Source organism: Elaeis guineensis, chromosome 4, assembly GCF_000442705.2.
Source record: "Elaeis guineensis isolate ETL-2024a chromosome 4, EG11, whole genome shotgun sequence".
Lineage (NCBI taxonomy): Eukaryota > Viridiplantae > Streptophyta > Magnoliopsida > Arecales > Arecaceae > Elaeis > Elaeis guineensis.
Window position 1 is genome coordinate 13,695,493 of NC_025996.2, and position 144,179 is coordinate 13,839,671.

Consider the following 144,179-nt stretch of genomic DNA (forward strand, 5'->3'; position numbering starts at 1 on the left):
TTGGATTATTTTGAGCTAGTCAACAATATTGATCCTTTAAGTTAAGAATTTATAATAAAAGATATGATTTATATCTTTTATAGAGAAAGTTCATCACTAATGGAAAGGACAATATTTTGATTCTGAATAATTTGGTGGCACTATGTGATTTTCATAAGTAGGTCCCTTCTTTACCATGTTAAAGAAATTTTTAGCATCTTGAATCATGGATGAGTAGACCATTGATTCTCATTCTTGGATTTGGAATTTTTTCTTCCAAAATTGAAGCTTATACTTCTCTATTTGTTAGAAAGAATATGAGATTGTTTATCGATATTAGATTTTTATCCTCGAATGTTTATCTATCGAGAGTGTAGTAAAATTATTCATAATCTTGTGATAGATCGATTAAATCATGAACAGTTGATATTTTTTTGATTCTGATCAACATTTATGGTATTGACCTTTCTCTTATGAGATGATTTAATGATGAAATTACATTAAAAATTAAAATATTAAAAAATTTGATGATGAGATTGGAATGGTAAATTTTCAACTTTTGAAAGTATAGATGAGAGAAAATATTTTTGATTCTCGACTGATTGGGATATCACTATATGATTCATATTAGTATGTTCTTTTATCTTGTGTTGAGTTAAAATTTTAGCATTTTATATCTAAAATTAATGGGTCATCGAATTTTCATCTTGAATAATAAATATTTTGATATAGATCGTATCCCTCTTAAATATGAAGCTTTTACTCCTTCAATCAATATCATTTCTCTACCCGATTGAAGAGTTTGAGGTCATCTATTGATATTGAAGATTATTTTACAAGAGGTGAATTGAAGTCATTTGCAATCTAATCTTATGAAGGATCGATTAATTAAGAGTAGTTGATGTTTTGATAGAGAAAATTGAAATCCTTATTTAAAATTAAGGTGTTGATTTTTTTTTCTTCCATTTGCATGAGATGGGTTTGATTTTGATTATCTATAAGAAGAATCAAGTCATGAGATATTGAACCTTATAATTGTGATAAGATCTAATAATGAAAACAAATCGATGAGTAGAATTCACAGAAACTTAGAAATGAGATCATGTTTTTAATACCCTAAAGTTAAAAATCTTTAATAGAAAATTTTAGGGATGAATTTTTTTTTTAGGAGGAAAGAATGTAATACTCCAATTCGGATTAAACCCACTGCATGAATTTTAAAGCAATAGAAAAAGAGAACAAAAAAAAAATTGGCCAGCACGTGCTGTGTGAGAAGAAAACTGGACTCCTGTTGGGAGACAGGAGTCTCTTCCATTCAGTCTCTCGATGGAAATCGGAAGCTGGGGAGGACTCGAACTCCTCCCTCAGCACTCTTTAAGAGGAGGCCAAGTCTCCCTTGGAATCCCCCACCGCTTCGGTCACCGTTCATTGCCGGAAAGAAGCCATGTTCCTTCTCTTTATGTTCGTCGGAAATCACCACCAAAGTCTGTCAGAAATGAGGTAAATCCCTTAAGAAATCTTCTCCTTGATTTCTTTTTGAATTTTAGACTAAGATTTTCATAATTTAGCTGCTGATTTCTATTGAAAAAATCGGATCTCAAAGTGCCCTATTTTCCCTCTCATGTTTGATTTGATTTCGACATCATCCATCGTCATTGTTCGCCGAACCGGAGATCTATGACCTCATTGTCATGAGCTGCAATCTCTGGTCTCTGGTTTCGAGCAAGACTCCTTGGAGTTGGGAAGGAGAAGAAGGGGAATTCACATCCCCTCTTCTGTTTAACAAGGAGAAAGGAGGAGAACGAGGAAGGAAGAGAAAAGAAGAGAAAAAAAAGAAAAAGAAGAGAAAAAAAAAAAAAGAAAAAGAAAAAAAAGATTTTTCTCTCTTCCCTCTTTCCTCTCCCTTTCTCTCTCTATTTTTCTCTCTTCACTTTCTCTCTCTTCAATATTTTTCTCTCTCTAGAAGTTTTACTTTCTCTCTCTATTTTTTTTAGAATTTTTTTTCTCCAAATTATTTCTCTCTCTTAGGGTTTTCTAGAATTTTGAGAAGGTTGATGATGAGTTTGAATGGCCCTAGCAAAGGGGTCCTAATCTATGGTTGCCAGGCAGTGTGCTAGCACCCATCTTGACTAGATCATGAACCACTAAATTTAATCATCCATAATTTTTATTGAATCATCTTTGTAGTAATTCAATTATGTTTTAATTTAAATCATTTTGATTGGACCAATCAAGATGTTGGACTATACCACTGGATCAATTTGGATTGTATCTTATGAATTCTCTCTCCTCCGACTTTCTTTTTCTACTTGATTTATGAACTCAATAAAAGATTTTCGAACCAATCACTTTGAATCTGATTTGACCCAAATAGCCAAATTTTGAATCATTTATGTCCTAATTAGATTTTGATCAGATGAAATTAGATAACTGGATTAATCTAGACCATTGAATATGGTATTCGTATTCTTTCTGATTATTGGACTTGACTTGTATAGGCGTTGTAGATACCTAATAATGAGATACCGTGATATGATATATGAACCAAAGATTTTGAAAGATATTTATAGAATTATGTAGATTTATTGAAATACATATGAGGTAAATAATATTTCACTTTTTTAGATTTATCAATAAATTATAATATATTTTTCTGATATGATTTATGAAATGATATATGAATTTGATAAATGATATTTTATTATTGAAAATATCTTATTTTGAAATGTTATGATGAAGTATGATTGAATGCATTGATTTTATTATGCATTATATTGATTGATTTCGATACCATATGATTATATATATTCCTATCGAATTAGAATAAGAAATATGATTTGTGAAGAATTTTGATTTAAGAATGATATGAATTGACAACTTGATTATGTAAAGGATCCTGCCAATAGAGGTTAATATGTTGGCAATTGATTTATCTTGAGAATTTATGTCGCCAGTAGACCAGCGACAAACCGCTTATTGCTTATTGGACTGTCTAGATCATTACCGTTTATTTTACTTATTTTATAGATCTTGAGAAATTAAGATGATATGGGATTATGTACAGGGAGAGAGTGATTAGAAGCAAAATCTCCATACTTTTATTTTAGATTGAAAGTCTTATTGAATTTAATATAAGACCTATTGAATATTGTTGAATTTATTGAAACATTAAAGTTAAAATTTAGATTGTTAAATTTTAGATTTAAATATTGACTAATTATGTTATTGTTGCTTTATGATAGCATGAGAAGAGATATTGCATGCTTATGAAAAGAGCTTTCTATGAGTATGAGGTGGTTACCATAACCCTTGGCTCATGATTTCGGATCGGAGGTGTGACAACATCTTGATGATATTTGAAGGCAAAGAAATATGAGGTGCCTTCTGTCAGATGGTATAAGTAAATATTTAATCAGACAGGCAGCAGGCGGTTCTTTGAAAATCTTCGGACCTTCCACGTACATGTCAAGTTTGAGCAATCCGGATTGCATTGGCCACCATTCCCAGATCCTCCAATACATCTGGATGAAATTTGGAGATAAAAAGACCTCATGGATCTTCTTTGGTAAGCATGCAGTAGCTCACCAATCGGACTCGTAAATTTAATTTTGTGCACGTTGGAATTGGCTGCTGTTGCTGAATCGTGCAGCATGGAATCAATTTGCGATTTAGACTGTTGAAACCATGAAATCATGGCTTCTCAACGCAACGTGCAAACATGTTGACACCGTGATAGCGCAATCTGTGATCACTGCCGTAGCTGGGAATCCACATATCAAGGTCACCGTGTACCATAATGCTGTTTAGATGCCACGAACAGAGATGAGCACAATGACGATGTTAGCTTGATCCAAGCCCGTATCTTCACTATGATCACACCTGATCGGCATATCGAACAAGTTGTACGCTCCATTTGTTATCAGCGTGACCTTGGTGCCACCAAAGTACATGGATTTTTCATAGGGCAAGATGGGTTCTTTGCTAGATTACCTTGGTCAGAATTTATTTATTTATGGGGACAAAACATGGGTGAATGTTTCATGGAACAATAATATAGAATCTAAGGCCACATGTTGAAGGAATAAAAAAGAGAAGCAATGGGCTTGTTTAGTCCCTCTTCCACGTTATCATGTGTACAAGACATGATTATGGAAGAATTAATATGAGAGGAAGGTCTGTGGAATAGCAAGAGAGGAGGGTGTCTTATACCTTGACCTCCTTCCTGTTCTTCTGTTGCTTGCGTTGCCAGCAAATGCAATTCTCCCTTGGCTTGGTCACCGGCAGCCTCCGATTGTTGTTGAAATTCGCAAAGCTTCGTGGACGTCACTTCCTGAGCTACTTATTTGTCAAGGTGAAGAGGCTAGAAATTTATTTTTTTATGATTTTGAGATGTTTGATAAAAATTTTACAATAGCTTCCTAACTACTCCAAAACTAGAAAAGATCCATCATACAAAGACTCTAAGAGAAATTTTTTGTGCACCATGCGTGATGCAGAAGGCACGCACCATGCGGTGATTGGCGCATGCACCATGCGGTGATTGGCGCACACACGAAATTGGATAGTGGCATGAAAAAAATTATTATTAATAACTATTATTAGAGGTCTATTTTTTCTTAAGAGACCCAAATTTGGATCTCGACAATAAAATTTTGTAAAAAAGATAAATATGAAATAGCTTATAAGTTAACAATAATTTATAACAGCGATTTTGATGGTGCAACATAATATAATATTATATAATTATCATCATTATTAATAATATTACAATATAATACTATTATAATATATTAAAATAATATAATAATATATTTTTATATTTTATAATAAAATTATAGATTTATTGTTTATAGTGTCATTTAGGTTAATATCAAATTTATAAATTAAGAATATTTTCTAATAATAACTCTGATAGTACAAATAATTAGATAATTAAAAATACTATATAATATCTGTTATTATTAGTTTTTAGAAAAAATTAGAGGAATACCTTCAATTTAAGTCCAATTTTATTTACACTCTTATACTTTAAAAAATGTCAAACTAATCCTTCTAGTTATTGATATATTTCAATATATTCTAGCCATTTATTTTATCAACAAACAGTGTTAACTTTCACTCTTAATGGATGAAAATGTTCCTTGCTCATGGATGGATTTGGAGGAGAAACGAGTTGAGAAGGAGAAGTAGATGAGGAGGTAGGGGAGGGAAGAAGGGCTGCCGACAAAGAATGGTTTAGAGAAGGAGAACAAGGACAAGAAAAAGATCAAGAGAATAGGGAGGAAGAGGAAGAGGAAGATGGGTTGCCAGAGAAAAGGAGCAGAGGTAGAGGGCCCATCGTGGAGGGAGTGAGTATGGATGGCTTAAAGGAGGAAGAGGATGAGGAGAAAGAAAAAAAGGTGGAGGGATGGATGGATGTGGAGGGAGCTGTCATGGACGAGGAGACATGAGTGAGGAAAAAGAGAAGGTAAAAGGATGGATGGATTCTCAGTGAGAAGGGGCAGATGTGAAAGGGGTCATCATAGAGAGGTGGGGTCATGGGTGGATTTGGAGGAACAAGAAGATGATGAGGACGAAGAGAATGAGGAAGATAAGTAGATGAGGAGGAAGGAGAGGGGAGAGAGATTGCCGACCACAAGAAATAGATTGAAGGAGGATGACAAGGAGAAGAAGAGGATGGAGAGAAAGAAGGGGAGAAAGGTGGAGGAAGCCGCCATAGAGAAAGAAAAATGAGTGAGGAAGAAGGGAGAAGAAAGGAGGGGAGGGAGAAAGAGAACGCCGACGATGAAGGAGGAGATTAATTGAAGAAGAAGGAAAAAGAAAAGGTGAGACGAAGAAAAAGATATTTTCATCATTTTATAAAAAATATTAAAATATTTTCTTCTTTGTGAGAAGGAAAAAAAATTGAAATGTACCAATAGCTCCTTTATATGCTACTAGATAATTAAATAAACAAACTGTTAGGATAAGTCAGTCAACCCCTAACTCAGGTCAACTGACTACCGACTTCGACTCAACAACAATCGACCGATCGAACATACAACTCTGACTCTACATCGACTGAATATGCGATTTCGACTCTTCATCGACCAACTGAGTGAACCACACCGATCTATTGCCGGCTGACCGACTAATGATTCGACTACTATCGATCGACAGTGGATGACTTAGACCATCGACATAACAGAACTACTAGCTGATGGTCGCTCATGGATTCTACCGACGTATGGTTGGTTCTATCAACGTATGGTCGGCTAATCTGCTCAACATACTATAACCGTCACGAACGGTTACCGACCGTATATCACGACACGATCAGTGAGAATTAATAATTCACTATGCAATTATAGTCCGATGATTTAGCGTCATAAAATACGGGACCACGTCCGACAGTTACGAAAATATCATCTATAAAAGAGGGTAAGAGAAACAGGGCTGGTAAGCCAACTCTGGGCCAAAACTCTGTTATTGCTTACATTTAACTCCTGTTCACCAACTTCTCTCTCTGACTTAGGCATTGGAGGGTCCCCACCGGATACAAATGTGATCTACGTGGATGCTATTTTGCATGTGTTCATTCCCGACGATAGATGACGGAGAGTTAGCCGTAATGGATTGGTGCGGGGGGTAGGGGAACAGCAATCGTATTCACTATGATGAAAATCAGGGCCCAGCATTCTACTGCAATTGGGTCGGTGAGACACTTCCGTCGGGAAGAGGTTCCTCCCCCTTCTCTAGTTGTAGAGCCTATTTCTTCACGTTCTGTGATTACCACGAACGTCCATATCGCTGCACTCATGCAGCAGATGAATATCCTCACAGAGGCAGTCAAAAGCCTCCAACAGCAATAAATCCAGCAACAACAGCCACCGACGGAGCAACTGATGGCACAATCGGTGCCGTCCACGCACAACCGCCATCATCCACGATGATCACCGTCTCTTTCTCCAGAGCAACCATCTCGGCTTTTCCACTGAGACGAACAACGACAATCTCGGCACTCTCGATGTGCCACTCATCGTTCCTGACGTTCCCCCTCTCCTTCCCATCCCAATAGTATTAGGAAGGAGAAATAACCGCGAATGCCCTCCATGTCTCCTTCAAATTTGTCAGGTGATTCTACCCCCGAAGTTTTTCAATGACGATTCGATGATTATGAACGTAAATTCTAGGAGATCAATCGCCAACTCGCTCAGCTTCAAATAGAAAGTCGGAAGTCCTCCAATGACTATGACTTCCACACCACCCAGCCATTTTCTCGGCACGTCTTAGACCAACCGATCCCATCTCGGTTCAAGATACCTCAGGTTGAGCCATACGATGGATCCACCGATCTGATCGACCATCTTGAGAGCTACAAAACTCTCATGATGATTCAAGGGGCGACTGACACCCTTTTATGCATCAGTTTTCCAACAACTCTTCGAAAAGCTGCTCGAGTCTGGTACTCCGAGCTTCAATCGGGAAGCATATATTCTTTCGGACAGCTAGAATATTATTTCATGGCTCACTTCAGCACCAGTCGAAGTCTACCATGAACTTCTGATAGTCTCTTCTTGATTAAGCAAGGAGAGACTGAAACACTTTAAGATTTCATGGCTTGTTTTAATGCAGCCATGCTTAAGGTCAAAGATCTCAATGAAAACATGACTATCTCAGTCATGAAAAAAGGTCTGAGGAGATCTTGATTCACATGTTCTTTGGACAAGACTCTCCCTTGGACTTATGCCGAACTTCTGGAGCGTACATACAAATATATGTGCACAGATGAAGGAGCTTCCGATCGACGCCAGACAGAAAGCAAAAGTTAGAAGAAGAAAAAGTAGAAAAAGGGAGGAGCTCCGACCGAATCAAGTCAGCCACCGTCCAATAAGCGAGCTTCACCCTGACGATGGAGTCCAAGGTCGGGTTATGGCAGGTATGACTCATATACTCCTCTTTTCGCTCCTCGTGCGCAGATCCTTATGGAGATCGAAGGAGACGAATATCTACGATACCCCCCACTGATGAAAGTGTTACCGAGGAACCACGATTGAAAAAAGTATTATCGGTTCAATCATGATCACGATCATGATACCGAACAATGCATCCAGCTCAGGGATGAGATAGAAGTCCTGATTCGATGAGGCTATCTCAAAAAATACCAAAGAGATCCGCCGACTTAACCTCCTGCTGATCGACGACATCAACTGTAAACTGAGAAAGCTGTAAACAATCAACCAACTACAGAGATTATCAACATGATCTCTGGATGACTGGATGGAGGGGCAACTTTCGAAGATGAGTCGGCAAAGCAACGATGACTCAACAATATAATAACTTTTTTGAAAGAAGATGTTCGAAGAATTCAGACTCCCTATGATGATGCTGTTGTTGTTTTAGCAATAATAGCGAACTATAATGTAAAAAGAATCTTTGTAGATAATGAAAGTTCAACTGATATTTTATTTTATTCGATTTTCTCTCGAATGTGACTACTGACTGATCGACTCAGAAGAGTCTCGACGCCACTGATCGGCTTCACAGGAGATGCTGTCACAGTAGAGGGAGAAATTTTTCTCCCCTTAACTGCTGGGATCGAACCACAATAGAGCATTATTTTCATAACATTCACGATGGTTCGAGTACCTTCAGCTTATAATGCCATACTCAGACGACCTGGGCTTAACGCTTTGAGAGCAGTGGTTTCGACATACCATTTGTTAGTCCGATTTCTGACAAGATATGGAGTCAGAGAGATGCATGAAGATCAACAACTCATCCGACGTTGCTTCTTTGTCCCCATCCAAAATAATAAACCTGAAGACTCTTTGCCTGTTGACAAATTGGACCAAAGAAAAAAAATCAGAAGAGGGGTGAACCGGCAGAACAACTGATTTTCATCCTGTTAAAAGAAGAAGATCCTGAGAAAATGGCTCGAATTGGATCACAATTATCCGACTCAAAGCGGCAACAACTAATAAAATTGCTTAGAGCCAATGCTGATATTTTTGCTTGGTCGGCCACCGACATGCCCTGGATTCTTTCAGAAGTAATAACTCACCGACTTAACATCAACCCAAATGTTAAGCCGGTAAGATAGAAGAAGCAATCTTTTGCTCCTAAAAGATAAAAGGTCATTGATGAAAGTCGACAAACTCCTTGCAACAAGCTTTATCAGAGAAGCTACATATCCCGACTGGCTTGCCAATGTGGTAATGGTAAGAAAAGTTAATGAAAAGTGAAAGATCTGCATCGACTATACTAATCTGAATATAGCTTGTCCGAAGGACAGCTTTCCATTGCCGAAGATTGACCAATTGATTGATGCAACTTTCGGTCATTAATTTTTGAGTTTCATGGATGCCTTCGCTGGATATAATCAAATCTACGTAGCACCAGGAGATGAAGAGCACACGGCTTTTGTGACCGACAAAAGCATATACTGCTACAAAGTAATATCTTTTGGTCTGAAAAATATCGGCGCTACCTATCAACGGCTCATCGACAAGATTTTCAAGACACAGATCGGATGAAACATGAAAGTATATGTGGACGATATGCTGGTGAAGAGTTTCCAAATTTCAAATCATGTTTGAGATCTGGAGGAAGCTTTCGACACACTCCGACGGCATCAAATGAAATTAAACCTGACTAAGTGTGCGTTTGGGATAACCTCTGAAAAATTCTTCGAATTTTTTGTTTCACAACAAGGAATCGTGGCTCATCTCGAAAAAATCAAAGCCACTATCAACATGAAGCATCCAAGTTTAAGAAAGAGATACAGCAACTCAACGAAAGGATTATCGTGCTCAGCCAATTTATTTTTAGATCGATTGAGAGATGCTTGCCATTCTTCAAAACTTTATGGTAGACGAAAGATTTCTCATGATCGGATGAATGCCGACAATCCTTCGAAGACTTGAAACAATACTTGGCTTTTCCACCTTTGCTCACAAAATCAAAGGTCAGAGAGATATTGTATCTCTACTTGGCAATCTCGATAGAAGTAGTTAGTTCGGTGCTCATCCAGAAGGATGAGAACCGAATCCATCGACCAATCTACTACACCAGCAAAGTAATCTCAAAGATGGAGAAAATGATCTACGTCCTAATCATATCGGCGTAATGACTTCGTCCGTACTTTCAAGCCCATCTGATTGTAGTTCCGACAGATCAGCCGCTGAAGGCAATCTTACATCGACCTGACATGTTAGATCGGATGGCAAAGTAGATAGTAAAGCTTGACGAGTTCGACATTCAATATTGCCCATGACCGTCCATGAAGGCGCAGGTTCTAGTCGATTTTGTCGTCGAATGTACTATATTCGATAATAAGCCAGAAGATATAGATGACAACACAATAAAAGAGGCTACGACTCTCAAACCTGACTTAAAGTCGATCTGGGTGCTGCACATAGATGGAGCATCTAATGCACAAGATAGTGGAGCTGGCCTCATACTCATGAATTTTGAAGGGGTAATTACCAAGTACGCTCTTCAGTTAAACTTTAAAGCCTCAAATAATCAAGTCGAATATGAAGCACTTTTGACTGGCTTGAAAATAGCTAAGGAGCTTCAGATTTACAGTTTGAAGGTCTTCACTGACTCACAACTGATCACTGGATAGATCAAGGGTGAATTTGAGGCCCGCGATCCCATTATGATAAAGTACTTTTAGAAGGTGAAAAATTTTACAGCAAGTTTAAAATATTTCGAGATCTTTTACATTCCCAGAATCAAAAATACTCGAGCCAATGTACTTTCACGACTGGCTACTACCACTTTCAACTCGTTGGGTCGGATATTTGTTAAATACCTCGAACAGTCGAGTATTGATAAAGTTGAGGAGGTATTGCAGCTCACTATTGAACCTAGCTGGATGAATCCGATCGTTCAATACCTGACCGATGGGACCCTTCCTGCGGACTCCTCAGAGGCTAAACGATTTCGATGGACGATCTCTCAATATATAATAATGAATAGTTATCTTTACAAAAGATCGTTCTCTCTCCCTTTACTGAAGTGTTTAGGACCTACAGATGCCGACTATGTACTTAAAGAAGTGTAGAAGAGATTTGCGAAAATCACTTGAGGGGCAAGTCTCTAGCTTATAAAGTTCTGCGACAAGGATATTATTGGTCCACTATAAAAAAAGATGCATCTGAACTCGTCCGAAGGTGTAAACCATGTCAAAAGTATGCAAATATACAACATCAACTGGCTAATCAGCTGGCATCGATTGTAGCACTATGATCCTTCGTACAATGGGAGATTGACATACTTGATCCTTTTTTTCTGACATCTGATCAGAAGAAATTCATAATTATGACCATCGACTACTTTACCAAATAGATAGAGCCAAACCTCTGACGCAAATCACTGAAAGCAAGATGGAAGACTTCATTCAGAAATTCATCATTTACAGATTCAGTTTGCCACACACCATCATCATCGACAATGATCGATAATTTGATACCAAAATTTCAGAAAATTTTGTGCGAAGTTTCATATTACGCACAAATTCACGTCGGTCGGCCATCCACAATCAAATGGCAAGGTGGAAGTAACCAATCGGATAATCTTACACGGACTAAAAATTCGACTGAATGAAGCCAAAGGCCTCTGAGTAGAAGAATTATATCTGATCTTATGGGCGTATCGAATGACTTTCGCATACCGATTGGGAAATCCCTCTTCAACTTAGCTTATGAGACAGAAGTAATGATACTGCTTGAAATTGGATTGCCGTCAACAAGAGTGGAGCAATATAGTGAGCTGAGCAACTTTGAATATCGGAGAGCCGACTTAAATCTCCTTTCAGAACTCCAACAGCAAGCTCAAGTTCGGATGGCTGCATATCGGCAAAGGATAGCCCGGTATTACAATGCAAGAATCAAGCTGAAGGTCATTCGATCAGGAGATTTAGTCTTAAGAAAAATAGAAATCTCAAAATCCTTGGATCAAGAAAAATTATCTCTGAACTGGGAAGGACCTTACAAAATATCCAAAACTCTTAGACTGGATGTATATCGGCTAGAAACTCTCAAAGGATCGACGATTCTTCGAACATGAAATGCTGACAATCTGAAGATGTATTATCAATAAAATTATCAATATGTACATTATTTAAAATACAACCAAAATTTTAGAATCGTAAGTCTTTGATAAGTTTTATCAATTACTGACTATATGTCGGCTTCCATTGTCAAAGTCGAGCTATATACTGTACTTTGACATGAAGTTTATCTTAGTCTCCACTATAAAAACCAAAGAATCAACTGCTTCGGTGACGACTGTATTTCGGTTCTCATGTAAAAATCGACATACTAACTGTAATCTCAACCGACATCAACTATACAGGCTTTCACCGCAAAAGCTAAATCATCGATTATATTTCGGTTCTCAATGTTGGCTCTCCATTGTAAAAGCTGACTATCATCGAAAGACTAATATACCGACTTAGTCCCAACTAAGCGGAACAAAAAATACCAAAACTACCAAGGTCGGATTGAAATTATACTGACTAGGCTATGATCGATCGAGGGATATTCGGTTTGCCATCGATTATCAGATAATTCGACGTACAAGCCCGATCAAATGTCAGGCACGGGATATTCGACCTACAATCGTTATTCTAATTTTTATTAAGTACGTCAAGACAACTACATGATTGATGGACATTCTACAAGTCCTACCGAATGATCGGGTCATCGATTAATGTTCGGTGGTTATTCTACATTACAATCATTGTGAACAAGTAAAACAAGAGCCTAAACTTAAAAAGAGAATACTTTCATTCACTTTCAGAAAAAGAGTTACAAAATTGGACCGAAGTCTGACTACAAGTATCAGATTGCAAAAAAAAAGAATACACCAACTAAGCTTCGTCATCATTCCTATTCCTTTGCTCGGGTGTAGCATCATCGACCTGAACGATTTCGGGCCCAGTCAGTGCTTCTTCTTGAGTCGGAGCAGTTTTTTCTTCAACAACTCCATCTTCTGATCTTGGAGGGATGATGCTTCTCAAGTCGAAGCTTGAGTATAATTTTTCGACCGCATCTCGACCGTCTTCATACCTGACGCAGTACGAAGCGAAGTCATTTTCGAAGATCTCTTTCTTGTATTCTTTCGAACCTCAAAAATCTTCGACTGTCCGACCCAGTGCTTTTCTTATCGACTCTACTTTCGCCTTGGCCAAATCAGTATCGGCTCGAGCAGAGGATAATTCTTCTTCGGCCAGTGCCAACCTTTTCAGATTGGCCTGATGACGTCCACATTTGGCTTCAAGTTTTTTGATGCATCCGTCTCACTCTCGTCAAAGCCGGTAGATAGAATGCTTCTTGCTCTTGACCTGTGACTCAAGAGCCGAAATAGCCCTGTGAGCCGACTTAAGTTTAGCCCCGAGGATGCTAAGTCGTCAGTTAGTCGGAAAACCTCCTCCTGAAGTTTGGCTTCCCACTTTGCTGTCGACTTAAGTTGTTCAAGTGCAGCCACTTTTTTAGTATCGACGGTTGCCACCTTATTCTTTCACGCACTACGGATGTCGGCGAACTTCGTGTAGCCGGCCTCCAGGTCAGACATGTCATGAATTAACTACAGACAGAGGATAAGTCAGGTTAAAAAATAAAAAAAAAAAATTTACCAAAAAGACTTACCCTGATGATTGTTGGATAAAAGGATGAAAATATTTCGACCACAGACCGTTTCCTCCGGCGCTCCCGATCAGTCGGAAGAAGAGTCGTCTCGCATAGTTGCTTGGCCAGTACAGAATTAACCAGGGCTAATTCATCGACGGGCACTTGGAGGTCGAAGTGCACCGCATGGCCCTCCGATGCTGCATCATCTACCGATGCCATCGAAACTTTCCTCCGATCTATTGTCGTCGGCCCTATGTTTGTAAGCGAGAGGAAGCTTGAGCTTGACTGTGCCCCAACTGAAGGAGCAATTGGTACAGCCACAGATTGTTCGAGCTCTCTTACCTCGATCCGAACCTCCTTAGGTGATGGGACTACCAATGTTGTTTCGGTAGTTTCTCTTGCCACCCTTTCCTCGGATGATGCAGCAGGGAGCATTGTCGGAGCTGACAGTGCCAAGATTGGTTCAAGAACTATTGTCGATGGGGCATCGGGTTCCACGGCCGATGTTGAAACGCCGTCTGGAGCGGATGCTTGATGCCTCTTCGGCGGTCACGAAGGCCTGACCTCAGATGCTGCCCTCTTCTTGGCAGCGTGCTGACGAATGTCGGCATTCGACACCGCACCCTCTGCTGCATGGCTGTAATTACAACGGAGGTTAGTACAATTCAGCAAGTGAAAGGAAAGTCAGAAATAACCGACCAACTATACTATACCTAGATGAGAAACTGAACTAAGACCGGCGTCATAAAGGGCCTGTTCGGTTACAAGCTCTTTCTGTTTCAGCACCGACATGTCTTTCAGCCGGTGAAAATCCTCTTGGTCGTCAACCTCTACTTAGCTATTGTCGTTGGGATCGGATCATGAATCACCCCAACGAGAAGGAAAACCCCAAGGAAAGGAAGAAGAAGCAAAGAAAAACTGATTCTCCCATCCATCAATGGAGGATGAAAGATCGGTAATAAAAGAAAGATCTTTTTAGAGATTGAAGAACCACCATCCTCGGGCATTCGGATGAGGTCGGAGGACGAAGAAAGCCCGAAAAAGAGAAGGGTGGGGTATGGTTGGCAACATCCGACACGGCAAAGCAAAGCTAAGTATCAACCGAACCGAGTTCGGTGACAGCTGAGCCGGACAAAGTCCATAATAATCTAAAATATTTCGAATAAATTTTAGAATCGAAAATCGAAGATCCGCCCGAAGATCTTCGACGTAGAAGGCCACCTGACCCGAAGGTGGGTTATTCATCCAACCATCGACCCTAGGGGTGCAAAATTGAAACTGCTCCGGGATACAAAACTGCTCCCGGAGCCATTCAATGTTCGGTTCCGAAAGTGAAGAGGCCTCCACATTTGGACTCGATTGGGATTCATTAGTCGGATTCTCCAACTGATCTTCCTGAGGAGGAGAAGCCCTAGCCATGAAAACAACTCGGAAGAAGAAAGGGACTTTAGAGGAATAGACTTGAAAGAAAGCCGAAGTTGATCTGAAAGTTGGGAGTGATAACCTTGGGCGTTGGGGCAACAATCCGACAGAGTTCCAGCACCAAAAATAGTGAAAAATAAAAATTTGACTGAGAGTGACCCTATATGTAGGATTCCTCAACGACCGAGATGAAGGCGGTCAAATCGAAGATCTACCAGATGACGACACGTGGCAACATCTGGACCGACCATTGATTGGATGGTTCGACGCACCTGCCCCAGATTGAGCCACATCATCTCTATCCACGTGAATAATTCTGATCCAATAATATTCGGACACGTAGAACTAATCTACTTGTCAGAATCATATCATCAGATACCGAATCGACTTTTCGAAATGACGCCTGACACTGACAACTGATGTCGAATCGTTCGATCAGTGTGACAGATGACTGTACCTGCCAACACGATAAAATAGCCGATCATCCATATCTCGAAGAAAATGGCATCAAAATCGAGATTTGATGTGATAAAAAATAACTCCCTTCGTCCAACATGACAAACTACGTGGTAATATACACGTTGACTCACCTTGAACTTGAGAGTGGGAGGCAACTATTGGGATAAGTCAATCAACCCTTGACTCAGGTCAACCGACTACCGACTTTGACTCAACAACAGCCGACCGATCGGACATACAACTCCGACTCTACATCGGCTAAATATATGGTTCCGACTCTTCATCGACCAACTAAGTGAACCGCACCGACCTATTGCCGGCTGACCGACTAATGATTCGACTACTATCGATCGACAGTGGACGACTTAGACCATTGGCATAACAGAACTACTAGCCGACGGTCGCTCATGGATTCTACCGACAGATGGTCGGTTCTACCAACATATGGTCGGTTAATCTGCTCAACATATCATAACCGTCATGAATGGTTACCGACCGCATATCACGGCACGATCAGTGAGAATTAACGATTTACTACGTGATTATGGCCCGATGATTTAGTGTCATAAAATACGGGATCACGTCCGACGGTTACGAAAATCTCATCTATAAAATGGGGTAAAAGAAACAAGACTGGTAAGCCAACTCTGGGCCAAAACTCTGCTATTGCTTACATTCAACTCCTGTTCACCAACTTTTCTCTCTGACTTAGACATCAGAGGATCTCCGTCAGACACAAATTCGGTCTGCATGGATGCTGTTTTGCAGGTGTTCATTACCGACGACAAGCGACGGAGAGTTGGCCGCAACAGAAATAGTTTTTTTTTTTTTTGAAGAAATGAAAGTTAAAAAAAAAATCAAGTCGAGTGTTCCAGATTTACTAATTATCGAATATAAAGTAGAGTAGGACTGACAAAATATGACCCGATCTGTCAATCCGATCCATATTCGATCCGCCATAAATAGGTTCGGATTTAAGCTAAACGGATTTGGGTCATAAACGGGTGGATCCATTTAATCCGTTTAATAATTTGGTCAAATTTAGATTTTAGATATCTGACCCATTTAATCCGTTTAATATCTAGATCGAGTTGAGTCAGATAACCTATTTAATTTTTTTAATCTGTTTAACCTATTTCTGACTCATTTAATCCGATCTGTTTAACTTGTTTAACCTACTTAATCTGTTTAACATGTTTAAAATCTGTTTAACATATTTCTGACCCATTTAATCCGATCTGTTGAACTTGTTTAACCTATTTAACTTATTTAATCTATTTAATCTAATTTGATCTATTTAATAAATAGATTAAATAGATCAGATCGGATTACATGTTTAATAAACAGATCGGATTAAGATTTGAATTTTTGATCTATTTAATAAATAGATCAGATTTAGATTGACGATTTTCTGATTCAGTTTATTTATAATCTGATCCGTTTACAATCCGATCTGATTGTCATTTCTACGATAAAGTGATATTTTGAATATCATGTGCAGTTACTTCTCAAAAATTAATATTATATATTAAAAAAATTAAAATAAATTTAAAATTATTTTTATTATTATTAAATATCAAAGCTGCCGACTGCGGCTTCACAGAACGTAAGTATACTTAGATGGTCGGTAAGGTACAGGCGACGACTTCGCCTTCGGTTGTTACTACTATTTGCGACGACTAATTAATTCACGAGAGTTGCCCCACCACCGACCTCCTCCTGTGGCTATCCAAGACTCGCAACTAACCGGACAGCGAACCCTCCCCACATCCAATTAAAGCTTCCCTCTTCCTTCCCCTACTTCACCGAGAGAGAGAGAGAGGGGGGTGGCCAGAGATGGAAGGTCTTATCAAGGGTTTGATAGACGTAGCCCTTGGTGGCGGCCGCGACGACGGCGAGGACGCCCCTCGAACCCAGTCCCCTCCTCGCGAGGAGGAGCGCTCCCGATCCACCTGGGCCGAGGTCTCCTCCTCCTCTTCTTCTTCTTCTCTTCTTGGTCTATTTGGTCTCTTCGCTGCTGATAATGTGGGGGAAGTAAATCGCAGGTGGTTTCATCTGGGCATCATGAGGAAGCGGAGGAGCGACATAGCAGCTATCGTTCCGATCAAAGCCCATGGAGCTCACGAAAGGCGAGACCTTTTATTCTCTATTGCTCTCTATCTCGTTGAGATTTTCCACAAATCATCGTTCTTTTGGTGGATCTTAGATGGCGGGTTTATTTGGATGTGTCCGCAGGACGAGATCAGTCATCCTTATGCTCAGAGCTCATGGAGTTCAACAAAGGCGAGACTTTTTGTTCCATTGCACCCTCCTTCTCTCCTTATATTCTCCTTCTCTGCATTCTGTATGAAGTTGGCGTCGTTGAAGCCCGGGGTTGGTGTTTGGTGCTAAATGAAGGTTTTTATTTGGATTGGTCCGCAGGAGGGTGGCGTGGAGAAAACTGATGGAGATTGGGAAGTTGTGGGCAGAAGGCAGCAGCATCACCGATCTCCCAGAAGACATCAAATGGTTTGTCTTTCCTTCGATTGAAAAGGGAAAAAAGAAATCTTTCTTTGATTATTTTTGGGGCGCCAATGCAACGTTTAATAGTTATTCCTTATAAAATCGGTTGTTAATGACATGAAGATCTTTAGCATTCTTATTAAATGGTACTCACCTGATCTCTAACTATGATCCAATTTCGCTTTTCTTATTCTAGGGGGAGGGGGTTGGTGATTACATGCAGTCATTGGTCAAATAAAATTTGAAATATGTCGAAACAGTTGGTTTTTCCTCCAACTGTAGATAATTATTTATTCAAAAGTCATTCAACATGCAGAAGAGAAGATGTTGGATTTTGATTTCATGTTCTTTGATTTTCTTGAGTACTGCAGAATATTTGGATGACTGAATTTTGATGTCCCTGCTCTACCCAAATCAAATTCCTAAGAAACTTGTTAACTTTATTTTGCTTTGCTCCTCTTTTAGTCCCACGTGAGGACTTCTCCTTGTGCATATATAGGACACCCTTTGTTTGCTTCCTCATGGTCTCATGGGCTATCAGCCACAAGCCACCCTTATGCTTTCACCCATCCACTCTTTGTCAAACAGTTCATCTATGACTTCACAAACAAAAACATAAGTCTATTGCTGTGCTCGTTCTACCCCTGTTAGCACAAAAGTGACGGGAAAACCTCTTATGGCTCATTCACAGATCAGTCTATTTATTGTCCCTGTGGCTTTCCACTCAGAGGAGAAGGCTCGGAGCTTGGGTTGTTCATGTTGGGAAAAATCAGGGTCTTAGGCAGAAACACACACCTTGATCCCTGGCCAACCTAATTTTCAAATTATTTCACTTTGCCTGAAATTGTAGATATATTTAAACATAGTTCAAATCCAATTATGCCATTTTTTTTTCTTTTTTTGCATATGGCCCAGCCACGTGTTTTTTGGTGGGACCTGGTGTTTCAGGCCCTTGTTTGTCTGTTGCCATTGTTTCTTTTTCCCTTGTAATATCATTGCCTTAATGAAATTTGTTGGGCACCTTGAGGTTCGATTTCCTCAAAAAGATTTAAACCTTATATACATATTTTTGGACAGAAAGAGTTAGAACATACACAAAGGAAATAAAATAAATTTGAAAACCCCAGATAGTGTGATTTTGCTAAATATCTTAACTCAAGTCAGCAATATTTTAACTTGGATAGGACATAAAATTTTGCGCTTTGCCCCTAACCTGGCCATGACCTAATTCTTGATTTTCTTACTTCAATTGTAAATTAATAGAGATCATAAGATATTTTCTGACATGAATTATTGTGTGCTAATGTAATTATTCTCTCACTAATGTATAGAACAATTTGTAGGCACCAACAGACACCTGGCATAGATATAAAGTTCCACCTAGTGAACAGGAATACATTGATGATGCTGATTATGGTTTAGATGTTAAGCCAACAAGAGAGGAGCTTGATGACTTGACAAAAGCCTGCAGCAGGTTATGGGAACTTGATTCAAATCGCTTGGTGCCTGGTAAAGACTATGAAATTGACTGTGGAGAAGGAAAGAAGGTTTATCAGAAGGGGGATAAGGCATCAGGAAACCTGTTTAGCTGGCTTAGGGATGATACATTGAGGCGACCAACATATTCTCGCTTTTGTTCTCTCCTGGATAATTACAACCCAAATGAAGGATGTAAGGAGGTCATTACGTCTCAAGAAATGCATGAGCAAGTTGCCTTTATTGAGGAAATAAGCAGGACTGCACCAATCAAATACCTTTATAAATATTTAGTTTATAAGGGTGTCATATCTGATGATTATGAAGAATTCAAGAGAATGATGATCGGTCTGTGGTTTGATCTCTATGGAAGAGGTGGTGGGTCTGCTTGCTCATCTGCTTTTGAGCATGTTTTTGTCGGAGAGATCAAGGGACGTGGAGAGAATGAGGTCTCTGGTTTCCACAACTGGATTCAGGCAAGTTCTTTTCCATTTTTTTTAATGTTTAACTTTGATTAGTGTGCTTTTAGAAGAGTTTCCTCAGGTAGGTGGCAGCAAAGTTCCCCAAAATAAGGTGTAGTAAAACTAAATGGGATATGACTAAGAATTCAAGTCCCAGCGGGATGCCCTGCGGCACACCAAATGGGATACCATCCCATGTGTCGAGATGGAGCCATCTTGCTAGTGTCTCAGCATTCCAATTGGAACGTTTTGGGATATCCTCCGTCCTAAGTGTCGGAATGGGGCGAGATGACTGCGTCCCGTTCTATGGGAAAATCAGGATAGCCATGTCCCACGGGATTTAAAGCCTTGGATATGACCTTCTATTTTCTTGCTGAACATCTTTTACAAGTCTATTCATATCCATTACATGCATGTATCTGGACGTGGATGCCATTAAATTTTGCACTTCACATACAAAACTGACTGCAACAGAAACTGAAAAAAGCTTCTCAAAGAAAGTAAATGAACAATATATGAGTCCGACATACCAAGGAAAGTGAGACAGTTCAACCAAGGATCATGATCTTTTACAATCAAACTGGCAAGAGTGGATTGGTATAGCAGAAACTACATACTCAGGGTACAAATTTTAGAAACCATGTTAAAATACAGAACATGGTGTCATCAAAAAGCATGTACATGTGTAGTGTAAGGATCTCTTTCTTATTTCTTGCTGTGAATTAGTTAAAGCCTATGTCTTACTTCTTAAATATCAATTGTATTTTTAATGATCAGGATATTTAGTTTTCAAAAACATACATATGGGGTGATAACTACCAGAAGCAATGCTTACTGTCGGCTTTGGCTTTCCTTTTGCAGTTTTACCTAGAAGAAGCTAAAGGGAGAGTAGACTACCAAGGTTATATATTTCCAAAGAGACGTGGACACAGTGTAAGAACTCTAAATATTTTATATATACAATCTATCTTGGAAGTGAATTTCATCATAAATCACAATCAGAGAGATACATATTTAAGTTTCCTATGATCATCTTTACAAATATTTATGCAACCAATTCATATAAATACAGATACTTGCATATATACATATGTATATATGCATCAATATGTACTTATGCATATAGAATGCATGTAGCGGCATGCTACTAAAGTCATTTTAATAAACCTCATGACTTTGTTCAGATAGAAAACTCATTATTTATGGAAACATTTGGTTATCGAATATTTGCATGAACACAAAAATATGCTATAAACATTGGTGATCTTGATGCTGAAGATAAAAATTTCATAATTAACTCGATGTTATTTAATAATGAGAATTTTGATTGATCTCACTTTTCTTCCAATTGTCAGTGCTTTGATGGAAGGGGGTATTTAGAATTACAGGTTAAATAATGGTACATTAAGCCATGAGCATTCATCTATAGGGTGGCGTTTGGTGCATTACATAGGTAATGTTGCTATGGTAATGTGATTGCAGAGGGAATATGATTACCTAGTAAAATTACAGAGAATCCTATATAGCAGTATTTGGTATGTGCAGTAATGTTATTGTAAAATTACAGAAAATCCTACATTGTAGTGTTTGGTATACAATTTAGATTACATAGAATATAAGCTAATTTTTTCAAAGTACCCCCATCCTTGCTTATTGATTACTGTCTATTTTCTAGAGGGACAACTTAATTTTGAGACCAACCATTTTTCGTGACATCACCCATTATGTTTTCTTTTCTATTTTCACCAATTGGGACTATCCATAATTTATTTTGATTTATTTTAATTTATTTTGATGGAGATATTTTGATCCTGAAGTTATCTTGTTGTCAGATTGCAGGATTACATGTAATCACATAGCCACCTCCTCCTAGATAATCAGATTATCTCTTTGTGAGATAATTATCTGTGAAAGTAATGAAACAAACAGTGTAATTTGATTATCTGTTGCAAAATTACGGTGGCGTTTGGTGCATTATATAGGTAATGTTGCTATGATAATGTGATTGCAGAGGGAATGTGATTACCTAGTAAAATTACAGAAAATTCTATATTGCAATGTGTGGTATGTGCAGTAATGTTGTTGTAAAATTATAGAAAATCCTACATTGTAGTGTTTAGTATACAATTTAGATTACATGGAATATAAGCTAATTTTTCTAAAGATCCCCATCCTTGCTTATTGATTATTGTCTATTTTTTAGAGAGAACTTAATTTTGAGACCAATCATTTTTCGTGACATCACCTATTATGTTTTCTTTTTTATTTTCACCATCTGAGACTACCCATAATTTATTTTGATTTATTTTAATTTATTTTGATGGGGATATTTTGGTCCTGAAATTATCTTATTGCAAGATTGCAGTATTGTAAGATTACATGTAATCACATAGCCACCTCTCCCTAGGTAATCAGATCACCTCTTTTTGAGGTAATGCATAATGCAGCATTACTTGTGAAAATAACGAAACAAACAGTGTAATCTAATTACCTGTTACAAAATTACATGTAATTCTGTCGGGATTACATGCTACCAAACGCCCTTTACATGTAATCCTGTCAGGATTACATGCTACCAAACGCCTCCTAGATGCATCAATAAAGAAAGGAAGAATCAAGAAGAGGGAGTAGGAAGTTGAGATGATAGCTCAACCAAGGAGCAGGAATAAAGATTTAGGTTACAATAGAAAATTTGTGGAGGTATTAGTGGAGAGGAAAGAGTTTAGAAGATAAAGTGCTTTTAGAAGGTGGCAAAACTGAAGCATACAAGGATTTGAGCTGAATCATTCTTTGAATTATATGCTAAACTTAAAATATAAGTGGGTTCATATTGGCTTCCTAGGCATTGTTAGACTTATAAGTGGCATTAGGTTGCATTGGGAATTTGGGATCCTAAACAAGAACAAAGTTGAATGCTAGACTCGACATTTAAAAATCAGAATAGAAAATGGCTTAACTATGTATTCGGAGAAGCTGTTTAGCAAGACTTCTTAGAAATATTGCTGTAATATCTTGCTTCCAAGTTTCACCTGAGCGATTCCAAATGCATTTCAAAAGGTCCTCAAATCTTGGAAATGGTAAAGAAGGTTTACGTTTTAATTCTGTTAAGTCTATTCCTGATGAAGCATTTGTTAATTTCTAGTTTCCTGTGATATTTGATTTCAGCCTTCTTATAAGCAATTGGAAGGTCTGTTGTTGGGTCAGGTTTATCTTTATATCAACTTCCAATAATATATGTGGTTATATCAGAGTCAGGTTTGTATCGATTTCTAATGACATGACTCTTTCTAAAAAACGAAGGAAGGTTGGGTGCTATTGGATTATTCTTTGACCCTAAAGAGTCAACTGACTTAGTGAAATAGAAAACAACTTAATTAGCATTCAAGATATGGAAATGCAACAATAACACATCAAAAGTCAAAATTACAATTACATAAGCTAAAATGAACTATTGATTAATGAGCAGGCTCAAGATTATTATTACTGCTACAGGGAACAATGAGTCAAGCATGGAAAGCAGATAAAATGGACATCAACAGTGATGGCTTGATGCACAGAACAGTTGAATGCTCTGTTGCTTGCATCTATAATGTGCTTTACAAGATATCCTAACTTATTCCAAAACAAAATTCTATAAGAGTGTGGCAATTATACAAGTATAACAGTAGGGAACCATGGTACTTGTGATATATGCTCTCTCCAACTAACAATGTACTAAAAGAAGTCAGGCAAAGTTGTTATCAAGTAGTTCAGAAACTTATGATCTTTTATATAACAAAATTGTTTAATTGGTTGTGGTTGTAATTTTTTTAGTAAATATTGAAACGAAAGAATTTTTATTAATCAGTTCTGTGGCATTATTTCCCTGACTTTGTAACAATCTTGTGGAGAATGATGATTGTCTTGTACTAAAGCGATGTTGGGAGGAGCATGGGAGTAGCCAGATTTAAATTTTTCATTTAAACATCATCAATGGATTCTGTTGTATTGATAGTTCGTTTACTTAGTGCATGTTCTTGTAACACCAGCTGATGAAACTGTGTTTCTCGTGGAGGTTGTTTGGATACATAATTCATATATTCCTTTTTTTTTAATCATTTTTTTTGGATAGTTTGATGCTACCTATGATCTTCTTGCGGAGGCCAACATGTACAACATATGATAGTAGATAGTGATTCACCTATCTTTGTCTTGTAAGTAGATGCTGCAATATACAGCATGGATCTTAGATAAGTCACCAGATGCAAAATATTTTTATATCTTATACTTTCAAAATAATGAAGAGCATAGAGTTTTTTCTTCTTCTTTTTTTTTGGTGGGGGGGGGGGGGGGTGGTTGGTGTTGGAATTCAAAAGACATCAATCATCTGATGTTTAGTACTTTGCTCATACTTCTCTAAAAATACTTGATGGTTATATATGTTTGATATGTTAATTAGCCAAGCATGCCAGTGCTCCGGCAATTTAAGTAAACCTGTAGCTTAGACATGGTGCAGCATGATCTTTTTCTTTCTGCCTCTCCAGCATGTATATATTGACAGACATTCTTGGTATTCAAACTTGTGCCACCCTTGTGGTGATTATGTTTTCAAACCTGCAGCCAGACTCGGAAACTCAGCTACTCACAATCCAGTTTGAATGGAATGGTGTTCTAAAATCTGTCTCCAGCTCTTTAGTTGGAGTGAGCCCGGAATTTGAAATTGCCCTCTATACTCTTTGTTTCTTTGTGGGTGGAGAAGATAATCATGTTTATCTAGGTCCTTATTCTGTCAATATTAAATGCTATCGTTTAGGAAACAAAATTGGGTCTGCATTTCCTATGGCTGAATGTTGATTTTGGGGTCCACTGACATAAGATCAAAGACTGATGCAAGCTATGGCTCATGTGTTTTCTCAAATCAACCGTTGCAAAATATATGTAAGTGAAATATTATGTATATCTGGCTCTGTATATTTGAATCGTTAACTATGGAGGCCACATCAGCTGTTTACTGTTTTATGTGTTGTCTCCTAGAATAATCAACTATCATGTCTTGACATTACTTGCATATTCTTTTGGATGCATAGTTGTCATGAAAATGTATGTTTATCTTGGACATTTCTGCAGAAAATTTTATCATATTTCTACGGTGATAACAAAGCCTGGCACTTGTCTACAGCGGCAAAGGACCAAAAACTGATAGCAGTGGTGTTGGTTTTGAAAAAATGTTTATATATTAAAGCATAAAATGATGTTAGTAACGTAGATAATAGCATGTTAAATCGCTAAGATACTTTGACTGGTTCAAAATGATGAAGGTCCATCTCTGTAGTTGATGGTAATGAGAGAGGTTCATCAAAACGTTATATTGTAGGATTCTAGAATTCGTAGTAGCAGAAAGGTTAGCCTCAACTTTGGTCCCTTCATAAGTTAAATTTGATGATGAGACCTCCAAAAATCTTAGACTCATTGCTGTCTTATGATGAGAAGCATAACTAATGTCTGGTTGGTGGTCGTTGTCCCAACGAGTCCAAACTCAAAATGTAACTGGAAAATAAATAATTAGATCGAAAATCTAACTACACTAAAAGGGTATTTGGTTCACAATCAAAATCAGAATAGAAATAGAAATCAAAATGGCTTGACATTGGAATGGTCAAATCCTCCGAAATGTTTGGCTCGTGACTGGAATCGGAATTAGAATGAAAAATTGAATCCACAAAGGAGAGTCGGGATTGAGGGGGCATTTGGTTGAGAGGAGTGGGAGTCTAAAATCGGAATGGATGACTTTCATTTCAACCGTTTGGTTGGAAGGAGTTTCATTCCGATTTTAATTTCGAGGTGAAATGGGAATGGTTCAATCTATATAGAACTCAATCCCTATTCTCTTCTATGGATTTAATTTTTCATTCCGATTCTGATCATGAACTAAATGCTTTAGGAGATTTGGCTATTCTGATTTTGATTTCAAGCCATTCCGATTCCTATTTTCATTTTGATTCTGGTTGCGAACTAAACACCCCCTGAGTTCTATATAGATTAAGTCATTCTTATTCCACCTCGAAATCCGAATCAGAATGGAATTCCTTTCAACCAAATGGTTGGAACGAGAGTCATCCATTTCGATTCCGATTTCAGACCCCCACTCCTTCTAACCAAACACCCCCTAAATTGATCTTTGAATTTTTTGCCAAAAATGGGATCACAAAAGAAAATGCTTGGATGATTTGCCAAAATACCAGAAATAGGAAGTCATTTCCATGTGTTATTTCAATAATTTGGATGGACGCCTGGGCTAAATCCAGGTCAATGGATAATATGTTCATGTTATTTTCTAGTTCTAACATATATCGGCTGCCTCTCTTGTAGGAGTAGGACATCAAGTTTTTATTTGCTCTTGTTGTAAAATTTGTTTCTGGTGTATGATTTTTATTGGAAGAATGTATATAAATTACTTGAGTGTCATCTGGGGACAACTAAACTACGATATAGAAAGTCATTGGTCCGTCTCCTGATATCCAAAAAATGCCGAGAATGGATAATATAAAGCGAACGGAACTACTTCCAATAAGAATGTGATAGAGCACCTCTCCAGTGGATCAGAGAGTCTTCTTTTATTATAATTGATGCATTTTCGCATAAAATTCTGTATATACTGAACTTGAGCAGGATGATACGTGGTAGCAACTAATTATCTAGCTATTGGTTCCAACTGCAGGAACCCCTTCCTGGTTGTACGCATGAAACTTAGTTATTTCCAAATTCTCAGGAGGATTTAGTTTCACTGCACAAGGAAACATATAGTGAACAATGATAACATCAAGCCACGAAGTTGTGAGACTTGCATACATGTTGTTATTCAAGGCTTACAAGTTTAGCATCTGAAAAAAATTCAGCTTGCTAACCTGCTTCTGGAATCTGGTGCAGCTCGAGTTATAGAGGAGGTCATCCTCTGGGAATTTAACTCCGTAAGTCACACCTCTGTGGAAGTCGTTGCATTTAGATCAGCGATGTTGGGCAAATTCAAGCTCTTGTACACGGTATTGGAGAATATGACTAGTTACTGTCATGTGGAAGTTCAAACCTCTGTGGCTATAAAACTTACCGAAACAGTATTAAGAACCGGCAGACACCTCCATATAACTGGACCCAAATAGTCTTCATGTGGGAACTGATGTAGGTGCCGCCCTGATCTTTGAACGTAGGAGCAGAATTTTAAGTTTACATAATGTATGCCAAGCTAGAAATCTGTCTAAGAATCGGACATTTCTGTTTCATCATGAATAAGCTCTTCTTATTAGGTAGGAGTTAATAAAATATTTGCAATATAATGCATCCTTTATTAATTTAGTTCCTTAATTCAAACAGTAGCGACATCAGAATAGCTTCTGCATGACAGCAAGAATCTTTGTTTTGCTGGTTGAGTAGCAAATGTTGCGTGAAGCAATGGCGTTTAAACCTTAGAAGTTTCAAAGTTCCATGGTGCCCCTATGTTTTTGTTTAGTCGTGCCTGATGCTAACAGCTGTATCAGTGCATATCAAAGGAACTCAGAACAGACGTGAAACCCTGAATGGTGGTACCAAACTCAGAATTCTGATGCATTTTTCGAGATTATAAGCATTCAGATTTCTTTTCGCTACAAGTTTATGCATGCAAATATGCGTAAATATAATTTCGGTGCACGTTCATGCATGTGAACTGCATTGGAGATATTTTTTTCTGTTCTGTTAGTTTGATGCCCAGAAGCTGGAGCAGAAATCTTTCCCTTAGGCGATACAAGATGATTGAGGTAGACTGAAACCTTGGAGGCCATTTGCCAATTTGGCTGCCGGATTCAAATCTAACGAGTATGCATTGCATCTACTCATCCAAGAGATCATCGTTCTTTTGTCGTTCCACGTGTTGCCTCTATGGCCATGCACAACTGGGTTACGCAAGGCCGAGAGGAGAATGTGAGGATTTTTCATGCTGATGTACAGGGTGCCTCCCCCCACATATTCTGTCTTCATCTCAGGATCGATCATGACTGCTTGAACAAGAGTCCATCGGTCTGAAAGTGTCCCATATCTTGTAAAGAGAAAAAGAAAAAAGAAAAAAATATATATATTAGGCCTCTAATTGCAGGCAGAAAGATATTTCTTTAGAGTGTGGATTAGCTTTGATATAATTCCATTTCTGAACACATCGACAGGCTTGTGGAGGGTCGTTAGATTTTTTCAGACAAAGATCATTGCTCTGGTGAGGTAGGTGACATTGATCTCCTTGGTTTTAGCATGCAAGAAGGGCGGTTTCAGACAGAACAAATCACTGAAATGAGATCCACAAACTAAAAGGGAATGCTGGAGTCCGGTGGTGGCCTTTGATGGACAAATAATACCCAACTGGCATCAGGAAAAGGGCTCGAGTTTTCCACTTGAGCACGATATAAGGTGGAGGAAGAGATGGGAGTATGAATGGATAAGGCCGCAAGCCATCCACACACATCTCGTGGTACTGAGGCAGCCGCGTCAGCACCAGCTAAGCCAGAGGATGACACCATTAGTGATAGGACAAAAACCATGGGTGCCGAGTGATGCAGACCTGCTTACTATCTTAATACTAATTTAGCCATGGGATAATTTCCACCAACTTGATTGAGGATCCTAAACATGATGGAAGTTTCACGTTTATTTTTGCCTTCACATTAACATGCACTGCTCAATATGTGACATTTCACTCATTAGGAACATACCTATTGTCAATTTACTTAATTTTAGGTTCTGACTCAGCATAGGTACATATTGTGAGGTTGGTCAAAAATCAAAATTATCAACCTCGTTGTTCATATTCTTAAATCATGACTTGCCTTCGAAGTAAGCGAACTTCTCTCACAAACAGCCAAACCGACCAATTGAAAGACCTTCAAGCCAGTCCATGTCCTCATGAAATTGGTGACTAACTTCTCTCAAATTAAGTCTTGTGATTCCAGCAACCAGCCTGGTAAGGGGAGGTAAAGAAAAAAAAAAAAAAGGTGTACCAAAAAAACAGATTAAATAAAAGAAAGGTTATTGGTTTTGAATGGTCCGCAGATCAATGTTTCTGCCATGAATCGTTTACATTTGATAGGCCTCAATTTGCAGAATTTTTTTTTTTTTTTTGTAGAAAGTTGTAGAAACTGTTGTATGACCAGAGGATGGCAAGGGAGTGCGTGGCATTTTTTCATAGACTAAATCTTTCCAATAATTTCTCAAGGATAGAGTGGGGTATCCAGTCGTGCAACGCCCCAAAAGTGGGCTCATCCTTCCTTCGTTAACGTTCCCGAAAACGTATGCTGAAACCTGCTCGTGGGGTAGCCCATGAAACGTGGAAGCATGATAAATGCTTACGGCCACAAATACTCCTCTTTTCTCTCGCCGTGTCATGCTTATCTAAAGACGAACGGAACATAAGGGACAGGTGGCGTGGATAAAGCTGCCAGAGCGAAAGCAGGTGCCACATAAGAAGGAAACCGCGTTAAGAAAGAACGGGTTGGACAAAAGAAGCTTCAAATATGGCAGGAATCTCGCGAATTTTACCAAACCAAACACACCGACTCTATCAGTTGGAAACCGGATAAATGAAATCTCTTCATAAATTATCAAACAAAGTCACTTATCCAGGCATATCCATTATATATTAATAGTGCACATATCTAATAGCACTCTTTTATCCAATTATCCGAACTGGTTTTACCTTTTTATCCCTATCACATATTAGTTCAAGGCAATAATACTTAAAACTTTCCAACCCCTTGGCTCGAAAGGAGGGGAAATTAGTCAATTACATGACACCAACGTGGTAGAACACAGAAAGGATGTGCCTTAGCTATGTTACTCAGGTCCTTATATTGGGCAACACTGTAACACAATTAAGGCCATGATGTTTCACGTTCACATACACAAGCAAACTTGCAGTGGAAGAGAAGGGGGCAAGTTAGTCTTTTGGCTTCCATTTTAATGAGGATCTAGGATGGGGTCAAGATCAAATGAAAGAGTAGACTCACGCAGGAACATGTGGCGAAGATTAGAGCGGAAAAGTGCGAAGGATCTGAGCACTTTTTTCGCCCTTTCTCAATGTGTGAGAGCCCACCAACTTTGTCTCCTTCAATCCTACAAACTCCCCCTACCTTGACCTTTCTTTTATAAATAATCACCCTTTCTCCACCACTAAAATCTCATACCTCTTCCCCTTCTTTCTCGCTGTCTCTCTCTCTCCCTCCCATTCATAGCAAAAGAAAGCTGCAGAGAATCTAAGATAGTAAAGAAAAGACTACAAGCCATGGCCTCAACTCTACGTTTATCAACCACCTTCATGACCCCAACGGACCCTAGCAAGGTCCACAAAACCGCCGAGGAGTTCCCGAGCTGGGTGCACGTCGGCATACCCAAGCGGGCGTGCCGCCTTCGGGCGGTGAGGGCGTCCAGCCACCACGACGTGCTGGAGCGAGGGGCGGCGACGCCGCAGGCCGGGCGGCTCCACGGGCTGCCGGGCCAGCGGAGCGGCCAAGGAGGGACGTCGGCGAGGGTGCCGGTGTACGTGATGCTGCCGCTGGACACGGTGTCGGCGTCGGGCGGGCTGAGCCGGGCGCGGGCGCTGAACGCCAGCCTGATGGCGTTGCGGAGCGCAGGAGTGGAGGGGGTGATGGCGGATGTGTGGTGGGGGTTGGTGGAGAAGGATGGACCCATGCATTACAACTGGGAGGCCTACATGGAGCTGGTGAAGATGGTGGAGAAGAATGGTCTCAAGCTCCAGATGGTCATGTCCTTCCACCAGTGTGGTGGCAACGTCGGAGACTCTTGCAGGTATCTTTTTGATGGTAGCCTGGTAATTGATGTTTTTAGTTTTCTTGTGCACATAGATATTATTTTTTCCAGCTCCTCTCTTCTTTCCTATTGTTCTCTTTCGATTTAAATCGTCTTTTGGCCGTGAAGGGAGTCTTACGTTTGGACTTGTAGCTATGTTACATAGCATGTCCCATCATGGGGCCTGTCCCAGGGGACATGCCCCCTGGCCTGCCAACAAGACATTCTTGCCTGGAGTCTAGTACATCTTTAAATATTTAAACCTAGATAACTATAATAAAACTAGCCCTCCTTGCATCTCACTCAGGAAAAAAGAAAGAAAGAAAAAAAAAAAAAACCATATATAATGTTATCTGATGGAGTACATAACATGTTATGAGGTAATAACACCATTCGTGACAATAGCTGGTTGTATGTGGGCATCCTTCTATAATTCAGAAGAGTTGATTTGCGGTCAGACTTTTGGGTTCTGTTTTAGATGTGAGCCTATTGTTGAATATGATATAGGAGAACTAGGTGCAATTGTACGTTGATAATTTTCATATAAAGCGGACTCTTTGGAAGAGCCAGGTTTTAGACAATGGATCATCGTGCCGCCTAATTAACATATGGTGTTTATTAAGAACAGATATAATTAATCTCTTCTTCTGTCGCACTAAAATTCAAGTGAAATCTTAGTACCTATCACCATTTGAACTATTTTACAATATAAAATCTTTTAAACTGCAAATTGGACTTGCATGTTTTCAAAGGCAATATGACCTATATATCTTCTGAAAATTGCCACAGAAAGAAGCCTCTTATACCTACACAGAGAAACCTCTTTGATCTACACTAGGAAATACTATAGGCAACAGGTATGCACTTGATAGCCAACCATGCTTTGTGAATTAGAGAGGACTTCCTTCTCAGCATTAAAAAGCTCATGTTGTTTGGTTGGCAGCATTTAGGTGGGACCATATACATGCATGCATACAAACATACATATATGCGCTTTTATTTTGCTGAGAAACTTTTAATAGTTTTTAAAGCTAATAGTAAATATGAGCCCATCATGATAAATCAAACAATCAAAAATTGCTATTCATGGTAAATCAAACAATCCTGCTCTTATTCACCTCTGACATTTAATCCATGGATGATCAAGTGGTGGTTCAAATGAAGTTTCTCTTAATAATGATAGGTTTCCCTTTTTTACAAGATTAGTCTCCTCTAAGAAGGCGCTCATCATATTACCATTCTAGCAGCTATCTCCTTTGGCTTCCTAACCATTTTGGAGACAACCAGACTTCTGAATTCTTCTTAAAGACCCCACGGTACCCAGTCCGATTTGCTGTTTATGTCTCTCTTCTACTAGACCGTCTTCACTCTTCACCTACAATTTTAATCTGTTACGTTTTAGAAGATTTTTTTTTCCCTTTATTTTAACCGATTAAAAAACCTTTTCTTTTTTATATTTACTTTAGTGGCTTTTATTGTTCCCACAAGAGAGCAATTTTGTTATGACTCCCAGTCGAAAAAGAAAAAGAAAAAGAAAAAGAAAGGTAGGGGAAAGAAAAGAGAAGCATTCCCTTTAACCTGTCCTTTTTTATATTTACTTTAGTGGCTTTTATTGTTCCCACAATAAAGCAATTTTATTATGACTCCCCAGTCAAAAAAGAAAAAGAAAAGGAAAGAAAAAGGTAAGGGAAAGAAAAGAGAAGCATTCCTCTCTTTTTTTCCTCTTTGCCAAGAAAGAAAACATTTCATTAACAAAAACTGGTAGCAATCAATTCCCAGACAAATAATTCCTTTCATCTTTAATGATAAGACTTATAAGAAACAGAAAATGATTTGAGCCTTATTTTGAGTCTTAGAAACTGCGGTACTTAAGGCACAGGTTTTAAAGGCTGCGACTCTAATCACTGTTACTACTTAACATAAAATTAAATTCTGAGATGAGAAAAACTAAGACTGAATCTGATTATTAGATGAACATTTTTCTAATATAATCTCTCCCTTGTTCATGGTTTGTTCAGAAAAGAAAGATTCTAAAGCTTTTCTTTGTTTCATATCTCAAAACTCACCACTCCTGAATGGGAATGTTTTGCAGCATACCATTACCACCATGGGTTCTTGAGGAAATGAGCAAAGATCCAGATATCGTATACACGGACAGGTCAGGAAGGAGGAACCCAGAGTATATCTCCTTAGGCTGCGACACACTGCCAGTCCTGAGGGGCAGAACTCCCATCCAAGTCTATGCAGACTTCATGAGAAGTTTTCGCGAAAGATTCAGTGACTACCTTGGCGACGTGATTGTGGTGAGCACGAATCCTGCATATCAAACTCAACCAATAACTCATCAGATTTAAGTTCTTAACCACAAGTCTTGTGACTGAACTGGAATATCTCAGTGATCAGATTTGATTGCTCTGAACATCCAATCCACGGTCGGAGCTCAAGAAAAAAAAGATCAGCTAGATGAAAAAAACTAGCATATTTATAAAATTAATTTTAAGTCCTGGATCATTATCATTAACTTCTTTGAAATCTAAAAAGCATTGGAACAACATCATGCACCCCTTCCGTTGATAATGAACATCCATATGAACCTTGCAGTTGAAGAACCTATCTTAACACGACCTCTTTAAGCCGTTATGCAATCTACAATTTAGCAAACTTGCAATAAATATTCCACCATACTAGTCTTCATCATTTCTCTGTTCATATAATGCCAACAATAACTCACATTCAAAAAATGATACTGACCTTCAGGAAATTCAAGTGGGGCTGGGGCCTTGTGGAGAGCTGAGATATCCATCTTATCCCGAGAGCAACGGAACTTGGAGGTTTCCCGGGATCGGAGAATTCCAATGCTATGACAAGGTAATGTAGACTATCAAAGCTACTCTTGCTTCTTTTTCTCCTTAGTAGAAGGGAGGAGGAAAAAAACACCCAATCTAGTTTCCATTGCATCTAATATTTTTATGATTTGCAGCAAAATAGAAAATGGTGTAAAAGTACAAGTACTGACAAAAATACCTAGACAAATTCTTTTTTGAGTAAAGACTGTAAACTTGAACATTGTTTGAAACCTACAACTAGAAACTTGATCATAATTCGAAAGGTAGACTTCCAGAAAAATATGATAAAAAGGAGTATTCTCTGATCATGTGCAATGCAACAAGTTGTGAAAAGAAAACCAGCAAGCTTTCAATTCAACTTATACTCCCCTTATACAAGTCTCTCATGAATGAGTGTCTATGTTCTTTAACAGTACATGAAAGCTTCTCTGCAAGCTGCTGCTATTGAAATTGGACAAGAAGGATGGGGCAAGGGTGGACCGCATGATGCTGGGCACTACAAGCAGTTCCCTGAGGATACTGGTTTCTTCAGAAGAGAGGGAACATGGAACTCAGACTATGGGAAATTCTTCCTTGAATGGTACTCAGGAAAGCTCCTAGAGCATGGAGACCGTATCCTAGCATCTGCAGAGGGGATATTCCGTGGCACTGGTGCCAAACTATCTGGAAAGGTTGCAGGAATCCATTGGCATTACCGAACACGCTCTCACGCAGCAGAACTGACAGCTGGGTACTATAACACACGGTACAGAGATGGGTACCTTCCAGTAGCTCAGATGCTAGCAAAGAGGGGTGTGGTATTAAACTTTACATGCATGGAGATGAAAGATGAACAACAACCCAGTCATGCAAACTGTTCACCAGAATTGCTAGTCCAACAAGTGAAAAAAGCAACCAAAGCGGCCGGAGCAGAGCTCGCGGGGGAGAATGCATTGGAGAGATATGACGAGTCAGCATACTCACAGGTGTTGGCGACAAGTAGAGCAGATCCAGGAATTGGTTTGAGTGCATTCACATATCTCAGGATGAACAAGAAGTTGTTTGAAGGAGAGAACTGGCGAAACTTTGTGGCATTTGCTAAGAGCATGTCAGAAGGTGGAAGAAAGGTTTCGCTTCCTAAGAGTGACTCCATGCACTCTGACCTCTATGTTGGTTTTATAGGAAGTAAAGACCGGAGCTCAGAGGGTAAGGTAGCTGCTTCCGTGTAAAAAGACACATGTGGATCCATGTATAGATCGATATAGTTGAAGATGTAAGCAGAGATAAGAGGAAAGTGAACTAACTGGGGCTTACCCCAGTAGTCATACTCCTCTAAATAGCAACTAGAGATTTGAGGTTCGAGGCTTGTGGTCATGGATTCTCAGGTACTTGGACCTAGGTTATAACATGGGCGGGTGCCCCTGTCTCTCTTCCTTAGGAATAAAAAACAGGACCCAATATATGATATAGAAAATCCAAAATAATTCTGCAGAGAATAAAGTATATTTGCCTCCAAGTGGCTTACTATTTTTTAAGCAATGAAAACAATTGTCATAAATTTAAGAAATGATGACAAAGCACAGCTGCTATAATATTTGATTAATTTGAGCAACAAATCAGCTATATTTATTCCTTGGAGGTTTAGCTTGGAACATGCCACCCCTTTACTAGATACAGGCAGAGCTCAAGATTTGTACATAATGTTTAATAATTTGAATAAAGGATGGCTAAGTTATCCAAGAACCTCTCAGAAAATAATTGAAATTATAGTCAAAGATTGTGCATTCATAAGGTGATAAAAGAAAGGAACTTCTATGGAATTTGATGATTTAACAGTATGAAATCTCCATTAACAAGTCTGTAGGAAAAGTATCTCAAAATAATTAAGCCAAATGACATCTTGACAGGGCCATTGCCAAAGCAAACAACATCAGATGTAATAGAACTTATATGCTATGACCCATCAACTGCTATGTGCGTGTCAATGAGGTCTATAATGACACAGTGGAGAGAAAATCACGTTGACTCCGATATGCTAACTAATAACCGCTTGATAGGGCTGTCATTGGACCCAGTCTGACTCGAGTCCGACTAAAATAAATCTAGGTTTAGACAGTTGATACTTGATAGATTTGAGCAGGCTGGAAATAAATCTGCACTCTTGTGGATCCAGCTTTAATATAATTCCAACCTGGTGGAACCTACCAATGGATATATCATGATAAATGTATATTAGCGTTCATTTTGTCAACAATGCTACCATTTGTATTTGTAATATCATGTTGTAATACTAAGGCTTATATGAACCATGCCACTGTTTTCAACCCTTATGACCTGAAAAATCACTTCAATGGTCAACCATGAAAAGGATTAAAGGTTAAACAACCTAAATGATTTCTATGTTTGCATAGCAAGAAAAATAGAGTGTAGTCACCAAAAGAACTTATCCCATATTGTAGCGGCATTTCTTCATCACCTTGTCTCTTTTCATGTACCTGCTTGCATGGCCGGAACTTAGCGTGTAAGCTTCCAAAACTAACATAAATCGGATCCCGGCCATTACTTCCTGGGACTCCTCTTTGCTCTGAAAACTACCACATTCTATTATTTTCAATATTTATGTAACAGAGATGGCAGAATATTTTCTTCTTTCTTTACTCAACAAGTTTAGGATTTATAGCCAAAATGTCTCGTGTTTACTCTCAGATAACTGCAACTCTTTCCCATCTTTCTAGATGAAAACTGAGTAATACAAAAGCTTGCAAATAATCATTCAGAACATCCTCAAAGTCAGCAATTGCTGATGCCCATGTCTCATTCAACAAAAGTCAATTCTAATTTTTGTTGGCTATTCAAGGAACCTTCATTATCTGCAGTCTCCCTCTCATATAAACCATGAAACTTCCTCTGCATCAATTATGACATCTCATTTGATGCATGACAGAAAAGAAATAAAGACATGGTAAATTCAGAGTCTGCCTATCTGATGTTTTCCACTCAGTATTATCCATTCAGAGCAACTGTCTTCAATGCATTTGGTGAGTGCACAGATTCTTGCTACCAAAGATTCCATCTATCACAAACTTACTCTACATTCTAGGCTAAGCATTCTGCTCCTAAGAACAAATTCATCACAGATTTCAAATTAAATAGATCAAATAACTCCATATCTCTGGCACAATTATGTCAGGGTGGAGTCCCCTGTTATCTATATGAATGAATTATAAACCATGTAAACAAGTAGCGCAAGCCCCAAGTGATATATAAATCTGACTAACAAAGGTCACCAACTTCATATGGAATAACCTTCTTTTTTTCGAAAATAACCACATGACATTTCTCTGATTCATTGTGCAACTGAAGAATTACTTACTCTATCACCTGAATTGATATGATAATGCAAGAAAAAACACATCTTTTGGTAAACAGTCTACCTGTGAATTGCACTTGCTCCTCTCGAACCATCTTTCTTCCCTAGTCAAGCAGTCTGTGGAGGGTCCTGACAAATTCAGAATATAACCTGTTATCACACGTGTTATCAAGTCTTCTACAAACTCTGAAGCATATTCCTAAACCTATTCATCTAAAATGTAGATGAACCTATAAAACAAGTAACATGTTTCTGATTCGTCAAAGACCACTTCACATTTCTCAATGAAGTCCTGCCTAGTTTACAGTGCTTGCAATCCTTATATTGAAAGCAGCCAGGAATTTGTTTCAATTGAAGCACATTTCCACAGTCTGTGATCCCATCATAAAAGATTGTTTGGTTAATTTCCATTCTAAGAGAACTAAATTTCTATTCATGAGCATCAGTTCACCTACACCAACTATCTATCCAATAAGAGGAATCGACAGCTAGCTATGAGCCCTCCATTTCAAAGAGGATAAAAGAAAAGGGTAAATCCCCAATCGAAGTGGGCAAAAGAGGCAACTATCATAAGATAGCAGACTTCTAAAATTTTGACAGATTTCGAAACAAAACCCAATAATAAGGTGCCAACTCTCTACAAATATAATCTTTGCATCTACAGTTTATCACCGAACATTGCATATAGAGGATGAGCTTCTAGTGCTTCGGGTTCAAGCAGTTCCCAACTAATCTAAGTGAGGAAAGAAAAGACAGAATGGATCCCTGAAGCATAATGCTTATAAATGAACAAAAACATTGTTGGAGCTCCATTCAGGTGCTATTGTTGTTCGCTAGCATGTGAAAAGGGGAAGAAAAGGAAAAGAAAAGCAAAAGGCACATGAGATTTTAGGGCAGATACCATCATCATGATGAAAATTAAAGCTAGAAATTCAGAGAAAAATAAGAACATTATTGGGGCTCCAATCAATTTCCAAGATGATCTTCCATAATTTTAAAAAAAATAATAATAAAAAAAAGCACATGCAATTCTAGGGTTTGGAAGCAGATGAGACTCTAGGGTTTGCGACATCACCTGGTGTGTCTTCACGGCTGGTATAAATTGACGAAATCGAAAAAGGAAGCAAAAGAGAAAGAGATCACCTTCAGATCAGATCGAAACTAGAAAAATAAGCAAAAGAGAAAGATCGACGAAGTCGAAAAGGAAGCAGAAGAGAACGAGATCACCTTCAGATCAGATCGAAACTAGAAAAAGAAGCAAAAGAGAAAGATCGACGAAGTCGAAAAGGAAGCAGAAGAGAACGAGATCACCTTCAGATCAGATCGAAATTAAAAAAAAGAAGCACAAGAGATAGATAACAGCAAGCTGAGATCAGAATTGGGGAAAGGGGAAAAAAATTTGGACCATTTCTCGATTTGTGCGTGTCATCCTTGCGCAGGGGCCATGCTAATCTTCTCTGTATCGTTCCAATTTTATCAGATGTCTCCGAAGAGACGACACCAAACAACAAGACTTATCTGATAAAGGCTATTTTTTTACGCATTTAGACGATATGGGACTAAACTCTTCTCAGGGACACCGTACAATTCTTGCAGCCGTACGATCTTTAAGATAGAATCTTGACCATTGAACAGAGAGCCGCCTTGTGTACTAAAAGATTCCGATTTCAGAAGATTTCAAATTTTTTAACTAATATAAACTAAGAGAAGATTTCGACTTTGATAAGCTTCAGCAGGTTGGAACCACATTTGTGCCCAAAGGGTCCAGTCCGAGCTTAATTCCAGCCTGCTGGAACCTACCAATGGATTTGGTCGTGACAAATGCATATGAATCATGCCAACTGTTCCAATCCATACAAGTTCCAACCAAAAAAATCTTTTCAACAGTCAGCCTGGTAAGGAAATCAAGATTTGAAAGCCTAAATGACTCCTATATTTGTATTAAAAAAAAAAAAAAAAAAACTAGTCTCGCATTGACATTGTTGAGGCTTTTCATCCTTCACCACTTCACCTTTTCCGTAGATCAGATCGCACTGTGGCCTGTGGGTACTATTATTGTTTGTGAGCTTCCTGGAACTTCATTTTGCTCTATACGCTGCAGCATTCTACTGCTGTCGATGTTTGTGTGTGCGAAGATTTTTTTCTTCTTTCTTTGCTCAATAGTTTACAATATATGAGATTTATAGCCAAAATGTCTTCGGCTGAGATACTCTAGCATAACCACAATGCTCTCCCATCTTAAGTAAATTAAGTGACACAGAAACTTGCAGCTAATCATCAAGAATATCCTCAGAGCCGATAACAAGTTTCTAATGCCTCATTCTTGTTTGATCAAAGTCATTGAAATCTAATTTTTGTCAACTATTCAAGTAAACTTCATTTCTATGGCCGCCCTCTCATATAAACCATGCAACTTCCTCTTAATCAATTATTATATCTTCTCATTTGATACATGATAGAAAAAAATAATAATAATGAAGACATTATAAATTCAGAATATGTCTGCCTAATGTTTTCTACTCATCTTTACCATTACCATGTTATACACATTCGGCAAGAGCACAAATTTTCACTACTAAAGATTTTGCTGTCTTGAACTTAAAACTCTACTTCATGCTAGACCGGTCATTCTACTCCTAAATCCAACTCTAGTTTATTTGAAATTTAAAATAGAGACTCGTGTGGAGCCTATTTGAAGAATTCGATAAAATTAAATAAGATTTATTAATAGATATTTTTATTATTAAAAAAATATTTAAATCAAAATAATTGTTCGATATTAATTAAAAAAATATTTTTAAAAAAAATTAAAATAATTTTTTTTTCAAATTGATCTTTTCAATTTTTTTGAATAAATCAAAATAACTTCTTAATTTTTTATCAAATAACATTATATTATTTTAAAATATTTTTTAAAAATTAAAAAATATTTTTTGATACTCTAAAAATTTAGCGAAACATAATTCAAATCGGTAGGATTAGGTCTAAATCTACCGTACAAATATCCAATTGACTGGATGTATGAATATCCAATTGAACTGGATTCAGGGTCTTGATCAGTAGTTCTGGCATGCATGGCATCCATGTAATTCTCTCAGAAAAGTCCGAAGACCCCATGCCGACCGGCACACGGAATGCTCTCCGCCGCGCTCCGCCGCGCGCACCATCGCTCCGTTGAACCACGCCGTCCTGCTTCTCCGTCGCCGCTGCCTCTTTCCCTCTTTCCTTCTTCTTCCCGCACCCAAGATCCCCCCTTTCCCACTCCAACCCCCCTTTCCACCACAACAGCCGTCGAAGGCTTCGACCCCATCGACCAGTTCTTCCCTCCCCGGGCCCTCCCTCCGCTGCCCCTCCACCCCTCCCTCCGCCGCGAAATCCTCCTTGCCCTCGCCCGCGCCCTCAAGACCGTCCCCACATGCCTACCCGCCCTCCAGGCCCTCGCTTTTGGCTTCCACCCTGGCCCCCTCGCCAGCGTTCTCCGCTCCTTCCCCCACCCCCGCCCCGCCCTCGCCTTCTTCGCCCGCTCCCTCCCCGACCTCTCCACCGCCACCGTCCGCTCCTGCTGCGCCGCCACCCACCTCCTCGCCGCCGCCGACCCCGCCCTCAAACCCCTCTCGCAGGACCTCCTCGCCTCCCTCCTCCATCGAATAGGCCCCCATCGCGGCGCCGAGCTCCTCGTCTGGACCGAGCACCACCGGTCCCTCCGGTCCTACTATACCGTCCTCCATTTGGTTCTCCGCGCCTTCCTCATTGCTGGAATGGCTCCAGAAGCCTTAGACGTCTTGCGCCGGATCAGAGGCCAGGGGATGACACCAAGCCTGTCGGCATTGGCCATTCTTCTGAGACTGCTATTCCGGGCGGGTGATTGCGAGAGTGCCTGGAAATTGTTTAGAGACATGGTCGGGAAAGGACCTCGCCCAAGCTCGAGGACCTTCAATACAATGATTCTTGGATCTTGCTGGAGAGGGGCCATCTCGGTCGGGGAGGGCCTCCTTCGAGTAATGCACAGGTTTCGTTGCGAGCCCGATGCTTCCAGCTACAACATCTTGATGAAGGCACATTGTGTGTTTGGGCGGTCTGTCGATGCCTTTGAGTTGTTTGATTCAATGCTTGAATCTGGTTGTGGTCCGACTGTTATTACTTACAGCATACTTATTGGTGCTTTGTGTCAGGAGGGAAGAATGGACGAGGCAAGAATGCTTTTTGATGATATGGAAGAAGAGGGCATTGATTCTAATACAGTTACTTATAATGTTCTAGTTGATGGGTATATGAAGGCGGGGCAAATTGAGAAGGCGCATGCAGTCTATAGAGAGATGAAGGAGAAGGGACTGGGCCCTGATTGCTACACCTTCAACATTCTTGCTGCGGGGCATCGCAAGTTCCGGAAAGATTGGGAAAGTGAGGGCAACCATTTGTTGGATGAAGTGTTAAAATCAGAGGTGCTCCCAGATGCGACGATGCTGGACATGTTGGTTTCCAGGTTCTGTTGGGACAGGCGGTTGGATGATGCCTGGGAGCTTTTGCAGAATGCTGTAGAAGAGGGCATGACAGTGAGTGTTGCAGGTTTTAACTCGGTTATCACTGGCTATAGCAAGGAGGGATTGGAAGAGGAAGCTTTTGATTTATATCAGATTATGGTGGAGGCTGGTCTTGCACCCTCCACATCCACTTGCAACTCCTTGCTCATGGGCTTGTGCAAGAGAGGGAGATTGGATGATGCCAGGATGCTCCTAGATAAGATGATAGAAAAAGGCTATTGTATGAGTACATCTGCTTTCACAATCTATTTAGATGGGTGTTTCAGAATGGGCAATACGGCAGCTGCTTTGAGGTGTTGGAATGACATGGAGAAGCAAGGGATCCATCCCGATGTTGTTGGTTTCTCGGCCTACATTAATGGTCTCTGTGGAGCTAATTACATGGAAGAGGCATGTGAGGCTTTCCATGAAATGTGTAGGAGAGGATTGGTTCCAAACAATTTCACATACAACTCTTTGATTTCTGGATTTTGTAGGGCTGGTAATGTAGCTGAGGCTTTGAAATTGGTGAGCACAATGAAGCAGAATGGCCTTGTTCCTGATATTTTCACAACAAATATAATCATTAATGGATTCTGTAGACAGGGGATGTTGAAGATGGCGAATAACATTTTCATGGAAATGTATGCTGTTGGATTAAATCCGGATGTCATAACTTATAATACTTTTATCAGCGCTTACTGCAGGGCTTTTGATATGGTGAATGCAATGAACCTTGTGAATAAGATGTCTTCAGAGGGTTGTGAACCAGATATCTTCACATATAACATATGGATTCATTGCCTCTGTAGTAGTCATATGACAAACCGAGCCATTAAGGTGCTAGATGAACTTGTTTCCATGGGTTTTGTTCCTAATACAGTTACTTACAACACCATGATGAATGGCATCTGCAGTGATGTACTTGATCGTGCTATGATTCTGATGGGGAAATTGCTTAAGATGGCCTTTGTTCCCAATGTGACTACAGTTAACCTGCTGCTCTCTCATTTCTGCAAGCAAGGGCTGGCGAGGAGGGCCTTGATTTGGGGAGAAAAGCTTAGACAGGTCTCCACTTTTGATGTTACCACAAGGAATATACTTGACAGGGCCTACCGTGACATGCAAGAAGATGCAGAACCTTTGACAGCAGAGTCCGGTAGAAGCTTGTTTTTAGAATTTCTCATGCGCATTACTTATGGATCCTTACATAACTGTGAACCTTTAACACGTAAATCCTTGATGATCACTAATACTGTTGATCATGGAATTACCAAGTCTTCCAAGATGATGGATGTGAGATAGCGATATAAGAACTATGTGGCAGGAGCGCATGTTTTCTGGATGGACATGTTTGAGAAGGCCATTGGGTCACTCTCTCCTTTCCATGGGATTTCATTCTCATAGAGAAAAACTATAGTTCTCCAAGTCAAGAGCAGGAGAACCAACTATAGCCATAGCCGCTGCCATTCAATTGCTTTTAGTGCTCAGTGCAGTCCCGTTAAATAGATTTATGAAACAGAGTGGAGGATCAGATCATTATTGCTCTGTGCTCACATGTAGTAAAGCAAAAATGATCATGAACTGGTATCACTTTTATTGGAAACTAGTTGCTGGACTAAAGACGGACCGTTTTCTTCTCTATTTTAAAGCAAAGGCTGGAAGTTCATCTGAAAGATGATACTGAGATCATTTCTTGAAGGATTTTGGGTGTTGCCTGCTTATGGAACATTTTGATGATTCCACCATACTGCATTCAAGCTTTTATTGTATATCAGTCCAATTTTTTCTATAGTTTTACCAAATACAGGTCATTATGATGCAAAAGGTAAGTTATATTGTACAATTATTTCACAAGGTTGCAGCAACCTAACCATGCATCAGCAAAGCATGTAAGACATGCCGTATTACTAGTTTTTTCCCTATCACCAATTGTTAGCTGTAGATTGCAAGATCATAAGGGCAATTCATTATTTCTGATTAATTGACCACAAGTATTCTAAAATTCTTTCAAAAAGCTGCAAGTGGTAAAAAAATGTGAATTCTTTACTTTCATGCGCTCTTTATTGTTTCCCCAGTTTAGTGGTCAAGCCGTCAGGGATTAGCCTTTCATTCACGAGACTGCCAGTCTTGTTGTTATGCTGAATCTTGTTTCCTGAACTGTTTAATAATGTAGTGGGCTTTTGCTTCCCTTTGTTATGAAGATAATCGTGCAGTCTCTTGCTTATCCCTCATGTAATTTTTTTGCAGGTGATTGACAGAATCCTTACAGTTTTCTGAGCAATGTTTTTCATCACATTCAAGAAGGTCAATTTACTGCACATGTCATAATAACTATCTTGTTTTTCATTTCAGAAGCTAATGAAGCAGAATAGAATTGCCAATTCACTTTTTCCTCAGGGACATCAACAGTTCTTCTCCATGTTCTTCTAGGGAATTACTTCTGCGGACACTGTGGAGAAAATCCGTTTCTGATTCAGAGGCAAGACATCTAACTTTTTGAGGGCATAAATATACAACACCATTATCTGCTTTCTCTTCATGGAAGTTTCCATCGGTAATATTGGTCATTTGGCATAGTTCTGGAGTCTACTTTTCTCAAATATCAAATAATGCAGGACCATCAAGATGCAGAAGATTATCACTATGACCTATTCAACCTTAACGACGTTCAAATTCATTGACAGCAACTGCAATTCCTTGAGCTGTTTACTGTCCTCAGGCTTGAACAATTGCAAATTTAGGAACCAAGTCATCAAGGTGGAAATGATAAATGACAGAGGCATGCAACAGTATGTTGCAAGGACCAAGCAGTATTATGGAACATCCTTGCTATATGACTTTACTAAGCTATTTGAGGTAATTCTTACATATCAATCAACAGAGGCAACTTGAGAACCTATATATATATATATTTTTTTGTGTATCATAAAAACTTGCCGACTTTTCATGCTTCCATCAGATGCAATCTGAATAATTTAACTCGCTTTTCGACAGAGCTAGACTAATTATTGCATCATGCTTTACCAAAAACCAAAAGGATTGTTTAGCCCAAAGATCATAACCTGCCTATCTTTATAAAGTGTCAAACACCCTGAAGTTCAGATACAGGATTTATGGTTCTGTGGCGCACCAAAATTTTGTTTATTTAACTTTTATGGCACAGTGCAATTGCTGGAGTATGATATCTGCTCATAATTTTAGTAACTCAGATTTTTTCGATGATCATTTGTGATGTAAAAATGAACTGTTTATTAGCCTGCTGGGTTCCATGTAGCCCATGGCAAATAAGTTGTGATTGTAGGTGGTGAACGCATCAAGATACCAATCCAAGTCCTAGGAGTGAACTAAATAGGCTGTAGATGGTTGAGCTGGTAATTGATAGTGATGGTGAATCAGGGTTCATAAGTTGTAGCAGTAGATCCACATTGTTACTTGAAGGAAAAAGGATCTACTTTGCCAGCTGAGTTCTTTTTTTTTTTTTTGGGCAGTATTGTTTGTTGGAAAACATGAAATTAACATACTTAGGTCACTGATTAGAGTGGTGAGCAGGAAGAGGACATTGAGGTCCGTGGGTAATAAAGTTGACACTTTATTTGGTTAATGCTTGTAACTGAGTGGAACTGTTCCAGATTATCATAAAAATCATAAGGGCAAAACTGCAGATATCCACTATGGTGTATGAGCCTAAACATAATTGATTTCACGCTTCTTGATTGTCTGAAATGACATTTTTCATCCCCTGTTTGCAGATCTTCAAATAATTCGGACACCACTGTTGATCGCATTCAACTGTTCATGAGTTCGTAAATCTTGAACTGAATCACGTACTCAGAATTCATGGAAGAGATGGTAACGTCATTAGATTTGTCTTTGTGGGATAAAGATCCGTTGCACATCCATAAAAATCCTGGCCACAAGGATCAACAGAAATTGAAAATTGCATGGAGATGAGATAGCAAAATGATGAAAGATTCCATGGTGGAAAAAAGGGTCATGGAGAATAAATCATGATATGATAATATATCGGAATTGATTGAAGAACCTTTTTGGTAAGATTGTCGGAATCATAGCAGAGAATTTACAGAGGCATCCATCAAAGAAGTGATTGAAATACAACAGCCACACCATTGTACCCAAAATGGGGGACTACACCGGTGTCTCTAAACAAAGTTTATTGGTACTAGGCGCTCAAGCAATGTATGTTTGGTGTAATTCCTCAAGCATTGAGATCCAGAACATCCACCAGGTTAGCCAGCTCCAGTTCGTGGGGGCAACCTTGATGAGCCCTCTACGTAAAAACTTCAACCTTCGATTAGATGGGATTCCAAAAGAAAGCCCCATGGGGTGATTAACCTTGTAACAAATTGTCGTCCACAGGACCTTCAAACAAGGAAGGTCAACAAAAATTTCTTATGTCTTACTCTAAAGCAATGAGAAATCCTAAAGAATTTTGAGGACCGAGTCTTTATTGGTGACATTATATTAATTGATATAGTTGTATGAGAAATAATTCAGCTGCAGTAACATTGATCAGGACCAAGCAATTAGGCTATGACCTAATCTTTGCTCACAAGGAGGGGATGATGATGATGCGACCAAGCTTTCAATTACCCAACCGTTTTTGCAGGTCCAAATAGGTCCAGAAGAAGAAGATCAGAACTAAGCTTCAAATGTTTGTGTAGGTCCAAATGGATACAGATGTGCCCACCCTGTGCGAATAGCAATCATGGACACCTACAGGCTACAATGGCAGCCCCTTGCAAAAGTTCAAAAATGTGTCAATTAACTCGAACATGGTTCGAAACCTAGCCTCCTTAGAAGAGGGGAGAGATACCGACAGACGCTAAGCACCGGCAGGTCAAGCCACTTGGTACCAGAAGATGATCATGGGTGTACACCAAGCCCGGGAAATCTTTTGGTCTAATGACATATCCCAACAAGCTGCGAGCATGAGCTGGTTTTTCTTTCAAACTATAATAGAATTTGGTATCCAATTTTTGTCTAGATTGTTTAAGAACTAAAAAGTAAAAGACCCCTAACCATCAAGGATGCATAGTGCGACAAAGGATTATAAGTTTCTCTGACATGCGGTACAAATCTGCTGGCCAGAAAATTGGAGGATACAGAGATCACGGGCAACTAGCGATGTTTTCCCAACAAGTGCTGCAAAGGCTCACATTCCACTGAGTAGCAGAATTCTTTTTTTGACTGTCAAATCACCTCGATAATTCTTCTTTCTTAGCAGAGAGGTTGAAGATCTATAAATTATGTATAGTAGCAGAATGATGCATGTAGCAGTCATCACTAACAGAAAATGATGTCACAAGTAATCATGCACGTTTGCAAATTTTTAAAGCAATGTATCTGGTAGGAGTGGCACCCTTGTTATAAACCCATATCTAGAAATAGCCCTCTTCATAATGCACAACTATTTATCAGCTGCACTTATAAGTGAGACTAGATATACATCAACAAGAAACAATGCTTATAGAGACAAGAAGTGATATTAATAAGGTTTTTTCTGCAAAAGGGGATGGGAACGATGATTCTGATCCTCCGATCTATAAGCCACATCTCACTGCAAGAATGACTACAATACTCTGAACGCTAGTTTTGACCACTTTTGAAATGTCTCTGTTCTCTCCATATGAATTCTTTCCTTTTACTGCAGGGCTTTTTCTTGTTTCTTGTTGGCCCAAAGTTGTCATTCTCCAAAACTACTAAACCTCATCAAAAAATACAGATCAGATTGAGGCAATAATCCTGAATCTACTTCTGCACCGGATCCGATGTACACCCTAACAAGGAGGACCTTATCATCTTGTCACATAACATTTGAAGCAAGAATGAATCAACACCAGAGAATGGATTATGTTGGATTGGCAGCCTTCATCAACATAAATCTTCTCCTGCCAATAGCATTTGCACTCTCCCTCAGCTTAGCAAGGTGAAGCATTCGCCTTGTTGAGGATTTCAAACCAGCTTCCTGCTCAGTTTTCTCCTCATTGTCCGAATTGGTCGGAGAATTCCCCTCTATTGATTCCACACACCCATCCAATTCCTTATGTTGCATTGCTTGTTTTAGACTTTCTAACACCTCTATCATCTTTGGACGTTCTCTGGCATGCTTGGAGAGACAGCTGTTAGCCAGCTTGGCAATTTCCCGAGAAGCCCTCAGAGAATACTTGTTTTCGAGTCTTGGGTCCATAATCATGCTAAACCTCCTGCCCTCAACAGGAAATTGCTTCACCCAATCTAAGAGTTTCTGTTCATTTCTTGGGCGGTTTCTCTCCATGGAGCGCCTACCAGTGAGGATCTCATACAACACCACCCCAAAACTCCATACGTCGCTCTTAGCTGTAAGATGGCCAGTCTCAACGTAGTCTGGGGCTGCATACCCATAAGTTCCCATCACCTGGTCACCCCACAAAATATCATGATGACGGATAGAAGTAGGTGCATAGAGAATATAAACAAGAGAATGATCAAGCAAAATGCAGCAGCTTCTGTAAGATTTCAGCCATCAAGGACCACATTTCTAGAGCACCTAGAGTTAACCTCCTATATCCTTTAAACATGTCATGAACTGTGAGAGTCATAGAAAAACAAAATAATGCAGAAAAGACACGCGGAAGAAGATCAATAGCAGTTTTGCAGAGAGTTTCTTAAGACTCTTGCTCCAAAAACAAAAAAGAAAATAAAATAAAATAACTTTCTTGACACTCAGCTCGTAGAGTATTTCATATTGATGACTTTAACAACCGTGGAGGCAACATATACTGAACAATGGCCTATGGCTACCTTGGGTTAAAAGGGACACTGATGGCATCCAAAATTCACCATCTCTGGATGAATAACAGAAGAGAAGCCAGGTCATGAGACACAGAGACAATTAAAGTTCCATATCCCATAGAGTTAAGTCTAATGGTGCCTTGCAGCTTCATGCCTGCACCACTCTAATTTTAGTATTTAGTTACTTCAATGGCCTAGATGGTTAGTACAAGGAGAAATGATTATTTAGAGTGTCTCTTTCTGTAATATGATTATAGGAGTATTGTTGCAGGGAATCAATTCTTAGCCTTAAATTATTAAAAACCACAAATAGATTTCAAAAATTATTTTATAATTCAAGATAACTATGTCCAAGATTTTTGCCTGATATTGTCATGATTTAATGAGAAACATGTTTTTATGATTTTTCTGAAAAATCATAAATCATTTATTGAAAAATGATAAAATCATCCAAAAATTAGGTAGTCCTTTCCATATACTCAGATACAAATAATTTTGTTTTTAATTTTCCTAATATCTTGTTTTCTTGCATACCAAACTTTCTCCAAATTAATGCGGTTACAGTTTCACCATTGTTGCTTGGATGGTGAATTGACTATGTGAGCAGGTCTACATAGCATTAGAAAAGGACAAGCAAGCTGGCTAGGTACTCCTTTTACTAAAATGCTATTATGTACTGCAGGAGATCAGATTGCGTTTATTTGAGCCATAAAAATTTTCCTTTCTGCTTCTATATAGCACAAGATACTAGTGATCCTTTTGCAATCAGTGGAGCAGAGTTGTTAGGGATAACTAGTACCAGGTTCATCATGTTTGCTGGAGATTATGTCTGTGTCCAAGATTGCAACAAAATATAAGCTATTACATCTCAGAATACCATGAATATAAACAGAAAATATTGCAACGGAGGAAAGTGTCTTTGGTGTTAGCATATTAGATTAGACTTTTAGCAGCCCCAACAAGGATTTTAAGGAGAAATTTGTCACATCATATTTTATACTCTAGTTACAAAAATAATGGAAAGCAATAGAAGGAAAAAAAAAGATATTTGACATAGTCCACCACCAAATTAGACTTCGTGTATCGAATATTATCCACCTTATGTCTATGTAAGCAATAATCCTTCAACCAGATTCATTAGAATTTGTCAATATAAAAGAGAAGAGGGGAACAACAGATAACTCAATGACAAAGGAAGCTCAGGCTGAATATACATTATTCTGAAACTAAATGAGTGAAAATAGTTTATGTAAATTTAGACATACCGCTGTGGATACATGAGTGTTCCCTCCTGTTGGTCCTTCCCTTGCTAACCCAAAGTCAGACAGTTTTGGTTTGAATTCCTCATCTAACAGCACATTAGATGCTTTAAAATCACGATATATCACCTATCCATGTAGGAAGTCATGGTTAAGCAACACAGCAAGCACAGCAGAAACAATACTTCTGTTGACACGGATTCAACTAAATAAAGCACAAAATAATTGAATTTGTAATTGTTAAACTTAGATAATCCTTTGGCAAGATGGCCACACCTAACTTTTTGTCGTACATGCTCAAGCAAATTCATCAGGTAGTTGGCTTCCCTAGTGCTATGATGGATGTCATTTAGAGTATATAGCCTAAAAACAATATTTGCCATGATAATCCCCATGTCTAAGGGTCTTTAAGGCTTTACAGAGTGGAATACAGAAGTCTGCTATAAAAAACAATTTCATCATGGAAGGGTACAAGATAATGAAAAGTATGAAGAGATATCCTTGCATGCCCTCTATCACTTCTTTTGAAAGATCTTATAAAATTAAGGATGACAATGGGGTCATTATCAGGGGAATATCTGGGATCCGAACTAACCTAAATGCAGTAAGGATTTTGGCGTACAATTATCGATCAAGAAGGATTAAGAGATCAGTAAACAAGTCCTGAGTTTGATTGTATTGCACTTATCTATTTAGACCTAGATCTTTATCTAACCCTGAGCTTAATAGATTACTAAGGAAAAAATATACATGTAATTAGATAGGTCAGATTGACAGTTCTAAAGTAAATAAGATCCAAATAAGACTTAAAATGCTTTAGAGGTTTGCTTTCTTCATCTGTATTTAAGCAGATAGGTTCAGGATATCATTGGGAATTAGAATCTTAACTTTAGATTTTTATGGGCAATAGGTTAGTAGGATCAACTTCACCTGGTACTTGTAATTAAAAGGGGAGAAACTAATTTTTGCCTCAAATTTATGTATGCAGTTCTATCTACCATCCATGCACCTTGACAGTCTGCATAACATTATATGGCCTTTATATTAAGGCAAGCTTTCTATTATAGTAAAATAAGAGTAATAGCTGAATCAAGCAATGAATGAGTATTTATTTATTAAGAAACACTCAAAATTGGCATGGCTTAAGAAAGTATATAAGAGGAAACCTGAACTTCCAAACCCTCGTGCAGATACACCAACCCTTCTGCTGCACCCAAAGCTATCTGCAGTCTTATGTTCCATGGAAGAGAAGGGTAAGCTTTATTGAATAAGTGATCTTCTAGACTCCTGTTAGGCACAAACTCGTAGACCAACAGCCTCTGGGCTCCTCTTTCGCCATCAACAGCACAGTATCCAATGAGTTTCACAAGATTTGGGTGTTCAACAACTCCAAGAAACTGAACTTCTGCTAACCATTGTTTATGCCCCTAAAAATGAGAGAGAGAGAGAGAGAGAGGGTTATGGAGAAAAGGGAAGAGAGACTACAACAAACCAACAACATATTGCAAATTATGGAAAAAAGGCAGGTTTGGCAAAGAGCAATTAGTATTAACGCTGGTGATTACTGCTATGAGATCGCAACATAAAGTTCAAGTAAACAAACAGGTCAAAATTTCATTTATGATACTTTATTTACAAATCTTTTGAAGAAAATATAAAATTTCACCAATTCAATGTACCGGCAGAGTTTTTACAAAAAAATTGTAATATGAAAAATATTTATTCTCCAGAATGATACCATTAGATTCAGACATCTAGTCTGTCCAAATAATTAAAAGTATTTGACACAAAACTAAAATCTGCCGGAATCAATATTAACTGCTTTTGTACAGATCAGGAATCAAAATTATAAATGTTAAAAGAATTGCAAGATGAATTTGTTCTCTTAAGACTCATATTTATGTAGGTATTTCAGATATCAGAGCTTCAAATCAAGAAATTTTCTTAATCTTGTGATCACAGTTCTTTTGCTCATGACCACTGCCAAATGCCATGTAAAATTTGATTTTAGCCTGACCACACTCGTTGTCACATCCAATCCTAAGAGCCTTACACCTCCTATGGTGTATAACCTTCTTCCAGTCATCCTTCACTTGGTTTACCCATTGATGATCATTCTTTTTTCTTAAATCTAAGAACATGGTGACAATATTCTCGGAATTTTTGAATAAAACATGAATTATTATTGACTTTTTCCTTGGCTGAAGAGTTCTCTGAATTATTCTTAATAAATGAAATAGATTGAGAATTATTCTATTGTTTACAAATTCCAAGCATATTTGATGGTTTATTCAAGAATTGTTCACTAAGAAACCTTTATGGATTACAAATTAATGGTGATATATGTTAATGGTTATGTTTTTTTTTTTTTTTTTTTTTTTTTTTGCTATTTTGCTGCTCACCCATGTTTAAAATTTAATTCTTCATGAATTATACACATCTTTTATGGTTTGTTCATGACTTGTTCGCATATAACTTAGAAGACCTTTATGGATTACGAATTAATGATGACATATGCCGATGCTCATTCTTTTGGTATTTTTTCTAAATTTGACATGTTTGTTTGCATATGAATGAATTCATAAATGCTTTAGATTCTCACATGCTTTATTATTGTTATATTTTCTAATATTTAGTTATTTGACCTCTTTCCAAACTTTTGACAAGTTCTCTACACATTTTTTCTTCACTCCAAGTGTTTACCAGTTTACCCCTAACTAAATTGATGCCAAACACCAAACTTGGGACTATGGCCATGAACGGATGTCATAAAATCATTGCAAATAAATTTTCATGCATGATAGCAAAGCCCTACTTGAGACCATGCAACCCTTATGTTGAATAGTATTCTACAGTAACATTTTGAAATGCACTTGATCCATGCCTGTTGACCTTTTCAACTCATTATTCATAGGCCATCATGGATTAGGCAGTGTTGGATATGTTCTACACCCATGTTTCACCACAGACCACTGGACCAACAGAATCCAGAGATGTGGGACCATCTAAACTATTCCAGATTGGATGACTGAAAAGAATTTAAAAGAAAAAAAATCAAATGTGGAATCCTTTCTCCCAATGCCTGATACCCAAATCCCTAAACCACCTCTTCTAACCCATCTGCTAACCTTGCTCATCATCAATGGGGCAAACATGATCACTTCATGGCAGCTGTTTCTGTTGCCAGGTAGAACCTAAGGCCTTACCGCTCTGTTCTCTCTTGCTCTTTGGCTATCTGTCTACCTAAACATCAAGGCCTTTGTTACTTGATGGCAGCCATGAAGGATAAATAAGGGACGCTCATAGACGAATCTAGGTTGGGCTGTCCTTGGACCAACTTTTTGGCTGAGCTTCTAATAGGCCAAGCATTAAGGATGATAGATCCCTAGCAAAATGCAGATGCTACTGCCATCCTCACCAGCCTTGTGAAACAAACAAACTGACACCATATTCAAAATTGCTGCCCTCCAGCATTACAACAGCAACATTGGCCTGTAGACCCATCCCAGGTCGAGCATAATGGTACAAGGTGGATGTCAACCTTGGCCAGGCCCGGGTCAAGAGGGCAGGTGGCTGAACTTAAAGTGGCATCTCATCAAGGATGACACCAAACAAGATGGTTTGCAGGGAGGGGAGAGCCAAAATGTTTTTTTTTTGGGTCATGCGCGGGCATGGGGTGGGCACGTGGGGTGGATGTGGGCAAGTGGGCGGGGGGATTTGAGTGAGAGGAGAATTGGAGGAGGATAGTGCAGAAAGGTTTTAGCAAAGGTAGGCCAATTCAACAGATGTGCCACAGTTGATCCACAGCTCAAATGTAACCCAGTGAACTAGTCATCAAGATAGGTTGGTGGCAAGGTTACTAATCAGCAGCAATATCTAGGGTGGTTTACAATCCTAGACTTTTTACAAAAGATTCAAGAACCATATTTATATGTTTAAAGCATGCCCATACATTATACAAAACAGCTTAAATTGGTTTGCATTTTATAACAAGTTTAATCGACCACTGCATCTTAACATGTCAATTGTGGGTCTCTCATCAAACTAACATATCTTTTGTTGCCACCCAAGTGTCAGCATGGACCAGCACTTGACTGGAATAGGCATGATATGAAACACTTCAATCCTTTGTCAACATCTCTTTTATCTTCAAGAAGAATCCTCATTCAACATCTTATGCAGCCTCATTTACAAGGTCCATTACCAACTAAGGGGAGCTAGCTCACCAATTAGAACATGATTCATGAAGCGTAAGTTGGTCTCTCCCTTCTGAAGTTTGTCAGTGCTTCAAAGTCAAATATGCAGCAGCACAAATCATTGAAATGTGAAGGGGTCTATCCTCTAGATCTTAGATTCTTGAGGTAGTAATTCCAAAGTTTTCATAGCTGGATATCTATTCATTCTTGTAGCTTCTTATCATGCCCTTCGCATTATTTTATCTTCATAGCTTGATGATACAAGGTATTCCCGATGCAACAAGAGAATTTAGGAGATGCCAACATCTCCATAATATTCCTGCTAGAGCACCATAGCAACAAGCATTTACATGATTTACAAGATAAGTGCCAGTTCTATGATATTATTCAATGTTCTACCAATTATAAAAACTAACCTTTGATGTAACCAGAGGGATCAATGTTGAATTGGTATATAAATGATGGCAAGTTAAGAGCATCTTGTAGTTGATAAGAAGGTTATCAGACACAAGAGAGCCTTATCCTTAATCAAGGGCACTTAAGTTGACAATGATATCCACCATCCATTACAAGCACGAATAGAGCAAAGAATGAAACTGAATCCCAAACAGTATTCTAATAAATTCAACAAATACAAATCAAAGACTCACAAAGCAGCTAACCATGCAATTAAAGCACAAGAGACTGCAATAGCAATAGCTAGACTTATTAAACAAAGATCACATATAACATATAATTATACTTATTAAACAAAGATCACATATAACATATAATTATAAGTTATTTTTTGCCAAGAAAGCACACCAACCAAATCTGGTTAATTTTTATTCAGTACCATCCAACAAAATCATGAACTTCCCTAACAAGTTGTCTTCTTTATACTGTTCTTTTCTAATGACTCTGTTACTCAAAATCCTTTTTGATTTCAACCTTTTTCAGAAGGAAGTATGCTAGATTTCATTGCCATCATTGATCATGAAAGGTCTTGCGCATATATTATATCTGAGTGGATCTACCAGGTTGGACTTTCTGGGATTTCAGAGTTTGGAAATAGAACTACCATCTAGCATTAAGGAAAAAAAAAATCAGAGAGACCATCCATTTTCTACCCTCCATCCTTTTTATCTTTTTCCTCTATTTTCGTTTTACTTTTTTGTGCAGAGAGAAGTCAAAGCAGTATGAATAATAGTTGAATAACATCCAATTTTCATCAAGTGCAACTCCTTAAACTTTTTCTTTAGTTGCTATTTGTTGTAAATCAAAACAAGAATCAGGAGACATCAATACCTGCAAGCTATTTGGGTTAAGTTTCTTCACCGCTACGACAATGTTATCTCCCTTCCCATCAAGAGGCTTGATCCAACCCTTGTACACACTTCCGAAGCCACCCTCCCCAATCTTGAGCAACCTGCTGAAATCATTAGTAGCATTCCTTAGCTCCTTGAGCTCGAAAACACGCAGATTGTGGGCCCTTTCCTCGTACAACTCCGGGATGCTACGCTGTGAGGAGACCGAGCCTGAGGACTTGCTCTGCTGCTTCGCCGCACCCGAACCCTCCGACCTGCTTCCATCGTTGTTCGAGGTCGGCGATGAGACGAGCACCAAACCAGTGGTGGGCGAAGATTTCGGCTGCTTCCGGCCTTTGAATTTATCTTTGAAGTAAAAGAAACACCTCATCCTTCAAAAGAGGGTGGTGACTTCGCCCCTCAACAGTTTATGGCGATTTTTTTTTCCATGGGGATGACTGCGGGTGATATGGAGAAAGAAGAGGAGATCAGAGTGTGACGCAAGGAAGAGGAAAAGAACAGAGAAACAAGATTAAGAGATCAAAAGAAATGACGAAAAGAGAAAGAAAATGGAGAACTTTATGGGAATCGAGATTGCAAAACAGAGGCATAAGGAGGAAAATAACGGAAATGATGGAAACCCGGATAGAAAACTGAAGGAAAAAAAAAAATTTTTTTTTTTTTGGGGGGGGAGAGTTCAAGAAGACTAGACGGATATGCAGGTTGGAAGTGGACAAATTTTAGAGATTAAAACAAAAAGCGACCAAAAACGTAAGAGATCTCCAAAAAAAAAAAAAGGCAATTCAAGCAAGTAGAGTAATCAAGGGAATCAAGATTCAAAAAGATCACAAGCGGCTTAAAGAAAAACCCAGATGGAAATCCTAATTATTAAACAAATTTGATGAATTAGAGAGAGAGAGAGGGAGAGCAAAGGAACAAAGAGAAAGCTGAACACGTTAAGGAGGAAGGGTGGCGCAGTAAAATCCTCTATCCAACGGCGCAGTCAAACGAAATCCGCTGAAAGAGAGAGGAGAGGAGAAGGATTAAGTTTGAAAACTTCTCGAAAACGCCATATTTTTTTATTCACCTGCTTCAATTTGGTCTCCTCCGCAACCCAACACGCGCTTTGGGCGACCACTGCCTCTCCTTCTACTAGCGTCTCTTTCTCCTCACCCACAACTCCAGAATTTGAGAGAGGACTACAGAGCTCTGACCTCTTGGGCTCCACCCTTTTTTCCTCTCTCTCTCTCTCTCTCTCTGTAGACTTCCTGACCACCCAGTTGCCCTCCAAGAGCCCAAAAGGAAACCTCTACCGTGAGTCCTTTCACTCTCTCCCCCCTCTCTTTTCCATTCTCTTGGGATGGTATTCACCCAAGAAATTATGAAAATTTTCACCTTATTTTCTCCAATTATCCCCTTCTTCTCTGGGTTTTAAGCAAGCGGGAAGGAGAAAAAGGACGCAATGGTGTCTGCTTCCAATGTTAATTGATGATTAGAACGGGCTCAACAAGAAGGCGAGAGTTCGATTCGTAGGAGGCAGGGAGCCGTGATGCGTCCCTTCGGCGTCTTTAATGGAGAAACGACGGTTGGGTTGGGGCGTATGAATGCCGAGCCAAAGCTAAGCTGGGCAAAAAGAAGCCATATTTCTTAACGACCGCTATAACCAATAGCCTCCCCTCTCCCCAGTGGATGAGTCTTGACTCTTTGAGCCCAACATTGGACTCGGACGGTCATATAATAATGATGGGGTTTGAGCTCTATTATATCTGGGGCATGCCCTCTAACACGTGACGGATTTCAATTGAAAATGGAGGTTGGGAGCTAAGTTTTCTTGATCCGTTAACGTAACGGCGATGGTTCTTGGTGTTGTGTGTGCAACATCTGAAGATCACTGCAGGAAAGCTAGTTTGGTGATTTGCTAAATCAATGGAATGGGCTGAAAAGGAATCTGAAAGTACTAGATTGGTGAGAGTGATTTGACATCAACCTGATAGTGATTCAAATTTTGGGATTCTAGTTTGCATTCTAGGTCCATACCATCGAGCTTTTTGGTGCAATGATAAAGATGCTCCACTATAACAACATCATGGATTCGAGATATGAAAACATTCTTTTTCATATGCGAAGATAAGGCTGACACTACCTAGATCCCGTGATGACTATACGCTCTTCCATCGGGACGCCTTTTTATCTAATCAAGTTTTTTTAACAAATTCAAGCATAAATCATCATTTGGTAATTGAATTTGGAATATTTTATGTAACAACCCAATTATTTGTCACGTATAATTATCTAAAATTTTTTGAATAAATAATCAATGCGAGACTAAATATCCGTCTATACAAATTTTTGTATACACCTTTTATTTAAGCATTAACATCCTCATTGGACTAAGGGATTAATCCATTCAAATCCAATCACAAGCACGATGATTAGCTTATAGTCATCTAAATAGATGTAAATTACAGTATCTCTGAATCCACATAGATCATGATCGAATCTTTTTGAATATTATTTATAACAATACTAGATCTCATATAAAAAAATTAGCCGAAAAAAAATTATTTAAATTTTCAAACCTATATATATATATATATCCAATATCTCTTATATGAATATCCAATATGAAACTACATATATGCTCGTATGGCTTCCCATATTTTGCCGGGAGAAGAAGATGCCAAATAGCTTGATCAAAACTCATTAGGAACAATCATGCCACCTCTACATCACTCAACTCAAATAATATCATCTCTTGCCACTTAGATAAGAGGTCATCAATTTGATTCTAGTTAGAGTGAACCTTAAAAGATGGTTAGGAATATGGTAGAAGATGAGATTAGCCACTCCTAATATCCCAAAAGGAGAGAACAAGGAGAAAAAATATATTACTTCATATGTGAAATTATTTTGTAGCAGTGAAGTATTTATGACCGAGATAGAAGTAGAATGCACTTGTAGGCCAGCTGATGACTGAATCGAGCTAAACCAGAAATAGTCAGCAACCTGCCAATTGATGGTGACGTTCGAATCGCGTATAATGCAGCACGTAACATCAGATAACGCACTCACAGGACCTCAAGGCTACCAAGTTGTTTCGGGCTTCTTTTTTTTTTTTTTGGGTGTAACCAAGTTGTTTGCCCAAAAATTTAGTTCAATCCATTAAGCTTGACCAGGTGAGTTAAATCAATCAGTGTGGTCAAAGTACAAAATGCTCAGAGGCCAAAGCCACAAACAAGATGTTTTCGCATAGTTGATGACTTTGTCAAGAGCAAGGCTATCGGATCAAATTCTGGGTGGATGAGAAGTTGCTGGTAGGTTGGCCTACAGCATGGACTAGGAACAAAATTGACCACCGTGTTAAGTATTAGAATATCTGATCCCTTAGGACAGGATGACATAGCTGAAACAAATAAGAGTTGAAATCATGGATTATATCATTATGTATACATGAGGTTAGGTGGTCGGACGAGGAATATGTCATGATCAGCAAGCAAATCTCTCTATTGGGTAAAAAAAAAAAAAATAAAAGAGGAAGAAGCTGATAATTGGTTCGTAAAACAATTTTTCACCGATGAAGCCACGCGGATGGTTCTAAAATCTAAAACAAGAAGAAACTGAGCACATAAAAGACAAATCTTCTGCTTTGTTATGCCTTAACTATGAGATTATTTTGGGGGCCAAATGTACAGGTGTGCACTGGAAGGAGTTTTATTAAAAAAATAATGCCACATCCAATGCAAAACAATGATATTAGGTGGAAGAAGATGTACCTGGGAAATTTTCTGGGAAATTCCACTAATCAAGTGAAACCACAAATTGGTATCTTGATGATTGTAAGGTTGTCAATGAATCTTGGACGATATGTTGTCTGAGCTGTGAATTTGGATACCATCAGCCGAATTGAAGTCCTCATTGATGCTTGATTAGTAGAACATCCCCAAATAGATCCATACAGGAATATATGGTACCATTTGTATTATTACATGCATGCTTCGCGAGTTAAAATATCTTATTCGACTCCTGGAGATATACCTCTTGTACGACAGAAAAAGAACGACTCCTGCAGATATGCACCTATGCATTCTTCAAAATCTTAGATACAGTGTCTCTAAATGTATATATATATTTGGATATAAATAGACATCATTTTAATATGAGTGCGGCCTAAAGAATTGAAGTACAAAATATTTTGTAAAGCCGAGGGCAGTCGTCCTTCACATCAGATCCAGCTTCCGGTGTGCTTGAAAATAAAAACAGCAGTGGCAATGCTCATCTCCTAAAATACATGCCAGACAAATGATGCGACGGTGTGACGAAGTAATCTCCAGATATGCGAAACGGTGGATGGATTTTCAGATACTTCATCTCGTCTCGAATCCAGCTGATGACTGTATAATTTTTTTTTTCTAACATAAGAATAACAGACTATGTAATTTGGAATTATAAGGTAAAACATAGAGGATAACCGGCTACGTAATCTGGAATTATAAGGTAAAACATGGAGGATACCCAATCTCAGACAATGCCCAGCTCTTCAAGTTTTAAGCCGCTGCCAAGGCTTAACTTGGGTCGATGGTATCTCCGATAACCAGCTCTGGGATTGAACGATAAGAACTGAGTTGACAGCTCTCCCGCTAGGGTCTAACTTGCGTTTATTAGAAGTAGAGTCGACAGCTTGCTTGTTTTATATGCTTGACCTGCTGCATTAAACGGTTCTCTTTCCTTTATCGAATGAATTCGTGCACTCCAAAGCCTTTCAGGAATACGCAATGGAGCAAGGAAATTATAAGATAGACTGACGTATTGATGTCTTCTGGAAAACCAAAAAAGTCCGTGGAACTGGAAGGGAACACACTGGCCCATCCTGATGTCGGTCAGCAGCCACTAATAATTTCCACTCCTGTCCCCTTCGAACCGTGAAGAAGGGTTGATGACTTTTCATCAGAATCAGTCAAAGAGAATCGGGAAAGCAAAGAAAGAAAGAGGCACATATAATACGGTGATAGATACAGTCGCTTCTGGGCATTGGGCATTGGGTTCTTGGATACACCACACAAGCAAAGCAAATTGGCATGGTCATATGGAGTCGAGTAGAGAATTCTAATCTACAAGTAAACAATTGCTGATATTGGATTCTGCCCCGAACACCGCATCTGGTATTTTATCAAGTTCTCTTTAAGCACGCAAATTTTTTCTTTTTCCCCGAACGATATCCAAAACGTTGTCTTTTTATGTTTAGGATGTACATCTATTCTATATAATATTAGTAAAATGGTAAATGGATATAAAGAGTGAAATTCGGTATTGGCATATGAGATTACGGAGTAATCTCCGAGCGCACCATACGTCGAGATGCTCTTCTCACTGTCATATCCTATCGGTCTCCACCATCGCCTTCTTCCCTGTCGTCATTGGCATCGGCCTCCCCTCCAATCTCCCTCGGATGCTTTCTTTTCCATAAATCTTTGAAAAATGGAGACGCCCCCCTCCTCCTAGCTCTCCTCGCTGCTATCTCCCATCAATTTTTGCCGTCACTATTTCTGTCTCTCTCTTAATCTCTAGGCTAGTATTGTGTTCCTCTCTCTCTCTCTAATACCTATGAAATACAATAAGATCATTTTAAGATCAATCAATGTATCAAAATTAAAATATGATGAATCAGAGATTTATGACTTCCATGCAACTATTCGATGTTTGTTTATTGCTTTTATTGTCTTTCGAACAGAGATGTATCTTGATAGCGGCATAGACATGAATTGCACTCTATTCAAAGAGTCCTCGCAGATGATCAACTTTTTTTACCCACTATCTTCTATCTTCCATCCATTACAGATAATTTGTTTTTGGTAACACCTGATGTGCTTTCTGATTCAAATATTAAAATTTTGATCTCATGTACAACCACACATTATTCATAAATTGAGTTATATAATTTCATTTTTATTGCTAAGGTTTTTATTATAACATTTTTCACTTTTTCTATGTTGCAAATTGCCTTTGTCTTTCTTTTATTATTTTTCCCAGTATCTTCTATCCTAATCAACTGTTATTTTATGCAAAATCACAATATATCTATGTAATTATTTTTTTCAGTCAAATTCATTGCCATCTATTCTACTTAATTTGTTATTTTTCATATTTTTTTACTATATTTTTTTTGTTTTAATTAGTTGTTGAATAACTAGATGAATAGGTTTGCACTATTTCTACTTGGATACTTACCGGGTTTTCCCAATGGTCATTGCAAACGGCTTGACATCAGCACAAAGCAAATTGAATCTCAAAGCATCCTGATGTAGTGTTTTAAGATTCATTAAATTTGATGAAAAAAAGAACATATTCGCATATTTTGATGAAAATTGAATGATATAAAGCATTATATGCTAAGATCCTAAGATTATGCTTCATAGTTCACCATAGTAGCTACTACATTCTGAACACCCTAAATTATTGATTCTTAAACAATTTCATTATTCAATTTATTTTGATCAAAACTGTTACTTCGAATGTTTGCTTTATTTTATATTTGCTTCAATTAAATTATTATATTTATAGTTTACTTTATGTTGAAATTATATATATCTATATATATATTATTACTATAAATAATCAACAGGTTATGGAGAGTGGATTTGGAGTTGACATATATTCGATTATTAGAGCATGCCAAGTAAGATTTGATGAGCGATAAAATAAATTATTTTTATTAATTATAATTACTCTATTACTGTGGTGGTCTATTTCTATCTTCATTTTTTTATTGTATTTAATGGCCAATTACTTCTTACTCTTTCTAAGTAACCCAAACTCAATTTAGGGTGCTCTTCTATCCATACCATGACAAAACTCTCTCATCCAACTATCCATCCGCCTTCTCTCTTGTTCTCTGTGTAGCCTTTTATACTCTCTCTCTCTCTCCCATTCTCCCTCCCTCTCTCAAAACAAAAATCATTTCCCCTTAAATTACTCAAATTCATAATTAGATCAATATACATACTCTATTTTCAATCTCAAATTTCCACGTATCTATATTTGCAAAACCAACAGACTAGGGTACCGCCTTAGCATTGTGCTAGTTATGTACAAAACAAATTATCATTTGCAATCCAACAGTAGGATGTAAAAATACTTGATGTTAAACTACAAAAGTAGACAGTATTTAATAGCAAAAATGTATGGGCATTGGCATTGACCAACATTATTATTACCCATCAATCCACTCAAATTGTATAATTAGGCCGCGGAAAGACTGATTGTTCAAAGTAACTTTAATTAAATTTATTCATTTTCCACATAAACAAACTCCTTAAAAAGCAAATACGCAATGCCTGTCGTTTGTTGGAATATACAGATCTGGGTTACATTTTAAATGGTGAGAATGTTGAGGCAACATAATTTATGAATACAAGCAATGGCATATCAGCAGTAACTCTGGTCCCTTTCGATAGGGATAATTTGCTGTGGACAGTATTCATGGTAGAAATAACATGCCAGCGCCAAGATGAGGATCATACTGAAATTCAACATGTAATTTTTGGAAAACATGTTCTCATTTTGATTCAGCATATCTCGATTTGAAATTCAGATTTTTCTTAGGGCGAAAAAACCAACTTACATGAGAAATGAACCATAGAACCAACAATGAAAGGTCTCAGCTGGCATTAGTTGATAAAAATTGCCTTGTCAGGTGTAGGGAACTAATTGTAATAGCCGTCAAGGAGCACACAACTATAGTAGAAGAATGAACTTTTATCTATAATTACGAACCCAAAGCAGTTTTCTGTTGGCTGGTGGAGCGAGTCCAGGGATATCACGAATGTCCTTGTTGTGCGGGTTCACAATCTGGATATTTAAAACAACATGACTTAACATATTTACGAGAAAAGTAAATCCAACAACAAAAATAGAATACTTAAAAAGAAATATCGTTCCCATAGACAGAAACTTGCATGCATGACATGAGACTTTGGCTAATCTTGGGATAACATTAGAAGGTCCCCATAGACAAAACTATGTAACAGGTAGATTCCAACAACTTTGAAAAAACAAACATCCTTGCTCTACTAACTGATTCAATAGGAAAATCATAGCTGCAGCTCTGTTGTATTGCAGGGATCGATACTTCTAGGAAGTTGAGAATTATATTTAAGGAAGAGAATATTCTTTTAACCATTCTATTCCTCCCATTGAGAAAAGAAAGAGATAAAAAAAGAGGAAAACTCATATGCAAATGGTATTTGAAAAGACCGAAGTCGCTCGAGTCTGCAATTTGTACCTGCATAATATTAGGGATTTCCCTCTAATATAGAGAAAGAGAGATGGACGTCAAATGATGCCAAAGTTTCAGATCATATTTTCCTACACTTGTGCATTGTTTTGTTGATATAATGCCAATCCACAACTCCCACAAACATATAACAGAGCTCTATATAATATAATGTCTGAGGATGATGACGACTCTATTGATTATTTAGAAAGTGCTGGAGAAAGAAATTTTTTTTGGATAAAAATGTGAGTACTTGAGAGCAGGAGGTGTGTGCATGCATGGGAATGTGTTTGTGTGTGTGTGCGCGCATGCATGCGTGTGTGTGTGTGTGAGAGAGAGAGAGAGAGGAACTATAGTATCAGTTACCCCATTGTTTCTATATTTTTTAAAAGGTGAGCATGTTTGCACAACCATTACTATCAGAAAAGGAGACACCAGGGCTTAAGTTAGAATTAAAGAAAAAGGGGTAGAACAGCCTAGTAAGGTGATTTCTACAAGACAAAAAATACAAATACATATTAGAAATTTACAAGGGCTCGTTTGACGCCTCGGTCCAGCGATATAGGCCTACATTGGGTTGTCTCAAGTCCATAAAAATTTTTTACGTTGATACATTCCAGAACCCAAAGATGTATAGTTCTGTAAAGGGCTATCTCATGCAACAGAGTTTCAGTTTGATAAGTCCAGGTTAGAATTTGATAGCAAGACCTAGTTGCACAGTGAGTGACCACTAATGTGCAATTTTGAGATCCTATAAGGCAAAGTTATATCAAGGCCTGATATCATCCAAATGCTGCCAATTAAACAGAAATAGTTCCAAAACTAAAAAATGGAAGTTCAATTAACTTAGAAGCAAGCAAATAACATATCCTACCTTCACAATAATGATTGCTATCACACCAAGCACAATAAGGAAAAGCAAGGCCATGATACAGCGGTCAGTAGCAACCTGCCATGATAGAAGAAAAAGTCAGGAGCAATGCACCGCCGTATATGGAGAAAATCAGAAAGGAGCTCCAATTCTTTTGGAAACCTGACCTGTCTACCAATTTCCTTGACCATTTGAGATGCCTTCTTGATTGAAAAATGGATTGAATCTAGTTCATTAACAATCCTATTCATTTGTTCTGTCTGAAAATAATAAGAAATGTACAGTCATAAACAATTTGTACCTCTTTGCAGCTTGCAGAGGAAAATTAATCAACTCAATAGCAAGAATGTGCCGAAATGCTAGATTGACAACTCTGAGAAAATGGCATACCTGTGCTTTTAGAGCAGCTGCTGTCTCTGCTCCGACATTGATGGTGTCTTCTACAACCTACGTCCAACATCAAATGTCAAAACTTCAATCTTCCCAAAGGCTTGTTAAGGGAGAAGGTAAAAACAAAAATAAGGACCTTGGTGCCCTGTAGTTCTCCACTCTATAGAGCTCTTGAAAGGAACAGAAATGACACAAATTGAAAGGCACAGAAATTGTTACAAGTAGTATCTCCTTCCATTATTTTTTCAAGTATGAAAAATTATTAAACTTTCTCCATTCTTTTGGAATATGAGGATTATTTAAAAGATATACCACTACCAGGATTCCAGTAATTCCAGGTCATGCCACTTCCAAAGTCAGAATAGGTTAGAAGACAGATTCTGGAATATCATCGAGTCTAAGAGACTAAACACCAGTACACTTTTCCTAACAACACCATACTAGCAATCTCAAACAGAAACTAACCTTTTTTGTCCGTTCAATAGCTTGGTCTGTTTCATCCATCATCCTGTTTCCAGTATCCACTAGTTGTTGATTGGTCATTGCTGCACAGCATATAGGAGATTTTCATTCAATATTAAATTAAACCAGAATTTCCAGATATTGCCATTATTTAAAATTCTATAGATTAATTAAACCATACTTCTTGAGAATTCAATATATATATGTCGGATTCCTCAACTTGACTGAATAAAACATGACTGCCTTGACAAAGAAATCCAGGTATGTGGAATGGAATGTCTGACAGTGAGGTTGAGTTTAAAATCAAGAATGTACACCATGATAATGGCCAAACATTTTGGATTAGCTTTTTAATCAGAAGGTTCAGCACATCCCATCTCTTAGGTTTATTCATGTCTTAAGTGCATCAGAGCATTCGTGTCAGTTATCGTACAATATGAATTACAGCAGGGATCATCATAAGGCAATTCACATCCCTGTAGCTCAGCATACTATAACATCGTGAGCAGAATGCATAAAGCATTGACATATCTGTTAAGCAGGTCATTCCATTATTTTCTATCAAAGAGCTGCAGGTCATTCATTTGTTTTCTATCAAAGTATCAATCAGCTACCATGTATGGATAAATCATACAAAACTCTCCTATATGAATTTTTACAGGATCCTCCTTTGCTCATGGATAGCTTCAAACATCCTATAATGTCAATAAAAAATTCTTTATGAATTTGACTGCAAGATCTGATATAATGTATTCCCCTGTAATCATGGGCACCACAAAAATTACCTATGACACTTATAAAGCATCATGATATGTTGAATATTTTGCATTGTATTACACTTGAGGAGAACCCTAGTATGATTGTATAAGTTTTTATGCTCTCCTCACCAACCATCTAATAGGTCAAGATTACCATTCTGTACCTGAAACAGATACCCTGAGCACTCTCTACCTCTGCTCAAAGTTCATTTACAGCCAGAGTACAATCTCCTCCATCATTAATAGTTCATACAAAGTCAATCAGATCTCCTACCATGTAAAATTATTGAACCATGGTTCTCCCATTATCTTGTCTACTTAAGTAATGGTACTCAAGTTGCTGCTTAGAATGGTAATTTGTTTCTCCACTCAAACACCAAGCAGATAGTTACCAAAAGGACCAATCAGATGTTACATTTATGCTTTCCTTCATAAGCAAAGAAGCCAACTCAATTTCATTCTTATCCAAGATATTCTCCATATTTAATTCCACACAAACAGTGTAAATCCTTTATCAGAATCAAATGGAAGATAGATGAATATTTGCTGGATTGCTTAAGGAACTTTTAGTTGTTAAGTCCTGCAACGACATGTAGGACTGACAGTGGTGAAAACTTCCGACTTCAGCCCACTTTTAAGTGGCAATAGATTGTTAACTTCCTAAATCCTAATGATATGTATTTCATCAGTGCATCACAAACGATTACCTACATAAAGCAGCAATATCACATAATGAGTTGAATTACAGTCACAAACTCGACAGCACATACAAAATATGTTAAAGGCCCCATCGATATCAACCAAGTCACTTCTAACTTGAGCAACTGGAGGAAGGCTGCACTGATGGAAAAGCAATAAAATACACCTACAATAGTCTGTAGCCCTCATGTACAACAGCTCAACAAACTCAGCATTCCTGAACAGTCCAATCACATATTATGGATGATGAACACAAGTTTCTCTGAAGATGCAAAAATAGACTAAAGTTTGCAAAATAGTAAAATTCATGATTTCTTTGCTAATTGGATATAAGCATTATAAGATTCGAGTAATTTCTTGGCAGACAACGTGGTGCTACTCTTATTTGCATTATTTTGTAGGCCCTGTGCTTGAGAAAGCAAGTGGAAAAGGACCGGAAAACTTGGCATGGTTTCACAACAGTATTAGAAAACTCACAAAGAACCATATAGTGAACCAAGCGAGGAGATTGACTAGCAGATGTACCTCATAAATAGGCAAGGGAATTGTCAAACTAAGAGATGATTGAATCACTGAGATAACTCCCAAACAGAATATACATTGGTGCAAATATTGGGTAGACATAAACTTGATCAAGTATGTAGCTTTGTTAAGATAGCAAATACTCTGAGAGGGATGACATCATCAACATGCAACAACCAAAAATCTGTGCAGAGTCCCGAAGTTCCATGGAGAGATGCAATGATTCCTTTGGATAGGTAACGTCTAATCATCATCCTCAAGCATGATTCTACATAAAGAGAAGGCTAGCAACATTGAACGAGGAGAGAATAGTCAAAAGAGCTTATTTGTGATAGCTCTTTGTGAAACCATGTTCCATTCAACAAGGTATAAATATCAAAACTTAACCCAAAGGATAAACCAATAGATTACAGAATGTAGATGGCAAAACTGTGAAAATATGGAAGACAAAAGTTGCATGTAGATATCCTCAAAGAGATCAATCAAGAGGCACTCACATCCAACCACTGATTAAAAAGGAAAACACAACAATCAATATAATCAAGAAAAATGTAAAGGTCATCCTGGCCCCAAGGTCAAAGGTCATAACCAGTGTTGATCTGATGAAACTTCAAGTGATTCTGTGAGCTTTCAAGTACTCCATACATTAGAAGATCTTGTGGCAAGAAGCATGATTTGCATGAATCAATACACTACAGCTGCCACACATCTTAACATCTAATCTAAAAGCAACTACTAAGGTGAAAAGTTGTGAATTTAATCAAACATTTAAATACTTGGCAGCATTATTAGGGAGTTTAGAAATGCTCAAGATTGTTACCTCATCCACTTACCAAAATGTATTAGATCGATTCAAAATGAATGATATCACACAAACAAGCAAGGAATCTTACATGATGCCAACACAGCATTTTCTTCAACAAACCCATCTCCGCCACCATGTGCGTCAAAAAGCTCAATGCGTTTATTTCCAAGATTACTTGCATACCTATGGTTCCAAATGCCAAGCTGATGTCAAAGAAAGTTCCAGATAACGTACAAGAGATCTTGAATTGATAAGCAGATGGCTACCCATTCAAACTGATTTCTAAAGAAAAAAGAACTATTTAATGAGCAGGAGAAGTAGAGAAGAAGCTTGCTAGTGTAAATAAAAAAGCTTTACATATTCAAGAGCTTTGAGCAATTCAATAGTCTTAGAACAGAAAGAAGTTTACAGCTGTGATTGATTTTAATCAATTGGTAAATTTACAACATTGATGGATGTCGATCTTTGCACTTGTTAACCTTTTTGTGCTTATACTGTTCAAATTCAAGGCCTAATATGTCACATTGTTCTTGGAAATGAGCATGTTGCTGGAACTCCATTGAGATTTTCTCATTAATAATGATGTTTCTTTTTTTTTTTTAAATCTCCATACACAGTAGGCAGAAGACCAGCAGGTGGAGATCCTAGGTTTCATATAGGCATTAGCTAATTCAGCAATTGTTTGAGCTTTTGCCTTGTCGGATATGTGATGTCATTTCCAAACTTGGATATTCCTGAGGCCTAATCGATTAATTAGGATCAAGAATTTCTACTTAGACATTAAGATTATGGACAAGAGGGAGATGTTTGAAATTTTCTTGAGCCAATGCTCATTTGGATTTAAAGGCCAATGCTCTGCAATATGAAAGCAATCTGACATTTTAAAATTTATATAAAGCATATCATATGTCTCAACCCTACATTAGTCGAATCATGTCCATGACAGTTATGATAGAGGGATTTTCAGCTAACAATGACAGAGCAATGACAGAAATAAATTTTAAAGAGAAAAAGAGAACAGATTGAGAAAAAAATAAATAAGTTCCCTTGCCATCATTGTGGCTTGCATGTTCCAGCTAGCATGGCTGCAAATTTTTCAAATATACATGTTTGGAACTAATTTTGACATGGCTTTCTGTCTTAGTTTCTCACAAGCATCAGTAACTGTTTGGAAACCCTCAAAAACCAAAACTAAAAACCCTTACCCAATTTGTCAAGCAATAATGGTAATCTTACTTGATCCAACAAATGATTTTTCATAAACAGCCATAAGATCCCTCATTCTAAACAATCATCACTATAAGATCCTTATACAATAAGAAAATAACCCTCACGGATCTAATATATTCTTCAAGTTTAAAAGAGGACTTTTCATAGAAAAAATAGACAAACACACCCATCATAAATCAATAACAGAATGGTATAAGAAATATGCATGCATGCATGCATGTACATATAGCATACAGTCTCTAAACTGTTGGTTGGATGCTTGATATGAAAGATTTAACATAAAGCTCAAAAACACGACAACAAAATAGTTCACTTCATCTTTCAGCTACAAATAGCACTTCAGATATAATTCAAGAGCAAGTGTAATTCAAACATCCCAGTCACTGTACAAGAAGAATAAATTCAATATAACATAAACAAATTCGCAAAGATTATCTCTTCAGAATTTTGAATGTAAAGTTTCAGAATCTTGGAATGGAATATTAGTTTATGGGAACCCAGCAGAAGTATGTGCAACAAGGCCCAAAATGCATTAGTATTGTTATATAATCTATTAAAGCAAAAGATCGGGATGCTCATATAAATGTGAAGACCAACATGATACTCAAATAAGATACAACAGATACAGATGAAATAAAATAATTTTAACAAAGATAAGCACTCACTGCTTCTTGAGAGTTACATATGAATTCAATTCTTTGATCTGTGAAACAAAATTGCCTTCAATCCATAGGCATCATGATTTAATCAGGAAAAACAATAAAATGGTAAGAGTCGGATAAGCACCATAGACTGTTTCTTATCATTCAGCAATTTGTTGATATCAGGAGAATTTCTTCTCTCTTCTTCCTTCACCTCTCTATCAAATTCTTTGATAAGCCTAGAGGAGAAAAATCAAATCAGAAGATTAATCAACAATGCATAATCCATTAAAAATTGGAATCCCATATCTGACATGTTTAAATAATGGCTTCTTAATGAAATAAACATTTTGACAATAAATATATCTATGTAGACGATGGTCCTTTTTTACCATATACGACAAGGTGAAATACAGCAACATAAGCACAAGACAATGCCCCAAAAAATCATGCCTAGGAAAATATAATCATATTATTCTCTTCACTAAAATAGAAGGACCAAGCGAAAAGATGAACAAAGCACAACTGAGAATATTGAGATGGATGCATGGTAAAGAGGTTGAAATGCCCAGAACTAGCATGAGCAGAATTTATGAACAAGTATTTGGAAAAGCTTAAGTCAGACTGCAGATGATCCGTGAGGATTGAGGGGAAAGATAGGCATATAAGAATTCATACAACCAACCAAAAATAGTTGAAAGGAGGCTCAATCTTTACGATTACTCTTAACTTATATATATAAGTTTATACCAACAAAAAACTTCCAAAATATACAAAGCTTTAGTTAAAAGTGTCCTCTGAACAAGATTCATTAGGTAACTCTATTGCACCTTAAAAATACCCATGCTTAGCAGCTAGCACATTGTAGATGAGGGGAACCAACATCCAAAACCAAAAATATATATATGTAAAAGGTAAGTAGAGGTTACCTAATGGCAGCCTCCTATTCAAAACATGCTCCAGATAACATGTGAACTAATATGGAATGAAGAATTCAGAAAACTTTCAGTCGTCAATATCTTTTAGCATCACAAAATGTGCGGACTTTTAAATACCTTTTGCATTCCCGCATCTTTTCTGTAAGCTCTTCCAACTGCCTGCTTTGCCTATTTGGGTCTTTGATCTTGTCCAATTTCTGGAATCCATTTCTGTCAACAATGGCATAGCATGAGCATGAAGAAGCCCTTGTAAAACATGGACAAGCCTCGTGTCGCTATTAATGTCCGGACATGTGGTAGCTCAAACTTGAACGCAAAACCAATTATTATGCGAAAAAAGAAACTTCTTTGCAACTGATAATGCAATCAAACTCTCATGCATCTAGCGATTAAATCTATTGTGCTGTGCTCGTTTCCTGAACACCCCAAAAATAAGAGAAATTTTTCTCTTGAAACTATCAACTTAGACTATACCAATTACAGTTCAAATTAGATAAACTATCTTTAATGATTTTGGGAAAGAATGGCTTGCTTTTTTGAAATGTTAAAACCCGCGCAATATAAAGAATGATTGCATCTTTCTAGTTATTGCTTCTGTGTAATCACTTCTAACCAATTTGTAACAAAAGATTCAATGGCATGAATTTGGCCTTGAAAAAATTCTACCAGCCAGAATTACAAAGGAGAAGGTTTTGAGATACTCACGACAATGCTCTGAGAATATCGTTGATCTGCCCGTCAAGAAGAGCCAGCTCCTCACTGACAGCAGATAAATCCATCTCTAAAGCGGAAGTCAAAAGGCCAACACTCTTCTTACTACTAATCTAATTCGCAGAATTTTGTAGCCGAAAACCAACAAATTTGTCAATCCAAATTCCTACATACAAAACCAGAGACCGAATCCGCGCTCATCAAAACATACCGAATCCGACCAAAGAATCATCTTTGAGCTGTCACATTACCAAAACTCGGAGACATCGCAAAACCTATGGGGCGGCCCGAGTGTTGCACCTCCAAACCTATCAAAGGAACCGCGAGAGATCCAAAAAAAGGGGCCGAATCCGATCGCTCGAATGGCAAAGGTTCCGATCTACCAATCCGAAATCCACCTCGGCTCCGAATTTGCGATCCGGATCTAGCCGAATCTGGCGCGAGAGGAGACAGATCGAGAGGGGTGGTGGGAATCTAGGGTTTTTGGGTTCTTAGATCTCCTTTGCGGATGACGGGAGACACACGGGGTTAGATGTTTTCGAACAGCTCTGCGCTTCGCTTTTTAGACAGGCGAGGAAGATTGATAAGTCTACGCTCGTTTTTCTGTAATTCAGCGCCCTCCGCTAGTGCTCCAGGTCCATTGGTAACGGGGGTGCGTTTGAAGAAAAAGGAGTATTGCTAGAAAGTTCCCATTTAAATCCCACTCGTCGCGGGACTGCACGCGCCCACCGTCAGAAACCTACATGGGTTTGGTGGGTTCCATCTCCAGGTGGCACAGATACTGACGTCGTAGGATACGATCCAGTGTGCTATATCGATTGGCTTGAGGACCGTGGAGGGAAAAATAATTGATCCGGACAAATTCACCAGCTCAGCACGAGACCATGAATTAACAAGCATAAAAATACATATAAAAAATTTAAAAAAAATCATACAAACATATTTATGCATGTTAGTTCATTCACTACCTCAATGGTAGGCTTGATCCAACAAAAAAATTTCATTTATGAACTTGTTTAAGATTCTAAATAAATGATAAAATTAGTGCTTTCAAAATTATAATAATTTTTTGCTTATAATAATCTCTGGATTTTGATAAGTGATTGACTTACAAAGAATCTAGCTAATTAGCATCAATTTGTTCCTAAGTTATATTAAGACTATTAACGATGATGATGGAGCACTGTGAATTGCTAATCATTATAGATAAATTGGATATGATGATAGAAAATTATCGTTTCAGAAGGTTTTTAGGTTTATTGATATAAAGTTAAAAGTTTGAGAGGTTCTTTATGGAGAAAATGAGAATGGAGATAATTACAAAATTAATAATGTATAAGAGGTAGGCTAAGTTCTAATTTCTTTCTATCATTTGAGAGGGAGAGACTTGGAAGGAATAAGGTTTTATGTGAGATAGAAGAAAAATAATGATGAAGAAAAGAGATAATAAATTTTATTAAAAGTTTAAAATGAAATGCCAAGAAAGCATGCCATATGAGTGATGTGAAAAGACACGTAAAGGAAGAGAACATTGGGATTTTATTGAAAAGGAATAAATGCCTATGAATTTGCATTCTTGTATACATTTGAAAAACAAAAATGGAGGATGCAATTGATTTGTGTATGTTTATTTAACTTGGATATCATGGCAAATGAAAAACTGGGCAGTACTCCTTGATAGCTATCTTTACTTTGTAGGAGAAAACCTAGACTTGTCATCTATGAAAACTACCTCATCTAATGGCATCTTATTGCCATGAATATTAAATTATCATTGATTAAAGATAACATTTGGATAATTAGCATACATATGTGAAAATTCACAAAATAACATGGAAAATTTCAAAAATGATATTAACATGTTTAAAGGTGGACTTCTAAGTGAAAAAAATTCATTAGGAACTGGATTTTTTGCAAGTTGCGATTATCTGTGTCTTTATTTTATTGTACATGATAATAATAATGGTGGGTACTTTGAAGATGCAACCCAAATATATTCAATATGATGTGCATACTAGCATAACAATACAAAAAATGATGGTAAAATAAACAATCCTTAATTTAAGAGAAATATGGATTGTCTGTGATTCAGTTTTTTTTTTTTCCAAGCTTGACATCATAAGGGCTCATAGTAAAACAATTTTTGAAAGTTCTGATATAATGAATATTTTGTTTTATATAGGATATCTTAGTTAGCTACTTTGATCAGCTTCTATTTCTCAAAAGAAACACGTTAGATTTTTTAGTCAATTTAATAAATAAGTATTACTATGAGGCTATAAAAATTGGCTAATGCTTGATTATATTAGAAACCAAGACTCATATGTGCTAATACTTGATTGAAGAGCATGGGGTTTTTTTCTTAAACAGATAATAAGTCAACAATATTTGGTATACTTTTGCATACATATAATTTTACGTGTTAATATTATACTTCATGATTAGCAGTGAACTGACTATTCATAAGATGTAAAATCCTTTAGTGTATGGTCTCGTATATTTGTATAGGTGCAAATATTTTCATGCTCAGTTAGGTGAATTAACGCTGTCACTGAATAATCTATTTGAATATTTTTAGATGCAATGGTAGTGATTTCAATATCACTATTTTTTTTAAAAAATTGCTTTTACTATATTTCTTGTTTTATTTTTGTAGTACTATTTTATTTTGTAATCCAAGTAAGAAGTGCAATGAATCAAGAGCAATCATATCTATATGGCAATCATATCAAAATTATCTTTAACAAGTTGCAATTAGTCATAAGCATAAGCTTGCAAGTATTATTGATTGTGGTAGAAAAATTATAGTATGAAAGCATGTAGTTGCGCTGAATAATAAATATGGTACTTATAAAAAACATGGTTGCTTATTCATTTGAAAATTAATAATCACATTGAGCTCTAAAGAAAAATAATATAAGCAAAAGTTGCAACTTTGTATTTTAGCTGCATATCATCATTTTAATTAGTATTTCTATGCACGCGGTTTTTTCAAAAAATGTACAATAAAGGTACAATAAAAAATTCATATATGTACTTTGACTTTCATGTGTTTTATTTTTGCATATAGAAAAATAAAAAGATAAATATTTTTGGCCTATATACCCTTATAAATGTATAGAATTATATGCATACTCTTACAAATTCATAATTTACATATATATCTTTGTAATTATTTATTTTTGCATGTATATCATTAACTTGATAAGGAAAGACATTCAAAGAGAGATAGTTTATAAGAATATACATATAAATAAAAAATTTATAAGGATATATATGTAATAAAAATATAAGGATATATACATATATATATATATATGTATGTATGTATGTATGTATAGTATAATTTTGGGGTATAAATATAATTTTAGATATTTATAATGTTATACTATAAAAAATTTAAAGAGAAATATCTTACGTAATGCATATGAATGGATAGGCAATGAATTACCTAACAAAAGATGCAAAGAGTATAGTTCTTTATGCTAGATGTGTGCCTTAGAAGTCAATTATTAACTGACATATTTTATAATTTTAAAACTTAATTTTGTACTTGTAATATTTTTATATTAATAAAAAAAATTCAATCATATTTTTGTGTCCATAATTTATCCTAGAAATTAATAAAAATATTTTTATATATTTTCAAGATGTTGAGAATTTAAGACATACATTAATTAATGGTTAGTTTCTAAATACTGCCGATCAAAAGATCATCACGGAGGATATTGATCAATCCATCCGAGATTGATACATAATTCATCTTCCTTATCGATAGATGAGGCTCAGATCTACAGTGTAGGGACACTAAGATGAAAGTACGGATGGTTGTTAGAAAATAACTTGTATTGAGCATGACTAACACGAGAAACACTTGGATGTCTACTCACTCATCAGTCGTTATCTCGACACTGCAGTGGTGTGAGTGATCCTTTGACCGATGGTGTCATCAACTATTCGTAGTGAGGCTACTGAGTTTGACTGTTCTCTTGATCCCTAGCCATTCAAATCCTTGTTGTGTATGTTGGCTATAGTAGGTTTAGATTTACTGTTAGAAGTAGGATGCACCTAGAAAAATCTATCAATCTTGATAGAAAAAGAGAAGTCCCATACGATTTGTGAGATGAGTTGAGAAAGTCTTTGATCAAAGCAAGTGTAAATACTGAAAAAGAGTTTTCACAAAATTTACAAATGAACTCGAGTAGAGCCAATTTAGTATATGACTAACGATGTAGTCTGACAAATTCTCCATAACCCTTGTCAAGTTGGACTCATGATAGAAGAATTAAATCATACGATAACTACATCTAGGAGTTCACACTTTCATTCTACTGAGTTGCCACTATATACTGCTAGGTATTACTGATGGATTATGAGATTCATCAGGTATCGTCTTGACCCTCAAGGGTAGAGCTGAAATTATTTCAATTCATTGAAAAGAGTTTTGATGATATTGTGATAGAGATCATAATATATCTCACTACCAGATAGAATGAAATCTATAGGATCGCACATTAAGAGATTTAATCTTAAATTAACCAATTGGACTTGTGAAGTTCTAATTAGATTAAAATTTATTGAAAATCTATTGAGTTTAAAAGAATCATGCTAGCACATGGTTAAACCCAATTCTTCTCCTGACTTCGATTTCTTATTAGATAAAGATTGGATCAAGTCCATAGCCTCGAACCTAATCTAAATCTATTTTAATTTGATTTTAGTTGGGCACTTATTTGTAAGCTCAAGAGAATTGGATCATATTAATAAGTTGGCAAACTAATCTCTTTTCTTCCTTGATATTTTCTTTTGAAGTATGAAATTATTGGAAAGAATTAAGGAGGTGCAAGCCTCCCTTTTGGCAGGTACAAGGGGTACCAACCCTTGAAGTGGCATGAGGAAGAGAGAGGGGCCCGCCCCCTCTCTTGCCTTGGCATGGAAGGAGAGAGAGAGAGAGGGGTTATGCCCCCTCTCTTTTGTGTAAAATCTTAGAAGGGGTGCCAAGGATTGGCGCCCCAACTACCTGCCCCTTTTGATTAGGGGCACCCACTCAGTCTACTTTTTTTGAGTGGGGCACCCCATCTACTCGTCAAAAGAGGTGATGACCATTTCAATTAAGTCTATTTTTTTTGAAAAATAATTATATTAAAAAGATAAAAATCTTTATGATATAAGGACTAGCTTTTTTAGATCGATTGGATCTTGATTTGAAATCAAGATAAGGTCTCTATATAAGAGATGGTCTCCTAAGAGTTTAGAATTAATTCATTAATTAAAAATTAGATCTCTCCCTCTCTCCTCTCCATGCCTCATCCTCTCTCCCTCTTCTCTTTCCAATGCCTAAGGGTTGGGCTTTCATCATCTCGCATGTCTGAGTTAAGAGGAGTCTCTTGTATAGCAAGGAACAAAAAGAAAAAGCTGTAGTTCGAGAGTTGTGATTGCAGTCAAGATCAACAGTTGATCAAGGTTTAAAGAAGCCAAGATCCTACTTGAACAAGAAGTATCTATCATGAAAAGAAAGATTCAAGGTTAATCCTAATCGATATCTGTAGAGGTCGGATTCATGTGCAGCTCAAGAAACTTCAGATCTAAGATCATCGGTAGCGGTGTATTTCAATCCATACAAAAATATTGAGATTCGATCTCATCTTTATTTTAATTTTTAGATTATATATATATTTTTATTCCTGAGCTTAGGTAGGAATAGATGAGATCTATTGCATATAAGGTTAAAGGATTTAACTCAGTTCATTTTCGCTGCTCTTCAAAAAAATTTTGAAATGTATACATGCAACATTATCCGATTTTCTAACAGTAGTATCAGAGCCACTGATTTTTAAGATATGTATAATTCAATTTTTATCTTAGATCTAAAAGTTTAGATGATTTAAAATTAATCTTGTGCTAGTATAAGATTGTCCTGGTATAGTGTTTATCCTCTATATTGAAAAGATTGTCCTAACATAAGAATGATCGATTTTGAGAACTATTTTTGAAATATTTAAATTAATTTTTTAGATCTGAAAAATGATGTATATGATATGTCTTATTTTATATTTAGATCTAAAATTAGAATGATTAAATGCTCGTATCGGACTGATATAATGTTGTCTTGATATAGGACTTATCTCTTATATTTAAAAAGTTATCCTAGTTTGATGCGAATTAATTTTTTAAAAAATATTTTTAAAATATTTTAATTATTATTTTAGATCTGATTATATATATATTTGATATTTATAAATTTAATTTTAGATCTAAAAATTAATATATATATATATATATATATATGTTTGTAGTTTAGATCTAAAACTTCATATATGTGATATGTGACATTAAATTTAGATATGAAACTGTTTCAAGATCATAAGCCACTAATACATGTAATGAAACATAATCTAAAAATTATTTTTAGAATCTAAAAATTATATTTTTACATGTTGGTATGGGTTGAACAAATTAGATCTAGTGATCAAACTATAATTAGGATCAATTGATTAAATCAGATTAGAATCCATTGTCGATTTTAAGTAGTTGATTGAATCTAATCAATGGTTGATTAGGATTAGATCAAAGAAGCTCAAAGTCAAGGTTAGTTATAGTTGATCACATCGATTCATATTTTGATGTGAATTGATTGACTCAAGACCAAATTGTTAGATGTGTGCCCTAGAAAGCTAATTATTGGTTAACACATTTATATTTTCAGAGTTTATATTTGAACTTGTAAAATTTTTATTATTAATAAAGGATATTCTTATTTTTAGTCATATTTATGTATCCATGATTTGTCCTAAAAATTAATAAAGATAATTTTACATATTCTCAAGGTGTTAAGAATTTGAGACATACACCATTAGTGGTTAATTTTTAAATGCTTCCGATTAGAGGATCATGATGGATGACAGTGATCGATCCAGTTAGATCGATGCATGATCATCTCTTTTACAGGCAGATGAGTCTCGAGTCTGTAGTATGATGACATTAAGATGATAATGCAGGTGGTTGTTAAAGAACAACTTGCACTGAGCGAGACCATTATGAAAAATTATTTAGATATATACTCACTCGTCAGTGATATTCTCGATGCTACAGTAATATGACTAGTCCTTTGACCTACAGTGCATTGGCTATTTGCAGTGAGGCTGCTATAGTTTGACTGTACATCTACTTGATCCCCAGCCATTCGGATCCTTGCTGTGTATATTGGCTATGGTGGGTTCAGATTCACTGTTAAGAGTAGGATATACTTAGATAGAATCTATCGATCTTAGTAGAAAATGTATAATCCTATGTGATTTGCGAGACTGAATTCAGTAAGTCTTTGGTCAAAGTAAAAGTGAATTCTGAAAAAAAGTTTCCACGAGATTCACAAGAGACTCAAGTCGAAACTTTCGATAGAAGGACTGAATCATATGATAACTGTACTTAGAGGTTCATACTTTTATTCTACTGGATTGTCACTATATACTGCTAGGTGTCACTGATGGATTGTGGGACCTATGAGTATTATCTTGATGATCGATGATTCTTGATGAATAGTGTTAGAATTATTTCAATCAATCGAAAAGAGTTTCAATGATATTATGATAAAGATCATAATGTGTCTCACTACTAGATAGAATAGAACCTATGGGGTCACACACAAAAGAATTTTCTGTCTGATCCGATGATTGATCGACGATTATGAATCATTAAGGATATAATTATCAATATGATTAATAATTAATCCAATATAAAAATTATAGAAGAATTAATTAATAATTTAATTACTAATTAGACTCAATTTGATTGAGAAATAAATTTTAGATCAAGTCTAATTGAATTAGATTTAGTTTGACTTGAATTGGATTTGGTTTGATTGAGTTATGAGATAACTCAATTGCCATGGAATCAATTTCTGATTTGATCTAAATTTGGGTTCAATTAAATCTTAATTAGATTAGGATTTAATTTGATTAGAGATCTAATTAAATTAGGTTCAATTAGGTGTTTGGGTCTAAATCAAATTACTTTTGGTTTGAGGCTTAATCCAAAATCCTAGAGTCCATTTTATGAAGAACTCTTCCATGCGCCACCCATTGTCCATGCCCCTTCTCTCCTCACACAAATTTTAGATTTGTATGAGGTTTTTTATGTTTTTTCACCTCTTGGTCGACCACTTATTCTCTCATTTGGATAGGGATAAGTTTTGGTTTGAATCTAAGATTTAATTTGAATTTTTCATAGAGTTTGATTCTATAAGGATTCTATCAGGTGCCACCTTAAAAGGATCTGCCTTTGGGACACCTCTAGAGGGCTTTTGAGATCAGAACAAAATTTGGTCGACCACTAGAGTGAGAGAGGGACTTTTTCGCATCCTTCTTTTCAAGTTTGAAGGAAAACTCCATTGGTATGAGGTGTGGGACTTCGAGGAAAAAGCTGCATTGCTGCTACCTTTCTTCTACCTCCACTGCTTCTTCGACTGAAGATCATCTTCCAGATATGAAGAAGGATCAAATCAATCATCAAAAGATCTTCTCTATAAGGGAGCTAGTACTCCGAAGAGATAGACAAATCTCAGATCAGATCGAATCTCGTGTGGATATCTATAGAGGTCGGACGTTTGTGCGGCTCCAGGAACCTGTCAAATTTTTGATCATCGACTGTGGAGCTCTTTCACTCACAATAAAGTATAAGATCTAATCTCATAAATTAATTTTAAATTTTATATATCTTAGATCTATGTTAGGAAAGGTTTTAGATTTGATTTAATGCATGATAAAATAGTTAATCTATTTTATTCCGCTATGATTTCAAAATAGTTTTGAAATACATGCATGTAATCTGTCCTTTCTTTTCTAACAGTGGTATCAAAGCCATGATTTCAATTAGACATATTTAATCTGATTTTAATCTTAAATTTGAAAGTTAGTTTCTAATTTAAATGATTTATTTCAATTTTATTCAAATCTAAAAATTATTGAATCATGTATGAGATGCATGGATATTTTAGATCATTGATCTAAAAACCTAAATATGATTTTTGATAAATAATTTTTTGAAAATAGTTTTCAATCATATTTGATCTTTCTTTAGATTTGAATTTTGCATGCATATGATACATGCTTAATTAGTTTTAGATCTGATTTTTTATATATGATATGTGATTTTAATTTAGATCTGAAACAATGCTATTTGTCACCTTGTTTGAAATGTAAACTAATGTAGTTTAGATCTGAAATTATTTCGACATCTAAACTAAATCCATAATCATAATATACTTAATTAAGAATTAAAATATAAAATTAAAAATCTAAAATTCAAAAATTAAGATCTGAAATTTACTACATAAAATATGGATTAATGGGTTGGATAGCTCAATTAGGTCTAGTGTGAGTGGTTGATCAAACTAAATCAATAGTTGGTTAGATTTAGGTCTAATCTTTCATGTCCAACTCAAATAGTTGTAAGTTTGGTCAGATCGACTAACAACCACATATTATCGATCAAATCAAAAGATCTAATTTGGCTCTATGGTTCGAGCCTGAATTAATTAGCTGACCTGATCAATGCTTATTGACCGATTGGTGTCTAAGGTAAGTTTGGCAGTTCGACCGGTGGTCTTTAATTGAAAGCTACTCGTATAGATCGAGTTAATGACATACCTTCCCACCGATCTCACTTACCTGACTAATATGGTTGATTAAGTCTTGACTTAGGTTGCTAATGATTCGAGCTAACCCCTGCCACTAGGTTAGTCATATCTGATATGACTAATTAAGGATGAGACGTGAACCTAAATCTTCTCAATTAATATTAAGTCCAACAGTCTTCCACCATCGTAGAGATGCGGGTGCCTATCTGGTGTTGATCGTTCTTAACTGGTCATAGTGGTTCGGTTGCATCAGGTAGGTACAACCACTCTATGACATTAGATGCCCCGAGGTAGAGATGGGGTTGGATCAAATAACTGTTAGGTGAGGATCCCAATGACGGCTTTGCATCCACTGGTGTATAATGAATTTGATTTAACTAAGAAATATACCAATAATTATTAGGTGAGGCCACAGGACTTAGAGACCGAACCAGTTGCATCTTGCTTAGTGAAGCAATGGACAAAGAGTTATCCACTCATTGGTTTGTGTGTTATCAATAACTATTAGGTGAGGTGCACATAAATCAGTGGGAATGCAATGCCCACTAGAAACTGATTACATATAGATTTTTATTTTCTCCACCCGAGGAGTGTGGGAGATCTGTAGAAATAGTGAGAGCCCTTATTTGTTTATTAAATTCTAATAACAAATATTTATAAGTTCAAAACATCTAATTAAAAATTATTTCTCTCTGCAGTTAACTATGTCGAGTTTAAATCCATTAGTCCGAATCCTTGACACCAATAGGTTGACCGAAACCAATTACAAGGACTAGCTCTGAAATTTGAGAATTGTTCTCAGTTTCGAGAAGCTGAACCATATCCTCGATCAGGATGCACCTGTGTTGCCAACTCATCCATCCTCTGATCAACGAACCGTACTTGAGAAGTAGATGGATGAAGACAATAAGGCGAAGTGCTATATTCTGACGTCCATGTCCAATGATCTTCAGTAACAGCATAAAGACATGAGGACTGTCAGAGACATACTGACTCACCTGCAATAGTTGTACGGTGAGCAGAGTCATACGGCTTGCTTTGAGGTCCTCACAGAAATTTTTGAGAGCAAAGATGCAAGATGGACAATCCGTCCATGATCATTATTTGATAATGATCAAGGACATTGAGGAGCTTCAGAAACTAGGTGTAAACATGGATAAGGAATTGCAATTGGATATGATCTTGCAATCTCTCCTTGATTTATATGGGCAATTCATCATGAACTACTATATGAATAAGATTGATAGCTCTTTATATGAATTACTGAACATGTTGGTGATAGCTGAAAGTACCTTGAAAAGTTCAAGGAGTACCATTCTAACTGTGGAGCAGGCTTCCTCCAAGAGAAAGTTTTCTTGGAAGAAGAAGAAGAAACCTGCAAAGAAGCAAAAGATCGGTAGCAAACCCAAGAAGCAGGCTCCAAAGAAGACCAACGACAAAAAAAAATATTTTCACTGCAATGTCGAAGGTCACTAGAAAAGAAACTATCCTACATATCTGGCCACTTTAAAGAACAAGAAGATGGACACGCCTTCTGAAGATACGTCTGAGTTGCTCGTTATTGAAACTAACCTAACGATTTTTTCTTCTTCTAGTTGAATTTTAGATTCTGATTCTAGTGCTCATTTATGCACTTCCATGCAGGATCTGAAAGAAGTTAGAGGGCTAAGGGAAGGTGAGATTACTCTCTAAGTTGGCAATGGGGCAAGAGTTGCTGCTGTAGCTGTCAAAATTTATCCTTTACGATTATCGTTAAGAATTAGTTTACTTTTAAAAGATTATTATTATATACCTAGAGCTAGTAGAAACTTAGTTTTTATATTTGTGCTGGCACAGGATAATTATAATTTTTATTTTAATAAAGACTTCTATATAATTTATTTTGGAAATAAAATTATTGCACGTACCTTTTTAATTGATGAATTTTATCATTGGCATAAAGATGCCAATATTAATATTAACGAGTAAATTATGAATGTCGTAGGATCTAAGAGACTTAGAGATAGAATTAGCCAAAAGTATCTTTGGCACCTAAGGCTAGGCCATATTGGAGAGGACAGACTTAACAAATTGGAGAAAGATAGCCTTCTCGGATCATTGACTTTCGAGTCTTATTCAATTTACGAGTCATGTCTTCAAGAAAAGATGGCTAAGCTGCCCTTTGTAGGACATAGAGAAAGAGCCATTGAGATATTAACCTTGGTACACACTAATGTGTGTAGTCTATTCGATGTATAGGCCAGGGATGGCTATCTCTACTTCATAATCTTTACCGATAATTTTTCAAGATATAATTTTGTGTACCAGATGCATCACAAATTTGATACTTTTGAAAAGTTTAAAGAATTCAGATGTGAAGTAGAGAAGCAAACTAAAAAATTATAAAAATTCTTCGATCAGATCGAGGAGGAGAATACCTTAGTAGAGAATTTCGGACCTATCTTAAGGATAATGGCATAGTCTCATAATGGATACCTCCAGGGATACCTTAACTCAACGAAGTATCCGAAAGGAGAATCGGATCCTATTAGATATGGTCCGGTCCATGATGAGCTTCACAGATCTTTCGATCTTTTTATGAGGACATGCATTGCTTTCTACTATTCATCTCTTAAATCGGATTTCCTCTAAATCCGTTCCTGTCACACCATATGAGTTATGACATAGTAAGAAACCATCTCTTGGATACCTCAAGATTTGGGATGTCCGACTCATGTTAAACGACAACAGACGGACAAGTTAGAAGTTAGATCACTTATGGCTCATTTTATAGGGTATCCTAAGGAATCTATGGAATACTATTTTTATCTTCCAGAGGATCACAATGTGATTGTGAACTGTCATGTCATCTTCTTGAAAAAGGAGTTTGTCTAAGATGGAGGTAGTGGGAGGAAGATTGAGCTCAAAGAGAAAGTCTCTGAAGAGCATCGAGTCCAAGAACCTAAACCCAGTAATTAGCCAGTAAATTTAGTACCTCCTCCACCTTATAGATCAAATAGGATCTCCCATCCTTTGAAAAGATACTTGGGTATACTTACGGAGGATCTAGAGGAAGTATTCCTTGTGGGAGATAGGAATATTAGGAATGATTCCAAAATCTATGATGAGACGATGTTAGATGTAACTCCGAGAAATAGATGAAAGCAATGAAGTCAGAAATTGACTCCATGCATTCCAACCAAGTATGGTCCTTAGTAGATTCCCTGAAGATATTGTACCTATTGGGTGTATATGGATTTACAAAAAAAAAATTGGGTCGGATAGTAAGGTAAAGACCTATAAGACAAGACTGCTGGCAAAAGGTTATACTAAATGCGAAGGCATTAACTATCAATAGACTTTTTCATCAGTGGCTATGCTAAAATCCATCCGTACTTTACTTGCGATTGCAGCCTATTATGATTATGAGATCTGACAGATGGATGTGAAAACTACCTTCCTAAATGGATATCTTGAGGAAGATATCTATATGGAGCAGCCTATGTTTTTCGCATCTAATGATAGTGATCACAAAGTCTGCAAGCTGCAAAGGTCCATTTATGGACTTAAGCAAGCATCTCGGAGTTGGAACACTCGCTTTAATGATGTAATCAAATCATTTGATTTCATGAAAAATGAGGAGAAGCTGTGTGTGTACAAAAAGATCAGTGGGAGCACTGTCATATTTCTCGTATTGTACGTGGATGATATCCTTCTGATTGGAATGATATTCCATGCTGACATCGATCAAAATTTGATTGTTAAAAAAATTCTCTATGAAAGATCTAGGAGAAGCTTCCTATATTTTTGGTATTAAGATCTATAGGGATAGATCTAAGAAATGATAGGACTCTCACAGCAAATATACATAGAGGAGGTGCTGAAATATTTCAGCATGAAAAACTCCAAGAGAGATCTCTTACCTCTTAGACATGGCATTCATCTTTCGAAAAAAATATATCTTGACACACCTGAAGAGATCCAATGCATGAGCAAGATCTCTTATGCTTCAGCTATAGGAAGTCTCATGTATGCCATGCTGTGTATGTGACCTGATATAGCTCTTACCGTGAGTGTCACGAGCAGATATCAGTCGAATCCAGATGAGGAGCACTAGATAGCTGTAAAGAAATCTTAAGTACTTGAGAAGAACTAAAGATTTGTTCTTAATTTTATGAGGAGGTTTGAGCTAAAAGTGAAAGGATACACCAATTTAACTTCATGTCTGATATCGATGATAGAAGATCTACGTCGGGGTATATTTTTCTATGTAATGGAGGATCGATTAGTTGGAAAAGTTTCAAACAATCGGTCATTGCAGATTCGACCATGGAAGCCAAGTACATCACCACCTCTGAAGCTGCTAAGAAAGTATTTTGGTTCAAAAAATTTATTACGAAGCTTGGTGTGATGTCATTAGATGTCATTGCACTGTACTACGACAACAACAGTGCTATAGCCCTTACAAGGAGCTTAGGTCTCATCAGAAATCCAAGCATATTGAACGACGATTCCACATTATACGTGAATATCTTGAAAAGCAGTTCGTCGATGTGCAGAGAGTTGACTCCACACAAAATATGACAGATTTACTGACAAAGCCTCTCAACTAGCAGAAGATCGAAGCTCACCTTGAAAAAATTGATTTTTGATTTATGGCCAATTGGCTTTAGGTCAAGTGGAGTTTGTTAGATGTGTGTCCTAGAAAGCCAATTGTTGACTGACACATTTGTATTTTCAGGATTTGTATTTGAACTTGTAAAATTTTTATTATTAATAAAGAGTATTCTTATTTTCAGTCATATTTATATGTCCATGGTTTGCCCTAGAAATTAACAAAGATGATTTTGCATATTCTCAAAATGTTGAAAATTTGAGACATATACTATTAGTGGTTAATTTCTAAATGCTCTCGATCAGAGGATCATTACGAAGGACAGTGATCGATCCAGTTATATCGATGCACGATCACTTCTTTTACAGGCGGATGAGTCTTGAGTCTGTAGTGTGGTGACAATAAGGTGATAATGCAAGTGGTTGTTAGAGATAACTTGTATTGAGCGTGACCATTATGAAAAATTATTTGGATGTCTACTCACTCATCAGTGATATTTTCGATGCTATGGTGGTATGACTAGTCCTTTGACCTGTGGTGCATTGGTTATTTACAGTGAGGCTGCTATAGTTTGACTGCACGTCTACTTGATCCCTAGCCATTCGGATCCTTGCTGTGTATGTTGGCTATGATGGATTCAAATTCACTGTTAAGAGTAGGATGCACATATCGATCTTAGTAGAAAAGGTATAATCCTATGTGATTCGCAAGACTGAGTTCAATAAGTCTTTGGCCAAAGCAAGAGTGAATTCTGAAAAAGAGTTTCCACAAGATTCACAAGAGAACTCAAGTCCAGCCAATCTTGCATATGACTGACGATGAAATTTGACGAGTTATCCATGACCACCGTCAAGTCAGAACTTTTGATAGAAGGACTGAATCATGTGATAACTATATCTAGAGGTTCATACTTCTATTCTACTGGGTTGTCACTACATACTGCTAAGTATCACTGGTGGATTGTGGGATCCACGAGTATTATCTTGATGATCGATGATTCTCGATGGGCAGTGTTGAAATTATTTCAATCTATCAAAAAGAGTTTCGATGATATTATGATAAAGATCATAATGTGTTTCACTACCAGATAGAATAGAATCTATGAGATCACACACAAAAGAGTTTTCTGTCTGATCCGATGATTGATCGATGATTATGAATCATTAAGGATATAATTATCAATATGATTGATAATTAATCCAATATAAAAGTTATAGAAAGATTAATTAGTAATTTGATTATTAATTAGACTCAATTTGATTGAGAAATAAGTTTTAGATTAAGTCTAATTAAATTGGATTTAGTTTGATTTGAATTGGGTTTGATTCGATTAAGTTATGAGATGACTCAATTGCCATGGAATCAATTTCTGATTTGATCTGAATTTAGATTCAATTAAATCTTAATTGGATTAGAATTTAATCTGATTCAAGACCTAATTACATTAGGTTCAATCAGGTGTTTGGGTCTAAACCAAATTACTTTTGGTTTGAGGCTCAATCCAAAACCCTAGAGTCCATTTTGTGAAGGACTCTTCCATGCACCACCCATTGTCTACACCCCTTCTCTCCTCATGCAAATTTTAGATTTGCATGAGGTTTTTCATGTTTTTCCATCTCTTGGTCAATCACTTATTCCCTCATTTAGATGGGGATAAGTTTTGATTTGAATCTAAAATTTAATTTAAATTTTTGATAGAGTTTGACTCTATTAGGACTCTATCAGTTGCTACCTTAAAAGGATCTGTCTTTGAGATGCCTCTAGAGGGCTTTTGAGATCAGAACAAAATTTGACCGACCACTAGAGTGAGAGAGGGACTTTTTGGCATCCTCTCTTTCAAGTTTGAAGAGAAAACTCCATTGGTACAATACGTGGGACTCTGAGGAAGAAAACTGCGCTGCTACTGCCTTTCTGTTACCTTCACTACTTCTTCGACTGAAGATCGTCTTCCAGATCTGAAGAAGGATCGTACCAATCATCAAAAGGTCTTCTCTGTAAGGAAGCTAGCACTTCAGAGAGATAGACAAGTCTCGAATCAGATCGAATCTCGTGTGGATACCTGTAGAGGTCGGGCGTTTATGCGGCTCCAGGAACTTGTCAAGTTTTTGATCATCGACTGTGGAGCTCTTCCTCCCACGATAAGATATGAGATCTGATCTCATAAATTACCTTTAGATTTCATATGTCTTAGATCCATGTTAGGGACGGTTTTAGATCTGATTTAATGTATAATAAAATAGTTAATCTATTTTATTCCGTTGTGATTTCAAAACAGTTTTGAAATACATGCATGTAATCCGCCCTTCCCTTTCTAACACAAATTTGGCTCAGTGGTTCGAACCCATTTCAATAGATTAATCTAATCGATTCTAATCTATCAATTTGGTGTCTAAGATAAGTATCTCAATAATGATTATTTAATTAATTTCGTCATCTGATTTGGTTAATTTGTTGGTGTCTAAGGAAAGCAATGGGGGAACCCCCACTCATCTTAATTTATCTGATCATTTTGAGATATTCAGTTTTGCACAGGATCGCTTGTTGACTCGAGTTCACTCATGCCGACTAGATTGATCAGACATGTGGATGTACTGATGTGAATTTGATCAGTCGGATGTTATATCTGTTGATTTAGACAAAATTTAAATCAAAATCTTTTCATTAAATATTAAGTCTAAAGGTCTTCCATCGTTGTAGAGATGCGGGTGCCTTCTTGGCGTTGATCATTCTCAATTTGTTGCAGTGGTTCAGTTGTATCGAAAAGGTACAATCACTCAATTAATATTTGATGTCCTGGTGTAGGATTGGGTTGAGCTTAATAATTATTAGGTGATGATCCGAATGATGACTTTACGCTGGTTGATGAACGATGGGTCTGACTTAACTAAAAAAATATATCAATAACTGTTAGATAAAGTCATAGGACTTAGTGACCAAACCAGTTGCATCTTGCTTAGTGAAGCAATAGATAAGATATTGTCCACTCATTGGTCTATGCTCATCAATAACTGTTAGGTGATGTATATATAGATCGGTGGAACCACAGCATCCACTTGAAATTGATCGCATATAAGTTTCTATTTCTTCATCCGAGGAGTATGAAAGATTCAAAAAAATAATGAGAGCTTTTTGTTTGTTTTTAAAAGTTTCTAGAATAAATATTTTATAAGTATAAACATCTAACTATAAACTTTCTCTCTGCAAATAACCATATCGAGTGCCAACCCTTAGCTCATATCCTTGATACCAATAGGTTGACTGGAACAAACTACAAAAACTGGCTTCAAAATTTGAAAATTATTTTTAGTTCTGAGAAACTATCTCATGTCCTTGACCAGAATGCGCCTGTGTTACTAGCTCATCCATTCTATGATCAACGAGCCGTACTTGAGAAGTGGATGGATGAGGACAACAAGGTGAAATATTAATTTTAGCATCCATGTCCAATGATCTTCAGTGACAACATGAAGATATGAGGACTGTCAAGGAGATACTGACTCATCTGCAAGAGTTATACGATGAGTAGAGTTGTACAACTTATTTTGAGGTCTTTCAGAGACTATTCAGAGTGAAAATATATAATGGGCAATCCATCAATGATCATTGTTTGACAATGATCAAGGACATCGAGGATCTTCAGAAGCTCGGCATGAATATGAACAAAGAATTATCGATGGATTCGATCCTTCAATCTCTTCCTGATTCGTATGGACAGTTCATCATGAACTATCATATGAATAAGATTGATAGCACTTTATCCGAATTACTGAACATGTTGGTAATAGCTAAGGGCACCTTAAAAAGTTCAAAGGATACAGTTCTAATTATGGAGCAGATTTTTCTAAGAGAAAGTCTTCTTTCAAGAAGAAGAAGAAGTCTGCGAAAATGCAAAAGAATGAGGCCAAGCCCAAGAAGCATGTTCTAAAGAAGGCTGACGATAAGAAAAAATATTTTCATTGCAATATTGAAGGCCATTGGAGAAAGAACTGTCCGATCTACCTTGCGACTGTCAAGAATAAAAAGAAGGATGGACATTCTAAAGGTATATTTGATATGCTCGTAATTAAAACTAATCTAATGATTTTTTCTTCTTCTAGTTGGGTTCTTGATTCTGGTTCAAGTACTCATTTATGCACTTCTATGCAGGATCTTGAAGAAGTTAAAGGGCTGAGGAAGGCGAGATCACTCTCTGGGTCGATAATGGAACAAGAATTGCTGCTATAACCATTGAAACCTACCCTCCATGATTACCATTAGGGATTAGTTTAATTTTAAAAGATTACTATTATATACCTATAGCCAGTAAGAATTTGATTTCTATATCTGTGCTGGCACAGAATAACTATAATTTTTATTTCAATAAGATATGTGTTCAATTTATTTTAAAAATAAAATTATTACATGTACTTTCTTGATTGATGATCTTTATCATTTGCATATGGATGCAAGTATCAATATTAATGAGCAAACTATGAATGCCATAGGATCTAAAAGACTTAGAGATAGGATTAGCCAAAAGTATCTGTGACATCTTAGGCTAGGCTATATTGGAGAGGATAGACTTAACAAATTGAAGAAAGATGATTTTCTCGGGCCATTGACTTTTGAGTCTTATTCGATTTGTGAGTCCTGTCTTCAAAAAAAATAACTAAGCTGCCTTTTGTGGGATAAAGAGAAAGGGCCAATGAGATATTAGTCCTAGTACACACTGACGTGTGTGGTCCATTCGATGTACGAGTCAAGGGTAGCTATGTCTACTTCATAATTTTTATCGATGATTATTCATGATATTGATTTGTGTATTTGATGCATCGTAAATCTGAAGCTTTTGAAAAGTTCATAGAGTTCAGATATGAAATAAAAAATAAATCGAAAAATTCATAAGGGTTCTTCGATCAGATCGAGGAGAAAAATATCTTAGTGAAGAATTTCAAACCTATCTCAAGAATAATGGTATAGTCTAACAGTGGATATCTCCATGGACACCTCAGCTCAACGGGGTATCTGAGAAGAAGAATCGGATCCTATTAGATCTGATCCGGTCCATAATGAGCTTCACAGATTTTCTTATATTTCTTTGGGGACATGTATTACTTTCTGTAATTCATCTTTTGAATTGGATTTCTTCTAAATATGTTCCTACTACACCATACGAGTTGTGGCATGATAAGAAGCTAACTCTTGGATACCTCAAGATTTGAAGATGTCCGGCTCATGTCAAGCGACAGCAGACGAATAAGTTAGAGGCTAGATCTTTTAAGACTCGCTTCATAGGGTATCCTAAGAAAATCATGAGATACTACTTCTATCTTCTTGAGAATCACAGTGTGATTATGAGTCATCATACCATCTTTTTAGAAAAAGAGTTTATCTAAGATGGAGGCAGTGGAAGGAAGATTGAGCTCAAAGAAAAATCTCTAAAGAGCATCGAGTCCAAGAACCTAAACCCAGTAGTGAGCTATAGATGTGGTACCTCCTCTACCATGTAGATCAAGTAGGATCTTCCGTCCTCCTAAAAAGTACTTAAATATTCTTACAAAGAATTTAGAAGATGCGTTCTTTGTGGGAGATAGGGACATTAGGAATGATCTCTAGATCTACGATGAGGCAATATTAGATATTGACTTCGAAAAATAGATGGAAGTAATAATGTTAGAAATTGACTCTATGTATTCCAACCATGTTTGGCTCTTAGTAAATCCACTTGAAGGTATTGTACCTATTGAATGTAAATGAATTTATAAAAAAAAATAGATCGGATGGTAAGGTAGAGACCTATAAGGCAAGGCTAGTCGTGAAAGATTATAGTCAACGTAAAGGTATTGACTATCATAAATTTTTCATTCATGACCATATTAAAATCCATCTATACTCTGCTTGCAATAGCAATTTTTCATGATTATGAAATTTGACAGATAGATATGAAAATTGCCTTCTTAAATGTATATCTTGAGGAAGATATCTATATGGAGTAGTCTTTGAGTTTCACATCCAGTGATAGTGATCACAAGGTCTGCAAGTTGCAAAGATCCATATATGGACTCACGCAAGCATCTCAGAGTTGGAACACTCGCTTTAATAATGTAATCAAAATATTTAATTTCATCAAAAATGAGGAGGAGCCATGTGTATATAAAAAGGTCAGTGAGAGTGCTGTCACATTTCTCGTATTATACGTAGATGACATCCTCTTGATTGAAAATGATATTTTCATGTTGACATTGATCAAAGTATGGATGTCAAAAGAATTCTCCATGAAAGACCTAGGAGAAGCTTTCTACATTCTTGGTATAAAGGTATATAGGGATAGATCCAAAAGAATGATAGGACTCTCACAGTGAATGTACATAGAGAAGGTGCTGAAGAGGTTTGATATGAAAAACTTTAAGAGACTTTTGCCCCATAGACATGGCATTCATCTCTCCAAGAAGATGTGCCCTGACACACCTAAGAAAATCCAGCGCATGAGCAAGATCCCTTATGCTTCGACAATAAAGAGCCTCATGTATATCATATTATGTACACGACCTGATATAGTCTTTGTCGTGAGTGTCACGAGCAGATATCGGATGAATCTAGATGAAGAACACTGGATTGCTGTGAAAAACATCCTTAAGTATTTAAAAAAAAATTAAAGATTTGTTATTGATCTTTGGTGGAGGATCGAAGCTGAAAATTGAGGGATAGGTCGATTCAGATTTTATAACTGATGTCGATAATAGAAAATCTACATCGAAGTATATTTTCTTATATAATAGTGGTACAATTAACTGAAAAAATTTCAAGCAGTCGATCATTGTAGATTCGATCATCGCCACCTCTGAAGCTGCAAAGGAAGCCTTTTGATTCAAGAAGTTCATTACGGAACTGGATATAATACCATCAGATGTCATTGCACTGTACTGCGATAACAACGACGTCATAGCCCTCGCTAAGGAGCTCAAGTCTTACCAGAAGTCCAAGCATATAGAACGGCGATTCCATGTCATACGTAAATATCTTGAGAAAAAGTTTGTCGAGGTGCAGAGAGTCGGCTTCGTGCAAAATATGATGGATTTGTTGATCAAGCCTCTTAGCCAACAGAAGATCAAAGCTCATCTTGAGAAGACGAACCTTAAATATATGGTCAATTGGCTTTAGGTCAAGTGAGAGTTTGTTAGATGTGTGCCCTTGAAGTCAATTATTGACCGACATATTTAGTAATTCCAAGACTTAATTTTATACTTATAATATTTTTATATTAATAAAGAGCTTTTATTTTCAATCATGTTTATGTGTCCATGATTTATTTTAAAAATTAATAAAGATAATTTTTATATATTCTCAAGGTGTTGAGAATTTGAGACATACATTAATTAGTGGTTAGTTTCTAAATGCTCCCAATTAAAAGATTGTCATAGAGGACAGTGATCAATCCATCCGAGATAGTTGCACAGTTCACCTCTCTTATAGAAAGATGAGTCTCAGATCTGCAGTGTAGGGACAATAGGGTGAAGATATGGATGGTTGTTAGAAAATAACTTACACTGAGCGTGATCAATATGAAAAATTATTTAGATGTCTACTCACTCATCAGTAATTATCTCGATACTATAGTGGTGTGAGTGGTTCTTTGATCTGTGGTGTCATTGGCTATTTGCAGCGAGGCTACAGAGTTTGATTGCATATTTTCTTAGTCTCTAGTCATTCAAGTCCTTGCTGTGTATGTTGGCTATGGTAGGTTTAGGTTCGCTGTTAGGAGTAGGATGCACGTAGAAGGAATCTATCGATCTTGGTAGAAAAGAAGAAGTTCTATGCAATTTACAAAATTGAGTTCAGAAAGTCTTTGGTCAAAACAAGTATGAATACTGAAAAAAAAATTCTACAAGATTTATAAATAAACTCGAGTCGAGCCAATCTAGCATATGACCAACGATGGGATTTAACGAGTTCTCCATAACCTTTGTCAAATTGAGACTCACGATAGAAGGACTGAATCATATGATAATTGTACCTAGAGATTCACACTTTCATTCTATTGGACTGCCATTACATACTGCTAGGTGTTACTGGTGGATTATGGACTCATTGGGTGTCGTCTTGATGATCGATGACTCTCAAAGGATAGAACTAGAATTGTTCCAATCCATCAAAAAGAGTTTCGATGATATTATGATGGAGATCATAATATATCTCACTATCAGATAGAATGAAACCTATGAGGTCACATATTAAGGGATTTAATCTTGAATTAATCAATTGGACTTGTGAAGTTCTAATTGGGTTAGAATTTACTAAAATCTTATTGAGTTTAAAAGAACCATGCTAGCACATGGTTAAACCCAATTTTTCTCTGGACTTTGATTTCTTATTAGATAAGGATTGGATCAAATTCATAGTCATGAACCTAATCTAAATCTATTTTGATTTGGTTGTAGCTGGACACCTATTTGTGAGCCTAAAAGGATTGCATCATGTCAATGAGTTGGCAAACTAATCTCCTTTTCTCCCTTGATATTTTCTTTTGAAGCGCAAAATTGTTGGAAAGAAGTGAGGAGGCGCAAGCCTCCCTTTTGGTAGGTCCAAGGGGTGCCAACCCCTTGGAGTAGTGTGAGGAAGAGAGAGGAGCCCACCCCCCTCTTGCCTTGGCATGGAAGAAGAGGGAGAGAGAGAGGGGCTACGCCCCCTCTCTTGTGTGTAAAACCTTAGAAGGGGCGCCAAGGGTTGGCGCCCCAACTACCTATCCCTTTTGATTAGGGGCACCCACTCAATTTATCTTTTTTGAGTGGAGCACTCCATCTACTTGTCAGAAGAGGTGATGACTATTTCAATTAAATCTGATTTTTTTAAAAATAATCAGATCAAAAAAATAAAAATTTTATGAGATAAGAACTAATCTTTTTAGATTGATTGGATCTTGATTTGAAATCAAGATAAGGTCTCTATACAAGAGATGGTCTCCTAAGATTTTAGAATTAATTCATTAATTGAAAATCAAATCTCTCTCTCTCTCCTCTCTATGCCTCATCCTCTCTTCCTCTTCTCTTTTCAATGCCCAAAGATTGGGCATCCATCATCCCACACGTCTAAGTTGAGAGGAGTCTCTTCTACAGCAAGGAATAAGAAGAAAAGACTGCAGCTTAAAGGTTGTGATTGCAATCAAAATCAACAGTTGATCAAGATTCAAAGAGGCTAAGATCCTACTTGGAGAAAAAAGATCTACTATGAGAAGAAAGATTCAAGGTTGATTTTGGTGGATATCTATAGAGACCAGACAAGTGTGCGGCTCAAGAAACTTCGTATCTAAGATCATCGATAGTGGTGTATTTCAATCCGTGCAAAGGTATTGAGATTCAATCACATCTTTATTTTAATTTTCAGATTATATACATATCTTTATTCCTGGGCTCGGATAGGAATAGATGAGATTTATTGCGTATGGGGTTAAAGGTTTAACTCAGTTCGTTTCCGCTGCTCTTCAAAAAGATTTTAAAATCTATGCATGCAATCCTATTCGATTTTCTAGCAGTTTATTCTTTTTAGATAGTAATAATTTAAATATATATTTCAAACATATCCTACGTGATGTATCAAATGCATGTGATTTGGTCAAAAAGGCATCATAAAAAAAAATACCACATCAAAATAAGATTAAAGAGCATAATAGAATGCAAACATATATTTAAGACCCAAATTTGAAAGCACAATTTATCCCTTTTCATCAAAATAACATCAAAAATATCCTAAAAAAATATTTCAATGATATAAAGTGATGAAAAAGATAAAAATCCATACCATAGCTCAATGATTTAGGTTTTACTAACATGAGCAATGCAATGAAACGCACAAACCTTGGAAGAAAATGTATGAAGAATGAATAAATTTTAAATTTTCTATGGGATCAAGAAATACTATCTGTATAATTGGAAATGATTTATCTTACCAGCATTAGTGAGCACAACCATCTTTCAGATGCTAAATGTGTAACTTATATATTTGATACATATATTCTTATGTATGGCCCAAATACACAGGTATGGTATATCATATATTTTGAGTTAAATCAATTATTTGTATGCTATATGAATGCATGGACAGAAGAATAACATGTTAGCTGTTAATTTTTTTTTGAAATTTTATATTTGCACAATATTTGTCCGTATAAGCATTTCATCCAACTTTTGAAAAAAAAATTATAAATAAATATTAATTTTTTGATGAATGAGTATGGCAATTATTTGATGGATATTTTTGTAACTGAAGTAGTCTTCTAAGTCACTCAACCAGCAATGTTATTCTTTGAATTTTTTTAATATTTTTTATTTTGTATTTCCAAAACTACTCTCTCCTTCAACTTATTTCCAAAACCACCATCCACCTCAAAATCGCCGGTTCACAGCCACCTTGGCACTGAGATGGCTGAGGAGGGAAAATCGCGGCCGCACTGGCGATTTCAGAGATCGCCGGCTTAACCAGCGATTTCTCCTCTTTTATTTTATGCGGGGGCAGATGGAGGGCGAGGGAGAGATGGTGGGGTTTGGGGGCTGGCGGGGGGTAGCACGGGGACCGATGAGGGGGTGGCACAGGCGGGGGAGACGGCGGGCAGTCGGATTGTGGGGGGTGGAGGTGCGCGGCCGGGGATGGCATGGGCAGTGCGGGGGCCGAGGGAGGGTAGAGGGGGTTGCGGGGGTTAGGGGTGTGCAACCAGGGGCGATGCGGGGGCCGGGGGCTGGAGGTGGGTCGGCTAGGGGTTTGGGAGGAAGGGAAGAGAGAAACAAAAGAGGAAAAAAAGAAAAAAAATATTAATTTTAAAAATTAAAAAATATTAATTTTAAAATAAATTTTAAAACACTAAAAAAATTTAATTTAAAAAATAATTTCGATCTTTTTAATAATAATAAAATAATATTAATTTTAAAAATAAATTTTTAAATAATAAAAAATATTAATGTTTAAAAATAAAAAATAATAAGAAAATATTAATTTTAAAATAAATTTTTAAATACTAAAAAATTTTTAATTTTGAAAAATAATATGAAACCACGTTGGATCGGATAATTAGTAATTAAATATTATTATTTTATTAATAAAAAAATATTATCATATGATTAATAAAATATTAATTTTTTTAATGATAAATATTATTATTTATTTAATAATTAATTAGAGGGGCGACGATGGTGCCGTGCGGGTCGGTCGCCGACAGAAGGAGGTCGGTCGAGGGGTGGGAGGAAGAGAAGGAAGAAAATAATATTTAAAAATAAAATATTATCAAATTATTATCAAGTCATAGGTTTTTAAAATAAATATTTAAAAATAAATTATTTTTATAATAAAAATAATTAAAATTTTAAAATAATGATAAAATATTATTTTTAAAATAAATAATTTTGAAAAATATGAGCAGGCATAGAGGAGAGGTGGCCATCCGACTGTCGCTCCTCCACGCCCACCTCCTAATTTTTTTAAATTATTTTTAAATATATATTTTAAATTTTATCATGTTTTCAAATTACGGATAGCGGAATACTGGCACAGGGGGTAGAGTGCACGGGATCAAAGATTAAATCAAATTAAAAAGATAAGTCTAGCATTTTTTTCTTTTTTTTTCCCTTGTTTTCTCGCTTTCCTTCCTCCCACCCCCCGATCGATCTCCCTCTAGCGGCGGTCGACCCATGCGGCACTACTGCCACCCCTCTAATTAATCATTAATTAAATAATAATAATTAATTATTAATCAAATAATAATATATATCACTAAATAAAATTAATATTTTATTAATCATATAATAATATTTTTATTAATAAAATAATAATATTTAATTACTAATTATCCAGTCCAACATGATTTCAAATTATTTTTTAAAATTAATTTTTTTAGTATTTAAAAATTTATTTTAAAATTAATATTTATTATTATTATTTTTTAAACAATAATATTTTTTATTATTTAAAAATTTATTTTTAAAATTAATATTTTTAATTTTTAAAATTATTTTTTTATTTTTTTTCTTTTTCCCTCCGTTTCTCCCTTCCCTTCCTCCCAAACCCCGGTCGATCTGCCTCTGCCCCCCGGCCCCCTGTGGTGGGGGGTGGCATCGGGGTCGATGGGGAAGAGAGGGGGCGGCGATGGTTGCGGGGATAGTCAAGATACCTATTTGCAGGTTTTGATGCAGATAGTCAGAACATGTAAGGTTCTTCCATATGAATTTTTGGGAGCCAAATGATTTCAAATTCCTATGAAATTTAAAACTCCACTTACAGTCAAGTCAAGAATTTACACAAAATATTTGAGAATTTTTTGAAGTTTTTAAAAATAAGAATTATAGTTTTTCTGAAGACTACATAGGGTACCTGTTTATATGTTTCGATGCTGAAAAAAATATGGCAATGACTTGATTACAAGAGCTATATCGTATCTTTAAAATCTAAAAAAAATAAAAATACAAAATACTTGTTATGAATACGATATTTTTAGAATGAACATAATGTGAATATAATATTTTTATTCAAAGTACCAAGTTTTCAAGTTTTACACTTTTCTTCTTTCTGAGCTATCAATAGGAAAAATAGTTGCCATTGGTTCAGACACTTTAGGAAAAATTCGAAGACACCTCGATGGCTTTGTCTAGAGGAGAAACTTACAATCTAGTCCAATTGCCTCGCTTCTTACCAAAAGAATGCCTGCTTTGGCTGCAACTAAAAGGAACACTGGTTTAGAACCAAATAATAAAATTGTTGATTTGATACTGCTTCATTTTTAGGTGCAAAAGTCAAGACGTGTAAAATTTTTTTAGATGCATGTTCGAGAGTCAAATGATTTCAGATTCTTATGAAATTTAAAACCTCATTTATCAGTCAAATTAAGAATCTATATAGAGAAAAATATTTAATACTCTATGTATGGTCTGTCATTCGGATGTCACTAAGGCATAACGGGCTGAGTGATGCTTAATGATAATGAGAGCAAAAACAAGCTCAAGATTGCATGAAAAAGCTTAAAATGGAAGCAGTATCAAACCAGTAATTTGATTAATAATAAATTATTATTATTTAATAAATAATAATTTGACGTCACTAAGATATAATGACAATCATGATTTCGAGTCAACTTTCTGATCTGCGCCAAAGGAGATGGCGGTGCATACTCAATGTGGAGCTGCAGGGGGAGAAGAAAGAAACTGAAAAAATAAAATATAAATATAAATAAATAAAATATATTTTTAAAAATTATTTTTAAAGATTATTTTTTAAAATTATTTTTAGAAAAATTATTTATTAATAAAAAATATAAATAAATAAATAAAATATAAATTTTTTTTCAAGAAGTCACCCTTTGAGAGGTCGACTCACTACAAATATTTTAAAAATATAAATAAATAACTAAATAAATAAAATATTATTATTATTATTTAATACTTATTATTATTATATTATTTATACTTATTATTTTATTTAAATTCATTATTATTTAAATATTTCATCACAAAAGAATATTTAATCAAATAATAATAATTAATTATTAATCAAATAATAATATTTAATTAACAAAATCATTAATTTTTTATTTATTTATTTTTTTAAAAAATATAATATTTTCTTATTATTTATAAATTTATTTTAAAAATTAATATTATTTTATTATTATTAAAAAATCAAAATTATTTTTTAAAATTAAATTTTTTTTGTATTTTAAAATTTTATTTTTAAAATTAATATTTTTTATTTTTAAAATTAATATTTTTTTTTATTTTTTCTTTCCTCATTTCTCTCTTCTCTTTCTTCCATCCCTCCGATCGGTGCGTCTCTGTCCTCCGTCTTCTTCCGACCGCATGCCCCTCCGAACCCCTAGCCTTTCGCACTGCCCTCGACTGTGCACCCCCTCTCCCGCAACCCCCTCACCACCCCCCCGGTCGCACACCCCGCGCCCCTCCACACCATCTCTGGCCACGCACTCCCACCCCCCACAAGTCACAGCCCCCGTCATGCCCCCCCTTGCTCGCTCGTGCCATCCGTCCCGCACCAAGCCTCATACCATCCACCCCAACATCTAAAAAAAAAAAATCATCAATGCAGTCGGTGATTTTTTAAATTATCAGTACAATTAGTGGTTTCATTCTGATCACGTCGGTGCTGAGGTGGCCATGAAATGATCGATTGATTTCGAGATGGACCATAATTTTAAAAATAAATTGGAAGTACAGGATTTTTAAAAATTAAAAAATAAAAAAATAATAAAAAATCTTAACTATTCCACCAAAAATACTAGTGCTCAATTAGTACATTGTCAGATTTGTAGACACAAAACGACAACTATTGGAGCAACCACAACAAGTACCGAAAACACCAAATCCATCCTTCAATAAATTTCCAACGTCACCGTCAACCCATATTAGTAGAGTCATTAGCATTCGAGGACTCTTGGGAACTGCATGAGTCCTGCATCCATCCCATAAGGGCAATATCGTCATATGACCCGGTGTTTTTTTGGTGTATGAAAAAACGTCGGGTTTTCAAATCTCTGAGACCGTGACGGCTCGCGGTGGGACTTGGGAGCTCGGCCACGGTGGACGGGTTTTCAAATCTCCCAAGTCCTTCCGTCTCGCCACTTCGCTGGCTTCCTCCTCTCCTTATCGGAACCCAATGTTCACCCCTGACCGCACCCACCATCCACGTGGCGAGAAAAAGACGCCCTCGTTCCATTGCGGCGCCGCGTTCTCTTTCACTCCCGTCCGCCTCGTGATCTATCAGTGGAAAACCTGAGTGGGTTTAACGGCAGGTGCTCCGCCCGTTGGTGCGCTTTCGAGACGCCGGAGATACAGGAGGCGAAGGGAGATGGATTGCGTCGCGAGAAGAACGCGCAGCCGGAGGGCCCTAAGTGGAGGGGCCTGGCTCGCAGTCACGTCCCGCCTCCGCGGACGCGGTGCCGCCGTGCACTCCAGCGGCGATGGCGTGAGCGGCTCCTCCTCCGCCGGCGGAGGGCGGGAGGTGGCTGGGATTTCGGATTCCCCTGCTGGATTGGGATTCCATGAGAGGAGCGACACTTCGGTTGGGACACCGGGCCCGGAAGTGATCGTCCTCGACGACGACGGTGAGGAGGAGGATGGAGGAAGAGGAATTGGTGGGGATTGCAAGAAAGGGTCTTCTTCGAAGGGGAATGGCGGCCGCCGGAGTTCTCGGAAGTCCACTTACGTGGATGAGGCGGTGGAATTGGGAGCTGGGCCACCACCACCGGGGTTCTGGAAAGGAGGGGAGTCCGGGTCGTCCTCCGATCGGAAAGCGGTCATCGCTGTATCGGATCTCAAGGGTGACGATAGCGAGGCCACCGTGGAAGATCGAACGAGGTCGAAATCAGGTTCTAATGATGTAAAATCGGCTTCTTGGAGCGGTTCAGACGCTGCTAGTGGGGGATTGAATGCTTGCGATCATGAAGCAAGAGAAGGGGAAATGCTTGAAGTCAATGTTGCCGATAGAAAGTTGGAAGCTAAAGAAGCCTGTGATGCCGGTGGAGAAAGGGAAATTGATGAAATCGAGGATTGTAATGGGGAAGTTGAAGTTCTAGAAACTAACGATGCTAATGTAGAAGAAAAAGATCAGGAATTTGAGGTTGATGAAGGGGGAACCCATGAAGTTCACGAACCCAATATCAAATCTGGATCTCAAGAATCTCAACAAACTGGCAAACAAGGGGTAAGTCACAATCTTGTCGGCACCAATGGAGAAAGAAAAGATCAGGAATTTGAGATTGCTGACAGGAAAACCCATGAAGTTTGTGAACCCGATGTTGAATTCAGAGCTCAAGAATCTCAACAAACTGGCAAAGAACGGGGGAGTCATAATCTTGCTGATGCCAATGGAGAAAGAAAAGATCAGGATGTCGAGGTTGATGAAGGGAAAACCCATGAAGTTCATGAACCCAATGTCGAATTTGAAGCTCAAGAATGTCAAGAAAGTGGCAGAAAAGATGGAAGTAACATTCTTGCTGACGCTGGAGGGCGGATGGATGTGTTGGACATTAATGGTGCTGATGAAGAAGAGGATGCTGAGATAGGCAGTGACACAAGAAGTGCTCAGGAAGTTAAGTATTTGGTGACAACTTCTTGTGTCGCAAGGAGGACTCGATCGAAAATGGGGAAGCAGAGGAGAGTGTCGTACACTCAATACTTCAACGTGGAATTGTCGGATGATTCGGAGGACGAGGAGGATGACGAAGAGGAGGAGGAGGAAGATGACTCCTGTTATGAAAGTGACAATGCTGAGGCTGAGAACACCAGGATAATGAGCGAAAGTGGCCAGAAGGAGTGTGGGGAGAATGGGCAGAGCTACAAGGTTAAGCCAGATGTAAGAAGTTTCGGTGGTGAGGTCCGTGAGGATCCTGCAAATGGGAGTATAGCAGTTGCTCACCATGCTCGATCTTGTTTTGATTCAGAGCCTCACAAGAAGAAACCGAAGGTTGAGTTTGCAGGTAATCCACTCTGTATAAATGTGGATGAATCAGACTCGGAGGACAAGTTTTGTTTCTCATCTGGTACGGATAACGGGAAGGGCAGTGGCAGAAAGAATCAGATTAAGAGTGGTGGCGGCGGCAACAGGATAGATATGGAATGGAGAGAATGGACAAGGCGAGAGGAACCATGGCTGGTGAAAACCAAGAAGAGAAAGCGTTTGCAGTCATTGAAGAATACCTGCCTCTTTAATCTCCTTGTTGATACCATTTGCAACGAACAAAAGAAGCTTACGGAGAATTTGGTTTCTCCCAAGGAACAATGTTCTCCATCAAACGTGAAACCGTCTTGCAACAAGGATATATTTCCATGCATATTCTCGTTCGCAGATGAAGATGACAAATCTATTGAAAAGTCAGATTTTGAGAAAGTGCTGGATGAATTATGGGCTGATTTGGAATTTGCTCTAGAGTCGAACAATATTGGTACCTACAATAATGATGAGGTATGCTGCTATTACATGAATAACATGATGGAACTATTAGATAATATATAATAGCTATCCATTATATAGCTATACTAATCCTTTTTTGTTTCTAGGCATAGACTTGTTTATATTGCAGCACTTATAAATTTTATACTCCTTATGATTGACATTTTATACTGAGCTGATTTAACCATCCAAGTTCAATTAATTGCTAATATGCATAATAAAGTGGGAGTGGATTCATGACCTATTGGTGGACTTGTGGCATATATACATTAAGCTATTTTTTATTTTGCACTGAGTATCAGTTAGATGTCTCAGATTATTGGCTAGAGATATCCTAACATTTCCTCTCAGGCTCTCACCCAGGCATCCTTCATGTGAATTCATTCTTGTAACTGTTAAATATTTGTTAATGTCTGGTATTTAACTGGTTAGTTTTATAACAATTTTGATCTTTACTATTGACCCCTGATGCTCAGTATCTTTATACATATAAAGATAATATATGTCACGGATAAGTTAGAAATAACATGAGATGGTGATAAATATTCCATTCAATGTATGCCACTGCTAAAGTTCCTGCTAATGTTGTAAGATAATTAATGGATTTTGATGACCTTCTTCCCACTATAAATAGCTAGACCATCGGCAAGCAGACTGAATGTAGACTTTTTCAGAAAAAGAAGAATTTGTAGTAAATTTGAGTGCTGTCCAACCCCTTAGGACCAATTTGAGAGCATCTTTGTAGGTAGCATTAATGGTCTTCTTCAATTTATCTGGAGATCCCCATGTAGATTTCTAATTAAACATATTGTAAAGTCGAGATTTATGAAGCATACTTTTATATCTCCTCCATATATTCTATAATAATATTCTGGGATTGGTATATGGATCAATTTGCCGAGTTGTCAGCTTTCTCTATGCAGTTACGTTTTATTACTAAAACTGATACAGGAACGTTTTGACATCACAATACAATTCTTGATGGACTTAAAACTTGTTATTATGATTATCATTAAAGATTTGGCCATTACTAGCTCACTGTTGATAGCTCAATATTAGTCCATCATCCCATAACTATAAATATAGACCACCCCCCCAACTTGGATCTGAGAAAATTGAAGCGCGCATTCATGACAAGAAGAAAATATCTTGCACATGAACAAGTATGCAACCAGATTGACATTTAGTATAATTTTGTTTTTAGCATGATATAATGTGTGAGTCATTTGACGATAATAGAAGTTTCACTTGTTTGATGCTAAAATATTTTCTCAGTTGTGATTTGCAGCATAAACTGAAATTGTGATCAGTCATCCAGCTTCCAATTGCATGAGATTTTATGTGAATATCGACGTAAAATCATCTATGGATGTATGTGACAAGAGTTCTAAATACCAACATTTTAAGAATCAGCGAAAAACCAATTTAGGAAGGGTTGCTGATAACATTGAAGATATTGTTACAAATAATGGTTTTTTTAGATATTTTGCTGCACATACCTTTTCTTGCTTACACTCTGTCACTCGGTTTACTCTCGTCTTTATGTTATATTTGGGGGGGGGTGGGGGGGTGAATATGAAATCTGGCTGAAAAGTTACCAGCAGAACTGTTCCTAAGGCTGTTATGGATTTTAGAGGTTTTCTGATTCATTCTGTTCTGTAAAAAGTTTCTAAAATTAAAATTAAAATGTTGAACAGTACCAGACACATGCACATGTTGGTGATGAGTTCAACATGCCATGCGAACCACACAATTACCTCGTTTCTAAAATTAAAATTAAAATGTTGAACAGTACCAGACACATGCACATGTTGGTGATGAGTTCAACATGCCATGCGAACCACACAATTACCTCCCTGATGTGTGGACCAGACATGCATCAGATGCTTACCCCACATCAAGAAGAACAAATTTGTAATGCATATGTATATTTTGCCTATACATATGTGTAGGTCTGGCATGCCCTAAAAAAATTATAAAACTGACCTCTTAGAAAGAAAAGTGACTACTCACTCAACTAGCATATGTATCATGAAAATTGATTATGACATAAAATTATAGTTTATTCTGGAATTGGAATGATTTCATAAACATGTTTTAGTAAATATACCAATTTTCGACTCCCTATGTGAACTTGAAAACTGTTTATTCATGGCAAGGGAGATACATGTATTATGTGCATATGGATTTTTCTCACATGTATTGGAAAAGACTAAAAAATGGCGTTCAATTTTGTATAATTTCCACTTCCATTCTGCATTTTGTACTCCAACAACAAGTGATCTGCTTGAATAGACTTTACTTATATGTTGGCTGAAGAAATTTAACTTAGAATCTATCAAGAAAACCAAAATTTTTTTCTTGTTGTTTTCTAACCATTTTCTTTAAGAAAACTTCTGAAAATCTCCGAGGCTTGTGTCAATGTTTTGTGTTGGAGGCATTCAGAAATTACCATAGCCCTGCTATAACCAGGTTAAGTGGTTTTACATGAAAAGTGGAGACATATTTAATTGGCAGGCTTTGATTTAGCTTAAGAACATTAACTGCCAGTCTGTGATTTTCATCAATTTGAAACCTAGAAAATTCTGCTTTTACATCAAACTTAAATGTTGCAAGCTAGGTTACATGGACTTGAGTGTGAGAAAAAACTAAAATACCATGCACTGTGCCTGTGCTGGTCATTGGCTGACAAGGTACATGCTATGTGGTGCCATGCTAGTCCCATGCCCAACCACTCCAGGTCTCATGATGACCAAAACAGGCCCATGCTGGGCCATATCTGTCTGTACACACCTGGCAGTTGGCATGCACCATGATGGGCTGATATCGCTTGGCATGAACTGGTACCAGTTATATAAGTGTACATAACCCAATACCATGCCAGTACTTTATTAGCACAGTAGGTACCATGCAGTGTGGATTGGCCACAATGGGTAGAAAAGTTGGGTTTGGATGCATTCATGTGTAGCATCTATCAAATCTTCAGGAATTTCTTTTTGCATGCTCGTATCCAAATGTCACTGATACCATTTTTAAGTGTTGGGTGCAAGTGCTTTGGGTTGAGCTAAGGCATCGAAGCGTATGGGTTGCAAGGGAGAGCTGAGGCTTTTAAATGGTATACTAGTTTATTTGATTAAACATTATCTTTTTCTGGATACCTCAATATTGCTTAAATTCTCCAAAGATGCAAACAAGGCAATTTGTTCTCAACAACTGCGAAATATAACAGCCCATATGGAGCCATGGAGATAATCAATTGCTTTTGATACACACATTTTTGCCATGACCATGGATTTAAAAACCATTGGAATGGGACGGCATGAAAAGTACCATACTGCTTCGACACAAAATTGGCACAGGTATGGGTTTCAGGATGCTGAAACTGTGTACCATTGTGTACCTGCCAGATCATGCATACAAATGGCATTAAACTGATGGTACTGGTGCATGCCTACAGTTTTTCCTCCTTTTTGGAAGGTATAACCATTGAAGAATACTCAATTGTAATTAGTTTGTTAAGTCTTGAGTGCAACACTGAGTCCCATGAGGTTGCTTGATTTATGTACCAGTGAGATTATTTTGATCAAGTAGTATCATTTTTTAAAAGAGTGCTCAGACTTCTCCATTGTTATGCCTGTTTCTCTGTGTTATATGGTTGACTCCAACATTTCCTTAGTTTAACTGCACATAAGCTGATTACAACATTTTTAACATGAGAATTTTCTTAACTTTTGATATGGATCATGCATGCAACACATAAATGCATATGGTGTAGGTGTCATTCTTTTCAATTTACATTTTTCTGAAGTTGATACAACATGCATTTTTATGTAATATGTTTATAGAATCATCTGCATATTAAGTTTTAGCAATTTGCAGATATCAAACATATGCATGCACACACGTACGTCAGCTCACCACGTGCACAAATACGTGTATATACATATACAAATCATGATGGTGGTGTGAGGGCCAATGTGTGCTTGGGCCATTTAGGTAGTGATGTCCGTCATGCTGGTGAGTGCTTGCATTGGTGATGGTAGCAACCATCCAGTTGGCTGGTGGGCACTTGGGCCAGTGCAGGTGGCAGTGGTAGAGGAGAGGGTGCAGGTGGTGGTGGGTAGATAGCAGAGGAAAGAAGAAATGAGAAGAAGAGAAGAAGAAAGAGTAGAGGAGGACGAAGGGCTTGGGCTTGGTCATGGGTACCCAGTTGTTTGAACTAAGAGTTTATAATTTTTGCTAAGTCTAATAGTGAGTACATAATAGTGGAATAAATTTGAACCGTTTAAAGTCTAATTCAATGGTCAATGAAGTGATACAAGTGGATACTATGTACACTTAAATGAAGGGTAGTCCATTTCTATATCTATCTCTATCTATTTGTATATATGTGTGCATGTCTGTACACATGGATATACTCATTTGATATGCTCCTTGCATTCATGCTTACTTGTTTCCTTTTGAAGCTTCCTAATATGTCCATCATCTATTATAACATCAATCTACATTTAGTTGATTTTTTGTTTTTCACCAATGCTAACAGCTTATGAGCTTAATTCCTGTTCCTGTAATAATTCAATACATCCTCATGGAAAGTGGTATAGTTTTCATCAAGGATTCAGATCCCAGCGGGATGTCTTGTGGGACACCGGAATGGGATCCTATCATATGTATCGGGACAGGACTGTCCTACTAGCATCTCAACATCCTGATTAGGACGTCTTGGGACATCCTCTATCCCAAGTGTTGGGATGGGGCGGGATGGTGGCACATCCCATTCTATGGCAAAATCAGGACAATCCCGTCCCACCTAATTTAAATCCTTGGTTTTCATGTGCATTCTAATCTATGTTACCATGATTATTTGACCACTTCCTGCTAAGTGGAGGCTTATTATGCTTTTGTGATGTTTTGCAGGGTCAAATAGAAGTTGATATACTAGAGGATGAATCCGATCTATTGACATTATGTTCTCAAGGGAAACATCAGTTTATTCTTGATGAGCGGATAGGAACTAGATGCAAGTTCTGCTCCTTTGTGAATATGGAGATCAAATACATAATACCATCTTTGGTAAGTGGTGGCTGATCTGTAAATATTCAGATATTTCCTTTTCTGTGCTGCCAAAAGTTGCACAGCCCATTACTTTCTATTAACTAAGGATACTTTTCTGCATGCAAAGGCAACACACATTTGCGAAGGGTCAGCTAGGATAAACTCTGCTAAGGTGGAAGGCACACTTTTATTTGATGACCTTTGTAGAACGGTTAAAGATGATGGTAAACCAAATTCATGTGGTCTTCCAAAGGGAACTGTATGGGAACTCATTCCGGGGATTAAGGATAAAATGTATGAACATCAGCAGGAAGCATTTGAGTTTATGTGGAAAAATCTTGCTGGAGGAATTGACCTTGATGAGCTGAAGTCCGGTGCTAGATCTGATGTCATTGGTGGGTGTGTGATTTCACATGCCCCAGGGACAGGAAAGACGCGATTATCAATAATCTTTATCCAAACATACATGAAGGTTTTCCCAGAATGCAGACCTGTAATTGTCGCTCCTAGTGGAATGCTCCTCACGTGGGAAGAAGAATTCAGAAAATGGAACGTGGACGTTCCAATTCATAATTTGAATGCTCCAGACTACTCTGGGAGGGAAGATATTGCCTTCCGTCAGTTGGCAGCAAAAGAACATCGAAATATCAGTTTAATGCGTCTAGTGAAATTATATTCATGGGTCAAAGGTAGCAGTATCCTAGGAATAAGCTACGGCTTGTTCAAAAAGCTAACAGCAGACAACTCTTGTGACCCAAAATTGAGTCAGGTCCTGCTTGAGAGGCCAGGTTTGCTTGTTCTTGATGAAGGGCACACACCCAGAAATGAACGCAGTCTCATTTGGAAGGCTCTGGGAAAAATCAAAACAGAAAAACGTATCATCCTTTCTGGAACTCCTTTTCAAAATAATTTTGGGGAGCTTTACAATATTATGTGTCTGGTAAAACCTAAATTTGCTGAAAAGATCTCAATTAGACCATCAAAACAAGGTCAAAGAAAGGCAAAATTCTTCTCGGATATGGATCAAGACTTCTTACCAGAAAAGAATGAAGGAAAAGGGATTTGGGTTTCTCTAACTAATCATGTTACTGATGATAATGCAGAAGAAGTAAGATCAATATTAAAACCATTTGTGCATATTCATAGTGGCAATATCCTCAACACTCTTCCTGGTTTGAGGGAATGTGTAATTGAATTAGATCCACCACCTCACCAAAAAGACATCATTGAGAAAATGGAACACATCGGATCGAATGTTATCTTTGAGAATGAATATAAGACCTCCCTGGCTTCTATTCATCCTTCATTAGTCACTTATTTGAACTTGTCTGAGGAGGAGGAAACTCTTTTAGACAGACCTTTGCTAGAGAAACAGAAGTTGAACCCCTATATAGGGGTGAAACAAGATTTGTAATGGAAGTTGTTCGACTTTGTGAAGCATTAAAAGAGAAGGTTTTGATTTTCAGTCAGTATATTCAGCCACTGTCTATGATAAAGGACCAACTGATCAAGTTATTCAACTGGAGTGAAGGGAAGGAGGTGTTACAGATGGATGGCAAGATCCGCACAAAATATCGTCAATCCTCAATTGATATTTTCAATGATATGGAAAGTGAAGCAAGGGTGCTGCTTGCATCAACAAAGGCTTGCTGTGAAGGGATAAGCCTAACCGGAGCTTCAAGGGTTGTACTTCTGGATGTTGTGTGGAACCCAGCAGTAGGGAGACAAGCCATCAGCCGAGCATATAGAATTGGGCAGAAGAAATTTGTGTACACTTACAACCTGATGACAAGTGGAACAGGGGAAAGAGACAAATATGACAGACAAGCTAAAAAGGATCATCTTTCTAAATTAGTGTTTTCCACTGAAATTGATTTTACTAATGTCAGAAAGAGTTCATCACAGGCCAAAGAGCAACACTCATCTAAATTGATTTCCGAAGATAAAATTTTAGAAGAGATGACCGCACATGACAAAGTAAAGGGCATGTTTCTGAAGATTTACTATCCACCAAAGGGTATATGTGCTTAACAGTGTTGGCCCCTAATTGATGCAGTGGCCACCATTGATTGAATTTTCTTTGATGGTATTCAATCTTCTAACTGTTAATTTTATCTCTTTTTTTCTTCCTTTTTTTGCTATAATTCATTTTAAATTGAAAAAAATCTCCATTCAATAGCATTTATTAGCATGCAATCATCTGGCTGTATATTTTGTGCTATTGTCCCACCAATCATTTCTTAAGTAGTCGCCATTTCTGTAGAGTTTCTACAATTTTTTTCTTTTATACAATATAAATCAGTCATTTAGTTTTCTGAAAACTGGCTGTGAACACCAGATATCTTCATGGCATCAATCCTAGTTTGTCCTTTTCTCCTTGAGTTTTATTTATTTTTTTAAATTATGCCACATTTAGATTGCAGGAGACATCTTTTCTTGTGCATACCATCAATAAATGCACTCTCACTTTCCTGACGATGATTTTTTAATCAATTTATGAGTGTTACCAGAGAATAGTTAGTCGAGTTACAAGGTTGAATGAGAATCCAATGCATTTATTAAGGATATCTTATACAACCATGAAGTTGATGCAGTCATGATATGCATGATGGACTTAATGCAATGAAATGCTAATGGCTGTTGATGGAAGTTGTTTGATTGTCTGACATGGTTTTGTTGCATAATAGGATTAAATGATCAATTATGGCTAGGATTAATTATCATTTATGCTCCTTTTCACATCTGACCTGTCTAGACTAATGTAATGAGGACAATTTAATGATTTACTTCTAAGGAAGAAACTCTTTATATCCAATTGAAACCTTCCTTGAGTTGATAATTTAGGTTGCTTTGTGCACCAAAAAGATGAATGCGCTGAGTTTCTATTCTTCGATGGTATTATTATAGGCCACTGACTCCTTCAAATGAAAGATCATGAAGAGCTATCTCTTAGCTAAATTTCTAGCTTCTAGTTAACCTTTGCATGTCTCCAGATAGCTTTATTGGACAAGTACAACTCATGCAGGGGTATGTATGGAATTGAAACAACCTAAATAAGATGGTGTAGATCCTTTTTTTAGTTAGTTTCCAAAGTTTCTCGTTGACTTATTTCCAAGTTTGAATCTGATGTCTCATCGTTGGAGTATGCTGTGAATGATGCTCCCAGAGTGGAAGAGTCACATGGTTGCATTTTCGCAAAAATTATGCTTGAAAATGGAGTGCCTATTATAGAGATGAGAAGGGTGATAAATGAAGATGGAGGAGTCCGGGAATCTAGTAGAATTTGGGTTTGCAGCAGAGATCCCTTGTAGTAATCTAGAGTTCATAAGAATAGGAAAAAGGGATTCTATTTTCTATAAGATCATGCAAGCTCCAATCTATGGCTGGAGGATTTTTGGCCTCTGCATCCAATGAAATTAAAGTTGAACGCATTTCTTTAGAAATGGAGAAGTTCTGTAGCAGGTAATATATTCATGTTCAGGTCCTTTAGGGTACTGCATCCATAAAAATGTTTTCTTTTCTTCATTTCTTATATTGTATCAGTTTATATACCCATGAGTTCATATTCCTTGAAGTGCACTGCAATTGGAGAAAATGTATATATTTGAACAGCTTAATTATCAGTGGTATCAGCAGTGAGAGTAATATCAAGATTATCTGTGACTGGTGATACATGAAAAGGCTTTTTGACAGTTCCTTTGATCAATAAAGAGTACAGTCAAGAGTCTAAGTAACTTTTATGGATCAGTTTTGATCATGCAATGAGATTTGTTGTTCTGTTATCATGTTGAATCTGGTGACCTACAGCTTCTGGAACAGCAGAAGTTACTCAGAGTTGAACCGACATTGGTTTGGTTTGAAAATTCATTGCCTAACAGAGTTTTGGTGTGGTTTGGAGCATTTGGACTATTCTTAGCAGGTAAAAACATGCATCAACCACCTTCTATATTAAATTATATAATCTGATGGTTACATGTTATATATCCTGTGGTGGTTGCCCCTTTTGAAGGATCCATTGTACTTGAAACAACCAATTGAGAGAAACAAATCATCTGCCAAAATGAGTGTCTCTGCTGTGTACTCCTTTTATTATTGCATCTGATGTTAGTAATTTGCAGTTTCTAGCAACCTCTTGATTTCCAAGTGCATGTTTTCATGGTCAGACATTGGGGCATCAGGACACACATTTTGGAACGACTAGGCACATCCGAAACACACAGTGGAAAAAACTTTTAAGTAGTTATTGATTGAAATGCAGGGATGAGTTTTAGAACCAGTCATCTGGGCTTTTTGGTTACCACCAACTTGGTTTCGATTCAATGAGTTAGCAAGTCTGCAAGGTTTATGAAAATCAACCTTTTAACTTTATAGACTTTAGCTACTTCTGCATTCCTCTTTTAATCCTTCCAAGTAAAGGTTTAGCAGGCTGAGAAATACTAGAGGTTTGCATGTGAGTAGCCTGAGGAACACTTGTGTCAGAGGCAAAAATATATAGTCGGGGAGCCCCAGGGGCATGTGACCCACCTAAAGATTCATGTTTTGCTTTCCTCGTTCTTTTCTTGAGTTGAATCCCCTTTAACCGGGGATGACATGATAGGACATGTTGCTGATGATCTGCTTGGCCGTATGATCGTTTTCCCCTAATTTGACTCTAACCTTGAACTTGTTATCAACTGTTTTGGCTGATGCTTTCAAATATTGCTTACCATCTTCTGTTGCTCCCCTCAAACAAGAACATGGGGCTTTACAATTGTGAAAGTTTGTGTTTTCTTTTTTCTTTCTTTCTTTCTTTTCTTTTTTTTTTTATTTTATTTTTTTTATTTTCTTGGAGATGAAGAGATAAAAAGCAAGTCATCTTGTAAATTATGTTAGGGCATGAGAGCAGCTATATTTTTCAGGAGCAGCTATATTTTTCAGGAGACAGGACCGTTCAATCATGGGTAACAGGGGTTCCTTCACCGATCATGCGATGAATGGCAGCACAAGGGACCATCCATCAGATAATTGTTTTTTCAATAGATCCATAAATAAATGAGATAAAATTGTTGGTACATGAAACCTTGCAAATTTAAAACATGATACAAACTGTAGGCTGGTTCAGTACAGTATCGGACGCTCCAAAATATATAATCCTGTTTTGTAACAGGCCTTCTCAGCAAGGTAGAGGTTAACAAACTTGAGCCTTGCAGGCAGAAGCTTCAGATAGCTGAGCGCATTTTAGGAAAAATCGGAAAGCATGATTTCCCAAAATGTGATACTGCATCCATGTCTCATCATTCCTTTTCTTTTCCTGAAGCCTTCTCAATTGATCTTTGTTGCATGGTGTAGTAAAAGCTAGAGGTTGTCACAATCAGGAAGACTTCCGAAATCCCTCCTAGAAAAGTTTGTGTAGATAGTAACTAAATCACGCAGGTCATATCTATAAATAAGTTACAGAAGAAGTCGATATTTTAAGAATTTCAAAAACTAAGTCCATTACCGGTATGAGCATTTGGCCCCCACGACAGTAGTACCCCGTTCCTACAACTAGCTCTACCCGATCGCTAAGGATTTGTTTGGTTGACGGAAAGTGGAGAGGAGAAGAAGTACTTCCTGGAAAATGAAAAAAGAGCCTCTTGTTTGGTTGAAGTTTTAAGAGGAGAGAGAGTGAAAAAAGTATTTTTCATGGAAAGTCACTTCCCATATTTCATGAGAAGTGGAAATCCATAGAGGGGGTGAATTTTGGCACTTCTCGTGGCATAGAAAGTGGTAATTTTTTTTTCTTTCTTAAAATATCCTTTTAAGATCCATAGCTAAAATTTAGTAAAATATCAATGGATGGTTCGGATGAAATACTGAATAATAATATAATATTATATTAATATTATCTTAATATTTATATACATATAATATTAATATTTATTATATTTTAATATTTATATTAATATAATATTTTTATTAGTATTTATATTAATATAATATAATATTTATATCTATATTAATAAATTTATTATATTAAAATATTCATATTATATTAATATGGTATTAATATATTACTATTATATTAACACAATAAATTATTATGGTCTAATGTTATATTATAATATATTAGTGTTATATTTATATTAATATAAATATAATATTAAATTTATATAAAGTTTATGAGTAAAAATGTATGGTTTTATATCTACTAAGGGTATAATAGGTATTTTATATAATTTTTATAGAAAAAAGTGCTCATCTAAACATAAGCTACTGTATAATGAATCATCTTTCCATGGTCAATCAAACATATCAAAATCTTATTCTCAGGAAGTAACTTCCTAGAAAGTTATTTTTTCGGAAGAAAAATTCTTCTCGCAAACCAAACAAATCCTAAAAGAAAAAGAAACTGCAGATCAAAGAGAGAATGACTTCGTATAAACATCAAACAATTCACAAGCAGTTAATTGTGGCTACTGTAAGGAAAAAAAAATATGAAAAATATAATTTACAATAAATGGTTGATTAATAAAAATGAGCAAGGATAATAGGCAAAGACCCCAAATGGCTGATTTGTCAGAAGTGGACAAGATGGTAAGGCATAGTTTGAAAAATTATTAATCAAGATGTAAGTCATAGTCTGGGAAATTATTTATTCTAATGCCTCTCTGGTGAGCTTTAACCATCTTATTATGTATTCTTGAGAGGAAAAAATGACATAATCCTATCACAAAGAACAAAGATAGATGCATCCATGTGGAATTCTAGCTGATTTAATTATGCGCCTGGTTGGTTTTCTCTTTATCGAATTCTAACCCAAGATAGTTAGACCACTAATATTATGATATTATTTTATTACTTGAAGAGTGTTTATTTAAAAATATTATTTAATAATAATATTTAATAATATTATTATGATATTCCCTTCCTCGCCCTTTGTCTTCGGATAGAACTATAATAATTATATCCCATTGTTTGACCTGACATTGGAGTAGTATAGTATAGTATAATTTTATAATAATATAGTATTACTTTATAATAGTGTAGTGTTGTTTTATAACTGCAAGGGCAATTGGGTTATTTCATCCCTATTTGGATAGTTATTTTTAAGTTATGTTTCAAATGGATAGCTATTTTTATTTGAAACTCAAGTGGATAGCTACTTTTAAGTTTAAACTCAAGTGGATAGTTTTTTTTCTAATTTATCCTTTATTTACTAACCGTCGAATGAGTTTGTTGTCATTGTATAAAATATAAAAAATAAAAAAATAGTAAGAAAATTTTTGCGTACAATTATTATGACAAGATTCAAATATTGTTTTCATAATGACCACAAGATTATTTTATAAAAATATATATAAAATATTGAAAATAAAATTTGATTATAAATTTTTTATAGTTCATCAATCATATTAAAGAATTTAATATTTTCATGTGGTAATCATGAGTCATTTGGACACTATATCTGACAAGTTACATGCTATCTTTGATCAATCAGAGAAATGGCAATAGTTGAGAAGCAAACAACTTATTGAAAATTTATCATAACAAATTTGAAAAGAATAAATAAAAGGAACAACTAAATTTTGAGGAATGACTAAAATATATAGTTATCTACTAACTTAAATTAATTATAAGGAGTGTCTAAAATACGCTAGTTTATATAATTGATAAAGTCTTTAACAATTATATCAAAAGGCTTGAAATTGAATCTCATTTTCATTAGGATATGGACTTTGATGGTATAGTGTGCCTCAAGTTGAGTTGAGAGCCACGTGGGAGGGTCTTCTTTATACTATTTTTGTTTTATAGATTAGCAATCTAATCTTGAGAAGATTAATACTTGATCAAAATATCCTCATATTCATCTTCACTTGCTAATAGACATTTAGAAATTCATTGTCAGCTATACCTCTTGTTTGCTTAAACATACCTATAGGAAGAACAATAACACAGCTGATTGGATGGCATCTTATGTGGCAAAGAATAGTGGCAGTATAATATGGTAGTTCTTGTTAGAGCTATCCTCAAAGGATTATATCTGATGCTATCAGGTGCATCTATTTTGGAGTAGTGTAATGAAGCGGGGTTCAAAAAAAAAAAAAAAAGAAAAGAAAAGAAAAAAGAGGAGAAGAAATGAAGGGTTGCGTGTGGTTGCTGAATGATCATCCAAAGCTCAGAAAAAAGGGGTGGACTGGAAACTTTGATCCGGAGCCCATATATTCTAGTTTGGCACCATGGGGGCCCAAAGCCCATCTTTTGATTGAATAAGTAATGATGATTTCGAAGAGAGAGAGAGAGGGGTCTCTCATTCAATAACGTCTAGGATTTCAGCTCCTCCTTCCGGCTCCCGACGAGATGGTACGCCTCTCCATTCTCCCAACTTTCTTTTCTCTACCGTTGTTTTCATTCTAGATTAATTCACTGCTTCATGCTTCGAGGGAATTTTAATGAACTTTTTGCCTTTTAACGTCTAGGGTTCCGATGATCTTTTTTGGTGTTTGGGGTCTAAGTATCAATACCGTACTCTGAACACACACACACACAACACTGGGATGCGGAAGGTGATGAAAATTTAGTGATGGAACCACTACTCAGTTTCGAGATCTCCAGGACATAACACGTTAGGCAGTAAAAAGAGATATAAAAGCTTTAATTTTGAATTCTTGTGCTTATAGTAAAGATGGATCTTTCAATTGTTGGTGTAACGACCTCTAAAATAACGGTCCATTCGTATAGAAAACATACTTATCAAATAGACTAGGCGATGGACCCTCCTATAGTCAGCCTAGGCGATAGTCTAGGTAATTAGTGGACCGCTCATGAGAAAAAAATTGTGCAAAATTCAGAAAACAAGTTATACATTCATATATTTCAAATATTGATCAAAACATGCATTAGTGCTAATAAACTATCCATATTGTAAGACCCAACGATACATCAGTAATAATTAATGCATGAATTCTACATTAAACAAAATACTTTTAATATTTTTTGTAATTTTATTATTTGTTCTAAGCTTACAGATTGAAGCATATTGGTCATGTAAGCACAAAAAATAATTATTAACATGAGTGTATTACTAATACATCAATAGCAATAATACAAAATATATGACAATGATATTAGCATGTTAAAACTAGGATAATAGAAGTAATTGTTATATAATTACTCTTTTCTTTTCTATCTTTTACAACAGCAGTTATTAAGTTTTCCTCTAGTACCAGTTATTGCTATTCAGAAAAATTTCAGAATATGAAATAGAGTAGAATTTTCAAAATATAATAGGATAATTACAAAGAGCATGAGATTGAAGCTTTTCAAAGATATAGCAAAACTTATTTTGAGAAAAAGAAAACAAAGCAACAATAATTACTACTGTCAAAGCAGTGGATCATCATATGAGAGATTATAAGCTTGAATCTCTCCAAACCCATGAGAGTACCATTATTCACAGCCATGGTTGCATGTCAGAACATTCTAAGCACTAATAGCCAAGATTAGAAAAAGAACAAGAAAAAAATGATAGCCATTGCTGTATTTTGCAAGTTTGGACTAACCCTATTCCTTAGGGTCTAAGGACATCAAAGAGAAGAAGAACAAAAGGTAAAAAGACAAAAAAAGAAAGGAAATGGAGTGGAAAAGAGGGTGAAAAAGGGAGAGATAGATGGAGATGAGGGGAAGAACTCACCTTGGTATCTCAATTATGACATTCATCCCAACCTTTTTAAGCCTTAAGAATCACTGGCGGCAATCTTCAAGCTTATGAGAGCAAGAGGCAGGAAAATAGATCAAGACTTGAGAGGTGAGGAGAGCCTCTTTGATGCCCTAGGTCGCTTTCAAGCGGAGAGGGCGAGAATGACAGATCATCATTTTCTCTATCTTTTTTCTTTCTTTTTTTTCTTTTTTGATCAATCTGACTGCGCCTTAGATCAGGTCACTGGTCATTGTAACAAGATGGCCAATGCATGCAGCAGGCGACTAGACGGGCTTCACTTAGGTGCTGCATTGCCCGTTTGGCACCCAAGTGCCCACCTAGGCTTCTAGGTGACCACCTATGACAACTGTGATAGAAAATTTGACAAACTATTTAATGGTGATATTTTCATCTTTGTTGCAAGACATGATGCATTGGGCTTGGCTCGCCTCGATCTCTCACTTCGACCTCCCTTGTTTCTTCATCCCTACTCAGCCAGTCCCCCGGCGCTTTGGGCAAAGGTAAGCCCTTTCCCCGTCCTTTGTCTTCGGATAGAACTATAATAATTATATCCCATTGTTTGACCTGACATTGGAGTAGTATAGTATAGTATAATTTTATAATAGTATAGTATTACTTTATAATAGTATAGTATTGTTTTATAACTGCAAGGGCAATTGGGTTTTTCATCCCTATTTGGATAGTTACTTTTAAGTTATGTTTCAAATGGATAGCTATTTTTATTTGAAACTCAAGTGGATAGCTACTTTTAAGTTTAAACTCAAGTGGATAGTTTTTTTTCTAATTTATCCTTTATTTACTAACCGTCGAATGAGTTTGTTGTCATTGTATAAAATATAAAAAATAAAAAAATAGTAAGAAAATTTTTGCGTACAATTATTATGACAAGATTCAAATATTATTTTCATAATGACCACAAGATTATTTTATGAAAATATATATAAAATATTGAAAATAAAATTTGATTATAAATTTTTTATAGTTCATCAATCATATTAAAGAATTTAATATTTTCATGTGGTAATCATGAGTCATTTGGACACCATATCTGACAAGTTACATGCTATCTTTGATCAATCAGAGAAATGGCAATAGTTGAGAAGCAAACAACTTATTGAAAATTTATCATAACAAATTTGAAAAGAATAAATAAAAAGAACAACTAAATTTTGAGAAATGACTAAAATATATAGTTATCTACTAACTTAAATTAATTATAAGGAGTGTCTAAAATACGCTAGTTTATATAATTGATAAAGTCTTTAACAATTATATCAAAAGGCTTGAAATTGAATCTCATTTTCATTAGGATATGGACTTTGATGGTATAGTGTGCCTCAAGTTGAGTTGAGAGCCACGTGGGAGGGTCTTCTTTATACTATTTTTGTTTTATAGATTAGCAATCTAATCTTGAGAAGATTAATACTTGATCAAAATATCCTCATATTCATCTTCACTTGCTAAAAGACATTTAGAAATTCATTGTCAGCTATACCTCTTGTTTGCTTAAACATACCTATAGGAAGGACAATAACACAGCTGATTGGATGGCATCTTATGTGGCAAAGAATAGTGGCAGTATAATATGGTAGTTCTTGTTAGAGCTATCCTCAAAGGATTATATCTGATGCTATCAGGTGCATCTATTTTGGAGTAGTGTAATGAAGCGGGGTTCAAAAAATAAAAAAAAGAAAAAAAGAAAAGAAAAGAAAAGGGAGGAGAAGAAATGAAGGGTTGCGTGTGGTTGCTGAATGATCCTCCAAAGCTCAGAAAAAAGGGGTGGACTGGAAACTTTGATCCGGAGCCCATATATTCTAGTTTGGTGCCATGGGGGCCCAAAGCCCATCTTTTGATTGAATAAGTAAAGATGATTTCGAAGAGAGAGAGAGAGGGGTCTCTCGTTCGATAACGTCTAGGGTTTCAGCTCCTCCTTCCGGCTCCCGACGAGATGGTACGCATCTCCATTCTCCCAACTTTCTTTTCTCTTCCGTTGTTTCCATTCTAGATTAATTCACTGCTTCATGCTTCGAGGGAATTCTAATGAACTTTTTGCCTTTTAACGTCTAGGGTTCCGATGATCTTTTTTGGTATTTGGGGTCTAAGTATCAATACCGTACTCTGAACACACACACACACACACAACACTGGGATGCGGAAGGCGATGAAAATTTAGTGATGGAACCACTACTCAGTTTCGAAATCTCCGGGACATAACACGTTAGGCAGTAAAAAGAGATATAAAAGCTATAATTTTGAATTCTTGTGCTTATAGTAAAGATGGATCTTTCAACTGTTGGTGTAACGACCTCTAAAATAACGGTCCATTCGTATAGAAAACATACTTATCAAATAGACTAGGCGATGGACCCTCCTATAGTCAGCCTAGGCGATAGTCTAGGTAATTAGTGGACCGCTCACGAGAAAAAAATTGTGCAAAATTCAGAAAACAAGTTATACATTCATATATTTTAAATATTGATCAAAACATGCATTAGTGCTAATAAACTATCCATATTGCAAGACCCAACGATACATCAGTAATAATTAATGCATGAATTCTATATTAAACAAAATACTTTTAATATTTTTTGCAATTTTATTATTTGTTCTAAGCTTACAGATTGAAGCATATTGGTCATGTAAGCACAAAAAATAATTATTAACATGAGTGTATTACTAATACATCAATAGCAATAATACAAAATATATGACAATGATATTAGCATGTTAAAACTAGGATAATAGAAGTAATTGTTATATAATTACTCTTTCCTTTTCTATCTTTTACAACAGCAGTTATTAAGTTTTCCTCTAGTACCAGTTATTGCTATTCAGAAAAATTTTAGAATATGAAATAGAGTAGAATTTTCAAAATATAATATGATAATTACAAAGAGCATGAGATTGAAGCTTTTCAAAGATATAGCAAAACTTATTTTGAGAAAAAGAAAACAAAGCAACAATAATTACTACTGTCAAAGCAGTGGATCATCATATGAGAGATTATAAGCTTGAATCTCTCCAAACCCATGAGAGTACCATTATTCACGGCCATGGTTGCATGTCAGAACATTCTAAGCACTAATAGCCAAGATTAGAAAAAGAACAAGAAAAAAATGATAGCCATTGCTGTATTTTGCAAGTTTGGACTAACCCTATTCCTTAGGGTCTAAGGACATCAAAGAGAAGAAGAATAAAAGGTAAAAAGACAAAAAAGGAAAGGAAATGGAGTGGAAAAGATGGTGAAATAGGGAGAGATAGATGGAGATGAGGGGAAGAACTCACCTTGGTATCTCAATTATGACATTCATCCCAACTTTTTTAAGCCTTAAGAACCACTGGCGGCAATCTTCAAGCTTATGAGAGCAAGAGGCAGGAAAATAGATCAAGACTTGAGAGGTGAGGAGAGCCTCTTTGATGCCCTAGGTCGCATTCAAGCGGAGAGGGCGAGAATGACAGATCATCCTTTTCTCTATCTTTTTTCTTTCTTTCTTTTTTTGATCAATCTGACTGCGCCTTAAATTAGGTCACTGGTCATTATAACAAGATAGCCCATGCATGCAGCAGGCGACTAGACGGGCTTCACTTAGGTGCCGCATTGCCCGTTTGGCACCCAAGTGCCCACCTAGGCTTCTAGGTGACCACCTATGACAACTGTGATAGAAAATTTGACAAACTATTTAATGGTGATATTTTCATCTTTGTTGCAAGACATGATGCATTGGGCTTGGCTCACCTCGATCTCTCACTTCGACCTCCCTTGTTTCTTCATCCCTACTCAGCCAGTCCCCCGGCGCTCTAGGCAAAGGTAAGCCCTTTCCCCGCCCTTTGTCTTCGGATAGAACTATAATAATTATATCCATTGTTTGACCTGACATTGGATTTGGAGCAAAATGCCCGAATGAGATAGGGATCATCTAGAATTAATCTAAGCCCTAGTTTTCTTTCTAATCTGACCCATGATCTTTCCTCTTTGTTTGATTAAGTTTTCATGCAGTAACGTCTTGTATTCATCCTCCTTTTGAGTTTTTAGTTTGAGATTCCGAAAAATATTACGATCTTACTCATGAGACTTGGCTGAAATCCCATGGGCCGATCATTTTTGAATTCTTTGCTTCTTGATTTTTGAGACTTTATGTCACATATCTCGTTTGCTTCGTGTACAGCAATGGCAAAAGGAGTGATATGGGCGACTGCTGAGGATTTGGCAAGGAATCGAGGGAAAGTGCTGTCTTTGTACCGTCAAATTCTGAGAAGCCTCAACTCCCCAGATCTCCCGCTCACCCCTGCTGCCCGCCTTTCCAAGAAAGCAGAGGTTCGCACCATCTTCTTGTTTGGATCCGAGGATCGATCCCTCCACAACATTGCGGATCTCATCGATGCTGCGGAGTACTCGCTCTCCGTTCTTAAGAAAGGACGCCTTCCATAAAGGTATACATCTTTTATATTTTTTGTTTATACGGCTCATTTACTTGGTCAATTTATCAAAGAGTAAAAGTGGATTAACTTATTTATTAGTGAACTCCCCAAGAAAAGAAAAAAAGAAACCTTAGTGGGGCAACTTATACTTAGGTCCATAGATAGCAAGAAAGTAGAAGGTGTTATAATCCACATGCTCATAATGGAGGAGATTTGCTTCGAGGAGCTTTTGTGATAGAAGATCAATTCTATTGTTGTAAGAACTGATGCCGGTGGTGCCAACAACATTCCCCATGTCGATAGAAGAGAGGGAATATATTTTAGAAATTGAGTTAGTCTTAAGACTGGCTCAGGTTGGGCTCCATTAGTCTTAGACTGAAGGATGCTCTTTTTGATCCAATGATTTTTGAAACTTTTAATTTTCTGATCTGTGATCACGCAATACACTCTTAGAAATTTTACCAAATGAAGTTCATCTATAAGATTATGCTACTGGTTTGTTGAGTTTAGAAATGCCAGATATACACAGAAGTATATGAAGTTGATAAAAGAGATTTCTCATCTTACCAAGTTGACATGATGGGGCTGGTCATTTTGATGCTCACTGGACAATTCAGGTGCCCAACAATTGAGAGATGCTTCTTGAAGTGTTGTGCATCCTAGATCCTGTTTGGTTGTGAATCAAGATACCTGGATTAAATGATTAGCAGTGTTTGATAAAAAATTATGGATTTCAAACCTTGGACATGTCCAGGTAGGATGACTAGACAGATCTGTGATGACCGGAAGTTGGCTGTATATTGACATCATTGTCCTATTATTTACCTTGTTCTCATACTCCCCTTAAAGATTATAACATCTTGTTCCTCTTTCTATTCCTTAAAATGGCAAAGGGAGGTGAATTCCATGATGCAATTGATGGCACTTTAATATTATGAAATGTGTGAGGGTGCAAAAGCATATCTATGAGTGAGAAAGGAAGTAGCTGTCATAACAAAAAAAGAAAAGGAAGTAGAAGTTTTTCTACAAAAATGCAAAATAGTATCATAAAGTGCAGAAACTATTTGCTGGTTGTATGTAGTACATTTAACATGCTTTAAGAAAATGATGAAAGGATAGATGAGCACAAATTATTTGAATTAAAGAAGGCCAAGCATGCTGTTAAAAGGAAAGCTGTTGGGATTTGGGGATGCAAGGATTGTGGCAAAGTAAAAGCCGGTGGTGCCTACACACTGAAGTAGGATATTGTTCTTTTGGCCAGCGATATGCATTCTACTTAAATATTTGTTGTTTCTGTTGCAAAGAAATCAAAATTTCCTGCTTTTCGGCACTGCAAGTGCTGTGACTGTTTGGAGCACAATCAGGAGGCTGCGGGAGCAAACAGAGAGTTGAAGCAACCATAAAGCTATTTGGGACGGAATATTATTCAGTAATTTCAGTTTAAGATAAACATTGAAGCAGATAGAAAAGAGGTTTTGCTTCACCGCTTTTAGGAGGTTGATGTTTAGCTTAATTTTTGGAAAGTTACAAATTCTTCTCATTGAAATTCCTTATGTTGGTCAATTTATTAATTTAGGAACACTTAAATTCTTGGGCCGATCAATGTAGAAATAGTGCAGTGCTTCAGGCTACTATGTTTCAGAATACTACTAGATTAACAGAGGATTTTGAAGTTGTCGAATTTTCCTCCATTTATCTATGCATCTTGAAGAAAATACTAAAATTAGTTTTTCCCTGTATTTTCTGACTAGAGATTACCCATATGTTGGTTTGGTGTAATTTTATGCAACCACAGCTTGATATGCACTATAACGTTAATACGCTGCAATAACAGGTGCCTTGCTGGTTGAGCATGATATCCTCACCACAAAACACATGCCTTCCTCTAAGCTTCTCTTTCCAAGGTCATTGAACTATGAAACAGTCCACGTCTGAGAGCTTGCAAATGCCCTGAAAGTAGAAGTGGCATGTCTGGAATACAGGATTAGGCCATCAAAGGTGTTTCCTGATGCCTGCTATGATAAGCTTTGAATGCGTTGGTGAGTTTATTGTGCTGTGTTGGTATTGTGCTGGTATCCTTGACATGATCATTCTATTGATAGTTGCACTTTCCTAAGAAAGCACAGTTTTCCCTGTGGCTATGGACATGCCCTGTTCTTCATCCCATCTACCTGTGGTGCTGCGGCTGGTGGCACGCAGGACATGGATGCAATTGAGGGGGAAAAAAAAAACCATCTCAAAAGGCTTCTTGGATGTGTTTTACTACTGCCGTTTGGACCATGCTGGCTCATCTGCAAAGTACCCGACCGTATTCCTTAGTCTCTTGATGCATTCAGTTTTTTTTTTTTAAAAAAATCGCTGGGTGTCTTAGGTTGTTTGATTTGCGATTAAAATTTAAATCAAAATTAAAATGGATTGGAATGAAAATTAGAATGATTATATTTTTTAAAATATTTGGTTAGTGGCCGAAATTGAAATGGAGATCTGAATTGAATTTGAGGGAATAGTGGAGTTTGGGTTTTACGAGGGTTGTTTATTTTTAATTTATTTTAAAATTATAATAATTTTTTTTTTCAATCAAATGTTTGAAATAGAGTCATCTATTACCAATTCAGACTCCAACTCCTGCAACTAAACATTCCTTTAGTACTCAACCACCTATCAATAATTCCCACAGGCCACACCTAACTCCTTTTGCCACGAGGGCACAATTTTGCCCTGCACAAAATGCTCTCTTGGAATCATTATTTTAAGGACACTCGCGGATCGTACGAACTCGTGGCAAGTGTGGACGCCACTTTACCCTGCACAAAATGCTCTATTGATATCATTATTTTAAGAGGAGAGAGAGAGAGAGAGAGAGAGCGCCCTACGTACAATCCAGATGTTGGGTGCGTGATTACGTAATAAGACAAGCTCTTGAAGTCTTAATAGGGAGAGAGACTTCCCTACGATACAGCTGTTGCGTTGCATGAGTAATGAGGCGAGCTATTGAAGTCTCACAGGTAAACATATACCTCTTGGGATCCAAGTGGCGAGGTTAGCAGCACGGCGGTCTCTACGCCAATTCCTAAACCATGAACCATCGCTGTATCACGGGTCTCATCATTGCTTCTGTGCTGTTTTCGGCGATCATGAACACATGTTTGTGGCCGCCAGCATCATCGACGACTCGCTACACCCGCCGGATAAAGAAAGTCTTAGCCATTCAATAATTTCTAATCGATATTCTAGTATTATGTCTATTTTTTGTTAAAACTTTTTTTTATACTTTTTTTGGGTAAAGAAAAGCAACCTTTGAAGACATGATTAAAAAACTGTGGTCAAGGTTTATTGCTTTCTCCTGCTCTTCTTCCACAATTTTTTTAGCGTCTTTTGGAGAACTAAAATGGTCAGAGCCTAAAGTATTATCTGTTCTCCGCTCGTCAAATGAGTGAGAAGTTAATTTCTGAGCATAGACCTCAGGAAGAAGAATGGTTATAAAAGGTTAAAGAAAGAAATAATGAATAAAATAAGTCACAGAAGAAGAGGCACAGTCCAAGAGGCCTCGTACATTAAGTCAAACCAGTCCAGAAACCTGGCCCAACTAACAAAAAGTCCACAAAATGCAATCACAACTAAAGGTGGAAATTGGGTCCTGTTAGACTAGTTTGAATTAAAAGGGAAATGGTTAAGCGTTGCTGCACCTAATCACAAGTATACCTGGTCCAATTCTAACCTAACCAAGCCCCCTACAACCATCCAAAGCCGATTTTTGCACCAGTCCATGAGACACAAAATGCAAAATGTGGGAAAAGAAAATATTTCATTACAACACTTAGGCAAACCATCTAACTCATAATTTGAAAAATCATGTAAAATCATGGTATGTCATAATTTTGCAGAACATCCAAATGCATCACTGACTAAAAACATATTGCTATGAAAAAAGTAAATGTTTAAATTTAAATGGATATATAGTTTTAGTTCTCTAGGTGGGATTAAATCAACTTTTCATCAGGCTTTAAGCAATAATGCATTTTAGAAAATGCAGCTGTGCTTCCCTTAAGCACTTTTGTAATTGATGCTGGTTGAGGCCCTCAACCTCACGGAAGAATAAGAACAATACAACTCTTTTTACTGGCTGATTCGTATTGTGCTTTTGTTAAATTAGGCATTAATAATCTGCAACCATGATTTTGTTGGTAGGTACATAGATATACTTATCAAATCCTTTGTCACAATATTAAACCAATGCCACCTAGTCTATAGGGGTAATTACCGATTTGAATAAGGTTACATTACAAAGGTTAACTTTCACATGGTAGAGCCTCAAATTCCTTTATAGATGTGAAGGAAAAATATATATTCTTGGATTTTGTTTTCACACACCTTTACAATGCTAAATCTTCATCATTTTCTGGACATCTTTGATGAGTGTAGTTATAATTTTACGGTCTAAGCAACACGTGCATTGTTCACATCTAACTAATATCATATTATTTTACGATCACCGATTAGGATAATTATTCATTGACAACCTAAATCAGTGTATAAGAAAAATAAATTTATCTATTATTGCATTGATCATTTCTCCCCTTATGCATGGTATCGTTACTTACCTAAATCAATGGAACAGATGAGTATGGACTCTATTTATCTTTAGTGTTACGGCTAAGGGCTCATGACTCGATATGTGAGGTCTTGTCTACTTTGGTCTATGAGTTTCATGATTATATCCTTCTACGTTCCGATCCAAAAGATGCTTCACGTTGGAAGGATAGTCTCCTTCTATATAAGTCAGAATTCTTGACTCACAACCAATGTGAGATTAATGATGCTTTCTTTTCTACGCCACAACACTCATCAAACTAATTTGCTTTTGTGATTGAAGTTGGATCATTTAATTGATATACTTTGAATCATGATATTATACACCTCAAAGACTCGGAATGATTCATAGTTTACTCTTGGCAAGACATAATGGTCTTATTTTTTTAATTCTCTCAGGAAAAAAAAAACCTAGAAAGTTCGAACAGAGCTCATGAACATATTTGTGTGTCATATATTCGATAGAAGTTGCTCCAAAAGATGATCCGGAAAAAACCATAGAAAAAGCTTCCATGGCAAAGAAGGTAAATGGTATCCTAGACCTCCTCCTTCGGAGCTTGCGAGAAGGGATGACACCAAGTTTTTAATCAGACACCTCCTTTTTGAGGCAGTTGATCAGATAGCTTTCGACAGGCTTCAAGCTAGTGACTGAAGGTATTGATCTCTCCAAAGAGGCCATTTTCTTGTTTGAGAATTTCCTCAATTTGATGTGGGGAAGGGTTCGCTTCTTTGGAGAGTTTGTCCGGGCTGGGTACAGCTGCATCCTCACGGTGACCAAAATTAATCCAACAGCAGCAATCATGGAGCTCAAATGGTCCTTTTGTTGACTGGCAACCAGCATTTGGTCATATAGGCACCCATTATTTTGATAATTATTTTGCAATCTGCATTCCAAATTCTACTATTTGGTTCCAGTACCATACGACACAATCTGTGCATCCTCAAATCTTACTTCATCTAGGATCAATTAATAGTTAAGGGAAGAATATAGAGGGAAGGTTTAGTCTTTCTTAGAGTATTAAAATTGGAGTTAATAGATTCACTACAGATAGCTGATTGACCGGTTATTACTCTAAACAATGTACTTATTAATCTAATAAAACAAATATTCTTTCTTAATTTTTAAAGAAATCTTAATTTATGATGCCGATTTAACGAAGCAGTCTCAAAAGATATTACCGTTTTGACCAACCAAAACTGAGTGGTCAAAGTATAATAATTTTACAGTAAGAGCTGATGGATAATTGGAGAAAAAACAGTAGTAGTTGACTTTACAAGTCTCATTCTCAATAAAGCTAGAAATATCGATGCAATACCTGTTCTTGAGAAAATCAAGCCCACCCGATTGGCCCACTAAGCCCAAAATAAAACAAAAAAAAAAAAAAGAAAAAGACTCCCGATAGGAGTCTTCTTCTCTGGCGAATCTCAATTGGAATGGGAGTCCTAGGACCACCGGAGCCCTAGGGCTCTCTACAAATAGTTCTCCCCCTTCCCTAAGAACCTCCACCGGCCTTCCTCCTTCACCTTCTCCTCGATTTCGGCCGCTAAAGCTGTGGCCTCTCCGTAATCGTACTCGTCGAAAATTAAAGCCGACGACGCTGCTGAAGCTTGAGATAAGCTCTTCTCCTTCTTCCTCTTTTCCTTTCCCTTCTTTCCATGGCCTTGCACACCCTCGCCGGCCGTCGGGATTGACAGAAAACTTATGAAAAGGAGTGGCCCTGTTCTTCTCCTGTTCGACCGAGCCTTTTTTTCCTCTTTTTCGGCCACCGACGCCATCGCCCGTGGTGCCACACTGATGTAGCATTTCTACTATCTTCCTATCTTGCTTTTCCGAGAGGCCTTGACCGCCGGCGACCAGCCAATGATCGAAAAATAAGAGGAAAAGGAGCGGGTCCCCTATTTTCTGTTTGTTTTCTGATCTCTACCGGTCGAACCTCATCGCCGGCCATCTTTGGCTCCACCGCCATCTTCTTCTATCGTCGGACCTCCGGTCGTGCCACCGTCCTTCGTCGGAGCCCGAGCCATCGAGCCCCCTCCCCTCGGTCCCTCCTCTGTTCGGCTGGGAAGAGAAAGAAGAAAAGAAAAGAAAGAAGAAGAAGAAAAGAAAAGGAAAAGAAAAAGAAAAAAAAGAAAGAAAAGAAAAAAAAGAGAGAAAATTTTCTCTCTCCTCTCTCCTTTCTCTCTCTCATTTTCTCTCTCTAAAATTCTTCTAACTTTCTCTCTCTAGAATTTTCTCTCCTACTCTCTCTAACTACATCGTGGATCTTAGGACAAATTTGAGATAAAAATAAGATGATCTGAAATCGCTTCAAAAGTCGTGCAGTAGGTTGGATCCCAGTCTGATCCTTATTCGAAATTTATAGCATCTGATCACAGTTAATTCATATTGAGTAACCTTGATATGATCTCTTCTGATGATCTCGATAATGATTGCCTCTTTTGAAGAATACGAAGATTCTCTCTTCACTTTCTCTCTCTACTTTCTCTCTCATGATCGACTTTCTCTCTCTAAAAGATCTATAAATCCTGTACCGAGTCATACTTTCATCTTTTAGAGACTCATATTGACTCCAATGAGATGACCCGAAGCTGCTTTGATATCCATGCTGTATGTCAACCTTATTTGGCCATATCAAATATCTTTCAAATCTATTATTAATGAATTCTATTAATTGATCTTGACTTTAATCTGATCTGTGCTCTACGATTTCTTGATCAAGTCACTTAAATCTGACCCTCAGGTCAGAGACCCTGAATTGCCCTGGTATCTGGATGGTCTGACACATCTGGTCAACACATCTGATCTGTCCTCTTTCTTTATGATTTAATCTTATTATATTCATCGAATAAAAATTGATGATGATTTGATATTTTAAATAGGATTAGCTGATTCTTCTAATGAAGTCTGAAGATCTAAGATGAACGAGGTAAATAGATCTTGCGCTCTTTATTTATTTTTAAATCTCCATGGTTTTCATGCACATAATCTTTTATTGATGAAATTATATTTTTTATAAAATAAGGATCAGCATATATGAAGTCAAAAAGCATGTTTTATTATGAGCATTGATTTCATGAATATGTCTTATAAAAATAGCATGATTATGAAGTATGAATTTTATTATTTTTTCATCTATGTATATGTATGTTTTAAGAAAAAAAAAATATAAGGATTTCAAAAACTTGCAGATAGCTATGAATGAATCTCTTCGAGAAGGTCAACATCCGGAGCTAGCATCCACACGAAATATGGCCCTGCCAGTGGGTATAAAGTTGGCACATGAAACAAGAACTCTATCGATTAAGAAACATGGCCCTGTCACGGGTATAATAGTAATCTTAACACGAATATTTGTAAGTAATATTTTGAAACATGACATGAATACATGACAAAAGTGATTTACGAAGCATGTTTATGAAATATTCATGATTTATGCATGCATGATTGGTTTATGACTTGTTTTATTATATGTTCTATGAAATACTTTATTTTATTATTATCTATTATTTTCTAAATAATATATTATCATGAAAAACTTATGCTTGATCCGATAAGAAAGTGCAAGTTCTACTTACTGGGCTAGTGTAGCTCATATTCTTTTTATTTTTTTTCTTATACATAGATATAGGCTAGGATCGATGAAGAAAATTCAGACTTTGAAGATCTGCGTAGCAAGCTTGAAAATTTGGTAGCAAAAGTTAGTTTATTTTATGATCACGAACTTATAGTAAATAATTATGAATTTTGAGATACGAATTTGTATTTACTTTCGGATTTAGATGCTCTGAACTAATATTGGTTTAATTATCTGATGAATAAAGAAATTGAATCTTTTTATTTGATGGATTTTAGATAATTATGATAGATTGGCTTCGTGTTATCGTGGGCTTCATCCCTTGGTAGCATGATCGTGTTATGTCCTGAATTTAGGACGTGACATCTACCGTCGGATGTGGATGTGATCTGGCTAAGAAATCCATCTGCCAAGTTGAGTCAGGATGGAGAAAACATGCAACGAGCTTGTGATTTGTAGAATGGCCAACCATTTGACCAACCCAACTTAATCACTACCTGTTCTTCTTTATCGCCCTGAAGAGCAGAACCAGTGCCAGGGGTGATGTTATATCCTTTTCTTTATGTTATTTGGCTTGTGATGAAAGACTGCCTAGCTATTGGCTTCGCGATACCTATCTAATGACATTCATCATGTATATTGCGATGTCAATAGCATTGCTCATTGAATGGCTTCTTATGTGACTGAACATCGCGAAGTCAATAATATTGCTGATTGAATAGTCTCTTATGCGACTGAGCATATTGTCACGCCCCAAATCTGAGACATAACACAGCCATGTTACCGAGGGATGGAGCCCACGATAACACGAAGCCAATCCATCATAATCATCTAAAATCCATCAAATAAAAAAGTTCAATTCCATTATTCATCAAATAATTGAACCAATATTGGTTTAGAGCATCTAAATCCAAAAGCAAGTACCAACCCGAATCTCAACATTCATAAATAATTATAAATTCATAATTATAAAATAAACTAAACTTCTGCTATCAAATTTTCAAGCTTGCTATGCAGATCTTCAAACCTGGATTCCTTTTGCTGATCCTAACCTTATTTTTCTGTTCAAATAAAAAGAAAACAAAAAGAATATGAGCTATACTAGCCCAGTAAGTAGAACTTGCGCTTCTTTATCGGATCAAACATAAGTTTTTCATGATAATGCAATATTTAGAAAATAGCAGGTAATACAAAATAAAGTATTTCATAGAGCATATAACAAAACAAGTTATAAACTTATCATACATGCATAAATCATGTATATTTCACAATCATGAATCGTAAATCATTTTCATCATGTATTCATGTCATGTTTCAAAATATTGCTCACAGATATTCGTGCTAAGGTCACTATTATACCCATGACAGGACCATATTTCTTAATTGACAGAGTTCTTAATTCATGTGCTAACTTTATACCCGTTGGCAGGACCATGTTTTGTGTGGATGCTAGCTCCGGATGTCGACCTTCCTGAAAGGATTCATTCATAGCCATCTGAGAGCCTTTGAAATTATTATATCTTTTTCTTAAAGCATACATATACATAGATGGAAAAATAATAAAATTCATGCTTCATAATCATGCTATTTTCATAAGACATATTCGTGAAATCAATGCTCATAATAAAACATGCTTTTTCATATCACATATGCCGATCCTTATTTTGTAAAAAATTATGATTTCATCAATAGCAATTCTTTGCATAAAAACATGATCATTTAAAAAATAAATAAGGAGCATAAGATCTACTTATCTCGATCGTCCTGGACCTTTTAATCTTCCTTAAAAAAATCGGACAGTCCTATTTAAAATATTAAATCATCAATAAATTTTATTTCATATATTTAATAAAATTACATAATATAAGGAGATAACCGATTTGATGATCAGTCCAATAAATCTCTCCCTTCGGCTCTAAATCGATTTAAGATCATAGATCCCTAAGAGTGGAAAAGATGGCCTAATAGGAGATCCATAGGGCTTCTTAGAGAAAAAATTTTTTAGAGAGAGAAAGTAGAGAGAGAATCTTCGTATCTTTCAAAAATGGCAATCATGGTTGAGATCATCAGAGGTTATATTAGGGCGACTTAATATGGATTAACCATGTCGATGTTATCAATTTTGAATATGGATCGGATTGAGATCCAATCTACTGCATGAATTTCGGAGCAGTCTCAGGTCATCATATTTTCATCTCAAGTTTATCCTAGGATCTATAATGCAATCAGAGAGAGAGAGTGATCCTAGAGAGATAAAATCCATAAAAAGAGATAAAATATCTAGAGAGAAAATTTAGAGAGAGAATTTAGAGAGAGAAAATATAGAGAAAAGGTAGAGAGAGAAAGTTCAATTCTAGAGAGAGAAAGACTTAAGAGAAAGAGATGAGAGAAACTTTCTCTCACATGTATTTATTATTATTTTTTTCTTTTTCTTTTTTTTTTTTTCTTTTTTCTTTTTTTTTTCTTTTTCTTTTTCTTGTTCACGTGGCCTTCTTTGGCCGAAACAAGGGACCTAGAGGTCCCCGTGCCTTTGACCAGCCGATCATGGCCATTCCCCATCCGACGGTGGCCGGTGGCAAGGGACGACCCTCCCGTGCTCGGAGGCTGAAGCCGACGGTCGGCGGTGACTGTCGGTGCCATAAAAATCAGAAAAAAGGAGAGAAGAACAGGGCTTTCTTCTCCGACGAAATTTGATGGCTCCTGTCACCGACGATCGTGTCCACAGGCATGGAAAGAAGGAAGAGAAGAGAGGAAGAGGAGGAAGGACTTACCACGACCTCCGATGACCCCTACCGGTGTGAAATCGCGACGAGCACGAGTCGAGGGGCCGCGGCTTCAATCGAAAAAATCAGAGAAGAACTCCGGCGATCGTCAGTGACTATTGTGTCCTTTCTTAGAGGAGAGGAGGGGGGTTCTTATAGGGCTCGTCCTAGGGTCTTTTAATGGCCCTAGGACTCCGATTCCTGATCGAAATCGGAGAAGGGGAAGACTCCGATCGGGAGTCTTCTTCCCTATTTTTTTTTTTTCTGGGTGGGCTTTGTAGCTTTAGGCCCAGTGGGCCGGATTATCACATTCTATCCCCTTAAAAAAAAATTTCGTCCTCAAAATTTAACATACCTTCATTTTCAAATAAGTATGGATATCTCATCTTCATATCATCTTCAAGCTCCCATGTAGCCTCTCTCTCTTCATGATTACTTCAATGAATCTTCACATATGGAATGATGCGCCGTCTTAGAACTTGCTCTTTTCGATCAATAATTCGGAGAGAAAATTCTTCATATGTTAAGTCTTCATGAACTTGCAATGGCTCATACTTTATCACGTTATTTGGATCGGGTACAAATTTTTTTTTTTTAGTAGTGAAATATGAAAGACATTGTGCACTTAGAATAAATCTAGTGGTAAACCTAGTTCGTAAGCAACATCTCCTACTCGGCTCAAAATTTCAAAAGGTCTAATATATCGCAGACTCAGCTTGCCATGTCTCTCAAACCTCATGATACTTTTTGGAGGTGATACTTTTAGAAAAATATTATCATCGAAGTGAAATTCTAATTCTCTTCTTTTTCTATCTGCCCAACTCTTCTGTCTATCCTGTGCTGCTTTGAGTCTTTCCTTGATCAGATAGATTTTCTCTCTAGCATCCATTTATTATCAGTAAAATCCTTCCTTATTTATAACTAACGTATTTTATAATATCTTTTGATTTAAAGGATTAATATTTCTAATCAATTCAGACCATCACGCTTTTGCTGCGCACTCTGATCTCAACTTACCAAATTATCTAAGTCTATCAAAAATATCTTTGTATATTAAATCAATCAAAGATAGATCCAACTTTCAGATTTCATATAAAATTTAAGATAAAATTTAAAGTTTCCTTGTCATTACTTTCTCTTAGGCATAGCACATCAAAATTAAATCTTCATCCACCTTCTATGTTTGAACTTATTACATAAGCTTCACCACTCCTCAAGAATCCAATATGTCTAGAATTAATTTGAGTTAACCTTTGATTTACCTTATAATCATTTAAACAACTTCCAAACCAACCTTTCTTTGTAAAGAAATTAACATCAAAATCAGCAAAGTTATCATGTCCTTTATCCATATAGGTTTAGCATTCCAATGTCATCAAATATACCTAACATAATATATCAATACCTCCAATTTCATTCTAGGATCAACACTTCTCGTACTCAGGTCAACCTTGCTAATTGAAATCTAAGATATAACTCGTCAATTCTATTATAGACATCATATACCACTTATGCATAAATTTCATCATAATACCTATTGATTCGAAATCAAATTATTGATTCCTTTCTTTTATATCTATCATGTTCTTCATAATCTTAGCCTCAAGTTCAAATATCACTAAAGTCACAATCCCGAATAATGGTAACCTTAAGTTCAAATACCACTTAAGTCATATTCTCTAGTGATCATAACCTAACTTTATATCATTCTATCATATCCTTAATGATCATAATCTTAAGCTCTGATATTATCCATTATACTCCACTCGGTCACATCCTATTGATCATACATAAAGTTTTGATATCACTTTATAATCTCAATGATCTTAAACCTAAGCTCTGATATTATTCTATCATATCCTAATCATTTATATCATTTATATCATAATCTCCAATGATTATAACCTAAGCTCTGATACCATAAAATGTCACACCCCAAATCCGGGATATAACACGGCCATGCTACCAAGGGATGGAGCCCACGATAACACGAAGCCAATTCATCATAATCATCTAAAATCCATCAAATAAAAAGGTTCAATTCTATTATTCATCAAATAATTGAACCAATATTGGTTTAGAGCATCTAAATCCAAAAAAGTAAGTACCAACCCGAATCTCAATATTCATAAATAATTATAAATTCATAATTATAAAATAAACTAAATTTCTACTACCAAATTTTCAAACTTGCTATGCAGATCTTCAAGCCTGGATTCCTTTTGCCGATCCTAACCTTATTCTTCTGTTCAAACAAAAAAAAATAAAAAGAATATGAGCTACACTAGCCCAGTAAGTAGAACTTCCGCTTCCTTATCGGATCAAACATAAGTTTTTCATGATAATGCAATATTTAAAAAATAACAGGTAATACAAAATAAAGCATTTCATAGAGCATATAACAAAATAAGTTATAAACTCATCATGCATGCATAAATCATGTATATTTCACAATCATGAATCGTAAATCATTTTTATCATGTATTCATGTCATGTTTCAAAATATTATTCACAGATATTCGTGCTAAGGTCACTATTATACCCGTGACAGGGCCATGTTTCTTAATCGACAGAGTTCTTAATTCATGTGCCAACTTTATATCCGTTGGCAGGGTCATGTTTCTTGTGGATGCTAGCTCCGGATGTCAACCTTCCCAAAGAGATTCATTCATAGCAATCTGAGAGCCTTCGAAATCATTATATCTTTTTCTTAAAGCATACATATACATAGATGAAAAAATAATAAAATTCATGCTTCATAATCATGCTATTTTCATAAGACATATTCATAAAATCAATGCTCATAATAAAACATGCTTTTTCATATCACATATGCCAATCTTTATTTTATGAAAAATTATGATTTCATCAATAGCAATTCTTTGCATAAAAACATGATCATTTAAAAATAAATAAGGAGCATAAGATCTACTTACCTCGATCGTCCTGGACTTTTTAATATTCTTTAAAAAAATCGGACAGTCCTATTTAAAATATTAAATCATCAATAAATTTTATTTCATATATTTAATAAAATTACATAATATAAGGAGTGACCGATTTGATGATTAGTCCAATAAATCTCTCCCTTCGGTTCTAAACCGATTTAAGGTCATAGATCCCTAGGAGTGGAGAAGATGGCCTAATAGGAGATCCATAGGGCTTCTTAGAGAGAAAAAATTTTTAGAGAGAGAAAGTAGAGAGAGAAAGTGGAGAGAGAATCTTCGTATCCTTCAAAAATGGCAATCATGGTTGAGATCATCAGAGGTTATATCAGGGTGACTTAATATAGATTAACCATGATCGATGTTATCAATTTCGAATATAGATCGGATCGGGATCCAATCTACTGCATGAATTTCGGAGCAGTCTCAGATCATCATATTTTTATCTCAAGTTTATCCTAGGATCTATGATGCAATTAGAGAGAGAGAGTGACCCTAGAGAGATAAAATCCATAAAAAGAGATAAAAAATTTAGAGAGAGAAAATAGAGAGAGAATTTAGAGAGAGAAAATAGAGAGAAGGTAGAGAGAGAAAGTCCAATTTTAGAGAGAGAAAGACTTAAAAGAGAGAGATGAAAGAAACTTTCTCTCACATGTATTTATTATTATTTTTTTTCTTTTTTTTTTTCTTTTTTTTTTTCTTTTTCTTGTTCCCGTGGCCTTCTTTGGCCGAAACAGGGGACTTAGAGGTCCCCGTGCCTTTGACCGGCCGATCACGGCCATTTTCTGCCCGGCGATGGCCGGCGGCAAGGGGCGACCCTCCGTGCTCGGAGGCCGAAGCCGGCGGTGACCGTCGGTGCCAAAAAAAATCAGGAAAAGGGAGAGAAGAACAGGACTTTCTTCTCCGACGAAATCCGACGGCTCCTGTCGCCGGCGATCGTGTCCACAGGCATGGGAAAGAAGGGAGAGAAGAGAAGAAGAGGAGGAACGACTTACCACGGCCTCCGATGACCTCCACCGGCGTGAAATCGCAGCGAGCACGAGTCGAAGGGCCGCAGCTTCAATCGAAAAAATCGGAGAAGAACTCCGGCGATCGTCAGTGACTATTGTATCCTTTCTTAGAGGAGAGGAGGGGGGTTCTTATAGGGCTCGTCCTAGGGTCTTTTAATGGCCCTAGGACTCCGATTCTTGATCGGAACCGGAGAAGGGGAAGACTCCGATCGGGAGTCTTCTTCCCTTTTTTTTTTTTTTTTTTTTCTGGGTGGGCTTTGTGGCTTTAGGCCCAAAGGGCTGGGTTATCACACATATTGGGAAGACTATATGGATTAACATGGGAGAAGATCCCTCTGATTTTTTGGGAGACTCTTTCTTCTGATTTTTTTGGATGTATTTATATTAGAGTTATATCATGAACATTTCTGTCTTAACTATAAAAAAAAAAGAAAAAAAAGAATAGAACCAATGCACTGTTTGATGAATGGTAGCACCAAGGAAGAAATATGCAGGCACAAGCATAAAAGAACTAATTTTTCTGAGACGGATGAAATCGGAGGGTGCCTTCAGGTGAAATTCTTAAATACGGCAAACTTTGCAGCATTCTGTAATGAATTTTTTGAAACTGAAGGGATTCCATCATGACCGCAAGGATTTGTGGAAAGTGATATAACGGTGCATGCTACATGTTGCTTCGGTTCGAAGGCCGAGATCATTGATCTGAGAGCCATCCTTGAAGCCTGGAAGATACTTAACAGCACATGAAACGTTGCATGGTCATCTCACACCGCATGCGCTGCAACATGGGAGACGGGAGATAAAAAGTAATTCCTCGAGATGCTATCACATATTGAAGGCTAACAAGTAATCCGAAAGAAAATGATCTAAATATAATAAGAAAATTTCAGCATATGATGATACTTCTTTCTACAAGCAAACATCTTTGCTTTTGCGAGGAAATCGAGTGGAACATCTTCAAGTGTGCATAATTTATGTATACTTAGGTCTAGGTATTCTCATGGAGGTTTCAGTCCTTCAGAAACGCATTGCTGTGAAATAAAAAGAATCATACGGGGCTTTACTGTCTGAGAGATAAACTGCCGAACGCTGGATTTCTACAGCATATTATCTAATGAAAAGGAAGAAAGGTTGGGACTTGCGCCCATGGACTGGTTTTGGTCAGAAAGGTCTTGCCCAACTCATTGGACCCATGAGCTGGTTTTGGTCTATATTTGGCCACATTCTCACCATCTTAGATTGCATGAATTTTGTTTTTAGAAGTTGCAAGGAAGTTTCTTGTCAAGAAAAAAATGTTGCGAGGAAAACCATCTCACCTCAAGATTCCTTCCTACTGGTTTTTGTTGCATTTGGTTTGTGACCGAATTGGAAAGAATTGGAATGGCTATATCCTTCAATATATTTGATTCTGTGATCAAAATAAAAATTGAAATGAAAATTAAATTTTAGAGGAGAGTAGAAATTAAATTTTGGGGATTGAATATTTCTACTCTCCTCGAAATCGGAATGGAAATGAGATTCCTTTCAATCAAATGATTGAGATGAGAGCCATTTGTTCTCATTTTCAACCTAGAATCCAACTCTTTCAAACCAAATATATCTAAATTAATTCTGCCTTATAAAATGCTGATCCAGATCTAATCAGACTCAACTCAAGTTACTTCCTCGTATCCGTGTGTTACTGCAATTGAACCAAAGCAGGTTATTGCATATACTCTATTTTATTGGTTACGTATAATGTAGGACTTGTTATTTATCAGTTAAGTTGACAACTTATAATGATTAAATGCTTGAGATAGAAGTACGTAGCTAATGGATGGATGTACGTCTCCCTGCCAGAAACTGAACCGGTATCCCGGAATGGAGATTGAGAAGATATTGTCCTACAAATAAAATAGAAAAAAGACACATGATTAGGTGTTCGCAGAAAGCTTAGTCAAAACCCAATCACTTTCACTAAGCAAATGAAAGAACTTCTCCAGAAGAATCTCTTGCAGAAGAAACACAACTTTTTGGGACAGGGAATGCGAATGTTTAATATATGCGTGCATTACTTGGGTTCTCCAATACAGTCGACACACCTCTGAGGAGGGAAAAATCGTCCTCACATACAATCTCACCTCTTAATCTCACAACTGAATCCAATAATTTTAAAGAATTAAAATACTGTTGAGATGTCCACAAGTCAATGCTGTTTTTCTTACTTTCTTGGGTAATCAAGTCAAGATTTGCTGCGGTTGTAAACATATATTGTCTCAGAGCATACTATTTCTGTATTTCAAACCTATGACATGCAGTTCATATATAATAAAATAATTTTACTACTGGACGAAGGTCCAAGGTCCATCCTTTTTTTCTCAAAGGTCGAAGGCAAGTACACGGAACCTAGATGAAGAAAAAAGAGTAAATATATATATATATATATATATATATATATATATATATATTGCTCGACTATTTCTTCGAATGTACAAGTTTACTTTGAGATCCTTGGAGACGTCCACAGGTTGCTTGCTCCCATACATCACGGCAGGCGATGCGGTTTAAATTCTTCTCCTTGTGGTTGTCAATTCGTTCGCTGACTTCAAATGATTCATGACAAGGTAAGTCGTGCATGGCATGTTAAATTAGCCAATCAGTTAGGCCTAACACCGAACTTTTTCGACGTGGAACGACCGGGCGGAGAACTGGAGATCCAGGCAAGCTTTAACTGTTGATGTCCCACTTAGAGAGCATTTTGTGTTCCTCGAAGTTGAGCTAAACTCCAACACATGATCCTGGTAGAAGACGTGCAAGCCTCTCTTCCCCTCAGTGATTCTTTACCCAATGCAAACTTCCTTTTTTTTTTTTTTTTTTTTTGTTATTGAAAGGAGACTAAGGAGTTATCACTTGGTTACATGAATTTTTATTGCAGGGACGAAGGAAAATTTACAAGCCAGGAGAGAAGGGACAGTGTGACTGTGTGACAGAATAAGAAAAAAAACAGATTACTATAGTCGAAGCAAAAATTTTACCTAGCATCGAAGCTTCCAATGGTACTTAATTTGTCTTATATATTTTCACTATATCCAGTGAAATTTTGGCCATAAAATTAACATTTTAATAATTATAAGCACGGGACCAGATATGGGTCTGATTGCACCTAAAATTGTTGTTTTGGTTATTTCCTAACAACAAAGGTAGGTAAATGATGGAAACGGCATCTATGTTAGCTCTGCATACCACGTTTATTACATGAACCTAGACCGAGCACATCATTGGAAAAGGACTGTTGCGGCCAATCCCCTCATCGCCTGATCGCCGAGAACAAGCACCTGCAAAAGAAAGTCCGCACTGACCGGAGGCGGCTCCGGTGGGGACCCTCCGACGGTCAAGTCAGAGAGGAGACTAGGCAACAGTGAGAAGAAATCAAAGAACTCGACGAGAGAGAGGAGGAACAAGCTGTGAGTTTCTCAGGGGCCTCTAGCACTGTAGCCTTTCCCGATATATATAGTGGAGCGTAGTATGGCGCCGTCATTAATGGTGCAGACAATTGAGGAATTGTCAACTCACTGTAGACTGTCAGAGTCACCGTGAAAGTATCACGTCACCGTGGGGCTGTCAAATCACTAGGGTTGACAATGCCCTAGGCGGGATAATGCCCTTAGGCGGCAGTGCCGCATGCTGCTGTCAGAACTGACAGTCTCTAGCAGTAGTACGGTGATCGGAGGAGTCGACCGACCTTAGGTCGGTGGCCAGCTGAGTGGCATCAGGTGGAGATTCGGACCCCTCCGACGGTCGGTCGGGCACTTCGCAGGAGTCGGCCATCGGACCCCCTGGTGCAGTCGGTCGGGAGGGCGGAGAGGTCTGCCTGGCCGACATATCCTCGGTCGGTAGAGAGCCGTCGATCGGTCGGTCACGGCACCCGACGATCGGTCGGTCGGTCGGATATGCTCGGTTATAAGTCGGCATGAGCGGGGTCGGTCGGTATTCCCCAACAGTTGCCCCCCTCCACTCCTGAGTTGGACGGCGCGCTAGCCAATGTCTTCGTTTGGGCAGTAACGCCGGGCGAAAAGGAGTGGATTCACTGTGTGCCAAGTTCCGACCGTACCGCGGGTCGATATGATCTCAGGCGTCTCATGAATGCCGAGCGATCCGCTGGCGTCAGATGTCCAGTCGGTGTCAGATGTTCCGTCGGCGTCAGACGTCCTGCAAGCGCCATGCGTCATGTCAGTGTCGGACGTTCTGCAGGTGTCGGACGTCCCGCTGGTGTCAGACATCCTATCGGTGTCAGACGTCTTGTCCCATCGGGAAGGGGAACCGTCGTTCCCGCCGTCCCTTCGGGGATACGAAACGTCGCGGCCTTTACGCCACGTGGAGTGCGGCCATTGGGACGGGTTCATTGGAGCGGATGGAGGTGACGTGGCTCGATCTGAAGATAGGTGCGTCGAACCGTCGGGCCGATGGACGGCCCGGATGATGCCACGTGGCAAAATCTGGGAAGCCTCGTTAGTCGTGCCTTCATCTCGACCGTCAGGGGTACTATATACACAGGGTCGCCCCTATTCAGTTTTTCACCCCTCTCATTTCGTTGTCGAGACTCTGCCCGCGTAATTCCTTATTCCAGGTACTCTCCTCTGCTTCCCTTCTTCTTAGGAGTTCCTTCTCCTTCTTCTGAGGGCCATCATCATCTTCACCATCTCCTCCTTCTTTATTTCCTGCCACTCGTTTCAGTCCATGGCTAGAACGTCTCCACGAGGTGGTCGGTCGGGAGAGCCGACGGACGACACTCGATCGACCCCGGAGGTGGAGGTCTCTTCACTTTCGGGGCCGAACGTCGATCGGCTCCGGGAGAAATACCGCATCCCGGGGCAGTTTCGGCTGTTCGCCCCTGGTGCCGACGGTCGGGTTAACAGCCCGCCTGAGGGCCAGGTGGCCTTCTACCTGGAGGACCTCCGGGCCGGCCTTCGTTTTCGGTTTCGGAGTTTGTCCGAAACATTCTTGACTATTACGGGCTATGCCTGGCACAACTCGCGCCGAACTCAGTTCGGCTGATAGTCAGCTTTGCACTTCTGTGTCGGCTTTTGTCGATCGATCCTCGGATCTTCCTCTTTCGAGCTTTCTTCATCCTCCGACCCCACCCTAAAGCCCGAGGGTGGTGGTACTTCAATCCTCGGAAGGGGCTTTCCTTTATCACTGGTCTTCCATCGTCCATTCACGGATGGAAGAACCAGTTCTTCTTTGCGTCGTCTTCGACTCCTTGGGGGTTCCCTGTCCGTTGGGAGAATCCCGAACCGAACCGAATGAGAACAGTCGGGTGGAAGCCGAAGATCGGGAAGACTTCCACTGGCTAAAAGATATCTCGGTGCCGAAGCAGAGGGAGCTCGTCACCGAGCAGGCCTTGTACGACGCCGGCCTCAGCCCGGTCCCTCGCTTAGGTCGGTTTTTCATTTTTCTTCCTCTTTTTCTTCTTTTTATTTCTTCCTTATGGTACTGACCGTCTGTCGTTGTTTGCAGATATGCCGCCGAGATCATGATTGACGGCAGCCGACGTACGTCAGTACGCCGTCCGAAAGAGGCCGGCGCAAGGGGCCGAACCATCGCGGCCTCCCAAGAGGCCCCACGTAGCTCCGCCGAGCGAACCGACTGGGTCGGGGGCGAAGCCCTCATCGCACTGTCGGCGCCGACAGTGCTTGTCGAAGTTCCATCCGAGGGACCATCGGGCGAGGGCGCCGCTTCGCCCGAAAGAAGGGCGACTGAGTCGGTAGATGGCGCGCCAGCCGCCCAGCAGGCAGAGGAGGATCGGGAGGAGGCTCACGAACCCGAGCGACCAGCGCCCGCTGCTGTCGCACCGTCGGTCGAGACTCGGTCGGGCTCAAGCCTGCCGTCGATCTCCGACGTCAGGGACTGGGCATCCACCGAGGGAAGGCCCCCATGACGTCGGGCGACGAAGGACGGTCGGTCGGGGAGGATCGACCGACTTCCCACTCTCCGAAGGTGCGTCGGGCCTGGCCAACCACGACTTGGCCAGGAGACTATGCCAGGCGCTCCTTCTTCTTACCGACATCGAGGCGATGAAGAACCAGCGCGTCTCCGACATGCTGTCTTCATTCAATCCTATGATGATCCGGGTAAGCTCCGCTTTCCTTTGCCTTCAATGTAGTTCCCGTAAGTTTGGTCCCTTAACGGTTGGTTTTGTTTTGTGCAGCTGATCTTCAATATATCCGAGCTAGAGGCCGGATATCGGAAGTTCGACGACATGCGCGCGGCCTGGAGAGACAAGGTCGCGGCCCTTGAAGCCGACAAGGTTATCCTGGTCGACCAGCTGCAACAGTCGGCCGAACGGGAGGGCCGACTTGAGGGGGAGGTCTCCCGACTTACGGAGGAGGTCTCCCGACTCAAGGGAGCCTTGGCGACATCGGGGTCGGAGCTACAGTCGGCCAAGGATGACGCGAAGAAGAAGTCCCGGACCGTCCGTCGGCTTCGACACGAGTGAGACAGCTTTGCCAAGGAGCTGAGGCCGACCACGAGCAGCTCCGAGTAAGCCTCAAAATCTTGCCAAGGCCGAAGAAGGCTTGTCCATCGCCCAGGCCGACACAGACATCGTGAAGGCCGAAGCAGAGTCGGTGAAGGAGGCCTTAGGTCGGGCCGTCGAAGACTTCCGTGACTCGGAAGAGTACCGAGAAGAGCTTCTGGAGAGCGGCTTCCTTTCGTACCGGGTCGGGTACGAGGATGCTCGGAAAGCCGTTCGAGGCCTGTACCTGGAGCTCGATCTCAGCAGCATATTTCTGCCAGAGTCGGAGGCCCCAGCTGCGGAGGAGACGGCCGAACCAGTATCGGAAGGCCTTTCCACCAGGACGGAAGTCGAAGAAGACGCAGAGCAGGCTACCGAAGATCAGGCGGCCCCGACTGCCGAAGCCAGAGTGGATTCGCCGACCGTCCCCCGTCGCTACCCAGTGGAGGAGGCCGACTCCGATGATTAGTCGATTTTTTATTTTTCTTTTTTACTTTTGCTCCGGCTTGTATTCGGGCTTCGGCCCAACTTTGTAAAGCCCATTTTGATCTTCAATGGAATCAAAGTCTTGGACTTAAACTTTTTTCCTCTGCTTGCTTTTTCTTTTCATGTGTTGTGGAATGCATTCGAACGCGTAAGTCGCTAACCCATATAGATCAGTTAGGACGTTCGGAGAACAAGTCCCGACTTTGGATCGGCCTTTGATGGTCGAGGGCCTAAGTCTGGCATCCTTCGCCCGATTGTGAGTCGGGCGCGTCCGTTGAGTCGAAAGCCGACCGACCGCTGGATAAAGCTTGGCAGTCGGGTCTCTTCTGACGCATTCAGTCGATGTCGTCCGGCGCGTTTAGTCGGAGAAACGATGATAAGTCGGATCCCGATACCCTTGTGTTGGGTATTTACACTGCGCCTCATGATATACGGTGGTAAGTCGAATATCTTCCGACCGGCCGTAGCTCAGTCGGTGAGTCATGAATGCGACTGTGGTCGCGTCGTGTGATAGACGGTGGCAAACCGAATATCCTTCGACCGACCGTAGCTCGTCGGTAAGTTGCGACGGCGGTCGCATAGGCATTTCGCCTTTCTTTGGTTGGGGCTCAATCGATAAGTTAGCCGATAGTCTGGCCCGAAAGTTCGACCGTAAAAGGAGTGTCAACTCCCGTCGTCGGGGATGGTTCGGCCCTTGTGAGCGCCCGATACATCGTCGGCGATCGGGCCGTCGGTTTCACGCGGACAATAAGTCC

At 37.5% G+C, this 144,179-nt stretch overlaps 7 protein-coding genes, 1 long non-coding RNA gene and 1 other non-coding gene across 20 annotated transcripts; 5 read left to right on the plus strand and 4 right to left on the minus strand.

The window, feature by feature from the left end:
• Positions 1–17,217: 17,217 nt before the first annotated feature.
• On the plus strand, positions 17,218–24,959 carry LOC105043802 (uncharacterized). The gene is made up of 7 exons (XM_010921516.4): positions 17,218–17,441; positions 17,525–17,608; positions 17,715–17,762; positions 17,901–17,987; positions 19,325–19,933; positions 20,780–20,851; positions 24,518–24,959. Exons 1-7 carry the CDS (start codon positions 17,316–17,318, stop codon positions 24,749–24,751), a joined length of 1,260 nt encoding a protein of 419 aa, XP_010919818.2. The 5' UTR covers positions 17,218–17,315; the 3' UTR covers positions 24,752–24,959.
• A 5,126-nt stretch (positions 24,960–30,085) lies between these two features.
• Positions 30,086–35,059, plus strand: LOC105043800 (beta-amylase 3, chloroplastic). The gene is made up of 4 exons (XM_010921513.4): positions 30,086–30,718; positions 32,811–33,021; positions 33,476–33,586; positions 33,978–35,059. Exons 1-4 carry the CDS (start codon positions 30,195–30,197, stop codon positions 34,770–34,772), a joined length of 1,641 nt encoding a protein of 546 aa, XP_010919815.1. The 5' UTR covers positions 30,086–30,194; the 3' UTR covers positions 34,773–35,059.
• LOC105043801 (uncharacterized) lies at positions 32,599–38,399 on the minus strand. The gene is made up of 3 exons (XR_012140642.1): positions 37,989–38,399; positions 33,470–37,042; positions 32,599–33,034 (listed from the first exon to the last, which is right to left on the minus strand). It is a non-coding gene; the product is annotated as an uncharacterized lncRNA (long non-coding RNA).
• On the minus strand, positions 38,307–38,409 carry LOC114914175 (U6 spliceosomal RNA). Its single transcript, XR_003800795.1, has one exon. It is a non-coding gene; the product is annotated as a U6 spliceosomal RNA (small nuclear RNA).
• Positions 38,410–39,961: 1,552 nt separating this feature from the next.
• LOC105043798 (uncharacterized) lies at positions 39,962–45,900 on the plus strand. 8 transcript variants are annotated; one of them, XM_073255597.1, is made up of 5 exons: positions 39,962–43,261; positions 43,684–43,740; positions 43,834–43,915; positions 44,052–44,292; positions 45,186–45,900. In XM_073255597.1, exon 1 carries the CDS (start codon positions 40,048–40,050, stop codon positions 42,736–42,738), a length of 2,691 nt encoding a protein of 896 aa, XP_073111698.1. In that variant the 5' UTR covers positions 39,962–40,047; the 3' UTR covers positions 42,739–43,261; positions 43,684–43,740; positions 43,834–43,915; positions 44,052–44,292; positions 45,186–45,900. The 8 variants fall into 8 exon arrangements, with proteins under 8 accessions (XP_073111698.1, XP_073111699.1, XP_073111692.1 ...); XM_073255598.1 differs by having other exon boundaries at positions 43,867–43,915; XM_073255591.1 differs by having other exon boundaries at positions 39,962–43,740.
• An 856-nt stretch (positions 45,901–46,756) lies between these two features.
• On the minus strand, positions 46,757–56,562 carry LOC105043797 (probable serine/threonine-protein kinase PBL19). 2 transcript variants are annotated; one of them, XM_010921509.4, is made up of 5 exons: positions 56,057–56,562; positions 54,971–55,427; positions 50,654–50,914; positions 49,494–49,616; positions 46,757–47,851 (listed from the first exon to the last, which is right to left on the minus strand). In XM_010921509.4, the coding sequence occupies exons 2-5, from the start codon at positions 55,358–55,360 to the stop codon at positions 47,306–47,308; spliced, it is 1,320 nt and encodes a 439-aa protein (XP_010919811.1). In that variant the 5' UTR covers positions 55,361–55,427; positions 56,057–56,562; the 3' UTR covers positions 46,757–47,305. The 2 variants fall into 2 exon arrangements, with proteins under 2 accessions (XP_010919811.1, XP_010919812.1); XM_010921510.4 differs by lacking the exon at positions 56,057–56,562 and adding an exon at positions 55,925–55,992.
• A 5,646-nt stretch (positions 56,563–62,208) lies between these two features.
• LOC105043796 (novel plant SNARE 11) lies at positions 62,209–71,813 on the minus strand. 3 transcript variants are annotated; one of them, XM_073255600.1, is made up of 11 exons: positions 71,517–71,813; positions 71,260–71,431; positions 70,672–70,764; positions 69,762–69,855; positions 69,641–69,678; positions 67,834–67,928; positions 64,965–65,044; positions 64,500–64,556; positions 64,277–64,369; positions 64,113–64,187; positions 62,209–62,814 (listed from the first exon to the last, which is right to left on the minus strand). In XM_073255600.1, the coding sequence occupies exons 2-11, from the start codon at positions 71,331–71,333 to the stop codon at positions 62,722–62,724; spliced, it is 792 nt and encodes a 263-aa protein (XP_073111701.1). In that variant the 5' UTR covers positions 71,334–71,431; positions 71,517–71,813; the 3' UTR covers positions 62,209–62,721. The 3 variants fall into 3 exon arrangements, 2 of the variants coding, with proteins under 2 accessions (XP_073111701.1, XP_073111700.1); XR_012140643.1 differs by having other exon boundaries at positions 62,210–62,485; positions 62,588–62,814; positions 71,260–71,813; XM_073255599.1 differs by having other exon boundaries at positions 71,260–71,813.
• A 28,201-nt stretch (positions 71,814–100,014) lies between these two features.
• LOC140857144 (SNF2 domain-containing protein CLASSY 4-like) lies at positions 100,015–109,592 on the plus strand. Its single transcript, XM_073255602.1, is given in 4 exon segments — positions 100,015–102,422; positions 107,328–107,483; positions 107,593–108,862; positions 108,865–109,592. Coding segments are annotated over 4 exon segments (4,173 nt in total). The 5' UTR covers positions 100,015–100,307; the 3' UTR covers positions 109,497–109,592.
• Positions 109,593–119,037: 9,445 nt separating this feature from the next.
• On the plus strand, positions 119,038–123,437 carry LOC140856882 (uncharacterized). Of its 2 annotated transcripts, XM_073255087.1 has the most exons (3): positions 120,698–120,952; positions 121,311–121,575; positions 123,398–123,437. In XM_073255087.1, the coding sequence occupies exon 2, from the start codon at positions 121,313–121,315 to the stop codon at positions 121,571–121,573; it is 261 nt and encodes an 86-aa protein (XP_073111188.1). In that variant the 5' UTR covers positions 120,698–120,952; positions 121,311–121,312; the 3' UTR covers positions 121,574–121,575; positions 123,398–123,437. The 2 variants fall into 2 exon arrangements, with proteins under 2 accessions (XP_073111189.1, XP_073111188.1); XM_073255088.1 differs by lacking the exons at positions 120,698–120,952; positions 123,398–123,437 and adding an exon at positions 119,038–119,095 and having other exon boundaries at positions 121,311–121,843.
• Positions 123,438–144,179: the final 20,742 nt, after the last annotated feature.

Excerpts from the sequence above, each read along its gene's own strand:
- LOC105043797 (XM_010921509.4), bottom strand. The coding sequence starts at position 55,360 with ATGAGGTGTTTCTTTTACTTCAAAGATAAATTCAAAGGCCGGAAGCAG. Across the intron at positions 50,915-54,970 it reads TTAACCCAAATAGCTTGCAG|GGGCATAAACAATGGTTAGC; the intron begins GTATTGATGTCT and ends TCTCATTTTTAG. Across the intron at positions 47,852-49,493 it reads ACACTCATGTATCCACAGCG|GTGATGGGAACTTATGGGTA; the intron begins GTATGTCTAAAT and ends TGGGGTGACCAG.
- LOC105043802 (XM_010921516.4), top strand. The coding sequence starts at position 17,316 with ATGGAAGGTCTTATCAAGGGTTTGATAGACGTAGCCCTTGGTGGCGGC. Across the intron at positions 17,442-17,524 it reads CCCGATCCACCTGGGCCGAG|GTGGTTTCATCTGGGCATCA; the intron begins GTCTCCTCCTCC and ends AGTAAATCGCAG. Across the intron at positions 17,609-17,714 it reads GCCCATGGAGCTCACGAAAG|GACGAGATCAGTCATCCTTA; the intron begins GCGAGACCTTTT and ends ATGTGTCCGCAG.
- LOC105043798 (XM_073255590.1), top strand. The coding sequence starts at position 40,048 with ATGCTCTCCGCCGCGCTCCGCCGCGCGCACCATCGCTCCGTTGAACCA.
- LOC105043796 (XM_073255600.1), bottom strand. The coding sequence starts at position 71,333 with ATGGATTTATCTGCTGTCAGTGAGGAGCTGGCTCTTCTTGACGGGCAG. Across the intron at positions 64,188-64,276 it reads TCAAGGAAATTGGTAGACAG|GTTGCTACTGACCGCTGTAT; the intron begins GTCAGGTTTCCA and ends CTATCATGGCAG. Across the intron at positions 62,815-64,112 it reads TAGCAATCATTATTGTGAAG|ATTGTGAACCCGCACAACAA; the intron begins GTAGGATATGTT and ends TTAAATATCCAG.
- LOC105043800 (XM_010921513.4), top strand. The coding sequence starts at position 30,195 with ATGGCCTCAACTCTACGTTTATCAACCACCTTCATGACCCCAACGGAC. Across the intron at positions 30,719-32,810 it reads AACGTCGGAGACTCTTGCAG|CATACCATTACCACCATGGG; the intron begins GTATCTTTTTGA and ends AATGTTTTGCAG. Across the intron at positions 33,587-33,977 it reads AATTCCAATGCTATGACAAG|TACATGAAAGCTTCTCTGCA; the intron begins GTAATGTAGACT and ends GTTCTTTAACAG.
- LOC140856882 (XM_073255088.1), top strand. The coding sequence starts at position 121,313 with ATGGCAAAAGGAGTGATATGGGCGACTGCTGAGGATTTGGCAAGGAAT.